Raw genomic sequence first — 144,179 nt, 5'->3', positions numbered from 1 at the left:
TGAAGACCTAACGAATTATAAGAAATAGTCGAAGAGTCATTAAGCAGTTCTGATCAGAGAGTTGTCTGTTCGAATCCCACTACGGTCCAACGTCCTTTGCCGAGGCGTCAATCCGCACTTTGCCACTCTCCGATGGATACCCGGTACACACTAAGAAATAAAGGTTCAAAATTGAACCCCGAAAGGTTGATGCAAAATCAGCACACTATGGGTTCAAAAATTGAACCCTGCGGTTGGGGTTCATTTTTGCACCCTGCGGGTTCAAGACTGCACCCCTAGGGGTTCAATTTAAAATTTAGGGGTGCAGTTTTGAATCCGCAGGGTGCAAAAATGAACCCCTACCGCAGGGTTCAATTTTTGAACCCATAGGGTGCTGATTTTGCATCAGCCTTTCGGGGTTCAATTCTGAACCTTTATTTCTTAGTGTGTAGGACGCGGAAGCCCATGTAGTATGTCTATTAATAATGGAATGCTTCCCAGGGAGTGGAGGAAGTGCACACATTGTTTGCAGGCATGCACTATCCAATGACCGGGGTGACAATGATTATGTGTAAAGTGCTTAGAAACGCAAAGTATTGCTGTATTAATGTAACTTGTTTTATAATACACACTAAGAAATAAAGGTTCAAAATTGAACCCTGCGGTTGGGGTTCATTTTTGCACCCTGCGTGTTCAAAACTGCACCCCTAGGGGTTCAATTTGAAATTTAGGGTGCAGTATTGAATCCGCAGGGTGCAAAAATGAACCCCAACCGCAGGATTCAATATTTTTGAACCCCAAATCAGGGGTTCAATTTTTGAAACCACAGGGTGCTGATTTTGCATCAGCCTTTCGGGGTTCAATTCTGAACTTTATTTTTTAGTGTGTAGGACGCGGAAGCCCATGTAGTATGTCTATTAATAATGGAATGCTTCCCAGGGAGTGGAGGAAGTGCACACATTGTTTGCAGGCATTCCGCTATTCAATGACCGGGGTGACAATAGTGCTTAGAAACGCAAAGTATTCCTGTATTAATGTAACTTGTTTTATAATATCATTGTTATGAATCCTAATATTAGTAGAGCGGATAAGCTCAAAAAGTCACAACAATTATGCAAATTATGACTAAAGCATGAAACTTTCACAATGTGCCGTAAGATCTATTTTAAAGATGTGAGGTAAATTCATATATGCCATTTATTAGAGTTTATCTCGCGTTCGTTTGGGCATTTAGGCACAGAATTGTGCGGGTACATGACACATGTTCTACAAACTTTGTAACCTTCGGCCATCATTTATGGCCCCTGCCTAAAACCAATATGTATGTAAATAACCTTCTGGGTTGTTAGAGATCTGAAGGATTATTTTCGAAAGTCGGTTTGACGGATGGAAAGTAGGAAAATGGAGCTCGATCCGAAATTCTCATTTTGTTTCATCGCCCCCAAGGCCCGAGGGAGACATTAAGATCCAATTAAAAACTTGATTGTGTTGTAACGCCTTTTGTCCCGCGAGACCGCGAATGTGGTAGACAATGTGTAAATTTATGCATGGAAAATGGCACTTTGGCGCACCTCAGACGGATAAGAAGTAGATTATAGGGGATTGCAAAATCCCGGATCGTTATTCCTTGGTCAATTATGTGGAACATTATTATCATATCAGACGGCCAAATGCACCCAAACATTCTTCCAATTTATTTTGTCATGGATGTTCTAGTTTATGTCGTCTGAACGTACGGTAATCCGGATGGTTACTAGGAGCAAGGATGATGTTTTGGTGGGGGGGGGGGGGGGGTAAGCTGGTGTGTAACTGGGGTGTTGGGACGTGTCGCGGTAGACATAAAGGCCTGGTCACACCGCCCGAGCGTTGTTGGAGCGGTCGTGGAGCGGAGAGAAAAAATCATCACCGCTCGCTACCGTTCACCATTTTCGATTTCGATTATTATTTTTTTTTTTCGATTTTTCCCCCAATTTTGTGAGCGAAATTCGACCCTCTCTCCCTACCGTTCCACGACCGCTCCAACAACGCTCGGGCGGTGTGACCAGGCCTTAAGGACTTGAAACTAGTTCAGGACTAGCTTTCTACCGAAACTTTTTTCTTTCGAAGTAATCTCCGCGACGTCTACAAAAAGTCTCCCCAAATCTTCGTCGCTAATGATTAATTTCAGGAAATTAAATTTTTTTTTCTTCGACTATTCCCAGACTCCAAGAGACCTCGGAGACTCTAAACTGCCTCAATATATATATTGTTTTATTTCTGAGACGTCTATGAAACTACTTGAGACGTCTTAGAGACTTTCCCCCGACCGAGGAGACATCTCCACGACTCTGGAACTTCCAGGGGAATTGATTGACGCCTTGGGCCCGTTTCATAAAAAGAAGAGCAGTGGGGTATTTCACAAAGATTTAAGTATGACTTAGACTTAGATTCGCACTTAAGAGCCGACACGTACATGGTATGCAACGAGCGACCTTATTGATTGATACGCAGTAGTCCGCGTTGTCATGGCACGATCTGACCAATGCGAGCAGGCCTCACCCCCACCCTCTATAATTTTTGCCATTAATCCTTGGAAAGCTGTGATTGGCTGCTGTGTCCTGTTACCATGGAAGTTACTACCATAATGGCAAAGTTACCAAAGCTCAAACTCTGTGATACTGGCCCCTGGTTTTCGAGATCGGTCTCCCAGAAGGTGTGTCTTGGTGGTGAGCCCGAACCCCCCCCCATCCAGAAGATGCATCTTGGTGATGAGCCCCCCCCCCCATCCAGAAGGTGTGTCTTGGTGGTTAGCCCCCCCCCCCGCCCCCGTCACCATTGGCGTGTCTGGGGATTCTACTCGGAAATCGGGGAGGCTAGACAACCCAACGGTGACGTCATTTGGGGGGTAATATACTAAATTAAACTACCCAGGGACCCGTCGTTCAAAGAGTTATGATTGATCCAATAAATCGTAAATCTATGGAAATCCATCAGTGTCATATTTTTTTCTGCAGGAAATTTGCAAAATGTCCTTTGTAAACAAGGGCGAAAACACCAAATTGTCAAGAAAATGATAAATTTATGAATATACATTATCAATCGAAACTGTTTGTAAGACGGGCCTCAGATATCTCTATACATAATACCCCTATTTTCTGCATTTATTCTGTTCTGTAAATAACGAAAATCCTCCTAACCCCAATTTTCAAAGACATTCATGGCCAAGGACCACTGATGCATCTTCGATTGACAGGTCTTTAAAGAACATTCTCCGTACATTGTTGTAAAAATATCGTAAGGGAAACTTAATAAAATCGCCGTTGTACGATCATGACCATAACCCATCATCCGGCAATATATTGTACCATTGTTCAGTGGCGTTATGAGCCAAACATCTTTTGGTGGTCTGACCTGGCCCCTGGCGTATGGGGCAAAATTTCTGTATTTTTTCCCAATAAACATGATAAAAAAATATATATGTAGCATTTTTTAATTTTTTTTTAATAAAAGAAAATATGGTAGCGAGTAAAACATTTAGACATTTCATATACCAAAATATAATCTATTGATTGATCTTTACAATATATTCTGAAAACAGAATCCGTTTCACCTATTTTCATTTCACCTTCTCTATTTTCTCCCCCCCCCCCTTTTTTCTTTTTGTTCGTTCTTACTTCCTTGTTCGTAAAAGTTTCAGGGTGTATGACAAGCCATCTGCATGCAAGTGCCATTATTTAACATATTATATTTCACCATGACAAGCATAATTCCGTAGAAGCATAAAATCTGTTCCTCCTTCTCTGTGCCCTAGATTAATTCGTTTAACTTTGATCCAATCTTTATTACTTGACACGTTTCGAATGGGGGAAAATACCACGTCAGGCTTATACAATTACTTCTCCATTTGGAAATTGCTTTACCGTAATTCTAGAAGGCGTTTTCCCGCCAAGCGAAAGATGAGAACAATTCGGAATCCACAACTAACGTGTTCATCCTAAAGGTTATTTAAATCATGTTATCACGCAGGAGTTAACTACTATACTGCGGTTGTGGAAATGAAAATGTTAGAAGGATAATGATTTCAACAGCGAAAACAGATGAAATACGCGTTTCATGTTGTCAAATCGATAGGTTTTTAAATTTATTGGCAGAAGAAAAGGGTAATGCTCCATTAATATTAATTGATTCATTTTCTTGAAATGTTTTGAATGAAGGTCCTTAGATTTGGATCGCACATTAATATGCCCGAGGAAGAATATTTCTCATGTCTGTTAAGGCCACCGCACTCCTTACGACTTTTCGCGATCCGATTTTGGAACATATCACATTTTGCTCATTTTCTGAAAATGTGAATGGAACATATCAATTTATTTTATGTTAAAATTATTGAAAGAATACTAATGTAACCATTTTGAAAGATTGCAAGCTTTTATTTTGGAGTAAAGGCCAAATTAGTTTAAAATCGTAGCCAATCGTACGACTGCAATGACGTCATTACGTCATTAGATGCCAAGTCTCAATATTAGCATCAAATTCTACAACATTTTATTCTGAAATCGGGTCGCAGTCCAATCGTAAGGTGTGCGGTCGCCATTATAATGTATTAATACTTTCTATACGTGTTCAGTCTAATGACGACAGTTCAGGATCACTTGACGTTTCTTCATATGTGGGCAAAAACTCAGCCAAAAAATGGGAAAGAAAAATGTTTTTATTTTCTTTCATAAATTAAATTTGAATAGACTCTAATTACATTTACGACAGTAAAAATTGTTTTTGTTTTTACTTTTTCATAAAATAAATTGGAATAGATTACATTACGTAATTACATGATTACATTTACGACACAGTAGTAAAAATGATGAATATCAAGTTATGTGGAGGGGAGCAGTTCGTATATGTTGATGAGGAGGGAGGGGGGTAGGGCAAGTGAACCTAAAAATGTGACGTCATGTTTTATATAGCTGCACGGCCGACATCTCTTTTTTTGTGATCTTTCCCCCTTTTTCACTACTTCAAAAAATCAAAGAGGGGAGGAAGCCCCATGCCCCATGCAGCGCCTACCCTGTGTACACATGTATTGCAAAAGATGAGGGAAAATACAGTTGCCAAGACAACCAGAAAACCTAGCCTGTAGTAGTGAGTTCTGCATTCTTAGCATAATATGTGCTTTGATGTTGAACCACTTTGTTTGAATTCTACGTGTATTTATTATTTTAAGAAGCGACCTTCCATTAAAAGCAATATAGTTAAGTGTTCAAATGCAAAGGTTGAAATTTCCTACGTAGTTTAACCCTCTGACATTTGCATTGTTATGATAGCGCATCCGCTTGTTTGTGATGAAAAGGTACAAGTATAGAGATAATATTCCCGGCATGTGCATGATAAAAAGCTTTTCAGAAATATGCGATGGTAGATGGAGAAATGCAGGACAACACAGGTAAAGTGGGAGCATCGTATTTCATGTGTTTATATTATTGTTCTCCTTTTGGACGATTGGGACGAGTAATCGTACAAAGCGCCATGTTTTCTTCCTTCATCTCTTCCTCACTCTCACCCACTCTATCTGCCTCCTCCTGCCTCCCCCTCTCTCCAACCCTATCCCTTCCTCTTTGAGTGGCGAAATTAGCCCCCCCCCCCAAATCCCGTGCGGTAAAAAAAACAATAATAATAATAATAATGAATAAATAAATAAATAATAATAAATAAATGATTAAAAAAAAGTAGTGGTCACACAGAACTAATTGCTATAAAAACTGCAAACAAGAATATCGAGCCAAGGAAAAATTCCACCTTTAACATGTTTAAGATAAAATTCAAATTCTGTGATATATTTTTGAATAATAACATAATGTATTATTTCACATCGTTTTCCTTTTCGTTCTCTGTTTTTCCCTTCCTCAAGCCTCTTCCCTCGGTAAAATGGGTCCATCGCCGCAACCTCTTCCCCTGTTTGTCATTGTCTTTCTCTGTCTCTCGGTCTGTCTGTATCTCTCCCCCTCTCTCTCTCACTCTCTCGCTTAGGTCCCATCTCTCTGCCCCTCTTACATACATGTATCTCTTCAACTCTGCCCACCTTATCAAATCTATTTGCATAGGTCCCATTGTCAAAATACTGGATACTCGAAAAATAATTGAAAATACTTATACAATCCGATGGTAAACCTAGAAACGTGTGACATTAGAAATTGAATTCTCCAACCTAGGCTACATTAAATGTCATAAGTTAATGGTTAATCCTTTAACCTTTCCCTTGTCAGATCCTGTATAGTGTATTCCTGAATCTGATAATTGTCATTAGATGGTAATAAGGAGCAAAATTTAGGTGGTTATTTTAATGCCTTGTCCTTTATCCCTTTGCCATGGTTAAAAATCGGATTTTTTTCTCTCATTATATATGTTACATAACATAATTTACCCCCCCCCAAAAAAAATGAATAAAATAAAATAAAATCCTAGACAGTATGGAATGGCGTGGGTTGAATCTCCTTCATGCATAGTTCGAAATAAACATTTTAGCAAGTTGGCGATGCCACACGGGGAGGAAATAATTCACGTTTTGTCTTATCAATCGTAAAAAAAATCAAACAATTCTTCTTGCTTTCCTTTTCCAAATGCCAGCGGGCTGCCGGTTGCTGTCAATACTGTCTTTACACCTGATGATATAGAGTGCATTTGCGGCTTCAAGCGGTCCCACTTTGATACCGACTCGGACAAACCGATGAGAGACATTCTATTCTTTCGTAATCATTGAGAAATATCAAATGATGGCATGGTGAGTTAGCTTGAAGGCACAACCTACTTTCACTCCAATAAAGTGCAACTTGTTAGGGGAAGCATTGTGAAATTAGAAACAAAACGAAGTCCAATTCAATTTATTCCGCGTGCAAGAGATCGCAACAACATCGAGAGAGTTAGGGGGCTTTATTAAATTCTTGGCAGGCTTCGTTCTTAAATGGCGTCGGGCTAAATCCAAATGACAATGTCGTGTAAACTTCCTAGCATACAAAATATAAAACTTAAATGTTTCATAATTATGTATGAAGTGAGAAATTACATCGATCAGTCAAGCATGGAATCTGTATCACAGACTTAATGTTTAACATGTTTAAAGGACAAGTCAACCCCAACAAAAACTTGATTTGAATAAAAAGAGAAAAATACAACAATCATAACACTGAAAATTTCATCAAAATCAGATGTAAAATAGGAAAGTTATGGCATTTTACAGTTTCGCTTCATTTCACAAAACAGTTATATGCACATCTCGGTCGATATGCAAATGAGGAACTGATGACATCACTCACTATTTCTTTTGTATTTTATTATATGAAATATGAAATATTTTTATTTTCTCGTCATTGTCATGTGAAATGAAGTTTCATTCCTCCCTGAACACGTGGAATTCCATTATTTTTAACATTTTGTGCTTCAGGCAAGGAGGTCCTAATCGTCAAATTCGTAAAAACTGAAATATTGTACAATTCAAACAATAAAAAACAAAAGAAATAGTGAGTGAGTGACATCATCGACTCTCTCATTTGGATGTAACTGGCTCGTTCATATAACTATTCTGTTAAAAATAAGCGAAACTTTGAAATGTCATAACTTTCTTATTTTACATCCAATTTTGATGAAATTTTCAGCATTGTGCTTGTCTGATTTTTCTCTATTGATTCAAATCAACATTTTTCTGAGGTGGACTTGACCTTTAATCAGCCTATGCGTGGATGCTGATGCTCTTACGTGTTTTTTTTAAAGGTCAAGTCCACCTCAGAAAAAAATGTTGATTTGAATCAATAGACAAAAATTAGACAAGCACAATGCTGAAAATTTCATCAAAATCGGATGTAAAATAAGAAAGTTTTGACATTTCAAAATTTCGCTTAGTTTTTAACAAAATAGTTATACGAACGAGCCTCCTCTACCCAAATAAGTGAGTTGATGACGTCACTCACTCACTATTTCTTTTTGTTTTTTATTGTTTCAATTATACAATATTTCAATTTTTACGAATTTTGATGATTAGGACCTCCTTGCCTGAAGTGCAAAATGGTAAAATAATGGAATTCCATATGTTCAGGGAGGAATGAAACTTCATTTCACATGACAATGACAAGAAAATCAAAATATTTCATATTTCATATAATAAAATACAAAAGAAATAGTGAGTGAGTGATGTCATTCGTTCCCTCATTTGCATACCGACCGAGATGTGCATATCACTGTTTTGTAAAAAAAAGCGAAAATTTAAAATATCATCATAATTTTCTTGTTTTACATCCGATTTTGATGAAATTTTTAGTGTTATGCTTGTTGAATTTTTCTCTTTTTATTCAAATCAAATTTTTGTTGAGGTGGACGTGTTTTTTAAGAGGTCTCGTCAAAACATGAGTAATTCCACCTGATTTTCATCAATTTTCAATATCACGCGTGCACGTCCCAAAAAAGTTGCACCAATAGTTCTCCATTTTCCGTTTTGTGAATAGCTCTTTGGAATTAAAACATTGTGCTATAAAGCCGTGCTATTGAAAGCTGTGGTAGGAATATGCAGGGCTTAGTAACATTGAATAAAGCGCTATAAAAAAATTGATGTTGCATACTATTTGCGTGTACGAATTAAGGATATATCCTCTTCTTCTGCCCGTTGTTACTTTTTTATTTTCCTCCCTATATACATCCCTTTCTCTCTCATTTTTTTCCTTACTCCATACGTAAAACAGATACCTACATAATTATGTCTCCCCCCACTTGCTAAATCTCTCTTCTCTCACCCCTTATTTTGTTATATGTTATATCCTCATCCTGAGAAGAGTCTCCAATATATATATATATTTATATATATATATATATATACACTCACACACACACACACACACACACATATATATATATATATACGTACATACATACAGAAAGACAGACATGTCACGGTATGAGATTATAGTGAACTAGGATTTTAATAAAATCTATATTAATTTCCCATTGGAATCATTGTTAGTTAAGCGATAGAGCTCTGTAAGCAATTAGTGCAATTGGAGCAACGAGAATTGCCTATCGAGGATATCCCGAGGGACCACTTCTACGAACGAAATCGCGCGTGATTGATAGAGTATGGCGGAAGTAACTTTCCACAGAGGGGCATTTAAGCGTGAAAGGCATATTTTTAAAAGTAAATGTAGAGGCTGTTCTCACTACGTTCCTAAAACTAGTTTACTGGAAACTAGTTTAGTGGAAACTAGTTTAATGTATAGTGAGAACGGTCAAAGCGGTCTTGGAAGCGATCTTCCAAACCAGTTTGGAAAACCACCTCGCTTTTTTTAGCGTAAGTGAGGACACAACCGTTATTATTATTATTGTTTATATACTGCGCTTTTCCCAGAATGGCCCAAAGCGCTTACAAGAAGAAAAAGAGATTGTTACAACTATACAAATGAAAACGTACAATCCTAAAAATCTGGATTGGAAAAGAGAAAGGTTTTAAGTCCCTTTTTAAATGAAGCAACAGATGGTGATTGTCTAAGAGTAAAAGGTAAGCGATTCCAATATTTTGAAGCAGTTATGGTAAAAGTCCTATCTCCAGCCAGTTTCTTAGTGATTTTATATGTGAGACGGAATGGGTCACTGGAGGCTCGTACATTCCTGCGAGGGGTGTATAGGGTCAAACAATCACGCAGATATAAAGGTGCCTGCTTATTGAGAGACTTAAAAACTAACAAAAGTAACTTAAAAACTATACGATGTCGTATGGGAAGCCAGTGTAACGATTCAAGGAGTGGTTTAGAGAAGTGAAATCTTGTTACTTGATAAATTATTCGAGCTGCCCAATTTAGAAGCCTTTGAATGCGATCTACTTGAGTAACGGGAATGTTAGAGAGAAGACCATTGCAGTAATCTAAACGGGACAGAACTAGAGAACGAATTGCATTGTTACAGGCAGATTGAGTAATATATCTTCTAATTCGAGAAATATTCCTTAAATGAAAAGTTACAGTAGTACATATTTGAGAAACACGGTCCACCATTGACATTTCTCTTTCAAAAATTATACCAAGATTTTTAACAGTAACTGAAGGGCTTATGGATATATCGCCAACTGTTAACTTCAGATCTGGTAGATTGCGTAGACTGTGTGGAGAGGCCGCTATGAAGAATTCTGTTTTTGAGTCATTTAACTTTAATTTATTAACTGTCATCCAGTTTCTAATATCTGAGATACAGTTCTGAAGTCGAAACAGAGCGACAACTAAATCTCCTGGGATTTTCGGATTAAATGAAATATACAATTGGGTGTCATCGGCATAAAGATGGTAGTTGATACAACATGTACAATGATGTGTAATAATATTACCAACTGGTAGGGTGTATATAGAATACCCGATAGGGCCTACTACCGAACCTTGCGGAAGACCAAAATCAAGGTTAGTGGGTTTAGATAGTTTACCAGTAATGTTAACTCTGGAGGACCATCCTGTGAGGTATGACTCAAACCATGACAGAGCTGTAGATCTCACACCTATTCTGCTGTAAAGACGAGATAAAAGAATTTTGTGGTCGATCGTGTCGAAAGCAGCAGATAAATCTAAAAGTGCGATCAAAACAACTCTGTTACAGTCAAGGGAAAACATATCATTTTTAACTTTAACCAATGCCGACTCTGTGCTATGATGCGACCTGTAAGCAGATTGAACAGAATCAAACATATTATTGCTTTCGATGTGTTGAACTAGTTGTGAACAAGCTGCTTTTTCAATGAGTTTAGCAAGGAAGGAGAGATTAGAAACTGGTCTGTAGTTTGAAAGTTCATTTTTATCCAAGTTCGGCTTTTTCAACAGAGGTCTGACAATTGATGAATGTGCTCCTAAAGGGAAACTACCGGTAGATAGAGAGTTATTAATTATGTCGGTGATTAATGGCAATAACTGAACAAGATTATCTCTTAGAAGCCATGTCGGGATTGGATCTAACATACAGGATGTGTTAGTGAAATTCATAATAAGCTTGGACACATCAGTTGAGTATATGATTGAAAGCTTTCAAAGAGAGGAATAGTTTCGTCAACTGAATCAACAAACCTAGTGTCAGGGACAACATTCAGAGCGTCAATTTCTTCTCTAATCTTCCTTATCTTTTCCACAAAAAATTGAGAAAATTGTGAGCTCAAAATATATGCTGAGTCATGTATAGGTAGATGACCAGACTTCTTATTCAGAAGAGAATAAATGATACGATAAACTTCCTTACTATCACAAGAGCTCAATTTCTCTTGGAAGTAATTCACTTTAGCTACACTAATAACCTTGTTAAGATTATCATTTTGCTCCAAAAATAGTTTTCGGTCCGAATCTAGCCTTGTTTTGCGCCATTTTCTTTCCGCTTGACGGCGTTGCTGGCGGGCAACAAGTGTGGACACATTGAACCAGGGAGAGCGCGACTTTGGAGCACTGGGGCCCGTTTCTCAACACCGTCATAAGTCTAACTTCTTGACTAAATCGGAGATAGTGAGCTACTTGTCCGCTAACCGTTTCACGAAGCCCTCTTTACCAAGATCGGGTACAACAACCTCACTAAATATTTATGACACCTCCGAACCTGTCCTAACTTCTTTCTTAATGACGTAGTGGCATCACGTGGGTAGACTATGACATGCAAAAGTGCTTAGAAATTTTAAAATTATAATCTTACGTAATCAATCATAGAGGTTGAAATTACATCACAAAACAAGTGGGATAATGCATTCAATGATAATTGTAATACAAATAAACTATAAAAACTGTTGTTAAACGCCACAAAACCATTCATTTTGAAATAGTAAAATGATTTAATCGATAAAGATTCTACCACGTCAGGCCATCCATAACTGAACTCGTATTTGTTGTTTTCAGACCCCTATTAACAGTTGGATAAATTCTATCTCTAATTTATGCATATAATTTGTCAAATATCGTATGTTTCGGTATCAATAATTAAAAATGTTTCGTTAAACTATATTTTGATTACGTTTAGAATCATAAAAGACCGTATAATTATCATCATTTTACAAAGAAAACCATTATGGTTTACTTTCGTAAACTATTAAAATTGGATATCCCGGGGGTACCCATCTCAACGTCCACAAGTGATTTTTTAGTCATGAAATGAATTATTCATAATTTAATTTTCTCTGCAATTGAATGCTCCAGTCTTCATGGTCTAAGTATATGTATGATGCATAATTCACGTGTGCTAATATTTTGAAAAGATTTATTTCCCAATTTATCACAATATTTGCAATTTTGTCATAATTTTTAATTTTGAAAATTATGATATTTTGTGACTAAGGCTACGTCTCGTCTGCTCTTTTTACCGATAGTATCGATATCAAGGTATTCTAGTTAGGAAGCCTTTCGAGAAACAGGTTTAGTAAGATTGGAACTAACTCCGTGGTTGGTGGATAAAGATATGACTAACTTGTCCATGTGTTGAGAAACGGGCCCCAGGTTCTTGTTTTGGGTGGGCATGATCATCCAAAATTTTAGTGCTTTCAACACAATACCAATTAAAAAGTGCATCACAATCATGATCATGTGGTCTTAACGATACTAATTCCTCCAATGCATTCATGAACCTTACTTTGTCTAACTTGCGATAATTGCGCAAGGTCTCTGTAATCAAACTAGGATTGGGCTTCTCCTTTCTTAAGGAGAAGTGAATCATGTAATGGTCTGATGAACACATTTCTAGCGTATTACAATCAAATAAGAAAGCATCATCACGAGTAAAAAAAAAAAGCGATCTTCGCACATTTTGAGCGCGCTACTCCACACGACAGAGCGTTTCCATAGCAACAAGAGCGCTTTACGTGAAGTGATTTTTAACACCACTTTCGTGTGATCAAGTGGGAACGCTAGCAAAGCGATCTTTCAAAGTGGTTTCCTGAATCGGTTTCCAGTAAACTAGTTTTAGAAAACGTAATGAGAACGGCCTCGTAGATAATTATGGTCATGTTAAACCATTAGACTACTATTAGTAGATCTATGGTAAGAGGAAGAAGTGTTGTTAACACCGAAAAAGGTCGACATATTTATACGAAAAACAGAAATAAGACCGTAGGACCGCACTTTTAAGCGGCAAAAAAAGGTGGTTGTCATGACAACGATTTTAACAATTACACCGATACTATATAATCATGATAGTTACAGTGCTGAGAAGGCCAGAGGAGGGCGTTGATAATTGTATGGAACATGAATAATCGGCCTACGAGGTCCATCGAAGTATATCATGAATTTAGTTGAAACCATGTACCATGTCGGTGAGGTGTGTGTGTGGGTGCGAGCTGGGAGGGTTGTGTGTGTGTGTCTATGCGTGATGGTCGGAGAAGAAAGAGTATGCATTGCGTGTGCGAGTGTGTGCGTGTGTGTGTGTTTATAAGCTAATTAGTCTTGAAACTACTTATGCTTTACTTTATAAGAGACAATAATATTAGAGAGAGGACTATGTTTGTCTTGGCAATACGTTTATGCAAGGTCAGGTTTGCAATCGTCGACTTTCACAGAGAACAAAGAGAAAATGAAGAAACAAACTAAGAAAACGCCTGTTGTTCAGAGTAGGAAAGGTGTGTCAATCCTACTTGCCTTTGTCCATAAGCTCTTGTGACTATACTATATGTAATTTTTTTTTAAATATCCAAAAATAAAAATGACAATATATTTTGAAATGATTCATTGTCTGGCATGGGATGTGATCAGGTTCAAATACACTTCAACTATTCATGTACGGTGAATGCGTCTGGCTTTTAGGAAATTACTTTTATCACTATCCTGAAATTCAAACCGAGTCGAAGATATATTATCATGTGCACTTTAAGGCATCAATTGAAATGCACCGCTGGAATTACTGTACAAGAATGACTTTGTTTTGTGTTTGACAAGAATGGAATCATTCAAGCGAGGTCACGAAAAGGATGAAAGTGTTATCATTCAATAATTTCGTAGGTGCAATCATGAGGAAGGTCCCTGAAACCGAAATTGAATTTTTATTCCTGTTGAGGCTGAGAAATGACAGTCACTTTACATTTTAACATTCCTGCAAGCAACTGTAAATGCATTATCATTAGATTCCAGATATCTTGAGCAATGTCCTAATGATATTTCAATCACTATCAACACGATATTTTTTACTATTTCCTAATGCTTCAGGATTAATGCTTCAAAATCATTTTCATTTCTAATTAACAAATCCAAATTTTGAAATGGTGACAGGCTCACTCAACAACTTTTTATATATCTATATCGAAAATAATTAGAGAAAAAAAAACATGGCAATTTTATTTCCACAAAATTAAGAATATGAATATATTGAATGCATGAGCACAAAAAGTATGGATAAGAAAACACGTTTTATTTTCAATTTCATTATTTCACTATATTTTTATAAAAAAATTGATATCATTCTGAAATCATATCTAAACATGTGCGTGCATGACTGTGTGGAATCGGTTTTTTTTTTTTTTTGGGGGGGGTAATATTGGTTGTTTGTAACGTCAGACGAAGCACTCTAAACTCATTCACTGTACATGAATCCTCTGTGACTGGTTATCTCTGGGCGATAGTATGCTGCTGAACACTGAAATTTGTTTCAAAATTCGCTCAATTATTCCATCATGCTACCGATAATTGGCAAATCATCACTCCCTTTGAGTTAATTCCTCGTTTACCCAATGTCGGGTATAAAGGGACCATGGATGTTTGTCGGGTTATTTTATTATTATTATTATCATTTATATACTGCGATTTTCCCAGAATGGCCCAAAGCGCTTACAACAAGAAAAGAAATTGTTACAACAACTATAAAGATGAACCTTACAATCCTAAAATCCTAAAAATTGGGATTGGAAAAAAGAAAGGTTTTTACCCCATATTGGGCAAAATGCATGTTTTACGAGTAAATTTCAACTCGACATCGCGTAAAATTTACCAAATATTTGGTATCTTTTTATCAAACCGACATGCATGTTCCCATTTTACCCAATATTAGGTAAATCTTTTCAGAGTGTATTACCGCTCTCTTTAAATCGTGATATTCATGTAATCTTGTGGTAATTACTGGATATTAAGACAATGATTACACTTTGTTTTCCAAGAACATATTATATGTGGAGCGTTGTGGCCCAGTGGATTAGTCTTTGGACTTTGAAACAGAGGGATCCCAGCCATGCCGTAATTTCCTTCAGCAAGAAACTGATCCACAATGTGCTGCACTCCAACCCAGGTGAGGTAAATGGGTACCGGTAGGAAGTGATTCCTTAAAAAGCTGTGTGCGCTATGAACGCCTAGCTTAGCCGGGTAATATAGGAGCGCCTTGAGCACCTAACAAGGTGGATATGTGCGCAATATAAATACCCTATATTATTATTATTATTATCATAGAAAAAAGAAAAATCTGCCATTTTATGTTCATCATTATGCAAGGAGACAAGTCAAAGGAGATAAAAAAAAATCCGGACTATTTCATAAAATAACGATACTACTGTTAAAGCTTAACAATAAAAGCGCAACAACTTAGTGGGGTTGGTGGACAAATTCCATCTAAACTACTTCATTCTTTAATTATTATTTAGATTATAGCTTGACGTTCAGAAAACTTACTTTGAAAAATAAATCATCACAAAGAACGGTTAGAATAAGGATATTTCTCACCGAAAATGGGAGAAAAAAATATGCCTGCACCCTAATATGAAATGCAAACACCATGATTTGATATATTATGAATCAAATTATAAACGTAAACGCGCTCGATCAAAACAAGTAGTTGCCAGACCGTCGAAACTAAAGAATATGGCGCTGCGAACTCATTTGTCAAAGTGTCGATACTGGTCGCGTGTTTTTCATGTTTCAGGATTGAATTGTTTGTATTTTCAATAATAATGAGAATGTTGGATCGTTGTGGTATGTATACAGGGTGCGGAATGGCATCTTAGTGTTTGCACGTCACTTTTATCAGGATATTATATTTGCTTGCCAATGTGCGTCGCCTTGGAAACGGGAAAATAAGCAATAATCGGCGTTTAATATGACACGGAGAGAAAGAAGAAAAAAAAGAGGAATAACTAATGAGATCGAGAGAGGTGTAACATCGTTGGAAGGGAGCAATAGGTCTATGATAGAAATTATTAATAAAGTAATAAACTTCAGAGGCATATTTTTGCTCTTTTTTGGAAAAAAGGGAAATTCAGAATGTTTTTGTTTTCTTTACAGTGCTTTTCCTGACTTCTGTGTTCAGTGTAAGAGCAAGTAACTTTTTGAAAGCTCCGGACAAAGCGGTCTGTACTTGCCAAAAATAACGCGTTTACGCTGTGACTCAACTCGGGGGTTCGACACGCTCAACAAGGCAATTTAATGCTGTGTAAACGCGATCAGTGTGATCTGAAACAGTGAGGTCTTCAACATGTATAGTATTACGAAAATAAAATGGTAAAATTATTCGATTTACATAATGAAAAGAAGGAAAAATCAGAATTTACTATTAGCAATAAATGACATATAGAACTGATATTTACAAGAAGAATATAAAGAAGAAAAGAAAGAGAAGAGGAGAAGGAGAAGAAGAAAGAGGAGAAGAAGGAGAATAATTGCGGAAGAAAAAGGATGAAGAACAAAAGTAATAAGAAGAACAACAGCAAAAACAGCAACAACAACAATAACAACAAGAAGAGAATAATAGAAGGAAGAAAAAAGAAGAAAGAATAGAAGGAGCACATCGATAAAAAAAACTATCATTATTATGTAAAATGAATATCAATACCAGGCAGACAAGAGAAAAGAACATGGTTAGTATTCAGGCTAAATCAACAGTATAACACATCATTTGCATCTTCTCTTTGGCTCTCAAGTCAAAGATACTCCTTCAATATCCTCATAAAATGGTTAGTATTCAGGCTAAATCAACAGTATAACACATCATTTGCATCTTCTCTTTGGCTCTCAAGTCAAAGATACTCCTTCAATATCCTCATAAAATGGTTAGTATTCAGGCTAAATCAACAGTATAACACATCATTTGCATCTTCCCTTTGGCTCTCAAGTCAAAGATATTCCTTCAATTTCCTCATAAAATGGTTAGTATTCAGGCTAAATCAACAGTATAACACATCATTTGCATCTTCCCTTTGGCTCTCAAGTCAAAGATATTCCTTCAATATCCTCATAAAATGGTTAGTATTCAGGCTAAATCAAGAGTATAACACATCATTTGCATCTTCTCTTTGGCTCTCAGGTCAAAGATACTCCTTCAATTTCCTCATAAAATGGAAAAAGTTTCCTATTCCCTTTAGGTCATTGGGAAGAGAATTTCAATGTATAATAGTATTGTAATAAAAGAATTACCAAAACTGCCTATACCCTTTTTGGTAAGCAAAAGTTGAAATGGCCGTCTCTGTATATTATGTAATTCGGTAACTAGATTAAAGTTTGATCCAATATAATGATTCGATTTATTGCGATAAATTTTATGCACGAGGTGCAAAATAAGCTGTTTGATCTTTTTTGACTTCAAGAAAACCTGCTCCAGAGAGATCGGTGTAGCCAACATGGGTTCTGGGACCAGGACAGTAAATGAATCTAACCATTTTATTCTGTATAATTCTCAACATATTTTGATCGAATTCGCTTAGGCCACTAAACCAAGCAGGGTAAGTATAGTCAAGTAAACTTTGAATAAGCGCAAAACAGAAAATGCGCCTTGCTTTCTGATCCACACAACTTTGATACCTGTACAGAAATTTTGCACGGGCTTTCGCTTTTTTTACTATCGGTTCTACTAAAGACGAAAATGAAACGGAGCTGATCAGCTCAACGCTATATTTAACTGATGCAACTGGAAGCGTCATGGTGTAGCCGTGGCAGCGGTTCTGACTCTCGCCTCGTAATCAGAGGGTGGTGTGTTCGAATCCCAACCTGGCCAAGCGTCCACAATTTGCCACTCTCCAGCCAGGTGTTAAATGGGTACCCGGTAGGATGCGAAAGTCTATGTAGTATGCCTAGCAATTGAGTTTTGGAACTTTTGTTGGAATGCTCCCCAAACATACCAGGATCCGATGACTGGTGATCTGTAAAGCGCTATAGAGACGTCGTACCGATGTATTAAGCGCTACATAAAATGGGATTATTGGGCCTATTATCATTACTATTTAAGCAAAACTATATCAATATTTTTTGTGGGTTTTTTTTCGGGTGCAATATTAGTTCAGAGTTTTATTTTTACAACATATCACACAAGCACATGGGGACTTGCAACTCTTTTTTTTCATGCAAATCGACGTCAACCTATACCTAAAAAGAAACGGGAATGGCAAACTTTAAGGCTAGCCGTCATAAAATCCATTTTCAGAAAATGATAAAATAAGAGTGGCAAGGCCGAATGTCCTATAAATATATTTATTTGAACATGCATAATAAATTGTCTTCGATCTATTGATAACACTAAATGAAACATTTATAGCGTACATTTAAGAGGCTGCGTTTTTACTCTCTACTTCTTATCAAAGTTAAAGAATTACAGCGCATAAAAAGAAGCAATATACCATTTCCATATACAATACGAATTAATTCTGCAAAGCGCAGTTTCTATAAAGATTAAGAGGTCAAATGGAAGACTGTTATTTTACAGGAAACATTTCCACCTCTTCCAACATTAATCTTAATATTTGTGATGAAAGCATGATAAAGGAACATGCCTTTTCAATACCAAAGTATAGATACAAAAAGAGAAAGATCTGAGCATAAATCTCTCTATATTTTTTTATTATTATTATTGTTGTTTTTATGTTAAGAGTACTTGTGGGATATTGATCGGAAAGTGAATTTTATGCGTGCTCTGTATTAAAACAAATATCGAGACTCTTCGTTTAGTACATGATGCACGGGCGCCCCCTCCCTTGAATTTCATTTTTGAAACACCTCCCCCCCCCTTCCTCCTTCTCCTCCTCCTCCAGAAAGAAATTTTAAGAAATGACTGCATATGTTGTGACACAGTGACACACAGCGTGATCACACTGAGATCACTTAGTGGACTATGTGAAAATATTAGGGCATGTTCCCACTGTTAAATTTCCCAAAATTCAACAGTGTGAAGATATGTTCACACTGTGGACACCTCGACAGTGTGACTGTTCACGTGGTCGACTATAATGTGAATATGAGATTCACACTGTTGGAATGCTCTAATTTCACATCGCAAGGTGATTTCGCATTGTGAACACACTGTGGCACACTTTGATCTCTCCTGGGCCCCGTAACACAAAGGTTAGCGATTAATCGCTAAATGATATGACCAATCAAGATCCTTGTTGCAAGCGCATTTTGCTCAGTAGACTGACTATGAACCAATCAGAATTCTTCTTTTAAATTAGCGATCAATCGCTAACCTTGTGTTACGGGACCCTGGAGGGGAGCCCAACATCACCTAATCAAGGAGAAGTAGCTGACATGGCACGTACATCCTAAGATTGTCGGCGGTAAGGTGCGGAACTAAAAAGGAATACACTTTTTCTTTAGGTTATTGCTTGATATTAAGTTTGAATGGAGGATAATGGAAGCACAAATTACTCCCCAGAGAAGATGACAAACAGGATACTTCAAAATTCTGTTTCTTTCCGAGCCGCCATTAGTTAGGATCCATTAGACGGGCAACTCACTTTAAGTCTAGACGAGCCATCATCACAGATATTATTGCCATTGTAAAAAAAATATCTTAACAAGTAGACAAAAAGGGTTTTTTTTTGTGGGAGATATATTATACTTTGATAAATGAGCAATTTCACGACGATAAAAGGGACTTCCTTAGAAACGATCCCTCTTTTTTTATTGCATCGTCATGGATATCGATTTGAGTTAGCCACAAGTAACCTCTCGCTTCTGCTAACCCTGCAGTTTATTTAATGTTTTTATGCATAATTTGTTTCTCTTTATCAAGTCATATTCATTTCATGATATCTTTCGACCATGAAATGTAGCATTAACATGATTAGAATAAACTATTATATTTCTATACATAAACATTTAAACGAATAGACATAATCAAAATAATCATTTACAGGATAATTATATTTCTTAATCTTCGTCGTATATAATCATGATGTATGTATATAGTTGCTTTTTGCAATGTATGGCATTTGTGTGTATTGATTTGAATTTTGTTATTTTCACTTTCGTGTACAATTCTTTATGTATTCATTAATAGCGTTTAGATCTATGTGTATTTCAAATTGTATTTTTATATCAACTGGAAAGAATGTCCACTCTCCAAGGCTGACATTGTCTCTTTTATTCTATACTGTATAATTTACTATAATTATATATTTCATATCCTGTTTTAGATACTTCCAAGTATCATTATTATTATTGTTCATGAAATCGTTGCTTAAATTTGTGTAGTTGTATGAATGTACAATGTAGGAAGGTAAACACAATCAAAACAAATTGTCTCGAATTTATAATCTGAATAGTTTGATCCTTTATTCGTAAATGGAATTTTTACGAAAAACTTGTTACTTTTTATATCCCATAATCAATGAAGTGAAATGTTTCCATCGTATTAGTTTACGAATATGAATTTTTCAATAAAATTTTGAATAATTGTTTACCAAAAGTACATTTGATAGCAGTATGGCATGACTAAATATAACAAATAATAGAATATAAATCATGTAAATAGGACTCTTGGAAATATAAGCATGTGATCCCTGGTGTGCTGCTGATGACCCGTTGACATCTGCAGAATTTAAGATCTTTCTGTACTTTCTACTGTCCTTATGACGCCTGGGAAAGGCCAGGTGACGACTCCGAATAGGGTAGTGACGACCAGGATAGTCTGGTGACTCCCTGGAGAGAGGGACGTCAGGGAAGGCTCCCCTGATGGCGAAAAGCGAGCAAAAAACCGGCCCCTCAGAGTTACCGGTTCTAAGTGTAACCCATTTGCGGCGTAGGGTTGTGCGCCAGGGCTGAGGGGTGTCAGTGGGAGGGGTTTTTACCCCTAGTGGTGAGTGTGTGCCCACTTGATTTAAAAGGCTACTCACCCGCCGCATCCGCTTTTTCGCGTTGAGTCGCGCTGAATAGGAATCCAGATTGGGTTTTGAAAGAGCGGAAAGTTTGACTTGCAAACAGAAACCAAGAAGGTGTGTGTGAAGGGTGCGGGAAGTTGTTCAAAGGGAGAAGAGGTGTGGCGGTTCACAGGAGAAGAATGAGGTGTGGCGTGATGGCAGTAGAGCGCGACTGCACCAGTGCTGAACTGGGTGAGACAGTGGGAGGTCCTGGTCAGGTTTTAGACCACAGTGCCAGTGACCCTCAGCGTGCTTTGCATGCGGGGTTGGAGCGGAAGGAGCCAATTGCGTGGCCGCCAGCAAACAGTGACAAGTGGAAACTGTTAGATAGTAAGCTCGGACGTGTTTTAGAGGTTGAGTTGTTGGGGGATGTAGAGAAGAAGATGCGGATGTTTGAGGGGTTATGCTATGAGTTGTGTGCTGAGGAGTTTGGAATAAGACCTGTGGGGGACAGTGGTGAAAGGCGGGGGGAGGACACCAATAGTAAACCAGAGACAAGGAGGCAGCGTTTGATGGCTCAGTTGAGGGCAGAGAAGAAGAGTCTGCGACGAAGATGGCGGCAGGCTGATGAGGTGGAGAGAGCTAGCTTGAAGGAGTTGTATGAGGATTTGAAGAAGAGGTACACGGATGTGAGAAGAGCTGAATACCTGAACAAGAAGCGAAAGAGGAGGGAAAAGCAGAGGAAGGATTTCTATAGGAATCCATACAAGTTTGCCAAGAGATTGTTTGGGGAAGGGGCCTCAGGTAATTTGGAGGTGCCCAAGGAGGAATTAGAGAGACATTTGAGGGAGACATATTGTGATGAGAGACGAGAGGAGCCGTTTGTCGAGCTGCCAGGACTGGTTAGGCCTCAAGAGCCTGAGATCTGTTTCGACTTGGGTGAGGTGAGGCTTTGGGAGGTTGATGGAGTGGTGAAGAAGGCTAGAGCTGGTAGTGCTGCTGGGCAGAATGGCTTGTCCTACAAGTTGTTCAAGTATTGCCCTCGTGTCCGGAGAGTACTCTGGCAAATCCTTAGGGTACTCTGGCGGAAGCGGATTGTCCCAGGCAGCTGGTGTTTGGCAGAAGGGGTTTACATCCCAAAGGAGAAGGATGCCAAGGGTATTGGTCAATTCAGGCCCATCTCGCTCTTGAATGTGGATGGTAAAATACTCTTTAGCGTGTTGGCCAGGCGTTTGACAGACTTTGTCATGAAGAACAGGTTTGTGGACACATCTGTCCAGAAAGCTGGGGTTCCCGGTTTCCCTGGGTGTTTGGAACATGTCCAGATGATCTGGGAGTCGATCCAGAGGTGCAAACGGGAAAAGAAGGATGTGGATGTCATATGGTTGGATTTGGCAAATGCTTATGGGTCAGTACCGCACAGGTACCTTAGCTTTGCTCTGGACTTTTTCTGGGTGCCGAAAGTGATCCAGGAGTTGGTGCAGAGCTATTACAGTCAGTTCAAGATGAGATTCACGACCCGGACTTACACGACGGAGTGGCAGGCATTGGAAGTTGGTATCCCGATGGGATGTCCAGTCTCGCCGCTGCTGTTCGTCCTTGGCATGGAGGTGTTGACTCGCCGCGTGTCCTCGGAGATTGAGGGATTGACGCTGGCTGGAGAGGTTGTTGTTCCCTCTGTCAGGGCATTCATGGATGACCTGACGATTGTGTCGAGTAATGAGTCCCAGGTTGACAAAGGCCTCCATAGACTTGAGGAGATGGTAGGTTGGACTAAGATGAGGTTCAAGGCTAAGAAGAGTCGGTCAGTGTCGTTGAGGAAGGGCAAGGTGGTTGAGAAGAGGTTTCGTATTGGAAACGAGGATATACCTCAGGTTTCTGAGAAAGGGGTGAAGAGTTTGGGACGTTGGTATGAGGACAAGTTGAATGACAGGCATCGAGGGATGCAGATCTATGACAAAGTTGTAGAGTGGTTGAAGAAGGTGGATAGGACGTTGATCCCAGGGAATGCAAAGGTGTGGTGCTGCCAATATGGGCTGCTGCCACGGATCATGTGGCAACTGCAGGTGTATGAGGTGGCAGTTTCTAGAGTTGAGAAGATGCAGCAGAAGATGAACTCGTTCTACCGGAAGTGGTTAGGTGTGCCACGGATGTTGACAGATGTAGCATTGTATTGTAGAACTGGAAAGCTAAGGCTTCCTATGGCATCAGTGGTAGAGGAGTACAAGGCTGGGAAGGCTAGGTTGGTCATGATGTTGAGGGAGTCAAAGGATCAGACAATAGCAGATTCTCGGCCACCGATCCGTACAGGGAGGAAGTGGAAGGCAGAAGAGGCTACGGATGAAGCTGTGGCAATGGCCAAGTGGAAGGAGATGCGTGGTGCTGTCCAAGTGGGTAGGAGCGGGATAGGGTATCGTCCTGGCATGAGATGGTATAGCAAGCAAGGCAGGAAGGGTAGGAGGGATTTGGTAGTTGAGGCAGTCAAGGAGAAAGAGGAGGAATGTCGGATGGCAAAAGCTGCACAGCAGGGTGTGCAGGGTGCATGGACCCGTTGGGAAGAGGTGGAGCAGAAGAAGGTCTCCTGGGATCAACTCAGGACGATGTCGTCTGGGGCCGTGCGCTTCATGATCAGTTCCACCTTTGATGTCCTGCCAACGCCGGTGAATTTAAAGAGGTGGGGTTGTGCGGAGGACGACAGCTGCAAGGTTTGCAGGAAGGCAAGAGGGTCATTGGAGCATGTCCTGTCAGCTTGTGGAGGGTTATTGCAAACTTATACATGGAGGCATAACCAGGTCTTGAAGGAGATGGGAGCTTTGGCAAGGGCAGCGATAGAGGCGAGGAAGAAGAATGGACCCCCAAGGGTGAGGGGCATCGAGTTTGTCAAGAAGGGGGCTAGGTGTAGGAAGACTAGGCAAAGACAAGGTGTGGGTGGGTTGTTAGCCGTTGCAGACGACTGGGAGGTACGTGTGGACGAGGGGAATAGGACTATGCCGGAAGAGGTGGTGGTCACAGCCCTGCGGCCAGATATGGTTCTTGTGGCTAGGTCGGCACGTAAGGTTGTGATGGTTGAGTTGACAGTGCCGTGGGAGACGAGGATAGAAGAGGCGAGGGAGAGGAAAATGGATAAGTATGCTAGTCTGAAGCAGGAGTGTGAGCAGAATGGATGGGGAGCAGAGGTACATACAGTCGAGGTTGGGTGCAGGGGGTTTGCGGGTGTCTCTGCAAGGAGGTGGATCCGAGCAATGGGGTTCAGTGGTAGGGAAGGGGAGAAGTGGGTGAGGAGAATGTGTGGGGCAGCCGAGACGGGCTCGGCTTGGGTTATTCAGAAGGCAGTGTAGTGCTTTCTGGACAAGATTACTTAGGTGTCAATGGGGGTGCTGTCCAGGGTATTCCAGCATAGCACTGGCCAGCCAGGGGGAGGTGTACAGCACTCAAATGGCCGAAACACTTGTGATCCCTGGTGTGCTGCTGATGACCCGTTGACATCTGCAGAATTTAAGATCTTTCTGTACTTTCTACTGGACGGGATATATTTTTCTCCTTTTTATTTTATCAGAAAATATTTTTTTCTCCTAGTGACTGTGTATTATGTATAATAAGTCTTAAAAGGTACCATCTTGGATAACGATCAATAACAAAGAGAATTAGCCGATATTTTTATAATGGAAATGAATGTGAGAGGAGTACGTAATTTGTAACAACATAATAATATTTGCGGTATGAATGTAAAGAGTAGTGAATTATTAGTAGTACCTTATTCAACAGTGCCTATATTGGCCTTTATCTATATTTGCCACTCTTCACCCAGGCGTAGTAAACATGGTAAAAGGGTACCCGGTAAGAATAAATTCCTTGAATGCTCAATGCGCCCGATCAGGGTAGTCGAGCTAAGGCCGGGTAATAGTATGCATCGCTTAGAAATATTTGTATTAAGCGCCATATGATGTTGCATATTATTATCATTATTATTATTATTATTGTTATTATTATTATTATCATTATTATTATCATTATTATATCATCATTATTATTTCCCTTATTATTAGTAGTAGTAGTAGTAGTATCATCATTATATTTCTTTTTATGTGAAGGTTTTACTGAGAGAATAAAACAATTAGAATTTATCATTATTATCATTATTGGAGGACTGAACTGCTCACAATGGTGCCATATGGGTAAAGAACCCTGGGTCTGATTCATGAAGCTGTTCGTAAGTTAAGAGCGACTTTAAGAACGAATGGTGATCCTTTCTCTCGCGCTAAACCATCGACGATACCATTTACCACAAGAAAGGATCACCAGTCCTTCTAAATAGTCCACCCCAGAAAAATGTTTAATCGGATGAATCGAGAAAAATCAAATTTGCATAATGCTGAAAATTTCATAAAAATCTGATGTAAAATAAGAAAGTTATAAAATTCTAACATTATAAGTTTCGCTTAATTTTCACAAAACAGTGATATGCACAAGTGAGTGACAAGTAAATGAGACAGTCGATGATGTCCCTCACTATTTCTTTTGTTTTTTTATTGTTTAATACAATATTTGTGCTTGCCTTGACAAGGGTCATTGAAATTCATCCTGTCATCGTTACCGCATCGCTCCCACGCGTAATCAGGATCCCCATTGGGAATAATCACCATTCAAGTGATGGGGACTTGACAAAGCATAACGCGGGCAAAAAAGCTTCAAATACCCGAAGTGTATCATGGCTACAGGCTGATACAGTTTTCATCTTTAAAAAACAGACACAATTAGGATATGAAGAAAATATACGCATATAGGTTTTATTCAGATTACCAGCATTTACCAGCAACGCGCGATAAGAAGGCAAGAAAATAGCTCACATCTTTAGACTTTATATTAAGGCCTGGTCACACCGCCCGAGCGTTGTTGGAGCGGTCGTGGAGCGGAGAGAAAAAATCATCACCGCTCGCTACCGTTCACCATTTTCAATTTCGATTGTTTTTGTTTTTTTTTTCGATTTTTTCCTCAATTTTGTGAGCGAAATTCGACCCTCTCTCCCTACCGCTCCACGACCGCTCCAACAACGCTCGGGCGCGCCCGGACGGTGTGTCCGTCGGCCAAAAGGACCAGGCCTTTAAGGCCTGGTCCCACTGGCCGACGGACACAAAACATACTCATAACGGATACAGCGGACAAGTAAAATTTCGGGGTGGCTTCATCCGTTTTCATCCGCTCCAGACAATGGACAAAATGGGCGAACAGTGAAATCACAGTGGACGGATGCTCGATGGATACAGAGCGTATGAAACACGGATGCAAAGAGTGCACAACGGATACATAACGTTTTCCAACGGATGGCAAGATTCGTTTCCGTTTTACATCCTCTCTGCATCCGTAAGTGCAGTGGGACCAAGCCTTTAGACTCTAAGTGGTATAATGCAGATTTGATGGCGTTCAGTCCTGTCACAAATGCTTGAAGTCTTCATGTCAGGGCAGTCAGGCTCAAAACAAAGCCGTAATTCCAAACTGTCATTAAACCAAATCCTCATCTTCACGACATTTGCTCCGGCGACAATTGCTCGTGGCTTCATTTAGTCTAGGATATAGAATGAGGGTTAGGGTGGCATTGAGGGTTTATGTTAGGTTTAGGGTTTTGTTTAGGATAGGGTATAGTGTTAAATCCATGATTAAAGTTGGTCATTCCATTAATGTGTGGAATTTACAGCTGAGCAATTGTCGCCGGAGCAAATGTCATGAAACCATACTCGTAATAATAACTTACCCGCGTTAAGGGCCTAGTATAATGGACCCCTGCAATTATCTTTGACAGTTTTATATATTTAGGGAGCACTTCTGAAGATGGTACAGCAACAACTCTCGTCCATCCATTTTCCCCATCGCTTAAATGCTGGGGTTTAGAGAACTTCAGTCTATGGACTGAATTATGCTATCTTTCCATCTCTCGCACTTTCTTTCTCTTTTACATTCTCTCCGATGCTTGTCATGTTCTGGCGGACTTTTCGCATTTACTACGGAGAAACTCTCTACAACGCACCAATTCCTTGGAAGATGCAAGTCATAACTGAATGGAGAGCTGAGACGCTTTTCTGGAAAGTTGGTGGACCGGGACAGCATCGGACTCTCTTGACTCGTCTTGGAAAACGACACATTTGCCTTTGTTCGTCCGGTGAAAATCTTCGGATAATCTGCTGTCCCAGTCCACCACCTACCGACAATTACCTCGTTGTGATTTTCATTGCATTTTCAAAGGAATCGATGCGTTGTAAAGATTTTCCCCTAAGTATATGCGAAAACTATACTGTTTTATAGCACGGTCAGCAAGACGGTAAAAGACCATTTTGTAATTTTTGGTACAAAACTGTGGTGTTAACCGGTGTACATAGAGGACCACACCAGTTATTTTACACCGGTCTTAAATTGGTGGTGTTAGTTTTACACCTATAGGTGTTATTACAACACCTTTTCTTGTTACATTTGCGCTCTTTGGTGTTATGTTTAATCTCTAGGGTGTAATTTTAACACCTCAGGCTGTGGCCCTCTATTAACACCAATTGGTGTCAGTTTTAACACCGCAGTTTTTACAGTGCACAACAATGAACACTCCATGAAGGCATTTGTTGCATTTCTACTTTGAACGCCTTAGCACATTGTTGTAACATTGAACTTGACAATCTTTGAAATACCGGTCGTTAGTGACATCAAAGTTGGTGCTTATCTTACTGAATATTAAATCACCATATCATTTTTTTGCAGATGGCCTCCTTCTGATCATTCGCAGAACGGAACTACGAACTGGCTTATATGGCCATATCAACAAAACGCTTCTTTAAATCTTTGTGAAACGCCTTCAGGAGAACGCGTATAAAGCTAAAGTTTCAAGTAATGCCAGGGCATAAAAAACTATACGCTTCAAGGCTAGCACGCCAGCTACTAACTTGAGCAAATTTGCCGATATACATTTAATTAGGGCAATGCAATTTCAAGCATATCTACATTTACAAAAAAACATTATTTCTAGACCTTGGTTTCCTGCTAAAAGTCTAGATGATGTTACTACTCTCTTTTGAGAAGCACTTAAGTGCCCGAGGAGAAAAAGGAAATGTTTCTGATGAAAAACATTTATTTTATAAGAAAAGCAAAATTCAATATGTTCATTTGTAATGCTATTCTCCGTTAAAAAAAATAGATGATGTATAACCAACTTTGTAATCGCACAATATTATTACTCTTGAAATACTAAAATCATTTGGCATGTTGAGTGCTTATATCAAAAGCTATTATGATACACGCATCTTTCTTAATTCATAGTGAATGTTATTCATCGTTTTTTCTACTAAAAATGCAGGCATGAGTGAAGGAGGATGAGATGAGATAAAGAGAACCTTTCAAAATATCAAAATTCCGTATGCGCATGGACCGATCTCCCACATAGAATGTAATGATAATGATGATAATAACGTCCTAATTTACCCCATCAGGGTAGCCACTCAGTTCCGAAACCATTTGTTCTAAATGAATGTGGCTATGATGCATGATAAGAATGAAAACAGTAACCGTTAATGGATGTTTGACTTATAGTCGACGATGCTGTGAAGCATATTAATGATATACCCTATATTGATCATTGATAGCTTCCAAGGGATGTAACATTGTCTCTGACATCGTTCCTAAATATCAAGGTTCCTGGCTTTTAATCTTCTCTGTATTCCAACTTATGAGTGTCAGTGTTTATTATAGGTAGAATCTATTTGAGTATCTTAGTTCCTTCAATATTAAGAAAAGAGAAGAAAAGTTTGTTGGAAAAATAGCAGAAAAATAATAAAAATATTGGTGAAGGTTTCAGGAAAATCAATATTTAGTGTTGGATTTGTGACGTCATAAACGAGCAGCTGCTCCATTATGTTATGCAATGTAAAATGCATAAAATTTAAGTTTTCATTGATTCGTGATAATTGTTTTTTTTTTCTTTTAGGAACGGATGTAAATGATTTGTCTATTGATAAACTTCATTTACAGTAAAAAAAACTTTTCCAATTATGACAAAATTATATTTCATTGATCTTTTTACCATTCAATATTAGGAAGGCTGCTCGCATATGCGTTACAAATCAAATAATTGAAATTCTAATAACTTTTTTATTCTCTGATGAATTTTTCTCAAACCTTCGGCAACATTTTATTATCATTATTCATGCTATATTTTCAATATACTTTATATCAGGGTGAAATTCCCCGTAAAAGCCCGACTCACTCTTTGCGATTGGCTTTTGAAATAAAATGTGAACACATTATTTCAAAGGTGATTTCTTTTGAAATAGTTCCTTATATTGCTGCATGAATCGTGATATTAAATACATAATGCTATAATGGCGGTTTAGTTCTAGAAAATGCACAAACAGGTCGAGAATCCCAGTGAAAACTCAACCATCTTAACTGGCCTGCCGGCGACAGGTATCGAATTCGGTCCCCCTATATGATTTTAATGCTAGCAGTTGACATTCCAATATGCATATTCAGATAACCATTGGCAATGCTTCACCTTACTCATATAAAAGTTACAATTTCTATGTTTTATTCTCCGTATCGTATATAAAAAAAGCCCTGCGATGAAAAAAATAAAATATGAAAAAAATCAAGGTATCTTGAGCTATTTTTAAATAATAAAAATGGAAATTAAACATCGAAAACTTAACACTAACAATCGAGAAAAAAAATGAAAAAAAACTCAGACAAAAAAATCGAAATGAGAAATGGAACACTAATTTCCGCAATACTGATTTCTGTGACAGCTTTAATCATGTTTCTACCACAGGGACAAATAAAACAAATACAAACTATCCAATACTCTACTGTAAGACTAATTACTCAAACTTGAAAATATGAAACTTTCACCTTTGCGACACTGACTTCCCATTCATTCCCGTGCTTCTTTAGAATTATTATTTTCGCCGTTAGCTGGGGTTTAGAGATAAACAAATAATTTACTCACCCTTTTTTCAAAAAGCCCTCTTCTTCTGGCACAGTATGATCCAAAAGCCGAGTCTGTTTATTGACAAAGAAAATGGATGGATCGAAAACATTCAGAGAAACAAGTAAAATAAATGACACCTTTTAGAAGTGACGTTAGTGAACTGCTCCATAATGGTCGTTAAGTGGAGACACTGTACATGTATACTTGATATTGCGGCGTTATTAAAGGTCAAGTCCACCCCAGAAAAAAAGTTTATTTGAATAAATAGAGAAAAATCAAACAAGAATAACGCTGAAAACTTCATCCAAATCGGATGTAAAATTAGATAGTTATGGCATTTTACAGTTTCGCTTATTTTTCAGAAAACAGTTACATGCACAATTCAGTGATATGCAAATGAGAAAGTCGATGATGTCACTCTCTTACTATTTTTTTTTATTGTTTGAATTACATGTATACAATATTTTAATTTTTACGAATTTGACAAATAGGATCACCTTGTTTGAACCATAAAATGTTAAAACGGAATCCCACATGTTCAGGGAGAAATGATTTTTTTTTTCATATGGCAATGAGGAGAAAATTAGAATATTTCATATTTTGCATACTAAAATACAAAAAATAGTGAGTGAGTGATGTTATCGGTCCCCTCATTTGCATACCGAGCAGGATGTGCATATAACTGTTTTGTGAAATTAAGCAAAACTTTAAAATGTCATTAATTTTCTTATTTTAGTTCGGATTTTGATGAAATTTTCAGTGTGTATTTCTTGAATATTTCTCTCTCTATTCAAAGCAGCTTTTTTGTTGCGGTAGAATTGTCCTTTAAGTATTCCGTCGCACAATTTTAGACGTGGAGGCTTGGCACCTAAGTGGAACTGCTCCTCGCCTCCTTTTTTAGCGAGTAAAATGATATGATAGTCATGATGGTTGCGAAGAGATAGAGAGAGAGAAAAAAAAAACGAACTAGCACACAAGTGGCGATTTGTGTTAGCCATTGGGGTATCTCTTTACTGGAATATCACAACAAATACGAAAATAAACGTTACCATGGTTACCATCTGAAATAATGTGTGGTATCATGATTGTATTGGTCATCGTGTACGTTCAAAATCAGCATGTCAAAACGCTCAAAGCCACACCTTGTTTTCTTGGTAAGAGTTTTTGGTATATGCCTATATAGAATTGATGAAGGAAAGAGCATGAATATACTGGGCAGTTATTCGTTGCCATCATTATGATAATTATATTAATTTTGTGTTTTTTTGCATAAATTTGACCAAGTTTTATTTCCGATGTAATTCATATAGCACGGGCCCCTTCTTTCTAGTTGATCTATTATTTTTCTCAGATCTTTATCATGTTTATGATAATTTGCTTATATCTATAACAATTTGTTTTACTTTATATTGTACCTGCCTCAATTCAAATCAGACTTTGTATCCGTTGGTGATTTTTGTCGTATGGAAAAAATGTATGTAGTTATATACCGGTGCATGTATTTATCTTTTTATTCATTACAAACGCCTAAACTGTAGTATCATAACGTTGACGCGCCAGTACTTATATAAATACAAAACGCGTGCCTTCCCCGTACCCTCCATGCAAGGCATGCAAAGTCAGTGAACGAGATATCATTACTCAGTGATGCGTAAGGAATGGTATTGGACGCAAATTTATCAGCGGTATGCTGAAAGCTTCCATTTGTAAATACAGGCCTCAACTGAGGGAAGTTTAGTTTCCTCAATAAAGTTTGAAACGTGCATCTCGCTTAGTAGACAAAAGACAATATTGTGCAACAAAGCGTTATTGATAGCAATAATGATAACGTAAAAGAAGAAGAAAAAGATAATGGGGGTGATGATAATGATGGTGAATACAAAGTACTGAATTACGAATTAAGAAACTCCGTAAATAGGCCTAACTAAATCAAGAATTTCTAGATACTATATATATTTAAATATATATATATATATATATATATATATATATATATATGTGTGTGTGTGTGTGTGTGTGTGTGTCTGAAGTTAGACATGTACAACAGCTTTGGCAACTCTTTTCATTTAAATATTGTAAAGAAATGGATGAAGAGAACAATTGTAGGCGTAGCTTATATCAAGGTTCCCCATTGCTGGGGAACTCTGGGGAAACTTGATTTAAGCTACGCCTACCATTGTTCTCTTCATCCATTTCTTTACAATATTTAAATAAAAAGCTGTTATACATGTCTATCTTTACACATTTGTATTCTTTCTCCCGTACATGTACTGTATCAAAGCAATGGCTTTGATCCAGCTGAGGCATGGCGGCTTGGCATTGTTCAAAACCCACCTTCACCCGACAAAGGATATTATAATTGGTACGGTGTCGAAAATCTGTTTATCTGACCGTCAATCGGATTGGGGTCGCCCTAGCCACTAACCCGTCTCTGTGGTCTAGTGGTTAAGGCACCGGCGTTCAAAGCTGGGGGCCCGGGTTCGATTCCCGGCAGAGACATTTTTTCGGCATCACCAATTTTTCCAAAGGGTATATAGCTCTGGGGAACCTTGATTTAAGCTACGCCTACCATTGTTCTCTTCATCCATTTCTGTACTTTTATATATATATATAGAGAGAGAGAGAGAGAGAGAGAGAGTGAGGGTGAGAGAGAGTTTTGGAGTGGGTGAATATATCAAGTCCCTTAAACTGCGGGTGAACAGGGCATGAAGATCAGATCAGGCACCTGTCCCCGTAGATACATTTTTAAGTGCTGTTCAATGTAATTTCATATATTATCATTATTAGTTGTTCATTGTAGAGCGTTTGATTATATGTTTGGTAAAGTGCTTTATAAGTACCTGTTTATATGTATGAATGTATTCATGTATGCATGTATGCGCACACATTTTTTTTTTTCATATGAAATTATCAATTTTATTACAGATAATAATGAAAAAGACGTTTCAACATCTTAATCAGTAATTTGACAAATTTTGATGTATAGGCCTATACCGACGAGGACAACAAAGAAGAATGTCCATAGGATGTGTGCGTGGGTGTGTGTGAGATGCTGTGTGTGTATGGCTGTGAATGTGGGGTCAACGGTTGCGTGGGTCATGCATGAAGCAGTAGCAAAACTAGTCATCTCAATAAGTTATGTCACTAAAATTAGAAAATGAAGATTATATATATATATATATTCTCTAAACTACAGGGATTTAAAATAAATGCAAGTGCAAGTAGATTGTAGTAGGGATCAGTCGAATTCCGGATTCAGTTTTATTTCCAAATATTCATTTTTAAATTTCAAAGGACTTAATATCAAAGACGATATTAGAATTTCAAAAGTTCAATTGGCTCAAACTACAATCCACTTGGATTTATTTTGAATATTTCTTTCCTCCCTCCCCACCCCTTCACCTTTTTTCTTTTATTCGTACATTATTGTCTCCTGTTATTATACCTCAAAAACAAGTTGGTGTCCAATCCCATAAGAGCTACATGATTTAACTTGACCGGCAGACTAACAAGCTTGTTTATGAATGGGACTGGTCTGATCGACTCAATAAAGATCTACATGTATGCTTAAGGGAAATAATATGAAACATACATGAAGGTCCTGACTCCAATTCCCACCTGAGAAATTGAATCATGCATTAATTCACGAAAAACTCGATCATGACACCATCACCATCTTCCGTGTGCCTTAGGGGCGATATCGCCTATATCTATACAGCATATATTCTTGATATAGCGATTTATGAAACAAGGTGAAACAACGTGCTCATAAGACAACAACAAATTTTGGGAGAAAAATGTAGATTTTTATAATCGATACTCATATGAGCGTATATACATTGACGATTCGTCTTGTTTTTACATGTGTTTCAGAGGCGGTGGAACGTCAGGCTTATTCAATGAAAGTCGAGGGGCACCTTTGTTTGGCAGACCAGAGGTGTCCCCCACTTTTTTTCCCGACCTTTCGTTGGAGAACGCGGACGCTTATTTACGACGGTAGTTGATTTTGGAAGAGACTTTTTGGGCCCGTCATCATGGTCGTAAAACTCTGTCCTGCAATGCAAATTGTGTGACATGAGATTTTTTTTCGTTTCGCATCACACATCCTTGTCACATTGCCAAAAGGAGGATCTCCGTAGCATTTAGTGATTGCAATATTCAAATGCTCATAACTTTCTCATTATTTGTCTGATTTTTCTCAAACTTTCTTTGTTCTTATTCTTTGATTTTTCTGTTTCGACACACATCTACTTGTTCCAAAGCTTTCAATTCCCTTTAATCGTCTTTTTGACAAGCCATGTGTTAGAGCAACTTTTCTCAAGTAGGAAAAATGTTCTGTAAGCTGGAATACCATTAAACTCAACTCGGAAAAGGAACTCCATGCGACATGCAGGTAACGCTAGTTAATTGTAAAAATGTTTTATTTAATGATCTGTCCGTTCTAAAATAATTGGCTATCATTTGACCCATTTTAGAATACCAAACATGTTGTTGTTTTTACATCCATAAGATTAAAAAGCAAAATCATGTGATGTTACAAATAGAACGTTGCAGTGTATACAAATAAGGTAAAATAATGGCTGGTAACCCATATTCAACTGCAACATGACGTAACACCTTTTTTTGTTATTCTTTAAACGGGATAACAAACATATTTTTACTAAACAACATGATGCGGACACGTGATCATCTCACTGACTTGGAAAGCATTATTCTGGTTTACGACCAGTGAGCATTATCTGTTCATGCGGAAATTTGGATTAAAATAGCTTATAACGTCCCCACCTGACTATGAAGACGGGTTTACCACTCTGTTAAAGCAAACTCATTTGGGGCGTTCCGGGAATCAATTCACACGTACAATGTTGGGCGAAATGCTGTCCACTGTGTTGGGTAATGTATGTTTCTAAAGAATATATATAATTTGGGCAATTTTTATACAATTGTGCAAGTTAATTACCCAATCAATAGTTTTTTTTTTATTACCCAATTAGGTTGTGTGGACAGTTTGTTGCCAAGTGTTGATTAAAAATTGCATTTTTTGCCCAACTGTTTTAAGAGTGTACAATTGCTGAGCTAAGTCTTACTGGTGTTTTGTAACAAAATTATAATACAATTATCATTGATATGCAGAATGAAATATATATTGGGAACTGAATAACAAGTGCCTTTTTGTAATTTCTCTGTTTAATCTAAAATCATAAACGTATCTTTCACATAATAACGACAAACACATGCAATGTATCCCTTTCATTGGCGGTGAATATAACTAAAACAAAATAAAGTTCAACAAATGGGGACATTATGTTAAGAACAGCAGCAAAATCAATACCGTCCCTCAAGACTCTAATAAATCTTAGCTGAAATTGAGTCTCCATGTCTGATTTACTACCCCCAAAGGTAATTACCGCATTCGGTTTCATGGATGGTAAATCATCGAACGAATATGCTCTAAACGTGACTTGGAACCAATGACATTCATTAAAAGGGAGGTCGAAATCCGTTGAATGTAATATAAGCTCCTTCTTTTAGTTTGAAGTTATGTTAGCATCTACGTTACTCATTACAGGACTTGGTTGTACGAAGTCATGATTAGATTTTTAAAGGGGATTAGATTTTTAAAGAGCTGACCAACAACTTGTGTGGTCTGTCATTGGCTGTGTGTTATAAACTTAAAATCATGATTTTTTAGATACATGTAATAATAGATAATAAATAATAGTAATAATAATTATAATGATAACAATAACAACAACAACAATAATGATGCATGTAATAATAATAATAGTAATAATAGTAGTAGTAACATTAAATATATAGCGCTTCATTCGTTGGTTTTTAAGCGCTTTGCATTGTAATTATTATTACCTTGGTCATAGGATCCATCTCTGTTCCACACATATAGTGCACCATCTCCACTCCCTGGGGAGAATCCAGGCCAGGCAACCGTTTATCGGTGCACACATGCCAATCTAATCACATTGACTTTCACATCCTACCAGCTACACATTTAACACCTGGGTGGAGGCTGACAAACGTGGATAAGTGCGTTGCAAAAGGACATTTCATTTCGTGTATTTCCATTTTCAACAATTACAGTTTGTTTTGTACATTTTGACATATAAATAACGAAACAAATTTCAAGCATCCCTGCACAAGAATTATATTCAAGATTATTACATATCAGGTTGGAAATGGAGGAGGCTGCTAAAAAGCGGAGCTTGTAGAGTGTAGCCTCCTAATATATATTCTTGAAGTTACGTAGCATATAAAAAAATAACAACTTGAGCATGAACCACTTAAATTAAAAAGAAAAAGCGGAAATTAAACTAGAAAATGAATTGAGAAAAATAGAGATTAAAGGTCACAGACGGACCTCGCCGATCAACAGGATAACGAAAGAGATGGAGAAAATGTTCGTGACATGATAATCATGTTTGATTAACAAAAATGCAAGAGGTTGAGTGATGAAGAGTTAGATTTAATTGTTATCTTGGAGAAATTTTTCGAACTTATATTTGAAAGAATTAAGGCTTGGTGATTCTTTGATGTTATTATTAATAGTTCCCCAGAGTCTAGGGCCTTCAAAAGTAAACATTTATTTTGCACGGGTGGTCCAGGGTAGTGGTAAATGGAATTCATGTGATTGACGTACGTGTGGGATATTTGTGAAGAGTTTTGTTTTTGTTAAATGAAGAATTAAATATGGGTGGTAACATATTGTTTAACTGATACATGAATTGACCTAAGTTATATTGGTACAGTGTTTTTATTTCTAGAATGTTATTATTAAAAAACTGATCTGTGTTGGATCTCCAGGACATGAAGAAAATGACACGCAATGCCTTCTTTTGTAAAAAGCAATATTCTATTTAGGTAGGTTGAGTGTGTATTTTCCCCCAAACAATTGCTCCAGAACTTAGATATGGTAAAATAAATGTTAAATAAAGCATTTTTAGGGAGGAAGTTGGAAGAAAAAACTTAACTTTGTCGAAAACAGCAATATTGCGTGAAATTGTACGACATGTAAAGTCAACGTGTGTTTTCCAAGATAATTTGTTGTCTATTATGAGACCTAAAATTTTTGTTGTAGTAACAACTTCAATGTCCATATTGTCCAATTTAATATTAAATGGCAATTGTTTTAAAGAACTGCTAAAAAGCATGCATTTCGTTTTTTGTACATGAATTTGTTAGCCCTAATCTATTGTACCAATTTATCCAGTTCAGTGTTCAGTACATTAATTAAAATATCGGGGTTAGGATGAGATTATAGTACATTTGAATATCTGCAATAAGGATATAAAATAATATTTCAGAGGAGTTCTGGATGTCATTTATATAGATTATAAATAAAAGAGGGCCCAGGAGGCTGCCTTGGGGAACACCCCAGTTAACATTTTGTTGAGAAAAATTTTGTTCATTTATGCTTACGAATTTTTACCATTTACGAGGTAGTTTCTGAACCACTCCATTAGCGCCAGGTGGGATTCGAGCCCTAGACCCTTGGTTTAAGAGTCAAGTGACTGAACTCACACATCGCGACACCTCCATATCAATAACAAAGCGAATGAATTAGTCAATAATATTATTTATGCAGAGAAACTATAATATTTTGAGAGGAGAGTATACACTGTTAAAAATAATTTAAACAACACTGTTTACTATGTGAATCGCACAGTAGTTTAAACATTTTAAACGAGTGAGTATAATCTTAAACAACAATGTATAAATTCGAATTTTTATTTATCAATAGTTTATGCATGGCTGTTTAAGATTTTAAACACTTTTATGTAGTGTTTAAATAACTACTGTGCAATTCACATAGTAAACAGCGTTGTTTCAATTGTTTTGAACAGAGTGCACTTGTTTTGCTACTTGTATGAATATATTGGGTTGTAAAATAGGTGCCTTACAATTCGAGTGGGCATATATTACATCACTCCATAGCTCGAAATGCGGCATTATGCTTGTAAGATATGATTAAGGACTTGAGATGTCGCCGTTAAGGCTACTAATTCGTTTCTACTTTAAATAATATATGACAATGCATGCTAAAGCATTAGAGGCGTGCGGTAAACAATGTTAAGGTTAAGTCCACCATAGAAAATGTAAGAAAATAGAGAAAAATCGAACGAGCATAGCACTCAAATTTTCTAATCAAAATCGGATGTAAAAAAAAAAGAAGAAAGTCACGACAGTCACGATTTCTACTTATTTTTCAGAGAACAGTTATAAGCACATCCAAGTGGCGTGCAAATGGGAAAGTCGACGATGTCCCTCACCCACTATTTGGGGTGCTTTTTCCACAGTTTGAATTATCTAATATTTCCATTTTTACCGATTCGACTATAAAGGCAAACTTGACTGAACCATAATATGTTAGGACAATGGTTATTGCACATGACCAGAAAGGAATACAAGTTTGTTTGAGATAACATTGACGAGAAACTTAAAATATTTCAAATTTCATGCATGAAAATACAAAATGAATAGTGAGTGGATGCCATCCTCAATCCGCTCATTTGCATACTGATAAGAATGTGCATAAAACTCTCTTGTGGAATAAAACTAAACTTTAAAGTATCACGATTTTTTTATTTCACACCCGATTTTGATGAAATTGTCAGTGCTATGCTAATTGGATTTTTCTCCTTTTATTTAAATCATTTTTTTTTTCTTCCCCCAATGGGTGAATTTGGATGCACTTTTACTTTTTTTTTAACCTATAAACAATTTTGTTACAATTTCGTTTAAAAATTATTTTGATGGCGCCTTGAGCAGAGTGTATTTAAAACGATATTACATTTCGCTATCAATATTATCATCTTAAAAATATCAGTGATATTATCATTATTATTATTACTTTTACTTTTATCATTATTATTCTCTTGTTGCTATAACTCTTATCATTATTTTTATCATCAGGAATATCTAGAGATTAGTAATACAAAACAAGTCATCCGTTTTCTCGAACTTAGTTTGGCATTGAATTTTCAAACTCTTCAGGCTCATCTATATGCGTAAACTATTCATGACATACTTGGTAATAAAATGAAGAAGAAAAAGAGGATTTTACGGTGGTGTTAATCAAGGACCAAATTCGTTAGGGTGTACTGGAAAACCTACACTCTAAAAACAATGAGTACAATTTTACCCAATATTTGGTAGAAAGGGAACATGTATGTTTGCTGGGTATTTTTTTTACCCCATATTGCACTATTTCAACTTTCAACGCAACATTGCGTTAAAGGTATTATTTAACTTTGTGAGCAGCCGATTTAAAAAATTCTCAATCCAAGATGAAACATGTGTACAAGTGCATGTATTAGAACTAATTAACCCTGAAAACAACCATTATTGAGAATGAAAAGCTAAAACTAAGGGGCAAACCCCGATTTTGTAAATAGGCGTCTTATAGACACCTAAATAGTACTCATAAGTGTATAGGATGAAATTAAGATGGTGTTTCCGGTCACTTTATATTTCAATTTTTGATGCACTAAATAATCATTTTCGAACGCAATTTTTTCTGGGCTTCATTTTTGGAACAAATCACAGACACAGGTGACAAGTGTGACCCTCTAGCTCAGATTTTTTAAAAGTCAAACCAATGTTAACCAATCACTTTAAAATTTACAAACTTTCTTTTTACCGAACTAACATGCATGTTCCTATTTTACCAATATTGGGTAAACCTTTTTTTTTCTAGAGTAACCGCATGACACTCCCGGGGGGTGTTTCACAAAGATTTAAGTATGACTTAGGTCGCACTTAAATGTCGACGGGTACATGATATGCAACGCGCAATCTTATTGATCAATACGCAGTAGTGCGCGTCCTCCTGGCATCATCTGACCAATGCTGTCATGCCTTTTATACTGCGCGCAACTAGACATTTAAGTGCGACTCTAAGTCATACTTAAATCTTTGTGAAACATCCCCCCCGGTTTTCTTTGTTGTTGCTGTCGTACGCGCTGTACACAAGGATACTTTAAACCAACGGTCGGGAACGCTCTTTCAAGTGAACTTAAAGGGAAGGTCCGGGCTGAAAGTACGTATAATTTAATAAATAGAGTAGAATTCGATGAGCAAAATGCCGAAAATTTATCAAAATCGGATAACAAATAACAAACTTATTGAATTCTAAATTTTAGCAATGTTTTGTGAAAACAGTGGTCATGAATATTCATTAGGTGGGCTGATGATGTGACATCTCCACTTGTTCTTTTGTATTTTATTATATGAAATTAGGTTTATTCAAATTTTTTCCTCCAAGAACTAGAAAAATTGGATTGACAACTGATTTGGCGCATTAGATATTTATTGCTGCAACCTATTACATTATAAGGGAGACATTTTATTCACACAAGTATGAAATAATGAAAGAATTATGTTTTTATGTAATAAAATAAGAAAACGGAAAGTGGAGAAGTGACATCATCAGCCCACCTAATGAATATTCATGACGACTGTTTTCACAAAATATTGCTAAACTTTAAACTTCAATAACTTTATTATTTGTTATCCGATTTTGATGAAATTTTCAGCATTTTGCTCAATGAATTCTACTCTATGTATTCAGATAAAACTATTTTCAGCCCGGACCATCCCTTTAATGAGTATACCGTCTTAGTGAGAGTGTTTTATTACCAATACATTACGAATTTATTGATAAGTTCACATTACATAAATGTCATGAATATGTTAGATGAATTCATTTTGTATTGATCAACGAGAATTGCTCTACTATTTTTTTAATAAATCTGTATTATTTTAATTATCCAAATAAATATTGAAACAAAGATTTATGTATATGAACAATAATTTTACCTACGATGTTATAAATGACATATTTCTCATGACGTTTATTCTGTCTCAAATACTATATTCATAATGTGTTTGGTGTTATGTTCATCATTTGAAAAAAATGAAACTTAAAACTGGAAATGACTACCGTAAATTTAGCTTAATGTTTACAAATCATCATTAGGGTGATATATATTCTAATTATATTTTGTATTTATTGACGCCAGAATTCATCACTTATTATTAAATCATAGGAATTTTTTGTTCATATCATTATTATTTTTATGAAAAATAATCATTTTAGCAATAAATAAAAATAGCAATTTAGGGAAAAGTTCCAAGATCTTCTTAGACCGCACAGGGCAAATTTAAACACATCTATGTAAGATTCAATTCACTTAAAATCGTGGTTGCTAATCTTTATGAATTTCAATAAAAAACTATATAGCATTTACCACGTTTACAGCTGGATTTCAGACCTTTTTACATTGGAAAATAATGTTTTACAAGAATTCACTTGATAAATTTAGTGAAAGTGAAACAAGTAGAACTTAAGTAAATCACTACTCTATTGTGTCTCACAACTAATTGGATTTTGGATATTTTTTTTAATAATTTAAATGAAGATGTTTAATTATCCTTCTGAGATCAAAGGTACGATAAAAATCATTGGTCTATACTCAGTAACTCCCATTCCTTCTTAAATCAAGATCTAAAATCTTTTGTGTCAGCTCGGTAACATTGTCTTGTAAAGAATCTTATTTTTTCTAAGGATTAGGCGAGTGAACTTTCGGTTAATCAATACATTGTGAGCACGTGATCTTAAGAACACGTGGAGTATATCACAATCCTTTAAAGGGGAAGTTCACCCTGATAAAAAGTTTATTGTAAAAATAGCAGAAAAAATAATGATAAATATTGCCGAAGGTTTGAGAAAAATTCATCGAATAATCAAAAAGTTATTACGCATGGCTGCGTAGGGGAAATGTGGCTATGCCTTTACACTAAGCTGTGATGGAGTGCCTCAAATATCGCTTAGAAAAACGAGTCCATTTTCATCCAGAACATTTTTCGAAAAAGTCGACAATACAAACGAAATGCAGAATTGCAATTCGGTATGGAAAACTAATTTCGTTACCAACATATTTTACAGCCTCTTATTTTTTTTCTAAATCATTTTTTGCCTTGTTTCCTGTTTAAGTTAATGCGAGGAAGATATGTCTTTTTTATCGACTGAACTTTTTTTTTTCAACTATCGTATTCCCCCATTTACGACAATGACATTTAATCATAGAAAGAGAATTACCCGAAAAAACACGTAACAAAGCTGTCACAAGAAATCAAGCATATTTACTGACACGACTTTTGCTTCTGCGACAGTTGCTCCGTGCTTAATTTCTTCTAAAATGTAGGGTTGTGTTTATAGTCAGGCCCAGATTTTATAAAATGTGCTCAGAAATAGTGCTTTTATTAGACATTTTGTGTTAATGCTGATTTATCAATTGTTTGAAGGTAATTCAGGGGTGCTGAACCCAAAAATGCTGTTTGCCAAACTTGATTCCGACGTTTTCATCCTCAAATCGGCAAAAAACAAAATGGTGGCATTTTTGATGCAGTTTCCCATATTAAACGATTTTTATGGGTGAATACATTTAAACAAATGGGATCTATGCGATATTTTTGATACACAGGGTTGCATACATAATGTGTCTGATTGATTCGTCAGCCATCTTTAATTCCAAGATGGCTGCCATGATTCACAGCTGCTGATTTGATAAATAATATGGCAAAATGTTTGATAATTGGGGGGCGATGCTGGCATATTCACAATGGATATCTTCAACGTGTCCGCCATTTTTTTCCTCGAGTGCATAGCAGAAGCAAGACATGGACGTCGCTTTTCCGACGCCGGCGGCGAAGTCAACATCAAATCTTAACCGAGGTTAAGTTTTTGAAATTTCATAACTTTTACGGTTTAGAAGTCTATTTTATGAAACTTAGGAATGTTAAGATTAAACAAAGTCTATTGAAACAGGTTATAGTTACAAAACGTTGTCAAGGTTACCGGGAAATCCAACACATAGCGTCCACAACGGCAGTCGTTGTACCATCAACTCCAAAAATAAGGTAAATCCTCAAAATCAAAATCATCAAAAAGCTTTCAAGGCAAATAAAGATTCAGGGCATGTTTACAAAATAGTCAGTGTGTCAGAGAATTCAAGATTACCTTCCAAAATGGCTTTTATAATGGACGTAGTAACTTTGAAATGGTCCAAATTCATATCCACCTGGTAGAAATAACTTTGGGCTCTACCGGGAATAAAATAACACATATAAAAAATCATGATTCCAAAGGGAAAACTACATTGGAAAAATTTCAAGGTTTATCAGTGGTGCAGTTTTGCCCCCCCCCAAAAAAAATAATAATGATGGCTTAAAAATAGTTGCTATTTCTTAAAAATCTGGCTGCAAAGTTCATATACTATCTACCTACAATGTAAGAACATTTTTGAGCCTTTCTCTTGAGGGTCATATGATATAGGTGAAGACAGATTACAGGGAACCACTGTTGTCCATTTTGTCCAAAAATTGAAGAACGCTCCAAATATTACATTCAAATTGGCCACCATTGTTACAAAAATGACAATACTTCATATCCCATCTAGTGCCACTATTTTGGTGTCTCTGTTTCTAAGACTCGTGAAAATATGTTTTACAAGAATAAGTGACATAATTTGGTGGTGGTGCAACAATAAGTAAACATCCAAAAATAAACTAAGAAATAAGGTACACTTTCACCTAAAAATTTCCATAATTCACTGATAAGTATTTCAAGACACGTCATTTTTGTGCTCAGTACTATCCTATGGTTTCATGATTAGGGGACAGCAGTCATTTTCACACAATTTTAGAAGTCGCTTTGGACTTTTTACAACGAAAAGGAAACTGACAATCTTTTTTATTTGTTCCGATTCATTATTTCAGCCTTCAAACCACAATACATGTAGTGAAGATTTTGTTCACCTAATTATGACTATGTTTAGCTGATGGAAGTCTTTTAAGACTCACTTTGAAAGCCAACTTTAAATAATAGGCAAAATGGACCGCTTCATACCATTGTAACTAATCCAAAAGTATTATTCAATTTAAACCATCATATTTCACAAGTGGATTTTAAATAGATTATGTCAATTTTTGAGTATCAGTAGCCATTTTAGCCTCCTTAATTGGAAGCCATCTTGGATTTTTAGACATACAGGACCATTGATTGCCCTTGTAACTTATCCTAATGTATTACTTGACCATTTAAACCAAGGTTTAGACAACATAATCATATACCCTGGCGGATATTGAACAAACTATGGCCGTTTTTAGGTAACAATAGCCATTTTAGACTCCAATTTTGGAAGCCTTTTTGGATTCTTGGACATGCTGGACCTCTGACTGTCCTTGTAACTTGTTCTTATTTATTACTTGACCCTTTAAACCATGGGTTTAACACCAAAATCATATACCCCGGGCTTATACTAAACAAACTTTGTCAGTTATTTGGTGAGAACGGCCTATATAGATTCCATTTTCGGAAGCCATTATGGATTTTTGGACATAATGGAATCACTAACTGTCCTTGACATTTGTCCCAATCTAATACTTGACCCTTTAAACCATGCGTTATACTAAAAAATCATATTCTCCAAGCGGTTATTAAACTGTGTCGGTTTGTAATTAACGACAGACATTTTATACTCCATTTTTGCAAACCATCCTGGATTTTTGGACATGGAGGACTGTTTTACTTGTCCCAACGTATTTCTTGACCCATTAAACCATGGGTTAGACACCAACATCATTAACCCAAGGACATGAAGGAAGCTAGTATTAAAGAAACTATGTCGGGTTTGGGGGTTTTAGATAACAGCTATCTTAGACTCCAATTTTGAAAGCCATCTTGGATTTTTGGACATAGTGGACTGTTGACTGCCCTTGTAACTTGTCCAGGTTTACTTCTTGACCCTTGAAATCACCAATGAATACAACCCAAATAAAAGACACTAAAATACGTAAAAGATGAATTTTGAATTTTTAGGCCATGGCAGCCATTTTTACGCAATCTTGGATTTTCAGGTACTCTGGAGTGCTTATGTTCACTCTTTCCCTTTTCGCCCTCCACAATTGAATACATGTATGTACCGAAAAGGGTGTCTAGTCTATATAAAGTGCCAGTTATTTTAATTTTCAGTTAATGGCGGCCATCTTAGACGCCATCTTGAAAATAACCACTTTCCCGGATACGGATTTTGATAGATTTTTAGTATGTTATTTTTTAGATCAAATAGTTCCAAAAACCGTTGACAAACATTTTTGTTACAAGTTTTTTGGGTCAGAATTTGGACAATTAACACTTAGTCCCATTGGACCAAATGGTATATGGACTAAATGTCTATTGGACCCACTGGTTATTAGACGAAATGGTGAGTGGAAGAATTGGCACTTAGACCATGTGGATAGTGGACGAAACTGATGGTATATCAAAATAGTAGACGAGTTGGCAATTGGACAAATTGGCATTAGACGAATTGGAAATAAACCGGATCAAACTAACTTGTCACCCCCCACCCCTTAGCAAAAAGCTAAACACTCCAGTAACCAATGCAAGGAAGCTAGTGTTATGTAGTCTACAAATGTAGACCCACATCTGCAGTGTGTACCACAGCTGAATCAACGAGTCTGCACAGCAGACTAGGTCTACTGTGGCTGTATAGATCTGAAATGTACGAGCCATTCAGAGTCTGCATAGCAGACTAAGTGTTACTTAACCTGACGAGCGGAGATCATGGTTTTCACGTCTTTTAATTGAAATTGCTCAAGAAATTAATTTGAAAACGCAACAGACGCTGTCATCTTGCCAATTTTCGCTTCCAGCATGTCCAAACTTTTATCTGCACAGCTTTTCGTAATACATGTTACTTCCCGGCTTGCAGTCATATATCACTTTCTTCATTATCAAGCCCCGCAGGCCGTGACGCAATGAATATTTCATTGTCGAAGACGTTTATTATTCATTTCAAGCGAGGCTGTGAATTACCCGTTCCTTAACATAGGAAGCCGTCCGAAGCTCTATAGCACCACAGATCAATTTATTGACAAGCGTCGTTAAAGGCAAGCCACAGAGTTAGAAATAGATTTCCTCAACATGAACTGAAAAAACAAAATACTAACACCAGTCCCAAGTTGTGCAATGAGTCAAAATTGAGGGGCCCATTGGTGAAAGAGTTTAAACAAAAGCTGCGAGCGAGCAACAGTTTTGACCCTTTAACACGAAAATCTGATTTTATGTAAAAAAAAATTAAGTATAAATGTCTTTAAATGTAGTGATGAGGGTTTTTTTTAATCATATTCTCGCAAACAAAAGACAAATGAGGCTGGATAATAACAAGATACTGTTGGAACAGAACGACAATTCTATATAGGGTTCGTTATCGTTGCAGAAAGACTTGTGTTCAAAGCGCAACTCAAAACAACCAATCCCAGGTCAAGGATGTGTGCTTTTGATTGGCTAACCGTTAAGGTTGCTAAAGATTTTAAGAATGGCGTCTATCTTTCTACAAACGGGTACCACAATGATAATGATTTTGATAACAAAAATAATAAAAACGATGTTAATGATAAGAAAAATGATGATAATGATAATGGTGATAATAATGATAAGAATAGTAGTAGTAATGATGAATAATATACTAGTAATTAATTAAGCGGGGACAGTCAATAACCACAGGCAGCACTTCCGGGAAATCAGGTAGCTATATAGATGTGGAAATTTGACAAGATCACCTTCATTTTGGAGAAAACCTTTTCCCTCTCTATATATCTATCTATCTCTCTCGCTCTCTTTCTTTTCTTTTTTTTTTGGGGGGGGGGGGCGGCGACAGTCTAATTTTGTCTCACCTGCATAGCAGAGTGAGACTATAGGCGGCGGTGGCGGCTGCGTCAACATCAAATCTTATCCTGAGGTTAAGTTTTTGAAATTACATCATAACTTAGAAAGTATATGGACCTAGTTCATGAAACTTGGCCATAAGGTTAATCAAGTATTACTGAACATCCTATTAGAGTTTCATGTCACATGATTAAGGTCAAAGGTCATTTAGGGTCAATGAACCTAGACCATGTTGGGGAAATCAACATCAAAATCTTAACCTGAGGTCAAGTTTTTGAAATGTCATCATAACTTATAAAGTATATAGACCTAGTTCATCAAACTTGGACATAATGTTAATCAAGTATCACTAAATATCCTGCATGAGTTTCATGTCACATGACCAAGGTCAAAGGTCATTTAGGGTCAATGAACTTTGGCCGAATTGGGGGTATCTGTTGAATTACCATCATAACTTTGAAAGTATGTTGGTCTAGTTCATAAAACTTGGACATAAGAGTATTCAAGTATCACTGAACATCCTGTGCGCATTTTAGGTCACATGACCAAGGTCAAAGGTCAATGAACTTTGGCCATAATGGGGGTATCTGTTGAATTACCATCATAACTTTGCAAGTTTATTGATCTGACTTTTGAAACTTGGACATAAGCATGATAAGAGTAATCAAGTATCACTGAATATCCTGTGCAAGTTTCAGGTCACATGATCAAGGTCAAAGGTCATGTTAGGTCAATGATTTTGGCCACATTGGGGGTATTTGTTGAATTACCATCCTACACTGTTAGAAAATTTGTCCTTAAAATAAAAGAAGTTCCTGCAGCAGAGTCTCGAGAACACCTGCAATCTTACCAAATTGCGTAATCTTACAGGAAATTGGCATTTGGTGTATGGAACCTTACAAATTTCCTTTAATAAAACACTCTTTTCCCCTTTTTAAACAGACCTGATCTGTTAAATTGCGTAAAAATTCCTGTTTTATGAATTAACAGAATGATTCTGTGATTGATCTTTGCAAAATATTCTTTCTTTTTTCTGTAAAATCAGGGTATTTTTAACAGTGTATCTATGTAAGCAAGTGTATTGGTCTAGTTCATAAAACGTGGAAATAAGAGTAACCAAGTGTCACTGAACATCTTGTGCGAGTTATAGTAGTTTTCAAAGTCAGCACTGCTGCAATATTGAATCGCGTGATGCAGGTGAGACGGCCAGAGGCATTCCCCTTGTTACTGACTATAATCACTTTCATTTTTTGCAATTAAAACTCCATTTTTTAACTTTGATTTTTTTACCAGCACGCCCACTTCGAAACTCGTTCCCAAGACCCTGAAAGGCATCGTGTTCTTTAAAGAAGTATAACTCTTTATTGTGATGTGGAAAGGTAATTATTAATGTTGATGGAAAAAAAGCTGTCATTTCAAAAGATTAATGACTACAGGAAATCAATTATTAACAAAATGACAGATGCCTCTTCGTTATCATTGGAATAGTTAATAACAAACCATGTCATCTTGACTACGTGCAAAGGTTAGCTGTATCAATCTCTTTCTTTCAAGATTCTATCCAGATCATTTTGTTTGTCTATCATCCTTTACCTTCGGGAATCATTGGCTTGCCCTTTTCTTCTTCATTTTCAAAATGTTCTTTAATTTTCCTTTCACTCATTATTTCTTTCTTTCTTTCTTCTTCCTTATCAAGTTCTTCTCCTGTTCCCCCTCCTTCTTTTTCTTTCTTTCTTTTCTTCTTCTTTTCCTTTTACCTTAGTTTTCTTCTTCATCTTGATTTTGTTCTTTTTCTTCTTCTACTTCTTCTTCATTTTTTTTTCATTTTCTTCTTTTCCTTCTTCCTTTCTCGTCATTTCATTCTTATTCTACATTTTTAACCAAAAATTAAGGATATTTTGTTCCCCGCGAAAGAAAATTAACAAGCATTAAAAAGGTCTTCACTTTCAAAAGGGGGTGGGGCAATTTTTTGTTTTAACGACATTTTTACATTTACAGATTTAAATTTTGCTTCTCAAGGGGGGATTAATGAGATGGTTCTGCTTTCCTCCGTTCCCGGTAATTCGCCTAGCAATCAAAGTTTGTAAAGCTCATTATGTCACTCTGCTTTTATACTACAACTCAAGGCTTTGCATTTCTCCGAAGAAAGGAGGACCTCAACACAGAAGAAGAAGATTGCTTCTCATAATTGCTTGACCTAAAATAATCAGCGCTCCTTGTTCAAATTTTTTTAATCGAAGCGATGGTCTTACGCTGTGTCAAAAATAAAGAAATCCAAAGTAAGAAAGTTTATTACTTTTATAAGTTTACTTGATTTTTTTTCATGATTTAATGGTTTATGATTTTGCTGTGAACTTAGCCAGATTATGAAAATACTGTTGATACGTTGATTTAGACAACAGAAATTTGAGGAAGTTTAAAGAATCACCCGATTCAGTCAATAAATCAAAGAAAAAAATGATCAACCACAAACTATTATTAATATACCAATAACATAATCGTTCCGACGTTTGTATTACCCGTCATCTCACATAGACACCATTAGGGTGCTCATTGCACGCAATGTTATTCAGCAATTTCAAATTGATTTTCCTTTTTAGGAATACCTTATGTCTCGAATTTCTTAACTGTTGCATTATAACTGAACAATTAGTAATAGAAACAGGCCCGTATTCTGAAGTCAGGTTTAATTCAAATTCTTGTCTAAATTTGTGGTCTAACTATGGATAGCCAATTGTCAAATAAATCTCAAACAGTACAGGATAAACTTACTACGTCATTTGACTCTTAATTTGATGTTTAACTGTCTGGGGAGGAAAATAAGATAGTTGTTTCATCATTAAAACATTGGGAAAAGCACAGTAAACATTAAAGAAATACAATGTGACAATATTTTGAAATTTTCGGCTTCTCATGATTTTAGCACAAGATTAGACCATGGTTTAAGTTAAACATGACTTCAGAATACGGACCTATCTAACTCTGTGCTAAAGTTAATGAGAGCCAAAAACAAATTATGTTTATATTTTATATTTCTTATGTTTACTATTTTATTTCCCTCTGCTTTCATATGAAGAATAATACTAGTTATTATTACCAGACAATTACGAACAATGTGGGTGTCATATCAGTTAATAAATTGAATGTGTACTGTAAGGGATCTGTGCTCCAATTGGCTCTCCATAGTTAAACTACAACTTTAAACCAGGGTTTAATTTAAACCCGAGTTCAGAATACGGGCCATAGAATGCTCTACAGTAGATGGGTAAAAAGATTCAAGGGCAGAACGCATGCGTAGATCATTGTTTTCACTTTTTGGGCGATTACCTTTTTTTTTTTTTTTTGCTTGTCAAATTTATTTTGGTCGAAATGACGTTACATTTGGGTTGATAACCTTTTTTGGGGGGCCTGTCAAATTTTCCAGCCCCTAGTCCCCCTACCTTTGGGGAGAGATTTCCACCCTAGGTCGTGGCGTAGCGGTTTGGATTTTCGCCTTACAATCAGAGGGTCATGTGTTCGAATACCACATCGGCCTAGCACACTTTGGCAAGGCGATCGACAATCCACAATTTGTCACGCTCCACCTAGGTGTAAATTGTTTATCCGGTAGAATGCGAAAGCCTGTGTAAAATGCCTAGCAATTGATTATTGGAACTCTTGTTGGAATGCTCCCCAGGGAGTGTAAAAGTGCATACATTATGTGTGTGGACATGCCAGGATCCGATGACCAGGGTAAATTTACATTGTAAAGCGTTTAGAAACAAAGTGTAATGAGCGCTCTGTTAATATAACTATTATCATTATAATTATTATCATTATTATCATCATCATCATTATTATCATTATTATTATCATTATAGGGAAGATATTACTTATAGTAATGAGAGACAATCAAAATGGCGTAAACCAATCAGCTTTTAAGTGCAATATTTCATATGAGATTTCAAGGTTTTACCCATTATCATTTCTATACTCATTGTTTTTTTGTAATAAAATGGAATGCTATCAATTGACGCTATATCCCATCATCGTAATTGATGAATTATTCCACGCATAAGAAAATAACAATACAATATTGGAAATAGGTATAGGGCGCGCAATTACATTTCTAAGCTGATTTAGAAATTTTGCGGGGTTGTATTAATCTGAGCAATCGATATTATTTACAATTTTATTCTGTTGTAGGTTTGATAAGGATATCCGATGTCTGCCTTTTATTTAATAACCTTTGCACATACTCATGGCAACATAGTCTTACCACAGATGCGATAGTGATTTTAGAGAAATTTTATAATGGATGGTAGTCGCTGAAAGTGAACGCTGGCAAGATGATTCGTTATGAACGAAGGATTGTTTTCTTCATTCTGTCGATTCGTTTCATCAAAACTCATGGAATTACAACAGTTATTGATTCTCCCCGATGGTATAATTGATATTACACTTTATTAAAGGACAGTCCACCTCAACAAAAAGTTTATTAGAATAAAAAGAGGGAAATCCAACAAGCATACTATTGAAAATTTCATTTAATTCGGATATAAAATTAAAAAAAGTTTATGACATATTAAAGTTTCGCTTAATTTCACAAAACCGTTATATCACAATCCTAGTAGGTATGCACATGAGGAGACTGATGACGTCATCCACTCACTATTTCTTTTGTATTCTATTACATGAAATATGAAATATTCTGATTTTCTCTTTATTGTAAAGTGAAACAACGATAGATTCCTCCCTGATCATGATTGTAGAATTAGCAAATATTGTATAATTAAAACAATAAAAAACAAAAGAAATAGTGAGTGAGGGGCATCATCCACTATCTTATTTGTATACTACTGAGTTGTGCCTATAACTGTTATGTGAAAAATAAGCGGAAATTTAAAATCTCATAACTTTCTTATATAAACTTCCGATTTTGATAAAATTTTCAGCGTAGCCCAACAGTGTAGGGCAATAACGCGCTCTTTTAAGGCCACCGTAAAAAATTATAAGAACTCCAAAATATCAATCGCTGACAAGGGGAGCGTTTCATCAATATTTTCATCCGACAAGTTGTCAGATCTGACATCTTTCCATGATTTTGATTGGCTGAGAGGCGATGTTCCTATGGTAACTGTCGGATAAAATGGGACTTGTCGGATAAAACGTCTGACAAGTCCTTTCATGAAACGCCCCCAAGGTTTCACCCTTTCAATTCATTATCATGCGTGTGCTTGTTGTATACGCGTTGGTATGGACCCATATATTTTTAATTGCGTCATGGACTATTTTCTTCCTGGAGCTTCAAGCTCGTATGTGCGACAACATACAACAAGTTCTATCCAGTTTTTTTTCTATCGATGTTCGTAACCTACGAAACACCCCCCAGGTATTTGACCACTCATTATCTTTCCAATTAGGACTAACACGTGACCGTCGTTCTAGTGGACCTGTTTACTGGAAATAAATATATAGTTTTCTCCATGACGCAGATTTCTATGGAATCTGTTAAACAGCTATTAATGAGTTTAAGATGGATCGGCGAAGCTGTTGAGATATACGACCATTAGTGGAATTGCTTTATTGATTGGTAACCCTCGACTTGAAGGGGTTCTTTGAATTAAGAGCTTCACCAATAGAACAATAATCCTTGATTTAGTAGAAAGATAATAACCGTGACAACCAGCTAGGTTACCAACACGTTTCATTGAAAAGGAGATTCATCTTGATTTTCTGGACAATGTTATCATTTAATTATTCTCCTATGGTGAAGACATTGTATACCTATAGAAAGTGGCGGACCGTGACCCGGAGGAGACAAAGCATTGGGGGGGGGGGCACGGCATTGTTCACAGACAATGCAGTGCCCCCCATGCTTTGTCTCCTCCGGGTCACGGTCCGCTACTGCCTATAGACGATAAATTGTATCAATGTATTCATTATCTTGTAATAATGTCTTGCACATGGTAAAGGGTGAGGAACATATACAGTAGTACGATATTAAGAACGTGCCGTCAAGGGAGTTTAGGATGGTTAAAAAACAATTACAGGTGTGTCAAAATCTTCATTCATTTTGCCTGAAAGGTTTCTTGCAAAGATATTGTCACGAAATGGGTTTTATTTCGTGTTAGGAAATTATTTTTGGTTGATTTATAATGATTTTGTCGTAGCTGGCGATATTACATGCATGTTTCTACAGTAATAACGACGTAGATAAGACATTGAAAGTTATGCATGTTTTGAACCGTTTTTGTGGAATAACAATTTTCTGGAGATGCTTAACTGATTATTATGGTTATCACTAGCTTGATCTAAATGAAAGCTTTAATTTGATATGTCATTCATGCATATCCGGTTTTGGAGACCAAAGTTATAGCTGTTTTAAGATTGTAACAGAGGTTAACTATAACAGATATTGTATAATTAATGCATAAGTACAGTAAGTTGGTGTACTCGTGAGGCCTTGCCGATGATCTGTTGAAATACGGCGCCCACGGGGTGCATTGCACGTAAAGTATGCAGATCGATTTGGATTCGCTATCCAATAAATAAAGTTGGTGGATGCGATCGAAATGATTTATATGATCGTTCGCATGTCTTTCCACGGGGAAACCTAGAATTCTAGGCGACGACTGTGGTTAGATTTCCTTGTATGTTGGGTCTTTTGCACGCCAGCAAGAGACTATACCAGGGCTTGCTCTTTTGGTAGTCTGGTTGGTCTGGAGGCGGACGGTTCGGAGTCTGGAGCAGACGGCTGGTGGTCCGGAGCAGACGGGTTGGTCTGAAGCGGATGGTTGCTGGTCTGGAAGCAGACGGTCGGAGGTCCGGAGCAGACAACGGGGAAAACTACAAGTAGAGCAGAGCCAATGGGTATGGTCGTGAGAGCCTGACTGCAGAAGGACCCATACATATGGTCGAGAAACCAGACGTGGTCGTGGTACTGAACAGACGTGCATGGTTGCAGTACTGAACAGATGTCGGTGGTTGCAGTACGGACTCAGACGTGGTCGTGGTACTGAACAGACGTGGTTGCAGTACTGAACAGATGTCGGTGGTTGCAGTACGGACTCAGACGTGGTCGTGGTACTGAACAGACGTGGTTGCAGTACTGAACAGATGTCAGTGGTTGCAGTACGGACTCAGACGTGGTCGTGGTACTGAACAGACGTGGTTGCAGTACTGAACAGACGTTGTTGCAGTACGGTATCAGACGTGGTCGTGTACTGAACAGACGTGGTTGCAGTACGGAAATTCAGACGTGGTTGCAGTACGGAGCAGACGTGGTTGCTGTACTGAACAGACGTAGTAGCTGGTCGTAAGCAGACGACGGATGAAATTAACAGAGTCCATGGGTATGGTCGTAGGAGTTTAACTACAGAGAAACCCATACCTATGGTCGAGAGAGCTTAATTACAGGAATCAGATGCATATGGTCGTAGGAGCTTAACTACAGGAATCAGATGCATATGGTCGGATGAGCTTTTGGAGCTGATAACAAAGAATGTAGCCGTCTGGAGGTTGCCTGGTGGTGGTACTGACAGGATCGAGGCGTGTGCAAGTGTCAACTGCGGCAGTATATCTCTGCCAAACGGATCCACGACTTAGAGTTTGGAAATCGACGTGGCGACGCACCCGCCGGCGGCAGGCATCCTGACAAGAGCGAGCTGCCGGTGGACCGAACCCACGCCGCCGCCGAGCGGTTCCGTCACAAGTGGTGTCAGAAGTGGGATCCAGTGACAATGGCACAACAAGGAAATATGCAGTATCGACCGACGCCAGAAGAGATGATGGCGCACTTAGAGAGGAGCATGACAGAGATTGACCAAATGATGGAGCAGTTAAGATTGTCCATAAGACAAGCACCCGGTGCAGAATCAAGTGGACAGAATATTCCCCCAAATGTGAGTGGACAAGCGGACAGAGGACCAAGGAATGACTCACAGATGGAAGGGGCACAGCAGGCTGGATTCAGCTCAACGCCCAGAGAGCAGATGAGACGATCATCTACTGCAAGACCCGGTGTTCAATTTACACCCCCACAGTTTTCCCCACATATTCAGGATGCGGGGATGGCAAATTTTGATGCTATGATTGGCAGACGACCACATCTGGTACCAGACAGATTTGATGGACGCACACCTGTCGAAGATTATTTGCATCACTTTGAGGCCTGTGCTGGAGTAAACGGATGGACAAAAAGGGAAGCAGTTCAGTTTCTTGCTGCAAGTCTGAGGGGCCCTGCTGTGAAGTTGTTGACCCAACAACCTGGAGTGGTGTTGACATACGACGAGTTGGTATACAGGCTCAGAAACAGGTTTGGCCTAGGAGGCAAAGCTGAGGTATACCTGGCGGAGTTGAGGCAACGTCGTCGCCAACCAAAGGAAAGCCTCCAGGAGTTAGGACAAAGAATACGGGAGCTGTGTGGATTGGCGTATCCCGAATTCGACGAAAAGGGGCAAGATCGGCTTGCCCGAGGGCATTTCTTAGATGCCATAGTAACACCAGAAATAAGAGAGGGATTGTTCCGTGCTCAACCTCGCACATTGGATAATGCTGTGGAAGCTGCTTTAAACACGGAGGCCTTTCTGAGAATGGAGGGTCAGAGGAATGAAGTGAAGCGGGCCATAAGGTACAGCCGAGCTCTGGAAGAGCAGGAGTGTGAGGTTGCAGCAGTGGAGGAAAAGCAACCGAGAAATCCAACTATCGACAAGATAGTAAAGGCTGTCATAGACGCCTTGGATGAAAGAGACAAGAAAAAGGAAACAAAAATCAGGACCAAATATCAGGAATCAAGAAAAGATGGCTTTGAGCCACAAAGAAAAAGAGAGGAACCAAATAAATCAAGGATTGATGAACAAGAGGAACAAAGATGTTTCAACTGCAATGGATTGGGGCATTGGAGGAACAACTGCCCATATCCAAAGAAAATAAAAGGAAGGACAGCAGCATTTCAAGTACCCGAAAGGGAAATGATGAACGAAATAAAAGGAAAAGAGGAACAAATCAGAGTCGGGACGACTCTAGATGGACAAGACAAGAAAAGAACAAGAGAACAAGAAACAGATGAACAAATCAGAGTCGAAGCGACTCTAGATGGACAAGAGAAAAGAGGAACAAAAGGACAAGAAAAAGAGGAGCAAACAAGAGTCGGAGTGACTCTAGATGAACAAAATAAAAGAGGACAAAAGAAAGAGAAACAAACCAGAGTCGGAGCGACTCTAGATACCAAGAGAAAAGGGCTTTACCTTCAAGGCAAAGTAAATGGACAAGAATTAAAATTACTGGTCGACACTGGAGCTGCCAATACTCTCATCGGAGAGAAAGTGTTTGACCAGATAGAGGAAATCAGAAGACCAGAATTACTATCAGTGACAAGTGTTGTACTACAAGCAGATGGATCTCAATTGAGAATCAGAGGAAAGTCAATGTTGGAAGTGCAGATTGGAGATATAGTCGTCACTACAATGGCTACAGTGGCTAGTCTAAAGAATGAGGGCATTCTAGGGCTAGATTTCCTAGTCAAAATCAATGCTGTGTTAGACTGCCAAAAGATGGAATTGAGGACCAACTATGGCATAATTCCATGCCTAGATAGTAACGGAGAATCATTCTGCAGGAGGATAGTAGCGGGAGAAGATTATTCAATTCCTCCAGGACACGAGATGGTATTAGCAGGTAGAGTTACAGGCAGAAAAGTGTCACTAGGTGATGGATTAGTAGAACCACCTGCAAATCCAACAGAACTAATCAAGAAAGGACTCATCGTCGCCAGATCTGTTGTGAAGGCAGACGAAGATGTACTACCTGTTCGGGTTTTCAACCCAACCAAGGAACAAAGGATCATAAAGGCAGGCACTGCCATTGCTTCATTGTCAGGGCTGGAAGAAGTGAGCATGGAAATGTGTAACCTTGCCGAGCCAACTGAGACCAATACCAACGAAGACATACCAGAACATTTGAAGGACCTCTTTGATCGCAGTACTGACGAAGTTCCAGCCCAATGCCATGATTTGATAAAAGAACTGCTGGTTGAGAATGCAGATGTTTTCTCTACAGGACCTTCGGATCTCGGACAGACCAGTTTTGTCCAACATGGCATAGATACTGGTACTGCGAAACCAATACGTCAAGACCAGAGGAGACATCCCCTGACGCAGAGGAAAGAAATAGACGAGCAAGTAAAGAATCAACTAGCTCAAGGCCTGATTGAGCCAGTGACTAGCCCATGGGCATCCAACATTGTACTGGTCAAAAAGAAAGATGGCAGCCAAAGGTTGTGTGTTGACTACCGTCAACGCAATGCTGAGACCATTAAAGATGCCGACCAGCTGCCTAGAAATGACGACCTTCAGGAACAGTTTGTTCAACTGGTTGAAACCGTCACTGACCGGAGCTCACAGGAGAAAGCCGACTGGCAAGAAGAAGACAAGGACATACGTCCTATCTATACGGCCAAGAAGCTTGACAACAGGCCTAATGAAGATGAAGCATGCACATGTTCCATGGCTTCTAGACATCTACTAGAACATTGGGATGCCTTAGAACTGAAGGAAGATTCTACATGCCGTCTTGTTCGAATAAACCCTGTGCCACCGGACCGGGAAGATAAGGAACCGCGACTGAGTCGATCTCTTAATAGGTCACTATGTCGCACTGACTCTCGCTCACCCCGTCGGTCAGAACGTGGTAGTTCGGCTCGACACTCCCCTTCCCGATCACCAAGACAGAGGTCCAGGACACCACAAAAGGACATGCCTAAACCATCCATTCCAGATTGTCCAAAGTCTCCTGAACCTGACAGATCAGAAGTATCTCCACGGCATGGTCGGAATTCTACCCCTGAACCAGAGGACTTGGACTATGATGAGAGGCTGCCTTCACCGCTTGATTTTAGATACGCTTCTAGGAAAGTGGTTTCGGAGATGCCGTCTATCAGTGACTGGATAGAATGCACCGGTAGGAATGCTGAGTCGCAGACTGACAACCCCCGCCAGAGAATTCAGACTATGAGAACCGGCGGATCAGAAGACAAGGTGACCCTGAACAAGTCAACCGACACATTCCAGATTCCACCAGACGTCACCTAGCTTTGTTCGGAGCGGTACATCACTATGGAAGGAGAACTGTTCAAAGTAGTGATAGTGGAACTCAAAAAGGCGTCGTCTTGAACAGTATCTCTAGTGTTCTTTGGAGTTATGTTGTTAATACAAGGACACTATAAGAAGGCATGTCACCGTGTACTTTGGACATTATTTTTCATGCCGCATTGTTTAAGAGTTATCTTTTCGTGCTACAGTGTCTGATGTTGTTAAATGACGCTCGGGGGCCGAGCTTTGAAAAATAAGGGAGTTGTGTCACGAAATGGGTTTTATTTCGTGTTAGGAAATTATTTTTGGTTGATTTATAATGATTTTGTCGTAGCTGGCGATATTACATGCATGTTTCTACAGTAATAACGACGTAGATAAGACATTGAAAGTTATGCATGTTTTGAACCGTTTTTGTGGAATAACAATTTTCTGGAGATGCTTAACTGATTATTATGGTTATCACTAGCTTGATCTAAATGAAAGCTTTAATTTGATATGTCATTCATGCATATCCGGTTTTGGAGACCAAAGTTATAGCTGTTTTAAGATTGTAACAGAGGTTAACTATAACAGATATTGTATAATTAATGCATAAGTACAGTAAGTTGGTGTACTCGTGAGGCCTTGCCGATGATCTGTTGAAATACGGCGCCCACGGGGTGCATTGCACGTAAAGTATGCAGATCGATTTGGATTCGCTATCCAATAAATAAAGTTGGTGGATGCGATCGAAATGATTTATATGATCGTTCGCATGTCTTTCCACGGGGAAACCTAGAATTCTAGGCGACGACTGTGGTTAGATTTCCTTGTATGTTGGGTCTTTTGCACGCCAGCAAGAGACTATACCAGGGCTTGCTCTTTTGGTAGTCTGGTTGGTCTGGAGGCGGACGGTTCGGAGTCTGGAGCAGACGGCTGGTGGTCCGGAGCAGACGGGTTGGTCTGAAGCGGATGGTTGCTGGTCTGGAAGCAGACGGTCGGAGGTCCGGAGCAGACAACGGGGAAAACTACAAGTAGAGCAGAGCCAATGGGTATGGTCGTGAGAGCCTGACTGCAGAAGGACCCATACATATGGTCGAGAAACCAGACGTGGTCGTGGTACTGAACAGACGTGCATGGTTGCAGTACTGAACAGATGTCGGTGGTTGCAGTACGGACTCAGACGTGGTCGTGGTACTGAACAGACGTGGTTGCAGTACTGAACAGATGTCGGTGGTTGCAGTACGGACTCAGACGTGGTCGTGGTACTGAACAGACGTGGTTGCAGTACTGAACAGATGTCAGTGGTTGCAGTACGGACTCAGACGTGGTCGTGGTACTGAACAGACGTGGTTGCAGTACTGAACAGACGTTGTTGCAGTACGGTATCAGACGTGGTCGTGTACTGAACAGACGTGGTTGCAGTACGGAAATTCAGACGTGGTTGCAGTACGGAGCAGACGTGGTTGCTGTACTGAACAGACGTAGTAGCTGGTCGTAAGCAGACGACGGATGAAATTAACAGAGTCCATGGGTATGGTCGTAGGAGTTTAACTACAGAGAAACCCATACCTATGGTCGAGAGAGCTTAATTACAGGAATCAGATGCATATGGTCGTAGGAGCTTAACTACAGGAATCAGATGCATATGGTCGGATGAGCTTTTGGAGCTGATAACAAAGAATGTAGCCGTCTGGAGGTTGCCTGGTGGTGGTACTGACAGGATCGAGGCGTGTGCAAGTGTCAACTGCGGCAGTATATCTCTGCCAAACGGATCCACGACTTAGAGTTTGGAAATCGACGTGGCGACGCACCCGCCGGCGGCAGGCATCCTGACAAGAGCGAGCTGCCGGCGGACCGAACCCACGCCGCCGCCCAGCGGTTCCGTCACAATATTATAGCAATGGAAGTAATAATGATAATAATGATAGTAATAATATTATTTGTAATGATAATAATAATAATGACAAAAATAATAGTAAAACACAATAATGATTATTATGAAAATGATAAAAATAACATTAGTAGAAACAATAATAATAACAGTAACAGTTATAATAATAAAATGAGAAGCCAAATCGACGTCATAATAATTAAAAAGCCCATTCAAATTTATATCGTAATTATATGTTTTATATACGGTTAGTGGTGTGAATCTTTGTTATTTGATAAACAATCCTCATCTCAAAACTATGGCTACTCGATAGGATAAGTTACTACTGCCAATCAATTGATTTTAGCAAAGTATCAATCTTCAGCATTATCACTATAATAAACGTAAATAACTTATTGTTATTATTATATTCATTTTATCATAATTCTTAGGATAAGCACAAATATCATCATCACCACCATCATCGTCATCATAATCTCTACCACACAGTAAAAACTGTGGTGTTAACCGGTGTACATAGAGCACCACACCAGTTATTTTACACCGGTGTTAAATTGGTGGTGTTAGTTTTACACCTATAATGTTAATACAACACCTTTTGTTGTTACATTTACACACTTTGATGTTATGTTTAATCTCTAGGGTGTAACTTTAACACCTCAGGGTGTGGTCCTCTATTAACACCAATTGGTGTCAGTTTTAACACCGCAGTTTTTACAGTGCACGATCTTACCTTTTGTTGTATCATCACCACCATAACCGTCTTATACGATTTATATTACTCTTTGGTAGGTCTATTACAGTTTCTACGGCGTACTGCTACTACTACTACTACTACTACTACTAGTGATAATAATCATAATGATAATAAAAATGATAATGATACAAAGCTCAGCGTAGAATATATATATATATATATATATATATATATATATATATATTTATATATATATATACAGTTGAGGCCAGAAGTTTACATACACCAAGGAAATTCAAAGGAAAGTTGACACTTGCCAAACATCACAATATTTACTGTATCTTATAAATATTTGTGCTATCATGACAAATTTTATATCAAACAAATGAGTCTGTCATGCCCCTTCATCACATTGCTTTGTCATCAGGAGCTGGAAAAATATTTAGGTGTCATGTCATTTTTCCAATAGAAAAGTATTCATATTTAAGACAAATTATGAATAAAAACTTGACAAGAACATTTCATATTTGTGCTAGTTACTTCTCAACACAAACATTTCAGATTACACTTTTTTGTTGAGTGGTGACATATCATGATAGAAAATGTAATATGAATCATAGTTTTGACAATAGAATACATCTGGCAGGAATATCCCTTTTTTCTTAAAAGAAAAAATCTACCTGAAGTATATTTCAATCCCAACGGCATCCTACACAGTAAAAAAATTATACAACGCTGTTTACTATATGAACCTTACAGTAATTGTTTAAACAGTTTAAACAACTGTTTAAATCTTAAGCAACAAAGTTTAATTTTCATTATCTAATTTTCAATAAATTAAACAGGATTGTTTAAACGGTTAAACAAATACTGTAAGGTTCATATAGTAAACAGCGTTGTATAAAATCTTAAAAAGCGTTTTTACTGTGTAATCATGTGAAAGAGTTCAATACGCTCTTTCACTTGATACTGAATTTGTCATGGTAGTACTTATATTTCTGAAGATACCATAAATTTTACGATGTTTGGCAAGCAAACAAATTTTAACTGAATATATATATATATATATATAAATAGTAGTATAGTCTTTATTTTCCGTATAAAAAAACAAAAAAAAATGCAAAACGGATAGATTGCCCATTTTCAGTTTAGTCGACATGACTATACTGTTCTTCCATGGGGTCCAGGTACAATACAAAGTAAAAAGGAAACACAGTCATATGAAAGAGCATACATATACGGTAAATCAAACAGAATAACAAAAGTGACATGATATATATTGTTATAAGAAAAAATCATAAAATTAAATAGTTTGGCAAGAATTTACACTAAATATCTGTAAAAATTGAATGAATGAGGCTGCTGTCAAGTTTTAAAAAAAGGTTTTCACAAGGAGCAAGGAACAATAAAATGATAATATGAATGTACAATGAATAAAAATGAATATGTAATGATTGTAAACTGTCCTAATAACACAAAATTCTGGTTCACGCATACGATTTTCAAGAGGACAACAATATAAGAGCGTAAAAATATTGAAAGGAATTCAAGATAAAAGTATTTTCATTTTATATTGAAATCGATTGCGACTGTAGTTAAAATATATCAAATTATGTGGAGACGGCAATGTACAGCAAGTAGGCTTATTACGAGTGAAATATCAGTTACCTGAGTTGCTTCCAATGTTGAAACCAATCTCCTTTTACCAGGCCATGTTATGCAATAGACAAATCCTCCCAAGAAAAAATATTAACGTAGCCGAATCCGTTTAAGCTGCAGGCTATCAGAAATGCTGTGCATAAGTAATGTCATTGGGTTCTGCCGGCGTAATTCTCGTCCACGTAACCAAGGTTGAAATGATCGTCTGAAGCGAGCGAGATCGACACTCGACGAGCGATATTAAACACAGCGTGCATGCGCGCGTTGAGCCCGTTATTAAAAGCGATTGAGTGTTGTTTGTTATATGGCGAGCAGGCGATGCTTCGCTTCTCACTGCACTTGGTTCAGATCTACCGTAGATTTCAAGTGTCTAATGAGACAGCGTCGGCTTAGTCTACTAAATCAGACTCCGATTCGATTCGGCTGTCCTCCAAAATATGAGAATAGGGCAATCGAGATTAGGTCCACGGTCGTAAAAGCGGAGGGGCAGTTGGGTGCGTGATCACCTTCCTCTCCGTCCACCCCCCCCCCCCCATCTTATTCCATCTCTCTTTCGGTTTGCGGTTTGTCTCTCGTTTTATTCTCCCTAGTCTTTGTATTCGAGTGAGGGTGGGTGAGTGTGTTTGTGTGTGTATGTATGTATAAAGACTATATTGGATGATGGAGGTGCCGTGGCCGAGCGGTCTTAGGCGCCTGGCTATACATGAACAAGTCCGGGGTTCGATCCCCGCCGCGGCAGCTATGCCCGTGAGCAAGGCATTTAATCTACATGTACAATCCTCTTATATCCTGTTTTCAAATAAAATGGAAATGCTATATGCATTATTGGCAACTAGGTGTTAACTTGTAAAAAAACAAACTAATATTCAGTGTGTGGGTGTATGCATGTATGTGTGTATTTATGTACGTATGTATATAGCACATATTGGATGATATTTATGATTAAAAAGTGGTTAATACTCTGCAATGACAGATTATCGACAATTTGGTTCTCGTTGACAAAAAAGTGGCCGCCCTTGAGGTAAAGTGGGTCTCATCTGCTTAGCTATAATCCTTTCATCAACCTTGATGACCATCTCGGTCGCATCACACTAAGTAGGCTTAACATCAATATCCGATTTATTTCTTCCTAGAAAATTCTTTTGAAATTGTTCAAAACATTCAATTGAGTACCTGAATATAGTGGAAGAGCCGTGGTGTAGGGGTTCTGACTCTCGCCTTGTAAACAGAGGGTCGTGTGTTCGAATCCCATCGCGGTCTAGCGTCCTTTGGCGTTAATCCACACTTTGCCACTCTCGACCCAGGTGCTAAATGGGTACCCGGTAGGATGCGAAAGATATTGTATGTTTGATTTTGCCAGCGCCATAATGAGGCTGCGATTAATGCAAGGAATTCTTTTTACAATTCAATTTATTTATTAGGTAAAAATCACATGAGTAGATATGTACATTGTAAAATGTGAGGATCAAACACCCTCGAAAAGCCAGAGGCTTGAAAAGCAGGGGATCCATGACAAATAGATTACAGTGATACAAATACAGCAAATAAATTATAATAGGAATAAAATACATAGGAAATAGCAATTGAAATAATACATGAAACAAGTTACAATATTTACAATACATGACAAAACAAGACAAAACAAAATATATCATATGACTGTTTGTTTAATTTTGTAATGCTCCCCAGGGAGTGGAAATTGTGCACTTTTCGTGCGGGATCGAAATGAATCCAATGACCGGGGTAATAATATGCTGTAACGCGCTTTGGGCCATTCTAGGAAAAGCGCTCTATAAAAATTGGCTATTATTATTATTATTATTATTATTAATATAAAAATGGCCAAAGTCCATGCTTTGGCGAAATTGAGTTGAATATGGGAAATTGTTTCTTATACACAGCAAAAAGCCGTGGTGTTAATCGGTGTAGATAGAGGACCACACCAGATATTTTTACACCGGTGTTAAATTGGTGATGTTAGTTTTACACCTATAGGTGTTATTACAACACCTTTTGTTGTTACATTTACACTCTTTGGTGTTACGTTTAATCTCTAGGGTGTAATTTTAACACCTCAGGGTGTTGTCCTGTATTAACACCAATTGGTGTCAGTTTTAACACCGCAGTTTTTACAGTGTACAATGACTCATCATGTGTATAAACGATAAATCTGAAATCACACCAGAAATGCCTTTAAATAAAGGAGAAAAATCTGGCACGAGTGTAAGAAAAACCGACTTGGACTTTTCTTATACTCATATCATAGCGCCCTCTCTCATTACTTCTACTACTTACTACAGATCACTTCTTATTACTTCTACTACTTACTGGGCGTTGTGGTGTGCACCTGTAATCCATGCTGTGGGGAAGTTACAAATTGCTGCAGAGGTTCGAGGTTCGAGCCCTGGTCACGTCTTTCGGATGGTGACGTTAAAGGTCGGTCCCAGACGTAAATAATCATTTCTGATTGATACACGTCTGACAAAACTCAAATACACACACACATACACACACAGAAGTCTACCATGCATATGAATGTAAGAATGACCCAAGTCCAAATGATTCTACAAACGACGCAAGTCCACCAGACAAAAGGCCCCGCCCACAGGTAACGCGAATACTAATGATCATAAAAAATGTACACTTAAATTTGTTTTATGAATATGTTCTCTGATGTCTTTTGGCCATATATACTTTAATTGCCCAAATTAAAAAAAAATATTCATTTTTTTTCCCGATTGTCTCGAAGTGACCTCCTATGGACTTGGGTCATTTTAGATTCATATACTCAATTGTAAACGGGAAAATAATTTGTGTCAGCCTTTTTTATCGATTTATTTAGTGGTTGTTATTTGAAAAGGGTTCCTTCGTTAAAAATACTCCCCCCCCCAAAAAAAAAAAAAACATATTAGCCTAGCTGAATGAAACTGGGCGTTGTGGTGTGCGCCTGTAATCCAAGCTACGTGGGGAAGTTACAAATTGATGCAGAAGTTCGAGGTTCGAACCGTGGTCACGTCTTTCGGATGGTGACGTTAAAGGTGGGTCCCAGACGTAAATAATCAGATCTGATTGATACACGTCTGACAAAACCAAAATACACACACGCACCTTCTATGGCATATGCCATCTTTGATGAAGAGAGTAACGTGATGTCATGTAATTTATATGCACTCATATCTTTACTTAACGTATTTTTAAATAGTAGAATAAATTCCTTATCTATTATTTTTTATGTTTTTTTTCGTATATGAGTAGGCCTACACGGTAAGAAAAAAACTCTTATTTACCTTTTTTTTTCCAAATCTGTTTACTATACAACTATACAGTAATTGTTCAAACAAATGTTAAAAATCTTAAACAGAGTTTAATTTTGAATAGGCCTATCTAATCCCCAATAAATAATGATAGTAATAATAACGTCATATTTTACTCAGGGTAACTACTTCATTTATGAAAACTTTTCTCCCAGCGGGCCCTGCTTAACATCATAATGTATTGTTAGCATGGTTGTTGAAACTGTTAAACAATTATTAATATAGTACACTATATTTATTATGTATGCCTATAATATAAAACAGAGGGGGGGGGGGCTCTTTTGCGCAAGAGCATAACATTTTTTTTTGTAAATTAAGCGCGTCATCATTTCGTCGTAACCTACCTGTTTTATCCAAATAATGACAACGCCAAAAAGCACATATCCCTAGACGTCCAATCCTGAAAATGGAGTCTGATGGTGAAGACTATCAAACACCTGTATAATGCATTCCCAAGACTCGTCTTGCGTGAAAGCATTGGGCTGTGAGTGTTTCGAGGGTTATCACCCATGACCTTACCGATGACAGCATCCACTCCTTTTTCATCCTCCTTCCTACAATAGCCTATCTGATTGGGGCGTTGCAAGAAACTTGCGATCAATTGCAAGTCTATTTTTGGTCCCTAAATCAACCATGGATTTTGAAATTAATTGCAAAATTGCGATTGATTTTTAATCTACTTCTTGAAACAAGTAGAGTAATCCGATTTTCCGCAGTTAAAATTGTTTTATGAATTGTGAAATTTTAACAGAATATTTGCAATTTTAACAGAATATTTGCAATTGATTACATTTTTGTCTTGCACCCCCCCCCCCCCGTAAGGGAAGAGTTTACTATGTGTGGTCTCTCATTCACAGTGCGTTTAAAATGGCTAGCCTGAAAACATACGTTTTGAGATAGGTCTAACTATAAGCAAGAAAAGAGAGAATAAATTAGTTCATAATATACTTGTATATAGGAACTAAATTTGTTTTGAGAGGGGAAAAATATTTGTTTAATATCTAATTGGGTAATATTTTTGCGGCGAGAACGTATAGGGAAAAGGTGTAATATAGACCCATACACAGCAAAAACTGTGGTGTTAACTGGTGTACATAGAGGACCGCACCAGTTATTTTACACCGGTGTTAAATTGGTGGGGGTAGTTGTAAAACTGCAACACCTTTTGCTGTTACATTTACACTCTTTGGTGTTATGTTTAATCTCTAGGGTGTACTTTTAACACCTCAGGGTGTGGTCCTCTATTAACACCAATTGGTGTCAGTTTTAACACCGCAGTTTTTACAGTGTAGGACTATTACACTGCTCAAAATGTTGCATCATTGTATCAGCAATCTGGCCAGACTTGTATTGAATAAAGGGCTGGTTTGTATCAGCTTTGTAAGGAGCAGTCAGGAGGGGCGACTATGTTCATAACATCCACTATCATAATGTTTGTTTGTTTTGTGTTTATCAAGTAGAAAAAGAAAAGAGAGACTGGTCGACGGATTGAAAGAGCCAATTAATTTGTAGCTTTATCAAAATTTGATTTTGGTTTACAAAAATTAGTAAAAATGTCATTTATGCAATCCATAAAAAAGAGATACGCATTTTGGCCAAGATATATATTTTTTGTTTGAACATGTTGAATGCCAGCCGCCAATTTGCCGATATTGTAGAGGGTAACTCTCAGATTTATTTCCCGCCTTTCATTTGACGGAGAGTTATAAACAATTAATGACTCTCAATCAAGTAGTATGAAATCAGATGAGCCCAAGCCTTCTAAAGTAACAAGTGATTATCATTAAACACGTAAAAGCGCTCGTTTTCAGAAATAAAGTGTGGCGGCCATATTGATGTACTTAGTGACCATGGCAATGGGCGGCGCTATCGGGAGTGTCGAGGTTCACTTTCAAAGAGTGGAGAAGACAAGGGAGAAAAAAAGGCAGAAGATCTGTCAAAGAGAGATGCGTACACTGCAAGAACTCCTCAATGTCATTAAATTTGCTCAATCTGACCTCATAGCAGTGCATATGGGTGGGGGGGGGGGGGCTTGGGCGCGATTGCCCACTCCCCCCCCCTTCCCCAAAAAATGTCACACACACAAAATAGAAAAGGAAAGAGAAAAGGGTGAAATATAAAATTATTTTGATATTATTATGACAAATCTATCTCAAGATAAGATATTTGTAAAAAGAACGTCGAAAAATTTGAGGCTCGCTCGCAACTTGTTAGTATATTTTTCCGCGCATACATTCGTAATTCCGAAGCTTCGTTATTCCGAAGGTTCGTAAGTCCGAAAACGAAATGAGGTTCGTAATTTCGAAGGTTCGTTAGCCCGAAAACAAAGTGAGGTTCGTAATTCCGAAGGTTCGTTAATCCAAAAATGAAATGAGGTTCGTAATTCCGGAGGTTCGTTAGTCCGAAATTGTAATAATTAACGAACCTTATTTCGTTTTCGGACTAACGAACCTTCGGAACAACGAACCTTATTTCGTTTTCGGATTACCGAACCTTCGGAATAACGCCACAAATGTTTGGATTAACGAAACCTTTTACGTTTTCGGATTAACGAACATCGAGGTATAGGCAATTTACGTGTTTCGGAATTACGAACCTTCGAATAAAGAACCTTCGGAATTACGAAGTGTAACCATTTTTCCGATATGCCCTAACTGACCTCCTCAAAAATGTTTGGCTTATTCCGCCACAACCTCTTAAGAAAGGTGGGACCAAACGATTCATCTAAACGAGTGCATCATTCCACCGAACACTATTTGAAATTGAATTCGAAGTTATTATCATGATTCTCAATTTCACAGAATGTGTGAAGAGCTCTATACCAAATGGGCATTCACACTTTAGATTTGAGGAAATACAACCACACCCTATTTTGCTCATCTGTAAGGCGATTATTGTTTTAAATTGGTCTGTACTTTCAAATATGAAGTAAACTCCTGGATTTGTTTTTTTTTTCAAACATATGTTTTGATTCATAATTATATCTTCGGGCGATAAGTTGAATATTAACAAGAGGCGCCAACATTCAGAAACCCATCGCAATTCTGAGATGTGTCTTGAACTTAAAGGGGGGGGGGTCATGGAGAAATTATGACAAACCACTGTATTCTTAGTTGATTTTTATCTCAGAATAATACTGTTGAAGTAAGACAGTTTTTAACAGTCTCTTTTAATCAGGGGCGGATCAATGATTTTCAAAAGGGGAAGAACATTTTCCCGAGGAAAATTTGACAAGAAAAAAGGGGGTTCACCACAAAATTAAGGCCATTCGGTCCACTAAAAAATTTGACAAGCAAAAAAAAAAACAAGAAAAGATAAAGGTCCTCATTTTCAAAAGGCAGGGAGGCACATTCGTTATAAAGGAATATATACATTGCAAAATTTAATTGTGCCTCTCAAAGGGGGGGGGGCAGGGCCGGCTGTGTGTCCCCCCCCCCCCTGGATCCACTAATGGTTTTAATCTGCTTCATTTCGTTTGTCTTTAATTGTTTACCTTCGAAAATCACCGGCTTGCACTTTTTCATATCTTCTTTTTTTTATTCCTCTTCTTCTTCATCTTCTTTCTTCTCTTGCTTCCCTATTATGACCTTTTAAAACTCACACTCTAAAAAAAGAAAGGTTTTCCCAATATTGGGTAAAATGGGGACATGCATGTTGGTTGGGTAAAAAGATACCCAAAATTTTGTAAATTTTACGCAATGTTGCGTTTAAATAGCCAAATATGGGGTTTAAAAACAAATACCCAGCAAACATGCATGTTCCCTTTTACCCAATGTTGGGTAAAATTTTACTCAGTGTTTTTAGAGTGAACGTAGTGGTCCACCTGCATTCATTCATTCATTAATTCCGACCCCAAAAACTAATCATGTCTTTGAAATCGTATAAATCAATGATGCCGTTGGTTCCTCTCCTCTTTCTTTTTGATAGTGCTCGCCGGCTTGTCATTATAACTTATTCTGAAAGAAATCCAACTATCCAAATTTACTTTTTCCGGACCATTTCATCGATGCATAAGTTAGGGACGAACAAATCTATAAATAAACTGCTACTTAGCATACAGACAACATGCAAGGATGTGAATGAAGCGATAATGGTAGATCGAGAACTGCATGTATATGAAGATGATTGCCATCGTCTTGTGATGTCATCGTTTCCCTGTGGCATTATCCAACCGTTGCTAAGCAACCATCAATACATTAGAGGATGCCTCCGTTCACATGTTTGGTATTCAGAATATTGGTCGACATCCTATTAGACATAGTCTAAAAACTGAATGTTATAGCATAAGGATAGCGAAACTCGAAGTGGTAATAAAAACGACAATGATCGTTGAGATAGTCATGATGTATTTTAATAGTTTGAATGCAAAATTGAATTTCTTTACTACTAATAATGTGCATCATTGCACATTGATTCTTTTAAATTAAATCATTTGCGCATTATTAATGTGAAAACATTATTTGTTGAATCAGGGGCGGAACCGGGATTTTCGAAAAGGGGGCACATTTTTCCAGAGGACTAATTTGACAAGCCAAAAATAAAAAGTTTTCACCAAAAAATTAAGGGGGTCCTTAATTGTGTTTCAACGACATATTCCCTTTAAGTGTTTTTTATTATGGCTCTCAAGGGGTGGGGGGTGGCGAACAGACCGGATGTACCCCCTTCCCCCATCTCCCCCCCCATCCTCCACTGTGTTGAATAATGGAAACGAAATATTTTTATTCCATTCTAAATGCGAAAATTATACTAATTTCTGACATATGATTGTTTTCTCTTCCTCTCCACTAAAATTGAATTTAGAAAAATATACCTCCGTCTATTTAAAATGAAACAAGGGGTGTCGGTACCACTAAATCTAATAATGGTCACAGCTATTATTTTACATTTTATTTTGACTAAAAATAAAATGATCATTCTATCCTTTTCCTGTTTGCGAGCCAACAACTTTCGAGCACGGTAATGCTGATTTAATCAACAGCATATTTATTTAATAACCAATTGATCAAAAGTTTAATAAAAGTAGGAGATCGAGGCTGAGAGGTTATAGCAAGAAAAATATTTCATTTCATTTATTTTCCATTTCCAACAATCATTTACAATAAGTTATGTTACATACATCTTGATATAATTATAATCAATAAAACAAGGAATACCATGTATCAGGTAGGAAACGGAGGATGCTGCTAAAAAGCGAAGCTTGTAGAATGCAGCCTCCGATTACATATTCGTATGAACAATATAAACAAATACAACATGGTAGAAATTTGAGCATTAATCCATTTGAATGTATAGTTTGAAAAAAGAAAGAAAGAAATAGAAAATAAAAAAAGAGCGAGATAAAGGCTCCAGATTCTTGCCACGGCACTCACAGCGAATATTAAGGATCAACAGAAAAACGAAAAATATCATAAGTCACGGTTCGTAATGCTGAGTATATATGAAAAAATATAATGTATGAGTGATGAAGAGTTAAATAAAATAACTAACGAGTATCTTGGATAAACTTTTTAAACTTAAATTTAAAATAATTTAGGCTTGGGGAATCTTTGATAGTATTATTAAGAGTGCCCCAAAGTCGAGGGCCTTCGAAAATAAAGATTAATTTGGCCGGAATTGTCCGGGGTAGAGGTTTATGATAATTAATCGGATTGATGTGTACATAGGGTATTTATGTTTATAAATATTGTATCTTCATACTCATGCATGGTGAAACGTAGTCTAGATTCTAGATGTCGGTGTACTTGTTATTTCTCTCCCCTTGCTTCATTCTCCCCTGCGCGCCCCCTCCCCTCTTTCACGGGTAAGCAATCGTGGGGCTGTTTCCACTTCGGGGGTAGAGGTCGAGGATTGTGTTATTGATCAACTACAAAGTAGAACAGTCCTGGCAAAGGACTAGGTAAAACGTTTCACCGAGGTGCGGTAAAATGATTATTCGATTTTAGATAATAACATTATGACTTAAGTAAACAAGTAATTTTATACAAAAAAATAAGTAATGGAATATTGCATGTCCCTGGAAAGCTGGGGTTTGAATTAGGCCCTATTAGGGCCTAATTCAAACAATAAAAAACAAATTAAAAAAATAGTGAGTAAGGGACATCGATTCTTATTTTGCCTGTGACCAAATTATAACTTTTTTGTGAAAAAATTAGCGGAAGTTTAAAATGTCATAACTTTCTTATTTTACATTCGTTTTTTATAAAATTTTCAGCATTATGTTTGTTTCTCTATCGAATTAAATTAATATTTTTTTCTGACCGGGTGTACTCTGTCAGCAAATACTTTGTGAAAGAAATCAAGCATTATTGATGATATCTATTGAATTCTTTGCTATGAGAGTGTTATATTTGATGAGGTTTGTGGCTAAAGTTGTGCTCAAAAGTTAGTGAACCCTACCAGAAAATACACTCCTTCATGCTGAGTGGGTATCAACCAATCATACTTTAATATATCTCTATGGTATCAAAATGTCATAATTCCCATGACCCAAAGGAAGTGTTGACGCCGCGCCCTCTACGTGCGAGCGTTGGCAGCTGCCGAAGCTCAAGCAAGCGAGAGATAAAGGAAATCGAATCTACAGGTGTTTGGAGAACGGTTTGATGCGTTTCATACGAACTTTTGCAAGGATGGTAAATGCGAATCGTTTATTATTGTAATTCTTGTAAGGCTAGGTGTTTGGTTTTACGTTCTTTACCCTCGGATGTTGTGGAATAGACCTGAAAAACTTTGTTTGAATTTGTGTGTTGTCCCACGTATAGCGAATGGTGGGTGCTCTGTCAGACGGGGAAAATTAAAAAATAAAAACACGTCAATGACATTATTGAAATGAGGAGAGAGCGAGGAACGGGGGGGGGGGGGAATCAGGGTACTAATGGATAATTCGTTTTTCCTTTCTAATCATTGAAGAGCGAAAACGGAAATCAGCCCCATGGTTCGGTCTATGAGTATGAGATTGAGAACACAAAAAACTAAATCACAGCGAGAAAAAATGTGCAGTGATTGTGATGTGATTTCGTTTTTGTGGCCAAATCGTGGTTTTGGGAACCACTCGTAGATTTGTGTACACGCACTTGTGTACAAAGTGAATGGAGGTGGAAATAGGGAACCGTGCGTGTGACTGCGCTGCTGTATGAAGTGAATGGTGGTTCCCTATATCACGATGATTTCGTTTTTGTAGATCAAAACAGAATATTGATATCAGAAATACTTTTGGGCTCTTTCTGATTTCTCATTCTATATTTGTGTTTTTATGTATCAAAAACAAAATCAGACCACGCTTTTCTCTCTGATTCTGTATTTGGACAATCGCACAGTGAACATTGAACTTGCCGTCGGCTCTCTGATTTCTGATTTGCTCTTCATTCATCAATATTAAAGAGCGCCATCTACGTCAACAAAACGTTTAAAGCGCCATATTTCATAATTATCCTGATAGAATTCAAAATAAACCACCGTTCTAGCATATATACTGGCAAGCTATGGGTGTCGATCTGTATTCATGGTTGGGGGCTCTTTTGTTCTCTTGTGAGGGATCTGTTTAATTTTTTAAAATTATTTTTGATAGATTTTATTTTATTATCAAAAATTTTTAAAAAAATGTCCCTCACAAAAAAAACAGAAATCAGAGAGCTGACGGCAAGTTCGATGTTCGCTGTGCGACTGAATATCATATTATTTGATGTTTAACTGTTAACCAAAACGTATACTCTGGAAATGCAAAATTTCTCGCCGTTGAAATATAAATCGTATAAATGGGGTTTTCATGTCACTTGTGTGGCACATAAACTTTGTACAGCATATAGAATAAATAAAAAGGAGAACACCATCGATCCTCCATAATATGGGTTTATCGAGTGCTAAATTGGACAACATTTGAGGAAATCAATTAGCAATTAGTGTCAAGTAAAGAGTTTTTGTTTTCTCTTTGTATTAAAATGATCACCAAATCCTTATTTCCAGGTTTCTGGTAAATTCATTTTTTCTCCCCAATTTTTCCTTATTTTTACCTTTTTTTTATACCGGCTCCCAAGCGCCAGTCCGCAAGGCTCGGTGCGCCACAAGTGGTGCGCGCCACCATTTGAGAATCCCTGCTCTAATCTCTCTAACTTTCTCTAACTTCCTATACTCTAATTTCTAAACATGCTAAACTGTAAACAAGTTGTTGTCAGAATATGACCCCGGGAAAAAGCGTGATGGCCTTGGGGAAAAAATATACCCTAAGGCCTAAACACATTTGACTAATCTTTAGTTTAAAAAAAAGCTTTGGAAAAAAACAAACCCTAAATACATTTGACACCACGATCATTGCATTGATGATTGACCAGTCTTTTAGTATAAAAACCACCTTTTTTTTGACAATCAGTGTTGTTTATACCCATAACAAGTGCACGCATGGCCCACGTCCAAAACCTGAAAAAAACACACATTTAAACACGTTTTTTTGGTCATGCATGTGTACAGCAATATATTGGACTGAACTCCCCCCCCCCCCCCCCCCCCCGGAGCGAGGTCATGTTCGCTGTGATGTGATGGGTCAATAGTAGGAATGGTGACCAATGAAGAAAATAAATGAAAGAAAGGTTCCGCCAAATTTCCCATGGAATTGCAGGGATTCAAAAATGTTAAGATAAATTCCCTTAGGCATAAGCCAGGCTTTAAAGAAAGTCAAAATTTTCTCTTAAAAATAAATGCGGAATCTGCACCATATTTCCAGAGCATGGAGAATCTTAGCTCAGATGGAAGTGGGGCCGGGTCACTGAAAAATGAGCTAAAAATGAATAAATCTGTGGTTTTGTCCGAGTTCGGGAACGTTCTCACAAATTTAGGATCGCACATTCAAAATTACCACTAAAAAAGAGAACAGAAATCAAGTTGACAGCATGCTAGTGGCAGGCTTCCATTCAACATGGGGTCTGTGATGCGCTATGTCGAACAGAGGGCGGGGGCTTTCAAATGGCGGGCACAAAACATGGTGATACTATACATTTTAACAATTGATGTAATATTGATATACATGTAGAAGGTGAAAAAAATATGGCAATCGAAAAACAGACAAATATGTTAACAAACATTTATGCAAATTTGAATTTGTGAAAAGATATTTTAGAACAAAAAATATTGGGAAAAAGCTGAACATGTCAAATTTTAGGCTCTACCTGTAGTTCTAACTGCATCCTTTCATTACGGTATCTAAAGTTAATTGAGTAAAGCTGAGCAGAGATCTGTGAAACTTCACTTCTGTAACATGCCTTGCTGCATGTCTTGTATATGAATTATTGGGGAACTTTTAATTGTTTTTCTAACTGCATTAATTTCATAGGCATCTGAAGCAAAGCGGGTGAAGCTGAGCGGAGATGATCGGTCTCAGAAGCTCTCTGCCTTGACAGCTGCAGGATGGAAGGAAGTAGAAGGCCGGGATGCCATCCAGAAAGAATTCACTTTTGGGAACTTCAATCAGGTATGGTATGGGCATTGTGCAATTTAATTTTACATCCTTTCCCAATTGCACAAACATCAATAATAATAATATAGGGTATTTATATTGCGCACGTATCCACCTTGTTAGGTGCTCAAGGCGCTCCTATATTACCCGGCTAAGCTACATGTAGGTGTTCATAGTGCACACAGCTTTTTAAGGAATTACTTCCTACCGGTACCCATTTACCTCACCTGGTTTGAGTGCAGCACATTGTGGATCAGTTTCTTGCTGAAGGAAATTACGCCATGGCTGGGATTCGAACCTCTGAATCTGTGAAGTTCCTGGTCCTGATCCTCAAGTGGATATTGATGACCAATAAGAACGTTAGCGATCGAGAGAGCTCAATATTTTTAGTACATTTTGGAGTTGAGTCCCACCACTTTGCAATTGACTGGAGGGACTATAGTAATTATTCCTTTCACGATAGTATCCCACAGTTTATTTTTGAATGTCTCAGGGGTCTTGGAACAAATAACATCAGGAGGAAGAAGGTTCCAAGCCCGGATGGTTTTCGGGAAGAATGAATGACGGTAGATGTCGGTGTTGCATCTGATGTTGGAGAGGGAGAGTCTATGGTGACCCTTTAGGGCCCTCCTTGGTTGAGTAATGTACTCAGGTCTGGGTATAGCGACTCGGTCATGGATGGACTTGTAGAGCAACGTCTGTCTGGATACAAACCGTCTGTGTTGAAGCGGCTGCCAATCCAATTCTCTCTTTAGGTCAGATACATGCACATCCATGCCATATTTGCCTGTGACAAACCTCGCTCCTCTGTTTTGGACAGCCTCCAATTTGTTGATGTGTTTAGATAAGAATGGATCCCATATGCTACAGGCATATTCCAGATGTGGTCTAACTAGGCAGGTAAAAGCTGCTTCCCTGATTTTCTTAGTAGAAAAGCCAGATAGATTACGACGAATCATTCCAAGCATACAGTTCGCTTTTGTTGCTACTTTGTCCACTTGACTCTCCCATGACATGGTTTGAGTAAGTTCTATTCCGAGGTAAGGATGCTGTTTGACCTCTTGCAGAGTAGTACCATTTATCGTGTACGCTTGGGGGATCAGATTCCGTCTCTTCTTTGCAATTCGTAGTATATAGCATTTGGACACATTGAATTCCATTTGCCACCTGTCTGCCCAGTTGGAAAGCCTGTCAAGATCAGACTGGAGGATTTCTGAGTCAATTCTGGAATTGATTGTCCGGTAGAGGATGCAGTCGTCCGCAAATAACCTCAAATTCGAAGATATGTTTGACGAGATGTTGTTGATATAGATGAGGAAGAGTAACGGGCCGAGAACGGACCCTTGCGGCACGCCTGATAATACCTTTGCCGAGTCCGAGCTCTCCCCATCAACTACTACCCTCTGTGTTCTAGTTGTCAGCCAGATCTCAATCCAACGTAAGAGTTGGCCATGGATGCCACACTTTCGTAGTTGAAGGAGAAGCCTTTGATGAGGTACCTTATCAAAGGCTTTGCTGAAGTCTAGTATCAAAACATCTTGCTGTGATCCTTGGTCCAGTGACCGTGACAAGTCTTCAATGGTCAGGACAAGTTGACTCTCACAGCTTCGGCCTTTCCGAAATCCATGTTGATTTACATTCAGGAAGTTGTTACTTTCAAGGTGCTTGATGATGTGCTTGTAGATGAGATGTTCCATTATCTTACAGGATTGAGAAGTTAGGGAAACCGGGCGATAGTTTTCCGGAGAGTGACGATTACCCTTCTTGAAGATAGGAACAATGTTGGCTGATCTCCAATCTTGTGGAACATCACCTTCATCCAAGGATTTCTGAAGTATCATGGTAAGAACTGGAGCAATCTGATCTTTGCCCTCCTTAAGTACAATATTAGAGATGTCATCTGGTCCGTGTGCTTTCTTCACCTTCGTGGCCTCCAGAAGCTTGGCTATTCCAGCAATACCGATGTTTAAGTCTGGAAGTTTAGGGAGATCTTCAACACCACCATTTACATCTAACATTCCAAGCTGGTCAAGAGGTAGATGATTCTCACGAGTGAATACGCGACAGAACTGGTCGTTCAACATCTGAGCCTTATCATAAGGACTAGAAGCTTCCTGACCGTTTCTTCTGAGGACCGGGGTACCAATCGTATCTCTTCTTCTGCTCTTAAAGTATGAGAAAGCTTTCTTCCCAAATCTTTCACCCTCCTCAGGTGTGAATACAGATGTAAGGTAGTCTCTATGAGCTTTCCTATATGTAAATCTAAAGAGCCGCTGAATGTCCACAACCCTCTGTTTCAAAGTCCGAAGACTAATCCACTGGGCCACAACGCTCCACATATGACCATCCACCCCAAATCGGCAAGTCAACAGGAGGGAAGGTTCTCTGTAAATCACCAAAATTGTAATGTGGTCTTCAGAAAGCCATAACAATTAGATTTAGTGTATTTGATGAAGAAATTCTTCTCTATACTGTCAAAATTTCAAGTTGTAAAGTCAAATAGAAGAACACGAGAGTTTCTTGGGCGCATGTTCTTGTGGATCGACTGCAAGTTTCATCGAGATTGCACAGCGGGCTCATCTCATGTTTGAGTGAACCGTGAACTTCAAACGTTTTCTCCTTTTTTTGTGAAGCTCTTGCTTGGTTTCTTCTATGTTCAATCAAGCACTTATGTAGGTTATTGTTTATCAATTTTGACAAGTTATTTACCATTTTTGTCTCACCTGCAAAGCAGAGTGAGACTATAGGCACCGCTTTTCCGACGGCGGCGACGCCAACATCAAATCTTAACCTAAGGTTAAGTTTTTGAAATGACATCATAACTTAGAAAGTATATGGACCTAGTTCATGAAACTTGGCCATAAGGTTAATCAAGTATTACTGAACATCCTATCAGAGTTTCATGTCACATGACCAAGGTCAAAGGTCATTTATCATTTAGGTTCAATGAATTTAGACCATGTTGGGGGAATCAACATCAAAATCTTAACCTGAGGTTAAGTTTTTGAAATGTCATCATTACTTAGAAAATATATGGACGTAGGTCATTAAACTTGGATATAAGGTTAATCATGTATCACCAAACATCCTGCATGAGTTTCACGTCACATGACCAAGGTCAAAGGTCATTTAGGGTCAATGAACTTTGGCCGATTTGGGGGTATCTGTTGAATTACAATAAAAACTTTAAAATTTTTGGATCTGATTCATGAAAATTAGACATAATAGTAATCAAGTATCACTGAAAAGCCTGTGCAAGTTTCAGGTCATATGATCAAGGTCAAAGGTCATTTAGGGTCAATGAACTTTGGCCAAATTGGGGGTATTTGTTGAATTACCATCATAACTTTGAAAGTATGTTGGTCTAGTTCATAAGACACCAGGGTTTAATTAGAACATCAATTCAGAATACGGGCCATTTTGTCTTATATTACCTACCCTCTCTGTTTTTCCTTCCAGGCCTTTGGTTTCATGACCCGTGTGGCGCTCAAGGCAGAGACCATGAACCACCACCCAGAATGGTTCAACGTCTACAACCGTGTGGACATCACGCTCAGCACTCATGACGTCGGTGGGCTGTCCGATAACGACATCAACATGGCCAATTTCATCGAGAAGGCGGCGACGACGTCAGCCTAGTAATCTTTCCTTCTCTTGGATTCCAGGGACCAGTAACCCAAAGCTTGGCAATCAATTTCATTCTTCATTTCAGTGATTGATTGTGATTGTAGTCTATGTGATCTGTCGTAAATAATTGTGCTATGATCATTGCTAAGTTTTGTGTTACGGGGCCCTCGGTAACGAAACCGTCATCCATCTACCTTCTTCAACCGTAGAAAGAGCATTCATACTGAAACACAAGAGATGTGTGTATGAAAATGCATTTAAAGTATTTAATATGCAAGGATTGTTTGTTAGGTTATGTTATGAACAATGTCTTGCTTCATGATACCAAAAGGGTGTGATACTTGTGTTTCCATTTTGAAAACACATTTACACTAAAACGTGACACTTGTGTTACATTAACATGCATTCAAGTTATGACACAAGTGTTATACTATGAATAATTCACTTTATACACAATACATACTGCCGTACATAGGCAAAAGGAAGCAAGTTACCAAAGTATAATTTGTTGTAAATGAGCAATGTGTGTTCGTCATTTACATAGGCGTCAATGCAATTTAACAGCATATTTTCTTCAATATCTTTCCATAGAACGATCATTTCTTCAGGGTGGTTCAGAAACAACAATAACTCAAATTTGACTGATGCGTCACTTGCTTCCTTTTGCCAAAGTTTGGCAGCATACCAACACACCATAGCCCATATTCCGAAGTCCCGTTTAATTCATGTCATGGTCCAACTCTGGGAAAGTTGTGGAAAGCCGAAAATATCACAAATGTGTGATGTTTTTTTATGTTCATGGTGCTCTTTCACCATGCTACAAAGGCGAAGAAAACTGATCCCGTTGCTATTTCCAGGCTATGTGACTTCCCTATTAGAACAACGCCATCTTCGTCCTGGCTTGCGCTTTTCTGGTACTTTTGTCACTCTCCATGTACCCATGACACATCTAAAGGGATATGGAAACCATGCCATTTCATCTATTGCTCCACGCCTCTGGAATTCCCTCCCTTCTTCAATCAATCCGTGAAATTGACAACATTGAACTCTTCAAATCATCTCTAAAATCTCACTTATTTCAGCAGATGTGTCGTAATTAGCTAAAAATGAATGAGCCTGCGCCTGTGAATTTTTTAATCAGAAATATGGCACAATATAAATCCTGTGGATCATCATCATCATTTCCGGTAAGTTACGAAAGACCGGAGTAAGAGATGAGCTTATTAATTGAACCTGTTAACAATTTATGTCGCGGTCGGCTTTCCATAGTTTTAATGACAAACAAGAGGTTGAATTTAACCTGAGTTCAGATAAATGTGTTGTACCAGGAACTCGCCTTGATGTTTTCAGACGAAATGTGTGTAAAGTAATGATCATGTGTCGGCACCATAACACTTTTTTTTACAGATTCTTAACATCTTACAATGTATTTTCTTGACTTGTGTTTCTATCGGAAAGTTAATGATTGCCCTGATGACAGTTTTGTGAAACCAGCACCACCTGTCACCGTGTTCATCCTTGCCAATAAGGCTGATATTGAGCTAACGTTTTATATGCAGCTCACGGTCCCGTCTTGCAACAGATATACATTAATAAATGTGAATTCATGTACAATGACAATGTGTAACATGTGGTATCAAAAAATCATGTCTGAAATTCATGTAGTCAATAATTCATGTTCATGAGGCAATTTCTTCTGATAAAAAAATTGACCTAATTTTGCTCAGGGTTAAAACCAATTAATAGAACCTAATTATTTATTTCATTAATTTTCCCTTTTATTTTCTCTTTTTGTTTGGGGAGACAAAATAAATTTATTTTTGTTGAAATATACCTCTTACAATTACCTTTTAGATTTGTCCTTTAGTGAGTACTATGAATTTTAGAATTACTGAAATTACAATATAGTTTTCCATGGATATGATACATTCTTGATATTTTTCTAATGTGATTATAGTGCAGACAATCCTTGAATTAATATATTATGAAATTGAAGAAAAATAGTTAACTGTTGATATTTAAATTACATACATGTAAGAGGTGATGAACAAAATACACTGTATGCTGCATGCAGGCAATAAACCAACCTCAAACATTAAATAAACTATCAAATTTGTTTGTAAATGACAGTTTTTGTTTTGGTTGCATTGTCGGATCAGGGGTGTACACGTACCTCACTTTACAGTATTGAGAAATCACGTACTGAACTTGCATATTGATAAAGGAGCTAACTGTCAACCGTGCCCCTTTATTTGTATATAGTGTATTTGTGTTCCAGCTCTTTCACAATCCTGGAGCCCAAAGCACAAAGTTTAGCAAAGATCGTAGAACAAATTTTTACTATTGATTGCATTGACTTTAATGTACAATCGATTGTAAAACTGAAGCATATGATCAGTCGCTATGCTTTGTGTTATGGAGCCCTGGATGTGCTTAGTCTGCAGTCACAGACCCTCGGTTTTCGCAATTCACCTAGTGCATATTGCAGAGTCTGAAGTAAGGAGACTACATTAACTATGTACTGTGGCTGGCTCATATTTAACACAGACAGAGCCTTTGGAGTCTAGTCTTCACCCTAGACACGTTATTGGTTGAGTGTCAAATTTGAGTCTGTGCATGCAGACTAGATGTGCTGGGTTCAGAGTATGTTTCAGACGTGTTGCTATTGGTTGAAATATTTGTTAAAGCATTCCTTTATGTCTCTGGCCCGTATTTTGAAGTCGGGTTTAACTTAAACTCAGGTTTAAAGTTGTGGTTTAAGTGTGGGAAGCCAAAAGTATCAAATTTTTATTAAGTTGTATGTTTCTTATGCTTACTGTGCTCTTTCCTGATTCATCGATGGTGAAGACAATCATCTATTTATACTTCCTACACTATTATGAATGATTTGAGAGCCGAAAGAGCTGAAGTTTGATATCTCTACTCCTAGTGATTATGTAACCATTGGCTATCCATACTTAAACCACAACTTTAAACCTGAGTTTAAGTTAAACCCGACTTCAGAATACAGGCCCATGTATTCATATCTTGTATTGTTGTTGTCACAATTAATGTTCATACAATTCTAAGGGAATAAGATGAGTTAAGTATTATGTGTTATAATAGCAGTTGTAGACTAGAGGCCCGTTCTCATTACACTGTCTGAAACCGGTTTACTGGAAACCGATTCAGGAAACCAGTTTGGAAGATCGCTTTGCTAGCGTTCCCACTTGATCACACCATGGAGCTATAGTATTAACACAGACGAAAGTGGTTTTCAAAATCATTTCACATAAAGCGATCTTGTAGCTATAGAAACGCTCTCGGTGGGGTGACTCGTTTTGCGCAAAATTCAAAACCGCAGCGTAAGCATTCTACACCAGTCGTGTGGAGTAGCGCGCTCAAAATGTGCGATGATCACTTCCAGAAGAACGGTTGTGTCCTCATGCTAAAACCACATTAATGAGGCAAAGCGATCTTGAAAACTACATCGTGACGTGGTTTCTGAACCGGTTTGGAAGATCGCTTCCAGGATCGCTTTGACCGTTCTCACTACACGTTAAGCTAGTTTCCATTAAACTAGTTTTAGTAAGGTAGTGAGAACGGTGTGACTAATAAGGATGCATGCCCTGGTCCTTTGTAATATCACAAATTACTGTATACAGCCGCAGAGTAAGTTATGTCTAGTGTTTCAGCTCTCATTAATTTGTTATTCACAAATGTTACAATGCATGCAAGCCCATAGCCAGAAAGGGGGGGGGGGGTCAAACCCCCTAAAATTTTCAAAAGCAAGAAAAAATAGGGGATGAAAAGGAGAAGAGAAGGAAAGTCAAGGCATCTAACCCCCTAATTGAAAACCCCTGGCTGCATGCCTGATATGTACTGCTTTGGAATCAAAAGAATCAAAAGATAGCATTTCTTGTTTTTCATGTACTTTAGGATTTCAATTATGTAAAAATGGGAGAAAATCTTTAAATGACTATCAAAAGCTGAATTTTCTACTATTGTGTGCTTCGTTTGTTGCTATTTTAGAATATCTTATACATTGTATCAGCCAACCTGTGCATATGTATTCAGGAGGAGGAAGGGGGAGGGGGGGGACAGAGGTAGTCTGCTGTGCAGACCCTTTACTCGAGTTTTGGGGTCGGCATGCAAAAGCCTTGTTTACTGAAGGCCCTTAGAAAGAGCAAGTTTTAAAAGTTGTAGTCTTTTATGAAGACCCACTTGTAGATCAAAGTTTCAATCAGAGTCCGTGCCTGCAAACTATAGCAAAGCCCCCCTCCCCCTTTTTCAAGCAAAGCTCCCCCTATTAACCTTTTTTTATTTAAAAGTTTGTTCCCAAATCCCATAGTAAATCCCGTATTTACCCACGTGCTTCATATGTTTGTTTCGTTCTTCCAGAATTCTTTTTTTATGTGTATTTTGGTATCCCATGTAATGGTGTGCATAATGATGATAGAAAGAGTATTCAATAAAAAAAAATTGATAAATGTACAAAGGATTGACCTGTGTGTTATTGCCCTGTTATTGTACATGTGCTACATATAATTTCCGGAAGTAGTCGAAATATCACTCATACTATTAACAAAACGGTATTGAAACCCAATCTGTCTGTAGATTGATAGTCGGAGGTCACACTTTTTTTGTCTTTTTGTATGTGAACTATATCTCTTCCCAATGATGTCTTTGAGAATATAGTGTTGACAAAATGTAAAATTATGAGATCTGGGATTGTTTCATAATCTGATTAGTTATGACTTTTCCTGACTTCAGCTACAAAGATCTCTGCACTGATTGTCTTGGATCAAATTTTCAGTGATTAATGACATTAAACAAGATGCTTCAGTCATGAATTTCTCCCTGAATGAAAGAAAAAGAAATGGAATTATTTCAATAGTATGTAAAAAAAGGTGGTATTTCCACGAGTTACGGCAGGACAGAGGCCAACAATATTGATTCAGTTCATACTCATTTGGAATGATGTCGATTTCAAAAGCAATATTTCAGATCAAGGAAGTGTTTTATCCAACAACTAGTGTGTTTTATCTGAAGGAAATGTGCTCGGCCAGTCAACATAGGAAAGTAGTGAGATCTGACAACTTTTTAGATGAAACACTCTTCTGATCATTGTTTTTTATTTGATTTATTGTTTTCTTTCTTCTGCATTCATAACATTTGTATACTTGTATAATATACAGTGAAACCTGTCTATAGTGACCACCCAAGGGAAACACCAAATGTGGCCTTTATAGGCAGGTGGCCACTAACACAGGTTTGACTGTAATTTTCATTACATAACAAACATGATAAATGGGTAATTGATTTTTGGCATGAATCATAAAGAAAAAAATACTAAATAAAGTCATTCTAAACAAATATGATCTATACTACCAAACAAAATCATAACATTAACAGTTTGCAGGAGAAGGATTGTCATAAGCAGATTGCATGAAGAAAATGACTATCCAGGAATAAAACTCATTAAATTAATAAATACATTTATAAACCAGAATGGAAATTTTATTTTGTTCATAATTTTATAATGATGGACATGCTGACAAAGAGGATGATGGTAATAATGATGAAGATCATGCAAAGCAATACGTGTTATTTACATATTCCTTCATTTTTTCCCAAGACATGCATGTTTGATATATTATTTGAATCCGGGGGGGGGGGGGGCACTTCCATTCACGAGTGGATACCATGCGCGACCATTGGGTCACGAAAATAAAAGCACCCTAAACACGTAATTTCCATATGAAAATGCACCCCTTAACGTGTAAAACCCTACCCTTAACAAGTATTGGAAACAAAACGATGCTCTTGGCAAATATTCCCTGAAATGAACCCCTAAACAAGTACAGGAATGTTTTATTTTTACAGGTCCTTCGGTCGTCGGCTTTACCGTATTTGGTTTAGTACGGCCCCACCTTCTACACCTTGCGCAAATCTGACTCTAAACACGAAGTGTTGGGGCAAAAAGGACATCCTTAATAAAATATTTTAATTTTGTTTAATCATCCCCGCAAACTCGACCTAGTCTACAAATGTAGACCCACATCTGCAGTGTGTGTACCTCAGCTGATTCAACGAGTCTGCATCGCAGACTAGGTCTACTGAGGCTGAAATGGCTCGCTTCGCTCACCTTTCAGGCTGGTTTGCTTCGCAAAGCAGTAGCAGATCGCACCTCACGAGCCATACAGAGTCTGCATAGCAGACTAAACTCGACCCTAAACACGTAATCTTCCTACCGAATTAGATACCCTTTTTTCATTATTTTTGTGTTTTTGACACCCTTATCACGTTACGTACGTAACGTGCCCTGTCGTGAAAAAGAAATCCCTTTTACGTGTTTTTTGGCCGCGCACATGGGCGGAAATATCCCAGGGGGGACGTGTCCCCCCTACTCAAAATAGTAGGGGGGACACAATATCAAATTTCCCCCTACTATTTTGGGTCTTTGGTGATGCTAAGAAATATCACTAAAAATGGGAATGAAACGTGCGTTTTGGACGAGATGACATTTTTTTTTTTTTTTTTTTGCTTGTCAAATATATATGTTGTAAATTGGATTTTCCTTGTGTAATATTTCTCTAAAAAAATCTAGTTAAAATGATACTATGTTTTATTATTTCATTTCAGTACATGTAGCATTTGAATATAAAGTGTATAATAAACTTATATTTCACATTATATATGCCAACTTTATCTTTAGTACTCTTTCTTCCTCTCTGTACTTCTATCAACTTTGATTTACTCTCTCCCTCTCTGCTCATTGGCTAATTCTTTCCCGCCTTTTTTTGGAGTAGCAGTAATGCCAATTCATGTACCCCCTTTAGGGATGCTTTTGTACTATGATGTGCACCATTGCACTTTTATTGTTAGCTAGGGAGAAAGTCCAGTGACTCATGACACTGGCAGTAGCCAGGGCATTCCCACTGCTTGTTGTTGAGGAGGAGACTTGTCCCTACAGAAGGAAGTTTAATTTTGAAGTAGAGAAGTAAGTTGATTTATATATATTCTTATTTTAGTAAATTGAATGTTTATTTCATTGATATGTTATACTTACTGTCATATATATAAATGCATACATTATTTACCCAATTTTTGAATATTTAAATGGACAGAAAGCTCACCTGATGGTGATATGTGCTGAGTTTTGATTATTATATTCTATATATATATGTATATGTTGCATTACCAATTGCCACATGTATAATATTCATTTTGATGTGATGATTTTAGTTTATTTGTGTAATTCTTGCACAGCTTTGAATAAAAGATATGAGTAAAAAGTCAGTGCCAATAGACCAATTAGAAAATCTAATGTTACCATAGCTATGTATTGCTTATAACTTGGATGTGTATATTTGTAAGTGACATTTTCAATTTCTATGTTGTAGGACTTCTGCAAGGACTTCCCTTGATGTTCAATTTTACTTTAGATGTTGAGGCAAAATGCAGAATTAGTGTCTGACCGGTGAGTGCATGGTCTAGGGAGAGTGGTTCAATTTATATCATGTTGTGATTTTCTGAATACGAACATATTGTTGACATATTTTATATCTAATGAAAAAGATATACTTCTTGATTTACTTTCGCTTTAATGGTCACTGGAGAAAATGTAGTTGTCTTGATTGATAATGTAAATCTGTATTTGTTATGTTTAGAACTGTACTATTCATACCGCTATTATGTAATGTGTGGTAATTATATTAATCATGTGCTTGTTTATATTTTGTTATTATGCAGAGGCTGTTTTCCTTTGGTGAATAAAAGAGTTCAATGAAACCGCAGCCCTCGTGAGTCGTGTCAGTGTTGTGGTCGTCGGCGCGAACCCTTTCAATGGTGTCAGAAGTGGGATCATCAGCAACAAGGGACCATCTGGTGCGGGCTCTGCAGATATCAGACTTAGAAGAAATCTTGAGAACTTACATTGTACGTGGTCTTATCCTGGTGTCATCGTGCACAAAGTAAAATTGAAATGACTTTAGACTGGTTCTAAACAGCCTCGGTCAGACTGTATGTAATGGACAACATATGCTTTTTTTACTGATTTTTGCAGTGATTGTATTGTGGTTTCGCTATTCTGTATGCAAAATTATTTTTATGTACCAAATTGAAATCTAGGATCATGGAAACCAGTTCGAGTTCATCATCAGCTACAACTGAGAGTATGGATGTTTTGTCCCAATTCTTCCGCCGTTCAATTGGATTACAGAGTATATTACAGAGCAACTTACCAAAATTCCGAGGGATGCCACATCATGCGGATGACATGTCCTTGTCAGAATGGCTTGAAGAATTTAATGGAGTAACTGCTAACCAAAATATGGAAATGAGTAGCAAAGCTCGACTGTTGCTAGATCACCTTTCAGGACCAGCACGAGAGGAAATAATGTGTCTCAGTGAATCGAAGAGACAGGATTTTGATGAAAAAGTAAGTCGTCTGAAATTGTGCTTTGGCTATCAGGAAACCACACAGACCCTCAGTAGCCAGTTTCATAATCGCATACAGAGAGATGGAGAATCACTTTGTGACTTCAGCCGTGCCCTGATTCGCACCTACAACAAGATGGAAAAAGCTGCCACTACACAAGCTCAAGGAGAAGCTTTAAGTCAGTTGAAAAACAAGACCTTAAGTGATCAATTTGTCAATGGTGCCCGGGAGGCTTGGGTGAGGAGAGAGTTGAGGCGAATACAGATGATGCATGAAATCGATGGATTTGCCAAGATTCGTGAGGAAGCCCTCAAACTCTTTCAGGAGACTGCCACCACTCAGAGGCCCAGAGTCCGAGAAGCAGATATTGAAGTTGGAAGGGCAGTCATGAAAGATTCCATGCTTGTGCAACAGGTAGTAGAACAACAGAAAGCTATAATGACGGAGTTGGAGCAACTTAGGGGAGAAGTCGCCAAGCTGAAAGGAGGAAAACCACAGAGAAAGAGGACTGATGGACGATGCTTCAGCTGTGGCCATAAAGGACATCTACGCCGTGACTGCCCCAACATACCCACTGGTTCCCCTGCACATGAATATAATTACTCTGCTGGCAACTGGCATCAGGAGAATCAAAGCTTCCCCACTTGGAGCACGGAATCAGGTACCATGCAGAATCATGGCAGTTTCAACAGGCCAACAGTCTTCCAGTCCTCATCACAAGGAGCTGCCAGTATTCCTCACCAACATATCGCATCCCAGGAGGAAAACTAGACCCCTCTGTTGTTGAGGGCCAAACGGCAGAGGACAATAGAAAGCAATATCATACAGAAGAGCCCATAGAAGGAACTGTAACCAATCCACAAACTGATATGTCATTTGGTGGTAATTCAGAGGATGTAAATGAATCCAGTCGGGCACATTTACAGACAGACAAACTTCAGTGGCAGAGGTTGTGCCAGCAATGGATGAGATAGTCGACACAGCTGATTTGATTTCCGAAAGCCCAGCTGTCATAGCAGAAGTTGCTGGTGTACCCATTGGCTGCATCCTCGACACTGGGGCAGAGGCGTCCATTATACCATCAGACGTGTTTCATCGACAGTTGGAAGCAGCGGTAGGAGAAGTGAGCCCATTTAATAAACCTTTGAAAATTGTCGGTGTGGGGCCAACCAAAGTACCAGTGGAAGGCTTCATCCGAACCCATGTCTCTGTAAACGATCAAAAAGCTACAATAGGATTTCTAATCGTACAACGAGAGTCATGTGGGGAAAGACAGAGACTTCCCTAATTTGCTGGGATGCAATGCCCTTCGAGCACTATTTCCTTTGGAGAGAGCGAAAGGGGAATTTCAGATGGTGAAGGATTGCTTCGACATTGAGACTGCAGGTAGTGCACATGTACGAGAGGTTGTTACTGGGGCAACAAGAGTAGTTTTGCCTGCCAGGACGATACAACACATAGAGTGCGCAATGAGGCCTTTCCAAGTTGGGGAAGATGCTGAGTCAAGTGTCTGGCTTATCCAGGGTAACAGCCAGTTTGGAGATTCCCAGGTTGAAGTCATTGAAGGCTGTTGTGCCGAAAATGGGGACATGCATGTTCTACTGATGAATTCTGGAGACAGAGATTTCATAGTACCACCCCATTCAACTATTGCTTCTGCCAAACAAGTGGAAGAACATTGTGAAATTTGTCTACAAGCTAAAGATGACCAGTTAGAGGTTAATATCTGTGATGTATTGATTGCCAAGACAGAGCCGGGAGTTGATGACGACGGACATGAGCCAGAGCAAGCAATGGATACCCAGCCTCCCCGTCGGACAGCATCAGCATCACAGGAGAGATTCTCTTTCACTGATGGTACAGAAATACTGCTTCCTCAGGGCATCAGCCTAGATGGGATGGCTTATGAAGATGCATCTAGGATTGCTAAACTCCTACATGATCATGAAGAAGCATTCTCTAAAGATGAATTCGACCTGGGATGTTGTGATATAGTACCACATGAAATCAGAGTGACCTCTGACAAGCCAGTGCGTCTGCCCTATCGGAGGATAGCTCCTCACGTGACTTCAGAGGTTCGTGATCTATTACAAGACATGCTGGAACGTAAGATTATAAAGAGGTCAACTAGCCCCTATGCCAGTCCAATCGTTCTTGTGAGGAAGAAATCAGGGGCATTACGCTTATGTATTGATTATAGACAATTGAACAAATTAACAGTCAAAGACTCCTTTCCATTACCCAGAATAGACGAATCATTAGAAGTAATGAATGGAGCCAAATACTTCTCTTCCCTTGACTTGTCTCATGGATATTTCCAGATCACTATGCACACAGAATCGGTGCCCCTAACTGCTTTCCGTGTACCCTGGGGACTCTATGAATTTGAAAGAATGCCTCAGGGTCTATGCAACAGCCCAAGCACATTTCAGAGAGTGATGGAGGCAATTTTTGGTGACATGAACTTTTTAAAAGTCATACTCTACCTTGATGATGTTTTGGTCTTTTCCAGAACGTTTGAGGAGCACCTGGAAACACTCGGAGAAGTCTTTGACCGCCTAACAACACATGGCCTGAAGTTGAAAGGAGGAAAGTGCCAGCTCTTCAAGAAAGAAGTAGCCCACCTAGGGCACATTGTCACTGAGAAGGGTGTCATGGTAGACCCGAGCAAGGTATCAAGGATCAAGTCATGGCCTGTACCTCAAAACGGATCAGAATTATGCTCCTTCCTCGGTCTTGCTTCATATTACAGAAGGTTTGTCCCTGACTTCACCAGAATAACAGCACCACTCCATGCACTAACTGGACAGAAGTGTAAGAAAAGGAGAAGGAAGACAGGGGACATCACTCCAGACATAAGCTTTGTGTGGACCAAAGAGGCCGAAGAGTCATTTCATTAGCTTAAGGAGAGACTGTCTTCAACACCAGTACTTGCCTATCCCAAGTTGGGAGAAGAATTCATACTCGAGGTTGATGCATCTCTAAAGGGACTTGGTGCCTGCTTGTCGCAGAAAGATGACAATGGACATTTACACCCTATCTCGTTTGCAAGCCGTAGCCTACGTGGAGCCGAGAAGAATTATCCAGATTTCTCAAGCTTCAAGAACTTCTTGCCCTTAAATGGGCAGTAGTCGAGAAGTTCAAAGGGTATTTGTTGGGTGCTAAGTGTATTGTATACACGGATAACAACCCTCTAGCCCACCTTCAAACTGCACAGTTGGGGGCCACTGAACAGAGGTGGGTAGCACAGTTGGCAGCCTTTCAGCTGGATATCCGATACCGTCCTGGAAAACTTAACAGATGTGCCGATGCACTCAGCAGGTGCCCTGGAAATGATGAAGGCGAGGTGAAGGAGATGATCGGAGCACTGACGGTGACCACTGTCCTCCCGGCAGAAGTTGTGGTTTCAGGAGACCAGTTGGTAGATGAGGAGCCGCCGAGAGTTCCTGGCGTGTACCCGTCATACTCAGTAGAAGAACTTGAAACTCTTCAACAGAGTGACAATGCACTCGCTGTGTGCAGACGTTATCTCAGGTGTGAATGGAAGTCCGAGGATGAAATCAAACAAGAGAATGCAGAAATAAAGTCCTGGTTGAAGGAGCGAGCTAGCATTATAGAATACAAGGGAGTCCTGTATAGGCAACCACCAGAATCAAAACATCCTCAAAGAAGACAGCTTCTTGTACCAAAGAGTCTCCAAGAAAAGATGATAGAAATGGCCCACGACCAATGGGGCCACCAAGGCATCAATAGAACTTTAGCAATCCTGCGGGAAAGATGCTTTTGGCCGGGTATGTGCAATGATGTGAGAGGACACATCAGGAAGTGTTTTGCCTGTGTTGCATCCAAGACTCCAACGCCAGCTATACGGACCCCAAGACGGCATCTGTTGGCATTCAGACCCCTCGAGTTGATCGCGATAGACTTCCTCAAGCTTGACAAAGGCCAAGGTGGATATGAGGATGTCTTAGTAATCACAGACGCCTTCACCAAATTTGCTCAAGCCATTCCTTGCAAGAACCAAACTGCCGCAGTAGTAGCACATGCTTTGATTGATGGTTAGATCGTTCACTACGGTGCTCCACTTCGAATTCACTCAGATCAGGGGCGAAATTTCGAAAGTTTGTTGGTACGAGAGTTGTGCAAGCTATATGGCATTGAAAAGACACATACCACTCCTTACTATCCCCAAGGAAACGGGCAGACAGAGAGATTTAACCGAACCTTGTGTGGTATGATTCGCTCCCTTGATCCTGACCGTCGAAAGAAGTGGCCTGGGCTTATTGGCCAGTTGGTATTCTTGTACAATTGTACTCCACATGGTACAACTGGATTGTCACCGTACCGACTTCTGTATGGACGAGAGCCCAACACCCCACTGGACCAACTCATAGGGAATGGAAATGCAGATTGGGATGAAGACTTTGTGTCAGAACACTCTAAGTCACTCCAACAGGCCCACATGTTAGCGCAGCAGAATATGGAAATGATACAGAATAGTGAGAAGATGAGGCATGATGCCCTCCCTATGAGTTCACCTCTCAACATCGGCGCAAGGGTACTACTGAAGAAATGCGCATTTGAAGGACGTCATAAACTTGAAGACAAGGTCTTAAGGGATCCCTTCATTGTGACAGCAGTGAATGAGATGGGTGACGTGTATAAAATCCGACCCATGTTTGGAGGACCAACAAAGGTGGTCAACAGGAGATTGTTGATTCCTGACCCGCGGGAGGAAATAGCAATTCCTACTCCACAGGATAAGCCAGAGGACAGAGTGAAGTCACAACCATTGCCCACTTCAGAGAATACTACCCCCTACTTCACCTTCTTGTGGGAACCCTCAGAGCCTGATAGGCTTACATCTGGTGAAGAGAGACCTGTCACACTTAATACAAAATGGCTCTTGCGGAGAGAATGAGTCTTCTGGTAGAAATGTTCCCAGTGAAGAAACCAATGCGGCTGAAGATGCCATACCGCAGAATGAACCCCTTGAAGACGACAGATCTCGACATGATAACATGAATCATGAGGTCGAGCGTCGGAGGTCCCGTCGTGTGAACAAGGGACAACACAGAAATCGACTACATCTCCCAGTGTCGGTATTACCAAAGTGAAGTGAAAAGATTATTTCTTTTAGAGAGACTTTTTATCTTATATGCATTTGATATAGAGTGTGATTAATATTCTATAATGTTTGACATATTTTTTTTCTGCATGTTAAGCTTACTGTAGTAAGCACTTTTATACTTCATTTTGAATTACATGCAATTACCGCAGATAGCAACTTTTATTTCATGGAATGTGGGGAAGATATTGTATTTTTTGTGTTTTATCTTTGTTTCAAACATTATGACATTAATCGTGGGGAAGATGTTGTAAATTGGATTTTCCTTGTGTAATATTTCTCCAAAAAAAAATCTAGTTAAAATGATACTATGTTTTATTATTTCATTTCAGTACATGTAGCATTTGAATATAAAGTGTATAATAAACTTATATTTCACATTATATATGCCAACTTTATCTTTAGTACTCTTTCTTCCTCTCTGTACTTCTATCAACTTTGATTTACTCTCTCCCTCTCTGCTCATTGGCTAATTCTTTCCCGCCTTTTTTGGAGTAGCAGTAATGCCAATTCATGTACCCCCTTTAGGGATGCTTTTGTACTATGATGTGCACCATTGCACCTTTATTGTTAGCTAGGGAGAAAGTCCAGTGACTCATGACACTGGCAGTAGCCAGGGCATTCCCACTGCTTGTTGTTGAGGAGGAGACTTGTCCCTACAGAAGGAAGTTTAATTTTGAAGTAGAGAAGTAAGTTGATTTATATATATTCTTATTTTAGTAAATTGAATGTTTATTTCATTGATATGTTATACTTACTGTCATATATATAAATGCATACATTATTTACCCAATTTTTGAATATTTAAATGGACAGAAAGCTCACCTGATGGTGATATGTGCTGAGTTTTGATTATTATATTCTATATATATATGTATATGTTGCATTACCAATTGCCACATGTATAATATTCATTTTGATGTGATGATTTTAGTTTATTTGTGTAATTCTTGCACAGCTTTGAATAAAAGATATGAGTAAAAAGTCAGTGCCAATAGACCAATTAGAAAATCTAATGTTACCATAGCTATGTATTGCTTATAACTTGGATGTGTATATTTGTAAGTGACATTTTCAATTTCTATGTTGTAGGACTTCTGCAAGGACTTCCCTTGATGTTCAATTTTACTTTAGATGTTGAGGCAAAATGCAGAATTAGTGTCTGACCGGTGAGTGCATGGTCTAGGGAGAGTGGTTCAATTTATATCATGTTGTGATTTTCTGAATACGAACATATTGTTGACATATTTTATATCTAATGAAAAAGATATACTTCTTGATTTACTTTCGCTTTAATGGTCACTGGAGAAAATGTAGTTGTCTTGATTGATAATGTAAATCTGTATTTGTTATGTTTAGAACTGTACTATTCATACCGCTATTATGTAATGTGTGGTAATTATATTAATCATGTGCTTGTTTATATTTTGTTATTATGCAGAGGCTGTTTTCCTTTGGTGAATAAAAGAGTTCAATGAAACCGCAGCCCTCGTGAGTCGTGTCAGTGTTGTGGTCGTCGGCGCGAACCCTTTCATATATTTTCGTCGAAATGACCTTAAATTTTAGGTAATATATATAGCCTTTTTTTTTGCTTGTCAAATTTTCCAGACCCTTGTCCCCCCTACCTTTTGGGAGAGATTTCCGCCCCTGGTCGCGCATGGTATCCACTCGTCAATGTAAGTGGCCCCCCGGGATTTGAATATGGAAGGGGATAGGGTGACATCATATGGGTATGAACTGAATCAATAATTTTGGCCTCCGTCCTGCCGTAACTCATGGAAAAACCACCTATTATTTTACATACTATTGAAATAATTCAATTTCTTTTTCTTTCATGACTGAAGCATCTTGTTTATAATGTCATTAATCACCGAAAATTCAATCCAAGCTAATCGGTGCAGAGATCTTTGTAGCTGAAGTCAGGAAAAGTCACTATAACTAATCACTTTATGAAACAACTCCCGACCTCTAAAGCTATAAGGCTATGAAACAGTTCTATAGGCATTTCTTAATGAATATTCAATACGCAAACCGATGTACTATCTCCACTTGTTCCTGAAATAAGGTTTATTCAGTTTTTATCCTCCACACAGGAGAAAATTGACTTAGACTAACGGATTTAGTGTATTATTCATTGCTGCAATTTATTTCATTATTAGGGAGACATACTATTCACAGTTGTATGAACACATGATTTCATGTAATAACATATTATGTTATCCTATTAACGACTTGATCAGCCCTAGCTCCTAATTAATACTTAACGATGTGCACTTTTTTTCACAATAATGTGCTATCTATTCTAAAATTCAATAACTGATAATAACTGACTAATAATTTGTTACGATCAGATTTTAAGCAATTTGATTTGTGAATTTTACTCTTTTTATTCAGATATAAATATTTTCAGTCCGGAGTCCTCCGGACTACCCATTTAAGTTATGATAAATCATAATTATTATCGGTTCAGTGTTTGATTTTTTTGCTGGACGTCGACGTCCGCAATATTTTTTTTTCCAGTTCACGCCCTCTTCGTTCGTCCAGGCGTTATTTTATTGCAGAGCTTTTCTCCAACTTTAGGGATGCTTTTCGTGATGTAAATTGTAAGTTTAAACATAAACAAACATTATTATTGTCTACATCTAGAGCTGTTAGCTAAATATTGCCCTTTCGATAATATGAACCTACTCTGAGTGATGTTGAGTTTCAGAAAAGCTTTTATTATCCTGGTTTAAGCAACCGGACCGTGCCTATTTTGCCGCTCATGCTGTGGCACTCGACTTAGTCTTAGCCAAACAATAACTCCAGCGCGTGCGATTTCTTATGAACGCGATTTGAATGGGGTGTGTCATGTTATCGTGATGAATGAATGATTGGATCCTTCTACTTGTTGTTCTTCCTCCGCTTTTATCGGAGATCAGCATAAAAATGCAGTATGTCGTAATCCATCCATCCATCCAGTACATTATCTACATAGGCTGTCATCAATTCATTGACTTGAAACTGAAAGAATGATTGACTTGAGGAAGTTGAGGGGGAGTTGAGGACAGGAGTAGGCCTGGGACTTTCAGGGTTTTTTCTCTTCGGGTACCCGTGGTAATTTTCGGGTGGGTACCCGAAAATCATGTCGCTCGAAATATGACTGGTTAAAAATCCCCATAGGTGAAGTCATCAAGCAGTAGACAGTAGAGGCGCTGGTCCAAAAATTGGGATTGTCCCAGAAAACAAGGATATCCTCATAAACCAAGACAAATCATGTCTTGATAAATTGAGACTGTCCTTGTTTATGGGGACGTTTTTTTTTGGGGACGGGACAACTCGGACCACGGGACATCTCGGACCGCGGGCCGAGTTGTCCCACCCAGTACGAGATTTTTTTTCCACAAGTTTGCGTCTACTTTTCCGTCATTTCGAAATTTCTTGTAAAGATTTTTTAGAGATATGGTCTGATGGTAAAAAATTACACTTTTTTTTTTATTTCAGCGAAAAAAAAGTAATAGAAAGTGAAGAACATTACCATCAGACCATATCTCTAGAAAATCTTTACAAGAAATTTCGAAATTACGGAAAAATAGACGCAAATTTGTGAGAAAAAATCTCGTAATGGGTGGGACAACTCGGCCCGCGGTCCGAGATGTCCCGTGGTCCGAGTTGTCCCTGATTCTGTCGTATAGGCTCTGCCTTTTTTTTGTAAATATATATTTTTCAATTTTTTCTATATTGATTTTCCCTGGTTTCGAGCTCTAAGATTGTAATGATATAATTATGCTTCAATTTCTTTGACTGAGTGTGACTGTGGTGTGGATGTTTGAGTTGCTCAAAAATAAGTTACGAGGGTGGGGGCTCGGGGCGATTTCACTCTTGCCCCCGAAATGCGAAAAAAATATATTCGGGGTGTAGCTGTGTGGGCATGCCGGGCTGATGGTAGCCCTCAATAAAAAAATGTTGGGTTTTTTTTTTGGGGGGGGGCTTAATTTTTCACTTTAAATTGATCATTTTTTTTTTAATTTTAGGCCTTTTTTTCCATTTTATTTTTAATATTGAATTTCCGTGGTGTAGAGTTGAGTTTTAAGTTGCAATAATCAATATGCTTTAATTTCTTTGACTTTGAATGTGACTGTGGTGTGGATGTTTGAGTCGAACAAAAAATACTTTTACGTGGGTGGGGGCTCGGGGCGATTTCACTCCTGCCCCCTAAATGCGAAAAATATTCGGGATGTAGCTGTGTGGGCATGCCGGGCTGATGGTAGCCCTCAATAAAAAAATGTTGGGTTTTTTTTTTTGGGGGGGGCTTAATTTTTCACTTTAAATTTATTATTTTTAGGCCTATTTATACACCCCGAATATATTTTTTTCGCATTTCGGGGGCAAGAGTGAAATCGCCCCGAGCCCCCACCCACGTAAAAATATTTTTGAGCAACTCAAACATCCACACCATAGTCACACTCAGTCAAAGAAATTGAAGCATAATTATATCATTACAATCTTAGAGCTCGAAACCAGGGAAAATCAATATAGAAAAAATTGAAAAATATATATTTACAAAAAAAGGCAGAGCCTATACGACACTGCCAAGCTTCAAACTCGAGTTCACTCTCTCTCACTCAGTCAAGCTCAGCTCTTTGCTGTGCACGCCCACTTCCATTGTGGATTCGGTCTGAATCCCACCGGCACCCGCCAGTTTTGGCGGCCGAGCTACGGAGAATTACGATGAAGAGCAGCGGACCGTTCATCGGTTGTTCGCTTCTTGCGACCAGAGAGAAAAAGGTGAAAAACTTGATAAAAATCGTGCAAATACACCAAATTTTATCCTTGTGATGAGAAAATGGAGGTAATGGAATACAACAAAGTCCATCTTCTGCGATAAAAGTGGTACTTTGAGGAGAAATGATCACAAAATCAAGTCAGTTATTGAGCGAGGCCGAGCCGAGCACCGACACAGTTAATACACGCGCGCCTATGGGAGTCGCGAGCTGTCGAAAAACGCCTAAAATTACACTTTTTTTTTATTTCAGCGAAAAAAAAGTAATAGAAAGTGAAGAACATTACCATCAGACCATATCTCTAGAAAATCTTTACAAGAAATTTCGAAATTACGGAAAAATAGACGCAAATTTGTGAGAAAAAATCTCGTAATGGGTGGGACAACTCGGCCCGCGGTCCGAGATGTCCCGTGGTCCGAGTTGTCCCTGATTCCTTAATTCTTTTTTTTCACTTCCCCCTACGGGACAAAGACAGCAATTACGGAAATTGAGAGTGCTAAAAATAGATTCAGTGACCTCAATTCCCCCCAGTTCACCGTCTATTTTTCATGACTTACCGTCTTCCAATAATCTTGTTATGAAACGTGATATGTTTACATTGACTAGCACACTTGATTGGTGTCGGCACTTGACAAGTGAATGAACATTCCTAGATTTCTTGTGTGAAGAAATCCTTATAAACCACGGCCAATATGGGAGACTCTCCAATAGGGGAGACTGGAGACAATCTCCGATATTGGAGACTTCCTTTGCAAAAGGACAAAAGAAACAACACCAACTAAAGCATGACTTTTTCCACCCAAAATTTTGTCTCATTGAGGTCAGAAGCCCATTTGTTTTGTGTGTGATTGACAACAAAAATCCTTATCAAAACAAAAGTAGACGGTGAATTTTTGAAGTCCTGAAAGTAGACGGTGAAAAGGGGTAATTTTTCATGAGGAATCTGCTTATCACATTTTTATTTGCCACAAATGTAAACAAAGGAAATTAGTCAAATGCGCCAGCCAATCACGATCTTGTTACCATTTTCGGTTTATGATGAACTGGAAATGGTATCAAGAATGTGATTGGCTCGCGCCTCGTATGCTCCGAAACCCGGAAATCAATTGACTTTGTTCACGTAGCGATATAGATTCTACAAACTCACAAACACGATGCAATATCGACACTACTTCGTAAGATTTTGACGGAAAAGCAAGATGTAATAAAATTTGCTTACCTGCGTGGTATCGGTGAGAAAACAGATCCTCTGAGAATACCTTTCATAATTCATATGAAATATAAAAGGAAAGTGGAATTCTAGGTTGATTTTGGTACGAGTTATACTGGTGAGCAATTTTCGGGTATCGGGTATTGATTTTTCTACGCGGGTACCCGAGGCTTGCGGGCGGGACCCAAGTACCCGGGTTTTAGTCCCAGCCCTATGACAGCAGTCATCGACTTTTATTTCACTATGCTCTACACCCTGTGACAGGACAATTGAGTGACCAACTATTTCAACCCAGAACAATGGATTCACCGGATGTTTTTTTTATTGGCTCAGAGTGCATAAAAGTCCAGTGCAATCTGTTGTCGAAGATTGCTGACTGGGTCTGTAGTACAGATGGATATGGATTTTTTTTTTGGTGTCCATTTTTTAAAAGTATAGTTGATGGATATTTTTCTTACATTTTACCAGGTTCCATGAAGTGACCTTTTCGCTCTCAATGGTCCGCTTTTTACACCATGGAACTACCGAAAGGTCATCCCAGCCATGAAAGGCCATCGATATCCCAAGACTACCGTTATCCTCCCCCATCCACGCATCACTTCTCACCCGGGCCCTCTCCGTCCTTTCACCACGCCTACACGGCCAGTTTGATTGCGGCAGGTCACCCTGAACAGCACCAGCTGTCCCAACCGCCCATGCTCCAGCAGCGGGATGTGGTGACCAGGCTTCCACCGAGGATAGATGACAGAAGTGGTAAGTTCTTTCCTTAGCGGCTTAGCCCCTAAATGAATAATAATCAGCGCGCGACACTGGCATTGGTCTGACTGTCCCAGACCAGTAAAAATTGCTGTTGGGCCAGTAACTTTTCAGAAATACCAAGATTTACTGGCTGGCCTGACATGACCAGTAAAAATATCAAGGTGATACAAATTATATTTTCTCCTATTTTGTAATGGCTCTCATGAAATTATGCTGTGTGTGCTGTTTGTTTGTATGTTGCTGTTTTATTTTTGTCTCTCCCACCAGAGGTGGAGGCGAGACTTAGGGATCCAAATGTCGTCCTTCTTCCGTCCGTCCGTCACAAATCTAATGACACATAACTCCACAACCGTAAGTTGCTTTTCAACCAAACTTGGATGGTAGATGGACTTGGGGGACCTGCATGTTTTGCTGCAGTTGGAGGTCACATGGTAAGGTCAAAGGTCATTTTCAGGTCAACGTTAAAGTTTACATGAAAGACCCTCTTATGATACCTAACTCCGTAACCGTAAGTCACTTTTCAACCGAATTTGGATAAGATGGACTTTGGGAACCTGCATGTTATGCTGCAGTTGGAGGTCACATGGTAAGGTCAAAGGTCATTTTCAGGTCAACATTAAAGTTTAAATGCAAAACTTTCGTATGACACCTGACTCCCCAACCGGAAGTTACTTTTCAACAAAACTTGGATTGTGTAGGTGACGTTAACTAATTTCCCCACAGACCACTGTAACAACAATAAACCAGAGTTGTGAGACCATGCGTGTCCAATATCAAGATGCAAGTAACAAGTAGCAAGTAGCAAGGTTCAACCTGCAATTTAATAAGATATAAAATAAAGAGTCATAAATTATCTTGTATACATACATACATGTGAGTCAACTTCTCAGTAGCATGTTATGTCACATGAATATAAATTGCAGGTATAAATAAAAGTCATTCTTTTGTATCAAACAAATATCAGCTCTTTATCCTTTGTTGTCCCTTTAAATAACCTCATTTACATAAAGCTACATGTATATCAGCTACATCAGTTGCAGTTACTACATCAGTTTCATTATATCATCAATAAATGTCTTTGCATATCAGTCTTCAGTTTTGTGTCATTTTGTCTGCTTGAATTCTATAATCTAACCTGATGAAACACTCTTTTAGATTCCATCAGTAATCCTAATAATTTCTATGAAATGTCTCGCAATAAGCAAGTCAATACCGTAAACTAATTGTCAACTATCATATTAAATCCTCATATCATCTTTAGGTTTGGCAATAAAAATTAAAAAAAAAACACCAGCGCAACACACTGTGTGCACAAAAAACCAACAACCACAATACATTGTATGCTTAGTGCACACTGGCCTATCTTTACTGACCTCATTAAATTTACATGCTGTGATAATTATCATTCATGCACTAAAATGACACATTCTTGACCTAAATTACAACTTATAAACTCATGCTTACACATATCAGGGTTGCCAGTTAAAATTCATGTGTGCCTAAAAAGACAGTTGTCATATAACTTGTATGGTTTTTAACCCAAAACAGCCTAAAATATGGCATGAAAAATATCTGGCTATTAAAGCTTTGTTTATCCACATAAATTCAGGCTTTGTTGCCTAGAAACTGGCATCCTTGACATATGTACTATGAATAATACATTTATATGTCCAGCATTTACAGGCTGGCTCATAAGTGTTCATAAATACTCAGAAATTACGTTTCTGTGCATGTATAAACCTTTCTATATTTACTGTACAACGTACAACTACCACTTTCATTTAGGCACTCTCCCAATAGGCTACATTATTACGAGCAAACTCACACCTAGTTCTGAAAACCTAGAATGAGCTGTAATTTTTGTACTCAAGTTAATAGTGTTTAAAACAGCATAATTCATTGTCTCTCATACACATGATAAATGAAACCTCAAATTCAATTAGTAACTCATAATTATTTACTTACAACATTGGATCATCAAAAACACGACAAAATAGCGGTGAATCTATGGAATTATGTTTATCAACACACGTGTCAATTCTTGCTGCCCAGATTACACAGCACCTCCAAGCGACAAGGCCAAAATTGTCACTGAAGATTTCTCGTTTCTGACGTCATTGAACATCTGAGCAAATCATAGCACTGGATTTGGCATATAATTAGTTAATCTGAATAAATGAATACTCTGACAATTTACAGATGGTAGATGGACTTCGGGACGTGCAACATTTGCTGCAGTCGGAGGTCACATGGTAAGGTCAAAGGTCATCTTCAGGTCAACATGAAAGCGAAAGAAAGCAAAGACGGTATGGAAAAGAGGTTTAAGGGGAGAGATCGGTGGGGGGGATCCTCTTGCCTCCTTCACCCCTCCCCCCAGAAAAAAAACTCTATCACATCTTTGAATGTTATTATTGTTAAAATGAAAAAAGTTGGTAATGTGCATGCACAGGTATGGAGTTTGCCAATATTTTTGTGATCATTTTATATTTTTATGATATTGGATGGCTAAGAATGGAATTCCAGAAATATTCCAATCGCAGATGAGTGGAATATTGGCCCTAACGAGTGAAATATTTCTGGTATCCCATGAAAAAAATGCATCCAATATAATTATCATCTATCCCCCCCAAAAAAAAAAGAGGGAGAACTTTGAACGAACTTGTCATGCCATCACTTACCACATACAGCAACATAACTTCACAAGATCAACTTTGGTCATTGATATGCAACTCACATGACATCACTATTAAAGCATCATTGTACTTTATGCTGCTCATCGCATTGCGTTCATTGTTGTATATGTTGTATATTTCACACATTAGCGCTTGCGCACTATATTATTGAATATGATCTCATATATTCATTAGCAATTTTTGTACAGGAGCCTATGGGATATTTGTCAGATTTTTGTACTTTATAGGGATGCGCTCTGATACTGCACGGGCATTTGATGCCACAAAAATGCACATTTTTAAGTTTTCGCTAAAATACTCTATAGATGATATTTTGTATTCAGTTTGATTATTATTTTCGTTATTCAGGGATTTTTCTAGTCCTCCGATACGATAATTCATTGGTAAATCTGTTTTTTTATGAGAGTCGTTATTGTCCAACCTCTTTCCCAGGTTACCAGCAACCGGACTCTCTGGCAGTCATTCCTGGAAATGTAGACCCAATGGATCAGCAGCGTCCAGATGCCTTCAAGAAGCAAACCCTCACGACCAACCCTTACTTCTACCACCCCAACTTTGCGGTGATGCCCTCTGTGGCCGCAGAAAACAACCACCTGCTCCAAGCCCCGCCCAAAGAGTGTCCACCGAACCTGGTCATAGGGTCCGCAGTCGCAATGGACGCTGCACCACGGGAGAACAGCCACGTGGTCAGCACCATGGACATGGCATCATCAACATCCTCACCAAGTACTTGTACTTCGCTGCAGCCTCTGAACAACCCTGAGGCTTCCGTTGAGAGGACAACCGCTGCGGATCCAGCAGCGCCGAAGGATGCTGTCATTGCTGGATCTGTTACTAAGGAGCTTACTGAAGAAGAAAAGTATCAGATGTTGCGTAAGAAGTTTGCCCCAAAGCCCAATTCCTTAATCCAGACCTTACTGAAGAAAGGAGGCCCTCCCCCAGATGGACTCAGCTATGATCAGTTCACCGATGATGCCAACGATGTCCGGGTCATTGCCGTGAAGCCTATCGAGCCAGGACAGGTCTATGGACCTTTGAAAGGGAGTGTGAAGACTTTGGACTGTCTTCATAATGTACAGGCATGGGAGGTAGGTGCACAAGAGATGAAAGCCTGTCTTTAAGTTTGGTAAATCACCCAAAGTGTGTGTCACAATGCCAATTCATTACAAGATCACGTAAATATGTGTGCCTCAACATGGTTATGGCGTGAAGGATGTAAAATAAAAAGGGGATTTATTTCTTGAATTTTGATCCAAGATATTTGTGTATTTTGTCTTTCTCAAAAAGAGAATTGGCTGGAATTTCAGGATTTTCGGTAGATTTTTAATATCCAATTCACATTCTATTTTTAAATGGGATTAAAAACATTACAAAGGAGGGTGCTAAATTCCAAATCTTAATTAACAGCTGAAAGAATGCCAGATTGAATTCCAGTGGTTGAAAAAAATATCCAATGACCACTACACCCTTGCATTATTGAAATGGTAGATAGGACCATTCAAGTATTTCATTACTGACCCTTACCAAAATCTTTAGATGGGCTTTAAGAACAACCGTTACAGGGATATGTAGTGTGAAGTTATTCAGCTTATAGCCTAGTTTAGCTAATTGCCTATTCAAAGGTGCACTATAAATTAGCTCCAGTCGCTGTTTCTAGCACATTTACCACATGATTAATAATTGTTGCCAATTTTAAGAGTAAAAGTAGATTAAATTTTAACTCTTGAGAGTTAATTTTGAACTCATGAGAGCTATATTTCTAAGCGAGACAATTTCTAACTTTGATTTTTCATTTAAACCATTGCTCAGCCCCATAAAAAATATGAATTGGTTTCACTCTTTCAGATGGCAATGTAGTGAAAACTACAAAATGACGGTTTTAGAGTTGCAAATTGGCAACTTTTTTCAATTAATGCATTTCATTAATTTACTCTCATATCCATATGTTATTTTTTTCGAAGTAAAAAAATAAATAAATAATAGTTGCCAATTTGAGGAACAAGAGAAGACTATTATTGAACTCATGATAGCTGTGTACCTCCAACCCAGATGATTTCTTATTTCCTTTTTCTCTGCCTGGATGGAATGGTTGCTGCTTACATGTCCCCTCCCTGCCCATAGGAAGGAACGGATGGGATACACATTTTGAATTGGCAAAACAATAAAAACTATAAAATGATGGTTTTAAAGTTGCACATTTGCAACTTTTCAGTAAATGCATCAGGTGAAAAAATCAAAGTTGCCAATTTGAGGAACTAGAGAAGATTATTATTGAACTCATGATAGGTGTGTACCTCTAACCCAGATGATTTCTTATTTCCTTTGATCTGCCACTCAGCTCTGCCTGGATGGAATGGTTGCTGCATACATGGCCCCTGCCCCGAGGAAGGAATGGATGGGGTTCGTCCGAAACGCTCGCTACAACGAGGAATGTAACCTGGATGCTGGTCAGGTCTACGGACGGATCTACTTCACCGTGATCAAGAGGATTGAACCGGGTACTGAACTGAGAGTCTTCTATAGTGATACCTACAGAGAGAACTGTGGATTCATGTACGACCTTTCTGCTCTCAATTATGATAAAGGTACTGTAAGGTCTTTCTGTCATTTACGAAGTCATATCTGTCTTAGCGGGCTCTTATCTGTAGGGAAAACCTGCCTTTAGGGGCTAGCAAACTTTTCTCCCATTGGAAAGGAGTATTTCATCGGCTTCCCGCAGGAAGGGACTCGTCACCATTTTCTTTAACATTTTTTTTTTTTAAATGGAAAAAGTATATCATGAAATTTCTTCTGGAACCCAAATGTGACATCATTATTACGTATTAAGCATAAACATTTCTAGTGCTTTACGCACATGGATTGTTCCTTTTTCTGGGAACTGGATCGTGCATTTCGCGCAAAGACAGTTCTTTGTTCACCATGCTTACGAGCATAGAACGATTCCTGCTAGTGGCCTTTTTCTGGGAACTGGATTGTGCATTCGCATTAGCGACTTTTTTGCCGGGAACTTGATCAGTGGATTGCGTATTTTTCTTCCCGGAAAAAGGGTGTACGGTATTCATTCTTAAGATTAGAAAGCGTTTAGAGTGTTTTAAATTAAAATCACATAATACCAAATACGAAAAATCGTGCTTTGACAGAAAGTTTAAGGATTAGGACAGAAACTAATGCACTAGCTGCTAAAAGCACAAAAATAAGGTCAAAACACAATTTGCGTTTTCTCAAATGTATGTTTTGTGCATGTGCTTGCTGAGTCCCTCCTTGCGGGAAGCCGACGATTTGTTATAAAATCTGTCTATTTAGGTCAGATGTCTCCACTGGTCAATTTTTCTGTTTCCCTTGCATGGCAGGTGTACTGTGAAATAGATGAATTTATGACAATTCAAGCCAAAACCAATACTAGCTTTTAAAAACGATTCTGAGCATCAAAGGGATGAATAACCTTTAAAGGATCGATGAAAGATATTAAAGTACTTGAATAATTTTAGTACAAGCGCAAGGAATAAGGGTTGAAATTTGGGGTTTACATTTACTCAGGAACAAGATGTGCATACTTTAATAATCTCTATGAAACTATCAAGGAGTCTCGAAAAAAAACTGTCAAAGAAACTGTTGTATCCCTGCTTTTATTTAGATATAAAACTTCAAATTTGGACAAACAATATCAGAAGACGGCTTATTCTTCTAGATACCTAGATAACTGGTTTTTAACAATTTTTACTTTTTTCAACACCAAATTTTCTAATGTTAATATTTTCAGAGAACTTCCCCTGTGGTGTATATTCGGTTCTGGAGTTGAAGGTTGCATTTGTTTCTTTGAAAGAAGATTTAGAATTCTACTGTTTATATAGGTCCAATCTGAAATGAAAAGTGAAATTGACAATTGAAGATTACATTTGTGTGCTTGAAAGGAAAAAAAACCATAAAGAAAAGTCTTCTGGGGCCTGTTGTTCAGGGGAGCGTTTTATGAAAGGACTTGTCAGACGTTTTATCCGACAAGTCCTGTTTTATCCGACAGTTACTATAGTAACAGTGCTTCTCAACCAATCAGAATCTAGGAAAGTTGTCAGATCTGACAACTTGTCGGACGAAAATATTGATGAAACACCCCCTGTTTGATAACCCCATCTGAAATGAGAAGTGAAATTGACAATAATATTTTTGGGGTCACGTGAGGTCACCGAAATTGGTCATATACTTGACATTTAGATTTATAACCTGTTTATTCTAAGGTTGCAGACATAGGAATTTTTTAATGAAAGATGACCTCATGTTGAATGAAAGTTGAAGTGTTCTGAAATTTCACATGCCCAAGTTCCTGAAAGTGCATTAACTTTTGCCTATCTTTTCTTGATATGTTTCTGTTAGACACAGAGAGCTTCTCCTGTACTATGTGTAATGTGAAGACTGTCAACTCCAAGAGCATGGTGAGACACTACAAGGTCACCCACCCTGATGACGGCCTACAGGAAGAGAAGTCGGTGCCTTTGAAGGTGGCCGAGAGGCTGAAGCTGCTCAATGCTCAGTGCAAGCTACCCCCGCAATATGACGAGGACGACGATGAGGAAGAAGAGGAGGAAACCAAGGAGGACGATGCCAGAGCAGCAGAAAAGAATTCTGAAGAAGAAGCACCGAAGACGTCGGTTCAGGGGATGGCGGCATCGATGACAAATTTACAGAGAGATCAGAGTAATCATAATGCAAAGAGAAAAATGCAGGATAACGGTGAATCCCAGAGGTTCATATGTCCCACCTGCGGTAAGAACTTCCCCACCCACGGCCGCTTGGTGGTGCATGAGTCTTTCCATACTACCAATGACCCTAAGGACAATGATACAGAGAATGAAACAGATGACGATGACGACAGTGTGACCGAGTACATTGACCATGGAAATGGTATTCAGTGTCCAATCTGCGGTTTTACTTTCAAGGATGTTGATAAGTTCAAGGTCCACAAAAAGAAGCACAAGACTCACCGGTACATGTGCGACCAGTGTGGGAACCTGTACACCAGGAGGACGTATATGTACCGCCATCAGCGGGAGAACCATGGAGCAGTACACGTACGAGCTAGACGTACTGTCAATGTTTTTATGCAAGGCACGTACACATCAGCCAAAGCGCCCCAAGGAAGGGCGGGGTTACTGAGCAGCGGTGATGAGTCAACTAAGAACGTGCCCAACCGTTGCAAGATCTGCCACTATGTAACCATTTCGAACCATATGCTTAGAGAGCACTTGATGCAGCATCAAAACAGGCCGTATGGATGTGAAAAATGTGGCCGAGTGTACATGAGTAGGGGCAAACTGTACGATCATTTACGACGAAAGCATGGAGCCACAAAGATCCATTATCTGACCCCTCAGAGGAGACAGAGGATTATGAAATACCTTAAAGAAATGACTGTCCAGGTTCTCCGTTGCGGGGAATGTGGATTTTCCTGCCGCGATCGGAAATCCCTGGAAGTGCACAAACAGTCTCACAAGCTTGTCCAGAAGGTGGTTAGAAAGGTCAGTACCCCGGCTGATTTGACCAACGCAGAGACTTGTGAAATATGTGGTTTTAAGACAGCGGATGAAGAGTTCTTCACAGAACACATCAACAAGCACGTCGCTTTCCCGTTTGGGTGCAAGAAGTGTGGAAACACTTATACGACTAAAAAGTCGCTTATCAGGCATCATCATGAGAAACACGAGGAGCAAATACTTGATAATAGGGAATTGGACCAGAGTCTAGATTTGAAGGCAAGACTGATCCATTCCAAGCACAAGGATGCCTGTCCAGAATGTGCCTTCTACACTCCGCATAAGTCAGTTCTCAAGAAGCACATAGCCAGGCACAAGGAATTCCCCTACGGGTGCATCGAGTGCGGGAATGTATACACACGCAACAGCACCTTACGTCGACACCAAAGATCCAAACATATCCATCTCTTCACAGGGGGCTTTGAGGGACCGGAAAAGAAGGAGATTGGCGGGCTGCTACGGAAGATGACTTCTCCCGAGGAACTCCAAATCCAGGGGGACTCCTGTCCGCACTGTGGGTTCCGGACACCCGACAAGAACTTCCTGACTGACCACGTCCTCCTGCACCTGACCCATCCCTGCGGTTGTAGGATCTGTGGCAATGTCTACACCCAGAAGAAGTTTGTGATGAGACACATGCAAGAGAAGCACCCTGAGGCCTACAGAGAGGACGTTGACGTTGCGCCCGTGACAGGCGACCAGGACAGCGCCTCGGAGAGTGGAGGGGAGAGGGATGGAAGCCTGGATGATGATCGTAGTTCTGAATCGGGGAAGGACGATGGGTGGGAGCTTGAGGAAATGGTAAATGATGATTATGGTAGGGATGATGATGAGATGGATGGGGAAGGTGGAATAGATGAGGATGAGAGAGAAGAAAAGATGGAAGATGGAGAAGAGGATGAAGAAATGGAAGGGGAGGATTATTCTGATGAAAGTGATGCTAGTGAATATGATGATGATGAGGATGAGGTGAGTATTGGAAATCAAGTAGATCCCTGATAGACCGATTTCTTTTACATATAACATGCACATGTGTATATATTTAATAATGGTACTTGCTCCCATGATACGCTGTATTTTTTTTATAATGGATCGTATCTTTGTTTTAATACTCACGATGTACCCCATCACAAAACTTTCAGTCTATTCCTCGATCTTTGATTTCCAATGTATACAATTCACTTCAGTTTCAAATGTTTATATCCTGCTTTTATTGACGAATTTAGATTTAGATTTGGAGGGTATGGTGTTATCATGAGAAATGATGTTCAAACTATTACAATACTAATGAAGTATAAACCCTTTGTTTGCACATTCAAATGCAATTTTGAAATTTTTAGTTCTGTATCTACTTTGGAAAACGTTTTCGCCTTTTATTGTAATAGAACTAGAAGGGAAGGAATGAAAGCTTTCATTCAGCTTTTGCAGATTGGAAATTGAAGGTTTGTGTCATATTGACTACCGGTAGTCCGGTACCTGCACTTTATGTTTACAAACATAAATATGTATGTAGTATTTTTGGCATCTTGTTACAGTGGCAACAAGAATGTATTGCTGATATTATGGGCAGTATTGTATATCAGCAGCTGACTGAAGAAAGAGTTTCATTTAGATACAAGTCTTAGAGCCCAAATACACAAAGGTTGTTTTGAAAACGATCTTTTGATTCCATGGTTTATGCACATTTCCTGTATAAATAATGTTTTTTTTACTGCTTATATTGAAAGCAATGTCAAATGTTGACGAGTTTATCACACTCTTTTATTCATGAGGTCTACTCTTCAAAATAGTAGACTCATTTAATAAATTATCATACTAAACCATGGCAACAGGCATCATTAATGGGGAGCACTTTTACTGTATCCTCCAAATAGCATCCTGCCTTTAACCCTATCTAGGCCGGGGGGGGGGCCTCAGAGGCCCCCCCTCAAGGAATCACGCGATATTTTTGCCGTGCGAAATTTTTTGACCGCGCCGCTTGCTGACTTACTTTCAAGTCTTGCGCATCTTTTGAGACCAATTTTGCGTCACCCGGTTACGTGGTTCCGAAATTACGCAACATTATGTAAGTGCATGTCAGACCGAAAATTGCTCAAAAACATGATTTCATGTACAAAGTCAATGAAAATTGTGTTTTCAACCAAAATTCATAAATGTATGATTATTTTTAGTTTTGCTTGTCTAAATGTATTCATTTTATGCTTTTTATGATCACAGAAGAGTCCCCAACAAATTTCATTGAAAAAACAATGAAAAACAAAAGGTAAAAAAACAGAGAAATACATAAGAAATTGCAAAAAACAATACAATACATAAGAAAATGATTTGATATCACAATCTTTTTCATGTGCACTTGCTAAGGACACCACAAAGAGTTTCTATACCAAAAATTAGTACGTTTGGAGCTCTATTTAGGGAGTTAGAGGAAAAAGTATGATTTCGCATACTAATTACGAATAACAATTCGCATGAAATGAATTACTATACAATCTTGTAGATTATGTCCCAGGCAACCGGCGTGCCAATTTTCGGCGCGATCGCGCGATCAACGGCCGAGATCTTAGGGGGGGGGCCATAGGAACTCCCAAAATACCCCGGCCTAGATAGGGTTAAACATTCCCTTTTCTAAATCTCTTGGATTAGGCAAACCTGTATGTACTTCTGGCTTGTATATAATAGGTAGGTTTTGCTTTTACTACGGGGAAAACTTTCTACAACGCATCGATTCCTTTGAAAATGCAATTAAAATCACAATGGAGAGCTGAGAGGCTTTTGTCGGAAGTTGGTGGACTGGACAGAATTATGTTCCGAAGATTTGCACCGGACGAACAATTGCAAATATGTCGTCGTCCAGAGTCGAGATATTCCGATGCCGTCCCGGTCCACCAACTGTCGACAAAAGCCTCTCAGCTCTCCATTGTGATATGGCTTGCAGTTTCAAAGGGATTGGTGCGTTGTAGAGAGAGTTTCCCTGTAGTAAATGTGAATAGTCCGGAATGTCATGTTGTGTTGCGGATTTGGATATGGAGCATTGTGAATCCTGATAAAAAAACATAAATGCATGTATATATATGTATAGTATGTGTAGGTATATTTTACAACTCGCCCATCTAAATCATGCCATTTTTGTAATTGACTTTGCATCTCATCAGTTTAAATATGGTGCTAGTTGTTTTTGTGTGTGTGTGTCATTTGAGGAGAATGAAGCCCTTGGATCATTCATGGCTTGTATGAAAACAGAAAAATCTAAGAATAAGATCAATGAAAGTTTGAGGAAAACCGAATGAATAATAGGATGGTTATGAGGATTTGAATATTGAGATCGCTGTTAATGCTATGTAAATCCTAATATGGATAATGCGACCAAAATCTGTGACGTCACGCACGTAAAACTTCCCCATTACTTTAGTACATATTTCTCTCAGATATCATCTCTTATATTTATACCAGGTATATATTCCATCGCAAAGTCAGGTTTTTTTGTCATAAGGGGACATGGGATAAAGGTTTCACAACATTACATTGTGGATGAATTGATTGTGATATCATTAGAGCAAAAAAAAAGATGTTTGGGCGTGTGTTTTCACTGACCAAAAGGGGAGAGTTATACATTTGTTACATTAAAGATCTTTTTTGCATTGCCAAAAGGAGGATCTCCATCATTGATAGCATTTGATATTCTTGACTTTCAAATGTTCATAACTTTTGTTTGTCCAATTTTACTTAAACTTTTAAAAATCTTATTCTTTGATTTTTTTTCTGTTTTTACACAAGGAAACCTTCAATTGTGTAATTCTCCTTAAATCTTATGTACATTGTCAAAAATGTATGGCCAAGTGCTTGATGCATCGCCAGAAAAATTATTTTGTTGTTGTATTGCTGTTGATGCACAGGAAAAATCTTTTTTTGTTTAATATGCATTGCCTGTACATCTTGCTTCATGTGTTGTAGAATGGTGGCATAAAGGGTCTTTGCACAACTCAATGTAGGCCAGCGATCTGGGGAGCGTTTCATCAATATTTTCATCCGACAAGTTGTCAGATCTGACATCTTTCCATGATTTTGATTGGCTGGGAGGCACTGTTCCTATGGTAACTGTCGGATAGAATAGGACTTGTCGGATGAAACGTTTGACAAGTCCTTGTCATGAAACGCCCCCCAGGTTCGGAAAAAATTAGTGTACATTGTATGTGTAATTGACATGAACGTTCAAACAAGTTGAAACCCATGACTATAATAGTTCATGAAATTGTTATTTTGATATCCCTATCAACCCCACCCCTTCCTCAATTTTAAATTAATGAATTAATTTGTTCTGAATGAGTGGTTGGATTTTTAAATGAACTGTATTTCACCTGTATTCTCGTATCAGGTGGGGGTTTCATGAAAGTTGTCAGCACTGGCTGAATTGTCAGTGCTGAGAGTTCTATTGAATTTTGTGGTTTAGATTGGCTGAGAGGCACCGGCCTCTGACTAATTGTAGAAACTGTCTGAGAAAGACAGGTTGTCAGTGTTGACAACTTTTCCTAATTGTAGACCTACAATATCCTATGACATGTAGTTGCCATTTACCGGTACATTAAAGGTAAATGCTAGTTTTGGTAACGATATCAAAATGAGTTCGTACAGAATCCAATGAAATGACCACCAAAGTGTCTGTTTGTATAAATAAAACGCATGTGCCAAAGGATTCTGGAAGAAATTGTGTAATTGCTGAGAAATCAGCAAATAAGCACAGGATTCGGGTAGAGCGTCGGGCCTGAGCGTCGGGCCTGACGCTCTAAGCAATAATTATACATTGTCCCACGTGCGCTTATCTGTGTTGGGGATCTTCGGTGTGAACATTTTTCAGCGTAGATTTCAAGATTTCACAAAGTTCAGTTAATGTAACTGTACCAGATCTAGATCCTCGATGATATACTGACAATTAAGGCTTGTTTTACAGACTTTCTCATGAAATCAGTGTTTACTGCAACTACTGGAACTCGGATGTATTACTGAAGGGAAAAGGCGGTTAAAAGACTCTGTAAAAACTTATGAAGTTTTTTTTTTTGGTACTTGATTAGTGTAAGGAGAATGCTGTATAGAAGAAAAATTAATTGAATAAATGAATGCATTTGATAAAATTTAGATGTATGAAGGCTGAATGGATAGGAATACTGAATACAATTTTGAAATGAAGGCTAAATGGATAGGAATGCTTTAAACTCTACATAAATTGATACTCCACATGAATGAAGGTTTACATTTTACAACCTCTTGTGAGTTTGGGCATGGACCTAGTGTAGTAGGTCCTTGGTTTGGGCCAGTGGCCCGTATTCTAAACTTGGATTTAATTCAAACTGGGGAGCATTTAATCAACGTTTTTGTCTGACAAGTTGCCAGATCTGACATCCTTCCTTGATTCTGATTGGCTGAGAGGCACTGTTGCTACGGTAACTGTCAGATAAAACGGGACTTGTCTGACATAACATCCAACAAGTCCTTTAAAAAAATGTTCCCCTGCTGTACCGTGTTGGTTAGTATAGATAGATAGCCAAATTCGACGGGTATGATCTCCAACAGTACAGGTTCATTTTTATCAGCTCATTTTGACCCTGAAATCAGTCATTACTGAACACTTACTGAAATAGTTTTCTTGATCATTAAAACATTTTTAGGAAAGGAGCCATGTAATTTACAGTAAAATTATAAACTCATGGGCCCGTGTTCTGAACTCGGGTTTAAATTAAAGATAAATTCCAGTTTTGGTAACTATCTCAAAATGACTTTTTGCAGAATCTAATATAATGACCACCCAAGTGTCTGTTTGTATGAATAAAAAATATGTGCCAAAGGATTCTGGAAGAAATTATGTAATTTGCTGAGAAATACGCAAAATAAGCGTGGATTCGGTCACTTCTGTCGGGTCTTTATTTCAGCAATAGTAATGCACTGCCCCACGTGTGCCTATCTGTCTGGTGATCTTCAGTGTCAACATTTTCAGCGTAGATTTCAAGATTTCACAAATTTCAGTTTATGTAACTGTACCAGATTTAGATCCTCGATGATATATTGACAGTTAAGCCTGGTTTTACAGACTTTCTCATGAAATCAGTGTTTATTGCAACTACTGGCATTTCTCTTTAAACCCTGGTTTAAAGATGTGGTTTAACAATGGAGAGCCAATTGGGCACAAATCCCTAACAGTACACATCCAATTTATTAACCCATATGACACTCAAATTGTCTGGGAATGATAACTGAAGTATTTTGAAGTATTTTTCATTATTATGAAAGCCAAAGGAAACAAAGTACATGTAGTAAACATAAGAAATATACAATATAAACAGAATGTTTGAATTTTAGGCTCCCCATAATTTCAGCACAGACTTAGACCATGGTCGTTAAACCTGGCTTCAGAATATGGGCCCATAATGTCAGTGCAATTCTGACTTTTTTGACTTCCAATAAATGTAAGACGTACCGTGGCTGAAGTTAAACTGGAAACTATATTTTTATGTTGGCAGATAGCCTGTACTCACTTGCAGATGACCTATACCTGTATGTACATGTAGGATCTAGCCAGAGTAGATAGGCATGCACAGACCCTGATTGAAACTTTGATAAACAAGTGTGTCTCCTCGCAAAGACTAGCACATACAAAACTTGGTGTTTAAATTCAGGGCGAGGGCCTTCAGTACACAAGGCATGAATAGGCTGCGATTCAGACCCTTTACTCGAGTGAAGGGTTTTGCACAGCAAACTAGGCACAGACCCTGATTGATACTTTGATCAACAAATGGGTCGTGACAAAAGACTAGCACATCTAAAACTCAATGTTTAAATTTTGGACTTCTTTACACATAGCATTGTAGGCAGCACATCCAGACCACTTTTACTTGAGTGAAGGGTTTGCACAGCAGACTCTTCGAGCCAGGTCGGGCCCCATTGCATAAAAGAGTAAGTCTGCCAACCAATTGTAATGGAATCCTTGATTCTTATTGGCTGTTGAGCATTGTTGCTATAGTAACCATTTGATGGCAAAAATACCATGATACAAAATTAATGGTAACTTTTATGCAATGCCGGGATCCCGGTGTTATTTTATGGTTCTTTTTTTTAAAATGATATTAATTACTGGTATATCTTTTTTTTACTACATGACTTTGTGACGCTTGTACCATTCCCCCTTTTCTTGTTTTATACCTTTTATTAGGGTCTGATATCCCTAAATATGCAGAATTTAAATATGACCTGGAACAGAGCTGCATAAATTACATCGTGTGCTATATGGTATTAGTATTCATGTGGCAAATAATATTTAAAAAATAAGAATGTATGTATGATGTTTAATGAATTATGTTATAATCGTGTCACAATTGGTTTTTCTTGATTGCATTTTTAAATCATTGTACATATTGGTGGTGACTTGGGACTATGTTGTTCCCACGTTGTTTCAAACTTGGATTAAATATAAACTGGGGAGCATTTCATCAATTATTTATCTGACAAGTTGTCAGATCTGACATCTTTCCTTGATTCTGATTGGCTGAGAGGTACTGTTGCTACGGTAACTGTATGATAAAACGGGACTTGCCTGACAAAACATCCGACAAGTCCTTTCATAAAACATTCCCCTGCTGTGGGCTGCAGTTTGGGTTTAAATATAGATAGGCAAATTTGACGAGTATGATCTCTAACAGTACACTTCGTTTTATCTGCTCATTTGACCCTGAAATCAGTCATTACTGACCCTGAACACTTACTGAAATTCTTCTCTTCATTATAAACATGAGGAAAGGAGCCATGTAATTTACAGTAAAAATACTAGTAAATTCATAGGTCAGTATTCTGAACTCGGGTTTGAATTAAACCCTGGTTTAAAGTTGTGGTTTAACTATGGAGAGCCCCTTTTCACCTCTTGCTAACCATTCCCAACCACATCATTTTAACCCTTTTCATCAATCACCTGTTCTTCCCATTCTTATATATGCCCCCTCATTTCAGGCGTTGGTTCCCAAGACTCCCCTTTCAGGTTAAATCAGGTTAAATTCCATTTCTAAAGCACCCCCATTTGCAGAGGGCCATCTAACTTGCAAGTTCTTAGCCCCTCATTTCATGAGCCCCCCCCTACACTTTCCAAATCAAGTGCCCCCTACTCCCTCAGCTCCCCCCATTACAGAGGTACCTTGTGCATGTAATTCTTACAGTGTATTTATTCAATATTGTTTTATCTGCTCCCCCCCCCCCCAATTTTGTTATGTTATCATTCATAAGACCTTAACTCTAACTTATAAATGTGTTAACAATCGAGCCCTAACTTATTTAGCTGACCTCTTTGCACACACATCCAAATACAACACTCATTCGGCCACTAGTAATACTCTTATTGTGCCTCGTTCTGCTAAACAAATAAGTGATAGGGCCTTTTCTACCGTTGCCCCCAAAACATGAAACTCCTAGCCGCCTTCACTAAAGATTTCCCCAACACTTTCCTCATTTAAGAAATGCCTAAAAACCTACCTATTCTGATTTTCTGTATGGTTCCATATAATGTTCATAATTTTATAATTATTCTTATATGTTTCATCCTCTTTGTGTTTCTATTATTTTTTTCTTTATTTCACTTTCACAAAATCGAATGAAAAGGCACCATATTAATGAAGTGTAATATATTATTATTTGACTCTGACTTCAAGATTGAATTTCCATTATAACAAATATTCTGATAAGTTTGAAGATTCTGTAAAGTACCAATCCCCCCCCCCCCCTCAGATCTTTGACAACTCTGTGTACTATGGAAACATCTCGGTTATGGTTTAAAAAATAATAATTTTCTCTATAAACAATTTAGAACGATTTTCTATGCTGTAGTATTAGATTTAGGCCCTTATAGGGTGTAATTACAAGCATCATTATAATGCATAAACATTCTATATTGTCTGCACATAAAATGTTAAGAATAAAACATTACAAATGTATTAATGTCTTATGCATTCCATTGTCTTTTTGTGTGTTCTCTCAATTTGCTGATACTCAATAGAGGCCATATACAAAGGCCTATGGGGTCTATTCCAAATAAAGTTACTTGAACCACTTGTCTTACTTTCCATATATGATTTTGATAAATTCGTTGTTACGGTTCCTACCATGGAATATAGTTTGGCTGTTGAGTATTTTTACCATAATTGGCAAAATTACATTATTTTTTCCACTCGTAGTATGAAAATGTGGACACTATGCAGATCGTCCTAGAAAAAAGGTCTGTTTACCCGAGCTTTTTTTACAACCTACATTTAGGAATGTGAATTATTTTACCCGGTATATCATATACACATACACCATCATGATCATTAAGTTTTCCCTCTTTATTTTGTTAAGATAATTCATGGACAGATATATGGATCGATGCAGATCATTCTTTTAGTTTTTTTCTCTTAATGTTTATATGAGAGTGAATTCTCTCAAAAAGTTTTGCAAAATCACTTCAGACTTTCCTCAGCATTTACTTGTTTGCATTTTCTGTATGATACATAAAATATTCACCAAATCATTAATTGATCACTTTCAAATACATCATCTATCTCCTCCCCTTCTGTTCCTTCTCCTCCCCCAGCCCCCTTCTCTCGCGCGCTCGATCGATACTCCGCTCTCGATCGCTCCGGAAGGAATTGGAGCTAGAGATGACCTTTGGCTGCGAAAACTGCAGATGCTGCCGGCTCCCTTTTTACATTTTTTTAGTGTAATTTCTCATGTTAAAAGCAAGGTTGCCGTGGTTTACATTTTCTTCCGTCGATGCCCATGAAATTTAAAGGTAAGTTCATCCCTTTGAGGGCTATTCTTTTTCTTTTGTTTTGTTTTTTAAACTAAACTTATGAAGAGATGCGCTCATGCAATAAATAATGCAACGGCAACGCCAACCTCCGCCATGACATGTCCGCCTGCCTCTCACTCAGTCTGAGTCTCGTGTCTCTGCCTAGACAGCTGGCAGCCGTCTGTTTCGAGGAGTTTTTTAATAATTTTTTTTTATTTCTCCTTGTACACAGACGGCTCGCTATCGTGCAGCCACCATTAGGGGACTTGCAATGCAAAATCCCCCTGTCGGGGCTCTTCAATTTTTGTCTTTAAATTAAGTTTAATGAATAAAAATTTTGAAAATTAACGTGACCAAAATGCAAATTTATATTCCCTCTTGCCTCTTGGCATTAATTGCCAAAAAACGGAGAAAAATGAAGTTAAAAGGAACAAAAACAGTGACTTACCTTGGCTGTCGCGCAAATTCACTTCCCCGTTTTATCCGATCTTATCAAGTACATAAACATATGGCCATTGAGTCCCCTGTACAGATCGCGCTAGAAGTAGGAACTTCGGTGAGTTTTTGGTGAGAATTTGGTGAGTAAAGCCAACGGCAATGAAGTTCAGCTGAACAACCAACAAAACGTAGACCGAAGCTTTTGGTCTAGTCTCTGCCCTGCATTTGCTTCTGACCCGAGGCCGAGCTGATGCATGCCGACAGCTCGGGCTGGCTGGGGGCGGCGTTGGCGTTAGCCCCGGTGGGGGGGGGGCACTCAGTATAATTATGATGCATAGTGGGTATGTCAATGACAATGTGCCGTGGAGGGGACCCCCATTTTACTCCAAATTTCTGTTTCAAGGCTTAGCATTTTTGTCTTATTGAGAAGGACAAAGAAAGCCGCTCCAACACCAAGGCATTTTCTTCGAGAAAAAAGAAAGAAATCCGCTCCAAAGCTTTGCATATTTTTTGTTACGCCATTCCGATCACATTGATCTACTAATAGTAGTTAGTGAACTGCAATTTTGGTGAAAAGCGGCCGCAGAGCGCTGTACCATCGCGCCAGCGCACCCGGCAGAGGCCACGCTAGCTGCATCATGAACATGACCGTTCCGTAGGGATGCATTCGCACTCACACGCTGGACCCCCGTTTTCACAAACATTTGTAGTTCCGAAGCCCGTTCCAAGGACCCTCCTTTTTACAATTTAAGCCCGCTCCAAGGCCCCCGTTTTTTGTCTTGCCCGCGGCACAGCCCCACCATTTTTTTGGTCGAGGGCGTTAGCCCTCTGAATCTAAAAATTTAGCTGAAATAAATCTGGAGGAGCTTTTTAAACATTTTCTTTTCTGGTTTTGGCATGTTTGTTTACAAGAGACTAGGTATGTGACCAAAAAAATGAAAATAATCAAATATGAATAAATTTGGTATCATTTGAAAGCTCTTATAATACGGTAAAGTTAAGTTAAAATTAAAAAGACCTTTCAACTGATACCAAGAACTCTATTTTTCATCAAGAAATTATAAAGTTATTCTGGTTTAAGTCGCGCATATTCATCCAAATTTGGAGTACAGAACCGATTTTTGTGACCACTTTGAACCCAACTTCCCAAGTCTTCAACAAGCTCTAACTTCTTTGTTTTTGAGCCCTATGAAGTAATTTAGGTATCAATGGAAAGGTGAAAGAAGGCTCAATTGATGTGTAATCATTTCATCTTGTAATTGTTCTTATTATGTGTAAAATAATTTCTTCTAATTAATTATGCAAATTATGCAAAATCACAATTACTCGCCTCTTTGCCAAATGAAGGTGATCATGATGATAGATAATATATATAATTTAGTTGGCATCAAAACAGCATCATGTAGATAATTTCCTAAAGTAAATGAATTTGTTTAAAGTACGGTATTGTTTTTGTAATTTCTAATGTATTTCTTTGTTTTTCTGATATAAATTACAAGCTCTTTTTCAACTATTATTGTTTCACCAATTCCTTATGTATTCTTTTGTTTCAACAATTTGTTAATATACATGTGTAATATGTAGCTTTTGATTTTAGAGACAATGGACATTTGATTACATTTTTTTAGGAGGGATGAGCAGCTGAGTGTAAAATATGTATGTAGCATTGACATTGTATGCAATTTATTTAAAGTATCAAGGATTAAGCTTTAGTATATTCTATCATTTTTCAATGCATTTCTTAGATTTGTATGCATACATTGTATTACAAAGGCCCTGTTTGAGCTCTTTTTTTTAGAAAAATAAATAAATTCAAATTATTAGTTGAAGCCAAAAGAAAAGGAAAGGAGTGGTCTATTTCTTTCAACACAAAACAAAAAAAAAAACCAGGAAAAAAAGATAACAAAGCTCTAAACAACAACCAAACAGACATCAAAGCTCCAAACAAACACTAAACACAAGAGAAACAAAAGTGACACAAAAACTTGTACCAATTCTGTCCCAATTTTCCAGTTTAAAACACAACCTCCACCTGCACCCCTAATGAAAAAAAAGAAAAGTAAATAAAAAAATAGTAAAATTGATATAAAAAACAAACATACATAAATACAGGACTTCGACCCATCTGGTAATGGAATATTTTTTCCTCTGAGTTTTCATGTATTTTCTTACAAGAGTAAAAAAAAAAAGTAAATAAATAAACATCTTAAAGTTCATGCATTTTGATAAAAAAATTAACATTTAAGATATTCTCCCTTCAAAAGCAAATCCAGTCTCCAAATGATGAAACAAAAAAATTGAAAAAATAAACAATAAAAAAATTCAATAAAGAAACTAAAAAAATAAATAAATATGAAAAAAAAAATTGTTTGCATTTTAATTAAAAAGTCAACATTTATGATATTCCCCTTTCATTTTTCAAAAGCAAATCCAGTCTCAAAATAATGAAATATGATTGGAAAGTTTTGAAATATATTTTTTTCTACAAAAGAAAAAAAGAAACACTATAGATTTTGCATTTTAATTTTAAAAGTCAACATTGATATTCCACTTCCAAAAGATCCAGTTTCCAAATGATGAAACATGATTGAACAATCAACCATCTTGACTCTGGAACCTTGGGAGGAAAGAATGTTTTTGTGACAAAATGTATGTATTAAAATCAATATCAGAATAATAACCTACGGTATAATGACAGAAATTTCTGAAAAAGGCACAATATTATCAAGTAAACAATTTAAGACCTAGTTCAATCCAGCATGAACGACTCACTATTGACCGCTCCCATCACCCCGCCAACCGCATCGGGCAGCTCAACTGCCGAGAGACCGGCTGTGACAAGGGTAACCCAGGGAGCTCGCATCTCTTATATCTGGACTGCAAGTTGATAGAATCTTATTTTTTCGCCTTTATTTTCAAGATGACTAAATTTCAAAAGAATAATTGGAACATACTTCTACTTACCATGAAAAATTTCGATCATTTGCGCATCCAAAAATTTGATGAACTTTCAAGCTCCGATATCCAAACTTCACAGGCGAGTATCCATATTGAAACTTTATATACAGGAAGTGCGCATCTTCAACTGTCTGTAAAAAGGCAGGAGATTGCATGCAACTATGTGCGCATGAGCATTAAACCCCATTATTGATCAGCCACCTAGACAGAGGCGATGCCACTTGCAGCAAAACCCGTGCGAAAACCGTGCAGCCAAAACCAGTGCTCGCGATGCGCCCGCATTCGCACATACCTACCTAATGGTGGCTGCACGATAGCGAGACCTAACTAATTGTCAAGTAGTAGACTGATGATAGATTATAAGATCCTAACTTTTTTAGTGATAAATCTGCTGTTTATTCGTGTTACGGAGGAGTTTTTCAACATTAAAGGTCAAGTCCACCTCAGAAAAATGTTGATTTGAATTGATAGAGAAAAATCAGACAAGCATAATGCTGAAAATTTCATCAAAATCGGATGTAAAATGGGAAAGTTATGACATCTTAAGGTTTCGCTTATTATTCACAAAATAGTTACATGCACAATTTAGGGTACCACAATTTAGTCACAAGCAAATGAGAGAATTGATGTTGCTCACTCACTATTTCTTTTGTTTTTTTATTGTTTGAATTATACATTATTTCAATTTTTACAGATTGGACAATAAGGACCAACTTGACTGAACCATAAAATGTTAAACAATGGTAATTCCACATGTCCAGGGAGAAATCAAACTTTGTTCCACAGGACAATGCAGAGAAAATAAGAATATTTCGTATTTTATATAATGAAATACAAAAGTAATAGTGAGTGATATCATCAGTTCCCTCATTTGCATACCAACCGGTATGTGCATATAACTGTTTTATGAAATTAAGCGAAACTTAAAAATATCATAACTTTCTTATTTTACATCCGATTTTGATGAAATTTTCAGCATAATGCTAGTTAAATTTTTCTCGTTTTATTCAAATCAACTTTTTGTTGGGTTGAACTTGTCCTTTAACTTTTTGGCAAGAGTTGAAAAAAAACCATGGAGAAGTTCCAGAATAATATATCTAGCCATAATATAGAACATACGGGAGTGGAAATACATTGTACATACCAAAATATGGCTTTATTTCGTCAAATTTCGAGCAGGATCTAGTGTGAGTAATTGTCCATAGACATCGGTTAATTCAGTCAGTAAAGGGTCTGTGAGTCTATACTAGTCAAACTATCGGCTGATAATCATTAAAAATACCACTACCGGTATCAGCCTTTCTCGCTAGCATAGCGGGAAGAGGTCTTGACTGCAGATAAAATGAGGTGAGTTCGAGTCCCAACTAAGGTAAGCAACAGAAAAAAATGATAGAAAAATCTGAGATGAATGAACCAGAAGTCTCAACAATCTTTTGTTTTTTTTTGGTTGGGGGTGCATATGGAACTCTTTCCATATGCACTAGTTACTTTTCTGCCCTTTAAAGGTCAAGTCCACCTAAGGGAAAGACTTCCTTTTGTCCCCTCCACTAATTTTAAAAAATACTTCTCCAAAACCCCCTTCTTTCATTCTCTTTTTCTTTTATTTTTCTTCTTACTTCCTGTTGGAAATTGGTTTCACACCTCTCGCTGTATAATTCCTGCTAGCTCTCACTGAGCTAGCAGGCATTATTGAAAGCCATGGGTTTCGTAACGGTTATCAACCGATATTATGACTAGTCTACTCTCCAAGCGTATTGGGTACCAGTATTTATTTTTCTGACTAAATAAACTGATGCCATTGGGAATTACACACACTCGAAATTTTGACGGAATAAAGCCATATTTTGGTATGTATCCAACCTTTCCTTCTTAAATCTTAGATATACATGGTCATTTTCAAACAAAAGTGGACATGGGGGTGAAAATTAAAACTTGCTAGAAATCATTAGGCTTCAATGTTTTTTGAAACTAGACATCTTAAAGTATATTTTTCCATTTCATTTACATAAAATTATTATGTCTTGAGATACAGTGAATTTTATGCAAGGGAAATTAAATGTTACAAAATGTTGATTTTTGCATTAAAATTCACATATTGCCTATCACAATATAAAATTTGTATTAGAAGTGCATTTGTTGGCAAGATACAAGCTGTGTATTGTATCTAACTCCTAAATAGCAAAAAAAAATTCTGTGAAGTGTTTTTCTGAAAAAAATTGGGTTTCAAAGTTTTCAAAACTGGTTGTCGTGTCACGTTTTAAATGCAAAAAGTTTTCTAGAGCTGTGTATTCTGAAAATTAATTTATCCCAGTACTGGAGCAAATACAGTTTATCTGTACCTTATTGTATATAAAGTAACTTGGTCCAATGTGTTAAGGTAAAGCTAAAATTAACTGTTAAAGTTGTGTCGTGTCACTCACAATGTCGTGTCACTCACGAAATGTTGTGTCACTCACGGTATTATATTGTGTATAAAAAAGGACATCCAGTAATTTTTGAAGCGTTTTACCAGGGATACAGTCAAAATGTTGTTCCTGACATCATTTAGGCCTATTTTAGGCTAATAATTTCCTCCATCTTCCTAATTTTACTCCTTTTTATGGAAATATTGAATTTGACATTGAGTTCATCTATTTTCTCTCCTCTCCGTGGTTGCCTTGGTTTAAAAAATCCTGACAATTTTCCATTTGTGTGAAGACTTGGATCCTAATTCATATTTTGGTGAATACAACATAATCAATCAACACAAAATTATGAATGTATCAAGAGAAAAAACACTATACTTTAGCAATGGACATATTTACAACATTTGCATAAAGGGTTGGTGATGGTGAAAGTCATACCTAGGTATTACTCGAACATTCTCTGTCTCCATTTACAGAAATGAGCAGAAGGTTCACCTTTCTTTTGAGCAATGTTATTTCTTTGTTATACTCAGCTAGAAAAGTCACGGATCCTTTTTTGAAATTTGCAGAAATTTTAGTGGTAAAGTAGTGTACATGAGATATAAGAGATCACCATGAACACCAAACATTTTTTCAAATTCGGAAAAGAAAATGTCTTTCTTTTCCTTCTGATTGATTACCGTAAATCAACCTTTTCATTTGCCATAAAGCTTGTATTCCAGGACATGAAATAAACAAATTTGCAAGAAAACAAACATTTTAGGTGAGAATGAGATTTGATAGAACATTTTGGATATTGCTTTTAAGCAGCTACATGCCAAGTTCAAAATCATTATTTGTTCGGCCACCATTCATACCGCTAGTGATTAACTACATGTAGGGTCTGAACAGCAAACTACCATAAGCGGGCCGATGTGTGTTCAGAGCAGATTTGCATTTACATATATTCATTACAACAAAATGATGCATGTTCATGTAGGTCCCAACAAGTCCCAACCGAGACCGCATTTTGATTTGAGCAACTTTGGATGGGTTGCCATGTATCAGTAGATCAATTTTTTTGTTGTTGGGGGGTACCCTTATAAGAACAGAGCTGGACCTTGAGGGGAAAAGCTATTGAGGTATAAAGGGAGCCTGGTTGGGATGCTGAATTGGATTTTAGTGTGACATCCAAGTGTGACTATTGAGAATACCTTTCTTACAAGGAAAAATTATTCCATCCGTTGTGGATGCTGAATTGTATAAACCTGTAAACTTTCATATACAGATAGGGAGAAAGAGCTAAAGTTTTGAATGATATCAGGCCACAAAAAGAATGTTTGAGTTGATGTCAATGCCAAGACTGCATAACACCTCCTTCAAGTGCCCCCTCCTCTAAAGAGGAGAGTGGTAGAAGCCCTAGTGTGACAATATGGTATGGTATAGGAAAGGTGAGTTGATGGGCAAATATGACCATTAACCAAGAATAAAACATCAGGATGACGTATTATGAACTTTAAAGAAAGCAGTTATTATGTAATTAAGCTTGTTTTTTGGTTAATGGTATTTTACTCTTCTACATCATGCAAAAAATACTTTCAATGTTGAGATAAATGTTGTATTTTTGCACTTGTCGTGTCACTCACGTTTTGGATGTCGTGTCACTCACGGTATATAGGAGGGTACCATTTTCCATAGAGAAGGTTTGATTGATTTTGACTATATGTGTTAGATAGGTACACTATTTATGTCCATTTACTGGTACTCACAGTACCCCATGACAACTACTTGGGCACGAATCCAACCATATGTGTTAGTGGTCAGAAACCCATGTCCAAAATTTGTCTTGTCACTCACGCACCATTTTTTAATCATATCTACTAAAGGAATTGTTGAATTCAAATCAAACTCGTAGTGGCCCAAGCCAGTCCTATATTGTATATAATATAGTAGTCATGATTGATTCATAACCTTTAAGTTTGAAGATATGGTCAATTCCAGCGTAACGGACATGACGTTCAGACAAATTTTTGTAATTCAAATATTTGTACAGTAGAATCAGCAGTCTTTTGATAATTGTTACTAAGCTTATTAGACACATTTAAGTATCAGTTACATACACATAAAATTTCAAATCGTTTCGTTGAACAGTTGCGGAGAAATTGCACTCTTTGTGAGCGTAACGGACATGACACGAAATGGACGAAGCATTTTTACCTCCTATTGCTTATCAAAATTCCTGTGAATTCTTAGATTGCATGCACCTGACATTGGTGTTAATTTAACCTTAAGATCATGTTCTATCCATAAAATGGTGTTTAACAACAGTTTTGCAGTGCATTCTGTATTCCTAGCTCAAAATGTAGCGTAACGGACATGACACACGAAGCGTAACGGACATGACAGTTTCGTCCACTTTTTGTAAGCGAATATAATTATTCTATTACAAGATATGGTACAAGTCTAATTGTTTACATGTTAAGGCTAGAGGTTAGAGACACATATCATAACTGGTAATCTGTAATATCTCCTATTATTTTGCAATTTGAGAGGGGGTCTTTTTGTACAATATTTATAAAACAAAAAAATATTTAGAAAAATTTATTTTACACCGGTTAACAACAGTTAATGAGTATTTTCCAGTTACTATCATCCACCACACCTAATTAAAGGAGAAAAAGTTGATAGAAAAGATTTTTATTTGTTATTCATGCCCTAATATTTGATAATATACTAGCGTAACGGACATGACACCCTTACGAAGTGAACTTAATCAGTACTTCTTAGTTTGAAAATGAAAGAAATATGAATAATGAATGTAATTATGTAACAGCAAAGTACCTTTACTAACACTCTAAAGAAAAATATGTAGATATTATTAGCAGGTATCATTAAATTAATAGCTATAGCCTAAGTGATAATTTTATATTGAATACAATGTTTATCATACCACTACGACACACTGAGAAGACCAAATCTCATTTTTTGTGAGAAGAAAACAAAATTTACCAGACCTGTATAAATCCAAGAAGAACATATTATGGAATGTATTGTATGATAAAGAACATGTACTAGTATTAATGTCAGTTTTAAGATTACAAAAAATGGTATTAAAATTTAATAGCAGTACCTGGAAACCGGTCTTTCATTATCGATTATGTATGAGTTGAAAGGTAATCGGAATGTTTGTAAATAGCTTCTGAGATTTTTTTTTCATTCAAAATAACTATCATCCTGAGTATAATCATCCTTTCATCAAATCTTGGATGTTCTAAATCTTACAATCTTGCTTGCTGACAAATGTGGCTGTATCTAATTTCATTGTATTGTCCGCGCTGCTTGTGTATACAATTGAAGATACATCATTCAAATCGTGATTATGGCTGACCAAAATACTATGATGACATAATTTATTGATCGCGCCACATTCTTTCCACGGCCCCTTTGCTTTGTGATACTGCAAAGAAGTGCCACTGTAGATTCATGGATTCATAGAGCTACATCATGAAACACAGATATCCGAATACAAACTTGCTTTAAATGTGATCCCATGCCATCACTGAAGAAGTACATGTAGAGGTTGGTGAAAGTCAGATACTTTGAAGTAATATCATCAATGATCATGAATTCACAAGTTGGAGTTTTATCATGCTCCAAACTGTCAGTGCAAGAACCTAAGATAATCAAATGTTTGTTCAAACACGAATGATGCAGATTGTGATCTGAGTATGTTGCCAGATCTAGCTGCATCTTATCCTAATATTATGTGGCATACCGTTAATTCTCAGAAAAATCTACCAGAACAAGAGCTGAACTTTCATCATTCACCAACTTCTAAAAATAGCTTGAATGACATGCAGATTCTAGGAAATATTACATTCAGCTATCCTCAAACAATTGAGACTAACCTCAGTCTGTGACACTGAGCCTAATATTTTGTTTTTGTAAATGCTCCCATTTGGCATACATAAGGCGTCATGTCCGTTACGCGAATTGTCATGTCCGTTACGCCATTTTTATGAAAATGAGAAGTGGTAAGGGAAAATGATTGCTACACATGGTAGGGGGTTTAATTCTAACATAGAATCTGAATCTGCAGTACCTTTAGACAAATTTCCTGTAAGCTGTGAAAACTTTAAGTGAAAAACGTAACGGACATGACACTGATAATGGTAAAGAAATCACACAAATCTGAAGACAGATTTCTGTAAAATTGATGAATGGCATAAAATTTAACGATTATTTTCTGTTGGTTTCAACATTAATTAACTAATCAAAAGTTAAAAGAGACCTCTGGGACCTTGTTTGCTTTTAGTAGAGACAGGAAAGATGAATTGTTTAAAAATAGCCACAGTTTTTTACATTTTGCAATATACTATTCTATTTTTTTGATGATGGAAAAAAATTTAAAAATTTATCAATATTGCGATTTTTCTATTGGAAATTGAGACTTTATAGATTACTTTTAAAGAAAATTTGACTGCTTGAGTGAAATCTGAAACTTCATTTTTTCTCTAAAGTGAACATTTTCCATGGAATTGCCCATATGAGCCCTTAAACCTCTCCGATTTTCGTGTCACTCACGTTTGAAAATGACCACATGTATGTTAGATAATTCTTGATGAACCTTCTCCATATTTTTTTCAATTTTAGTGGAGGGGACATATGGGAGTCTTGCCCACCTGAGACAAATTTTGATTTTAATCAATAGAGAAAAATCAGACAAGATAATGATGAAATTGAAAACTTAATCAAAATTGGATATAAAATAAGAAAGTTATGACATTTAAAAGTTTTGTTTTAATAGTCATGTGCACAATCATGACAATTAAGTCAGGCAAATGAGAGACTCGATGTGATGTCCCTCTATTTCTTTGGGTTTTATTGTTTTAATTAGACAATATTTCAATATTTACAGATTTGACAATAAGGACCAACTTGACTGAACCATAATGTTAAACAATGGCAATTCCACATGTTTAGGCTAATTATGAAAATAAAACCTTGTTTCACATTAAAATTTTTCATATTGCATATAATATAAAAATACAAAATAAATAGTGAGTGAGTGATGTTATCAGTTCCCTCATTTGCATACCGACTAGAATGTGCATAGATCTACATGTACAACTATTTTGTGAAATTAAGCAAAATTTTAAAATGTCACAACCTTCTTACTTTACATCTGATTTTGATAAAATTTTCAGTGTTATGCTTGTTGCATTTTTCTATTTTTAGTAAAATCAACTTTTTGTTGGGGTGGACTTGTTCTTTAAATTTCACACAGAAGGTTGACGGCCATTAGGCTCGTAATGGTAGCACAAACAACCGCCGCTTAACTACATGTACAGCGTCTGTGCTGAAAAGATGCACCCTCCTCGATTACTCCTAAATAATTTTGCTTTTAGTTTTTGACGGGGGAAAAAAAGGAAGAAATAAATTAGGGACTACATGTAGATCTAGATCTAGACTCTATCAAATACAATCAGCTTATGGTACCACCTTTCTGAAAGTGAAAAATATGCAGGAAAATAGCGAATTTTGATGACAAACAGATCGGGATCAGCAAGGTTCTTCTTCGATCGCCATTGGTCAGCTACAGCTGAGAATACGGACCACTCAAGGGTTCATAACATGCCGCTGTGCACGGGATAATCAAGGCACGCATGCAACTCTCTCTGAGCTGATCCTTTATTCATTTATTTATTTATTAGAAAATATTTATACAGGATAAAAAGATCATCTGAATTGCTGTTTTACATCAATGTCCTGATTTAAAAAGGTTAAAAAACACATAAAGTTACAATATCATGATGAGATGAGTGATAGGGACGTTCCGAGATAAGAAGATTGGCGACATATCAACGCTTTCCGTTTCACGAAGGCATTTTTTTCTTCCAAGTCCGCGACATTGCTTTGAAAGATATCGATAGTATCGGGAAAAAAGTTTAGTCTTCATCGTCACCCGAACCTTCTATTTTGGAATGACGACTTCATAAAATCATATATTTGCACATGATTTGCACTAGTTTTGCTTCTTTGAAATGCTGTGGAAGTGTTTCGTACATCTTCCGATCATGAAAATGTCGGGACCCCTGCGATTCACATAAAATCATGTTCGTGAAAATAACAGTTTGTACAGTTAAATGGTGACAAACTTAATTTCGGAGACTTCCTCATGAATTAATTGTTCGCTGCAACTACTTTCTTTTACATGTACCTTTAAAACCCTGATGTTTGTTTTCTTCACTGTATTTACAGACCCACATGTACGTGTAGTCTCGGAGGGGGGTTCGTTCTTTGAGGTTCCACGACGAACAAGATGGAGTATAGCTATGCCCATGACAGACAGGAGGCCCGGGCTAACCCAGAGCCAGGCCAGGGGCACCCTCAGAACCAGCATCTTTTGCATTATCAGCACCAACAGTACCCACCACCACACCACCCAATACAGACAGGGTACCCTGGACTCAGGTTAGTAAACATCAGGGGCCTGTTTATTATGGTAACAAATTTGTAATAATAGTTAAAAGCTACTGAAATCTTGTAATCTGATTGGCTGATGGTGATTTTGTATGAAAAATTGTTACCACATGAAACAGGGCCCCGATATATTCTTGCAAACAATCTTGCAATAGACCAGTTCGTAGTTTACGTCATGGACAATTTTGGTCAAATGACCTTTCCATTTCTTTCATTATGAAGGGCAGATTTCAAATCGAGATATAATGTAAACATGCCTTGCTTAAATATTACATGTACGTATTAGAATATGCTTGAGAAACACTTGGGAAAAATCTGAAGTATACATGTAAGTACATGTATTTCCCTGCATTTCAAACGATTTCCCATTTTCCAAAAATGTTATTGAGGCACTATTTACCAGTATATACCATAAGTATACCCCACTCTGGCCAATCCTGTGTAGGAATAAAACTATTAAAAAAATCAATCAATTTTCTACCTTTGCATCCATAGACTTGCCCCGTACATGAACCCGCTACCGGTGCAGGGTGGGGGGACACCAGCAGGACTTGGTCTCGGTCAAGAAGGGGGTCTGGTCCAACCCCCAAGGATTCCTACATCGGGTTCTACAGCAAGCAGCAGGGATTCCAGTCAGAGTAGTCATGAATTTGAGAACGTTCTTAGTACTGTCATGCAAGGTAGGTGGTACCCATCAGGGGTGGCCATTTTACAGAAAATGTTGGTCTTTCCCGGCCAGTTGGGAAATACTGAGAAAAGTCGGAAACAGGCGTGGATCCAGCAGGATCGGACACAATACCATTTCAGGCGTCATATTGTCTGAGCACAATAGTGTGGCCTCTCAAGGCTGTTATGTAAAATTTTGTCTAATCTGGTTGGAACCACGCCTGCTAGTAAGTGCTAGGAATGTACAGTGTGGTGCAGAGAAATGCTAGAAATGCCTGAAAATAATGGTAGTATTCCCCTGCATTTTCAATGATTTCCCATTTTCTCTCAAATATTTATGAGGCAGCATTTCCTGGTATTTACCACCAATATTTCCTACTCCAGTGAAGCCTGGTACGTACCTCTGTGCAAAGACAGAAGAAAATTCTTTATATTATCCATCTTTCTTTTGATTGTAATTTGAACCCTAACTGACTTTTTACCTTCAAGTCTCGTGCAAGTTTTGAGACCAAAATTGTGACCCCTGGGTACGCGGGTTCCGAAATTACGCAACATGTCATAAGTGCATGCAGACCAAAAATTACTCAAAAATGTGAATTTGTGTACAAATCCAATGCAAATATTGTTTTTAGCCAAAATTCATGAATGTATCATTTTTCCTTTTACTGCTTAAAATCAATTAATTTTATCTTTTTATGGTCAAAATTAAGTCCTCGACAATTTCCATTGAAAAAACAATAGAAAACAAAAAGACAAAAAACAGAAATACATAAGAAATTTAGAATACAATAAATGTGATGTTGAAAGTTAAAAAAAATAAATTTGATCAGATGCCTATCTAGATTATGTGAAACAAAAATCAGCATTTCAGGGGCATTATTTTATTAATAAGAGCAAACTTATGATTTTACGCATTAATTAGCATAATTTATGAGACATGAGATTTTTTGCATAATTTGCTATTATAGTTTTGTAGATAATGCCATGGGTAACGCGTGTGCCAATTTTCGTCACGATCGCGTGATCGACCGCCGAGACTAAGGGGGGCTGAATCAGCCCCCCCCCCAGTCTCCTTAGGCATCGAAATAGCCCAGTCTATTTAGGGTTAAATGACAAGATTTGTTTATGAAACCAATATCACATGGGCTACCTGTAAATCAAAACAAACAAAGAATTGGGATTGGCTTGACTATAATATATTCTTTAGCTCAGATTTCTTGCTGCTAATACCTAGGTCAAATTTGCTCTGTTTTAACATTTTTATACCAACCACATACATATAGGTGCTTTGAATAAAAATGAATAAAACGGCTGTTTTCGACTCGCCGTATGGCCACCATAGAGCAAATGTGACCGAGGTATAATGCATGCATACATTCACATCATCTCTGGTCACATTTGAAATTTTACAGGATTCTACATGTAGGCTAAATGATGGGATGTCAAATATGTGGATACTATTTAAAAAGAGGAATCCAATTTTGGGCATAAAATGTGTGAGAGAGGACAAAAATAAGTAAAACAAAATAGTGAAATTTTGAACAATATCGGACAAAAAATAGGATGATTGTGAGCAGAAATGTGGTGCATATATACTTAACAAATTCCTGATTGAAATATCCCTTTACCATGTCAGTATCAATACAACTACCTTTGTTTTGCATTTGTTGTCTAGGGAGCAATGTACAAGGTCATTACCACCAAGAGGTACCATCACACAGCCAGCATGGGATACCTCTTCAGCAGATCCCAACGTTGCCATCGACCCAACAACCCTCACCACCCCTCCAGCAAGGTCAGACTGGTAGTAGCAACACCTACCACATAGAGGACCTCTCCCACAACACTCGCCTCCCAACTACTACCTCCTGCGACCCATTGAGCACCGCTCCTGGGAGCATCGAGGTGTGTGCCAACACGTCCAAGAGCAACTCGCGTGCCGTATCTTCTACGGGTCGCACGCCTAAGAAGCGGGCCGCTCCAGGATCTAATCCCAAACAACTGAGTAAGTTGCCCAGCATGCAGACACCATTGACGCAGATAGTGACTCCTCAGGTTTACCAGCAAACACAAGTGTCACAGCTACATGCGGACCAGACACCTCGCCCAAGGGACACCATAAGCTTCAGCAAACACTGCCAGACCGAACCTTTGTTCCAACAGGTCTACAATGCCTCGGTGCACTTTTCCAAGGAGAAGGAACTACCTGATGGTCTTAGGTATACAGAGGATGAGAAAGAGAAGAAGATATCTGGTGTCGTCGCAACCAAAGACCTTGAGGTCGGGATGCAGTTTGGACCGTTTACTGGAGAATTTGTGAAGGAAGGCTTGGGGTGCTTCAACCCAAACACATGGGAGGTAATTATACTGCACTTGTTCTTAAACTCAAAATCATAAAGGATAGGAAGGAGGCAAAATATTAATTTTCTTTTATTTGGAGCTACTTTTCACAAACTATTTCCTATGTCTGCTACTTTGCATAAACTTCAATGTATCAGTGAAAAGAAGATTTCCAGGGCTGTTGCATTTTGGGGGTTGAAATCACCCTGAGTCCCGTGTAAAGACAGATATGAGAGAACCAGGGATGTGAATGACTTTTAATGAAAATAGCTGAAATTGCAAAAGCTGTTATACAGACATAGTACACAAAAAGCTGAAAAAGGCTGAAAATTAAAAGGATAAAAGAGTAGGGTATTTGATAAGCACCTTCAGTGATATCTCTAGTTAAAGATTTACAGCTGAATTATGATTTCATGCATTGATTATCATAATTGATTAAAAATTTGAATATTTTCAGTACAATTATCCAATTTGGTGATTAATTCATGGGTGACGCCTGTGCCAATTTTCATTGGGATCGCATGATCAACAACCATGAGCTGAAAAGCCCCCCCCCCTCCTGGGCTGTGTGGTTTTAAAAATATCTTTGGATATATGTAGGTTTAAGCTCTGAAACAGAGGGTTCTGGGTTCGAATCCCAGCCATGGCGTAATTTCCTTCAGCAAGAAATTGATCCACAATGTGCTGCACTCAACCCAGGTGAGGTAAATGGGTACCTGGCAGGAATTTATTCCTTGAAACGCAGCGCGTAACAGCTGCACTGCTAAAGCCAGGGTAATTATGCTGCATACTGTAGAGCGCTTAGAGACTTCTGACAAAGTAATTATTAAGCGCGATATAAGTAAGTGTAATTATTATTGTTATAAATGACCAGATTATTTCTTATTATGTCTTGTATAGGTATGCGTGAGGGGAAAGACCTGGTACTACATCGACGGAGCCACCGACCCTCACAACTGGATGCTCCACGTCCAGTTTGCCAGGAATTCTGAGGAACAGAATCTGGAGGCCTTCCAGTTCTACGGGGACATCTACTTCCGAACCACCAAGCACGTAAAGTCTGGGACGGAACTGAGGGTGTTCTACAGCCAGGATTACTCTAAGCATGTGGGCTTCAAGGAAAACCTCAACAACCTGCTGTACTTTGAAGGTATGCTTTGGTTCACCTTGAAGCTATGGAACTTATTTTCCTTAGTGACCATATTTCTTGGCTCTGCAGATTTAATACTACATTAATATATTTGGATGCTTTGTTAGTAAATGTTCAGGATTAATGCGTGAAGTTGTGTGTATAACACCACACTCCACAAGATCTGACTACAACACAATTTTTTTTAACAAACCACATTTTTTATTAAATGTTAAAGTTTCAAGAAGAAAAATGATTCTATTTAAAGTGATTCATGCATATTCTTGCATACTTCGAGTATGCATCAGATTTTGCAGTATTTGCTCTTGCTTGCTTTTAATTAATAGACTCTTATTCTGGTATTGCCAAAAACAAAAATTATAATGGCACATGGAAATACTGGTAGCTTGAAAATATTACTTTTCATGTTACAAAAAACATAATTTCTTGAGATGTTTCTGGTTGTCAGAATCCATCACCTAAAATATTTTTCACAACCTATGATCATTTGATGTTATTCTTTGCCTTACGTGCAATTTAATCGCCAAATAAATAATCTTTCCCTTTCTTTTCTTGTGCATTTAGATGCTGAAAGGTTTGAGTGCAGAGACTGTGACAATCGCTATACTAATTCCAAAAGCTTGTTTAGACACATCAAGTTTGAACATGACAACAAGAAAAACCTGATTCCTCCCAAGGATTTTGAACCAGCCAAGCCCACTCCACCGCCGAAGCCAAAGATACCAAACCTCATGACCATCAAGGATGTCGCAGCAAAGATGGCGAGGGACAAAGAGCGCAATGCAGAGAAGGCTCGGGAGAGACCTCGAGTGGACAAGTCCAAGAGATTCTTGAAGGTCAAGCTCGTCCCACTTGGAAAATCTTCAGAGAAGGATGAGAAAGAAGGAGAGTTCTCTTGCAAGAGGTGCAGGAAGAAGTTCCCGTCGGAGGGGCACTTGAAGGAACATGCTGCATTCCACAAGGAAATGAAAGACGTGAAGCCAATTTGCGAGGTCTGTGGGCTCGAGTGTAAGCATAACAAAGCACTGAAGCAACATCAGCTTTCCCATAACCCTGATGCATTCCAGTGTGAGTTCTGCAAGAGGTATTTCCGAAGGAGAGGTTGTCTTGTATACCATCTGAGGCACATCCACCAGACCTTTGTAGGTGAGAAATGGACAAGGGGCAACGTCCAGGAGCAGATGACGAGATACGTGGGGCCTGGTGAGGAAGATGAGGAAGAGGAATTCCATCCGGAACTGCCCAAGGACATGTTAGGTAAGCATATCCTCATCAAGTCAAAGAAGCCAAGGGTTTTTAAGTGCCAGTTCTGCCCCAAGAAATTCATAAGACACAACCTGGTGTGCAAGCATGAAAGAACAGTGCACATGAACAATGGGCGCTTCAAATGTGAGTTCTGTTCGAAGACTTTTATGGAGGAATACAACTATACTCTGCATAAACGTAAGCATACCAAGGAACGCCCCTTCAAGTGTTCGGAGTGTCCTCAGTCCTTTGCATCGGAGAAAGCGCTCATTAACCACCAACCAGAGCATCGTGGGGAAAGACCTTTCAAATGTGACGATTGTGGGAAGGCATTCCGCACGAGAAAATACATGCTGAAGCACAAGCGAAGGCAGCATATGGCACCTTCTAGACTCTTCAAATGTGGATACTGTGACAAGACTTTCAAAGACAACACCGGCAGGGAGCGCCACGAACGTCGCCACAAGGGTATCCGGCCCCATGTCTGTCTGACGTGTGGGAAAGCGTTTGGTACAAAATATTCCTTGCAGACTCACTTGCATGTTCATACAGGGGAAAAGAAGTTCTCATGTCACATTTGTGGTCAGAAATTTGCCTTGAACAACACTCTTATAAGGCATCTCCTGCGACATGACAAGGAGTCAGCTCTGAGTGACCAAAGTATTTCCAGCGTTCAGGACAAAGTTGCTCTTCAGAACAGCTCAACTGGTAACACAGGACTCCAAGAAGTTCAACTCCACCCGTCGTAGTAGTAATTAGGATATCTTCCCTTCCATCATCAAGTGATTTGCTGATTAGTAAGGCGAGCTGATGTTCTTTTTTGACCTTTTGTTTTGAAACTGTGTTCTCGTGATTGTTCTCTTTATATGCTTCTGAAAATGGGTTTATGTTGATCCTTTTTTGTGAGTGTGTCCTGGTTGTAAAATATCGTACATACATGATTTTCACATTCAGCACATCTGTATGCGTATGAAAGTGACTCTGATATGATTTTTTTTGAGGGGGAGGGGTGTAAGGTCAAATGTCACAGGGGTCATTGTATGCATGAATGTTTCCCCCAAGAACCATTTCGCTGCTAAAGCAATTTAAACTTGGTCATGTGGCGTACATTTAATGTTATATGGCGTAATTTCCTTCAGCAAGTAATTAATCCAGTGCTGCACTCAACCCCTGATACCGGCAGGAAGTAATTCCTCAAAAAGCTTAAAGCTATGAGCGCTAGAATCGGTAGCGGAGCTTAGCCAGATTAACTTAGGACTGCCTTGAGCACCTATCAAGACGAAATGGTGCGATATACAAATATCCTGTATCGTGTATCATGTATCGTGTATCGAGTCCTAATCATTAGGTTATAGATCAAAGGTCTCAGAAGTCCTATCCAAATAAAAGCACTTGAAGAAAAAAGCCTCACACCTGACGCTTTTATAACTGTAAAAAAGGGAAACTCATTAATGTATGCAAACAGAAAGGACTATGGTTTGATTAGATATGAAGCAATAGTTTGCTCAGGCAGTTCTCATGGTAATTGCAGTAACCATAATTTCAAAGAATCTTTACTGATTACCTGTAAATGGCCACCCCCATAATGTGGGGAATAGAAGCTAATAATGTAGTATTTTCTTATTTTCCTTCTTGTTTTTCCACTTTTCCAGATCAGAACTTGAGTCGAGAGGTGCAGATGGCAGACGGGACATGGGCATAGACCACAGCAAGGGGACCGACCCTAAACCAATACAGCGAGATGCTCAGGACAAGAGAGATGAAAACCATAAGCCAATCTGTGAAATTTGTGGGGAGGAATGTAAGCACAACATGGCTCTGAGACAGCATGTGCTGTCACATGACCCCAGCTCATATCGATGTCAGTACTGCGATTGGTTCTTCAAGAGGGAATGCTGCCTCGTCTTTCATCTTCGCACCAGGCGCAAGATCACCATGGGTAGGAAATGGCTCCGGGGGACCATAGATGAGCTTCTGGAGAGGGACGATGCATCTGAAGTTGTCCAGGAAGAGTCCAGGCTTGTGGAGGAGATGAGGAAGCTGAAGCGGTTGCAACGGGCTGTGAATGACCTCAAGGGATTGAGACAAAGGTGTAAGATCTGCGGAAAGGAATGCAAGCATAGCAGAGCCATGAAGCAGCATATGCTGTCCATGACCCCAACTCATTTCGATGTCAGTTCTGCAAGCGGTACTTCAAGAGGAAAGGTTGTTTTGTTTTTCATTTGCGAACCATACATCATTTGTCCGTGGGTAAAAAGTGGTCCTGTTTTGAAAAGAGGATCTGATGACACCAACCAAAACTGACAGCAAAGAACTTGATCAGAGCAACGATTTGAATGACTATGGTAGTATGGTGTAGGAAATTGAAAGCTTAGACTCTACTGAAGAAGAATATGACTAAAGGACAGTTCATCAAAGGAAACGGCAACTGAAGAAACCTAGCACCTACATCTCATACAACGTGGTAAACCAGTCAAATCAGAGGTGGTGTCAGTTGCCATACATCAGGATGAGAAGGTAGACATTGTTGATAGAAAGAGTGAAACTGAATTTGCCAATGCTTGTTTGTATGTAAAATCTCATTTTTTTTCTTGCCATTCACATTACTACTACTTACCTTGATTTTTATGATGGCACATTTGGCCGCAATACATAACTTATTCAGCCTTCTTGGTAGGCTTTTGAAAATGCGCTTCAGATTCTGAAATAGATGTACAGTTGTACATTTGATAGATTCAAAATGTCTGATAAGGTATATGTAGCTACTTATGACCAACTTATTTTTCAGTTCATCCTTGTTTGACTATTAACCATTTGCAGCTGCATTGGGAAGGGGAGAGGGGGGCAACTTTATCAACAATCATGTACTGAAAAAGGTGAAGATCACCATCTGATTTTTTTTTTTTGGGGGGGGCATGTTCAGCCTATCCCTTTCAAAACCGTTTTCTGGTTCAAAATCACAGTGAAATTGTGGGTATTCTTCTTTCTTTTTGATGTACATGTTAAACCCTTTTACAATGATGGAGAGGGCTTACAATTCCAGGATATGATCCTTGTCTGTCGCTTTCTGATTATCACTCACTGAATAGTGAAGATAAGTGCTCGAAAGGCAATTTCTCAAGAACAATAAAACAAAGACGTGATATGACAAACATTAAGGAAAATATAGGGAATGTGACATATAAACCTTATGGAAATACCCAGTGGTAATTGCAATTTAATAGATGAATCTAGTTTCCCCTCAATGATGCAATTTGTTATATAGTTTGTGAACTCAACATTGATGCCCCATTTGTACCCCTTTGGGATATTTTTTTTCGTATGGTGTTCTTTTTTTCACTACAATGCTGATTTGATGGCTTTGAGAAACAAGGCTTGTTGCGTTTTGGCATCCACTTGGCATTTCGTTGCAATGTCGTCTCTTGCAATCTTCGTTGAGACAATACACACAGGAAGGGCAAGCACGTCTGGTGGCGCGTCCAAAGTTGATGACTTTGGTCCTAAATCTGCCTTCCTCCGTGTTCATTAGAACATTGTTGCATTTGAGATCATTGATGAGGAATCCTTGCCGATGCATGATGATGATTCATTCAACAATGTCCAGGGTGATCAAAAGATTATCCTCCTGCTTTCATCTGGAAGGTCTTCCATCCAGGGAGTCAGCCAGAAGCCAGAACGACGCTCTTCCCCCGCTGGGCATCACCCACAAACTCCATAGCTAGAGGGAGAGTATGACAGTCCAATGTGACATAACCGTAGTTCTGTGAAAGTGACAGAATGCACCAAGATCTTTTTGGATGCTTGCCTCCTCGCTTATGATGTAGAACTGATGATGACAGTGTGCAGGTGCCCTGTACGAAGGGAATTTCTTCAGAGCGATGGGATCTTTTTTCACCACATGCCTGAAGAGATAATCTGCACCGTTGGAACCTCTTCCTAGCTCAATGGTCCTGGCAGCAAGTCATTGTTTTATCCTAACAAAGACACGACCAATCTGGAAGGTATCAGACTGGATGGAAGGCATTTGGCCATCAAGGGCAACCTCCGGTTCCATATGATTATAGCCCTTCGCTGTGGTATCGTCTCTTGGTATATTCATTGAGACTGAAACATGGGAATGGCAAGCACGTCTGATGGCGCGTCCAAAGTCGATGACTTTGTCCTAAATCTGCCTTCCTCCTCGTTCATTAGAACATTGTTGCATTTCAGATCATTAATGAGGAATCCTTGGCGGTGCATAATGATGATTCCTTCAACGATGTCCAGGGCAATCAAAAGATTATCCTCATGCTTCCATCTGGAAAGTCTTTCATCCAGGGAGTCGGGCAGAGTGAAGCACTTCCCAAGCAGGGCATCACCCACAAACTCCATAGCTAGAGCGAGAGTTTGACAGTCCAGTGTGACATACCTGTAGTTCCGTGAAAGTGACAGAATGCACCAAGATCTTTCTGGATGCTTGCCTCCTCGCTTATGATGTAGAACTGGTGATGACAGTGTGCAGGTGCCCTGGCCGAAGGGAATTTCTTCAGAGCGATGGGATCTTTTATCACTGCATGCCTGAAGAGGTAGACTACACCGTTGGAACCTCCTCCTAGCTCAATGGTCCTGGCAGTAAGTCATTGTTTCATCCTAACAAAGACACGGCCAATCTGGAAGGTATCAGACTGGATGGAAGGCATTTGGCCATCAGGGGCAACCTCTGGTGCCATATGATTATAGTCCTTTGCTGTGGTATCGCCTCTTGGTATATTCATTGAGACTGTACACACGAGAAGGGCAAGCACGTCTGGTGGCACGTCAAAAGTTGATGACTTTGGTCCTAAATCTGCCTTCCACCTCGTTCATTAGAACATTGTTGCATTTCAGAACATTAATGAGGAATCCTTGGCAGTGCATGATGTGATTCCTTCAACAATGTCTAGGGTGATCAAAAGATTATCATGTAATAATATGTTCTGACAAGGGTTGGCCACTTTCTCATCTTCTCCATTGTTTTATCCTGCCACTCATGAAAATCTAGTTTCTTGAGAATTAGATCACCTTTTCCGTATGCTCTTGCCTTTTTCACCTCCTCCAAACAGAACGATGATGCTTCACATACTTTGTTCAGTTTTTTTGTCCATTTCCAGGATTTCTAATGGAATTTCTTCCATCTTCCCTCCAATACATTTTTCAAAATTTTCAAATCTCCAGTCGAGACATCAATTTTTCTCCCAGGTCAGCTTCTTGCAACATTTTCTTTCCAGAAATCTTCTGTTTTCCTTCCTAATTGTTCTTACTTATCTTACACATGGAGTTTGATGACCTGCTAGGCGCTCTTGAGCATTTTCTTTCCATGGAATATATGAAGATATGCTTGCTGAAGACAGTTCAATAAATTCATGGAATAAAATAAGTTGAGGGGAGAATCATTAAAAGAAAACCTTAGGAAGTCTGTAGAAATTAAAGTTAGAAAAAAGGTTATTCAGTTCGAATTACCTGTGCCACATTGCCACCAACAGAGCGTGGCATGTGAACGGGCACTGTGACACAAGAGAAATCACGTCCACATCCTACGAATGACTAACTAAATCAAAATAATTCAAGGAATTATGGAAAATGGATGCCTCTTTCATAAATATAAAGATTTAAAATGTGAAATTTCAGCAACTTTTGATGAAGCTTCTATTTTTTTTTATTTGGAGCGCAATATTTTGTTATATTTTTTTAGGAGCGCCGGCGCGATCGTGCTCAAAAATGAAGGTCTGAACTTCTTTCAAACCACATTTTTCATTTGTTGGTTTTGAAAAAAATCATGTGGTTTGATTTGATTGAAAGCATTTATTTCATTCATCATAAAAACAAATACAAGGCACATACAAAGTTTACATAAATTACGTGGAAAAATTGCAGATATTACAATTATAAAAATTTTGGAAACAATTTTACGAAATATAAGAGTGTACATGATTTTAAAAATGAATGAGGAGGCAATGAGAAAGAAAAAGCCTTATTAGCGCCATCCGCTGCCACCTTTACAAAATCTGGAAACTGAATATATCTGATATTGCAAAATACATGATGCAATACTGAATACCAGATATAAACATTGAACATAAAAGAGGAAAACACACACACAAAAAAAAACCCTGATCATATATTATTTGAATATTTATTGAGAAGTTTGGTTTTATATCTCCTTTTAAGAACATTTTATGATAGACTAGATTTAACAGAAAAGGGTAACTTGTTCCAGACATTGTATTGGCAATGTGGAATAAACTTTTACCTAGTTAAGTGAACTTACACAAATCGCCCTCCAAGAACTTCAAGTGTAGTTCCAGGGGATGACTCTTGTCGAAGCTTGAGTTACCCCAATGCCATGAGGGCATTCATTTGTGTGGGGAAATCGTTGAGGTACTGGGGATATTCACTGACGGGATAGATACGGTTAACAATTATCCTTTAGTCAACCGCTTGTGTTCCATCCCCAACTCTAATTTTGTTCTTATTATCTGATGAACACACAAGGGCCTGGACTCCGGGCTTTGTCACCATTTCAAGGAAATCCTTTACTCTGGCTGAGTGAAAGTGACTGTTCGAATTTCAAGATTAATTTCTAAAAATTTTCACGGAACTTTGGTAATCTTGATTGTCTCCCCATGCAAATGCCAGCCTCTTAATCCAATCTTGGCTCTAGCGTCAACTGCACTATCAAATACACAAAATTCTGTAATATATTACACTAAGCACGAATATAATTCACTATACCACTCTGGTTGCGTGACCAAAGTCGATGATTTTGGTCCTCAGTCTGCCTTCCTCCTGGTTCAGCAGGACATTGTGGCATTTTAGATCATTGATGAGGAATCCTTGGCGGTGAATGATATTGATTCCCTCAACGATGTCCAGTGTTGCCATAATGACAATTACGAATATAGGCCTACTAAATTAAACACTAATATAAGCTTAACGATACACCGATATACTACACTATACACCGATATAGTACATGCTACACTATACCATTATGGTTGCATGACCAAAGTCAATGACTTTAGTCTTACATCTGCCTTCCTCCTGATTCAGCACAACATTGTTGCATTTCAGATCATTGATGAGAAATCCTTGGTGACGCAAGATGTTCATTCCCTCACTGATGTCCTGGGGGGTGTTTCACAAAGATTTAAGTATGACTTAAGTCGCACTTAAATGCCGACGCGTACAAGATATGCAACGTGCGATCTTATTGATAAATACGCATTAGTGCGCGTTCCCTTGAGACGATCTGACCAATGCGGTCAAGCCTTTCATACCGTACGCAACCCGGCATTTGAGTGCGACTGTAAGTCATACTTAAATCTTTGTGAAACACACCCCCCAGGGGGATCAAATACTTTTCTCATCCTTCCATCTAGAAGGTCTTCCAGCCAGGGAGTCGGTCAAAGTTAAGCTCTTCCCAACCTGGGCAATACTTGCCTCTTCTTGTTCGATCAAAAAAATTTTCCTCCTGCTTCCATCTGGAAGGTCTTCTATCCAGGGAGTCGGCCTGATTGACGCTCTTCCCCCACTGGGCATCACCCACAAACTCCATAGCTAGAGGGAGAGTATGACAGTCCAGTGTGACGTACCCGTAGTACTGGGGAAATTGGGCATCACCCACAAACTCCATAGCTAGAGGGAGAGTATGACAGTCCAGTGTGACGTACCCGTAGTACTGGGGAAATTGACAGAATGCACTAAGATCTTTCTGGATGCTTGCCTTTACGCTCATGTTGTAAAGCTGGGGTTGACGGTAGGCAGGGTCTTTGGACAGAGGGAAGTTCTTCAGAGCGATACAATGTAAATGTACTGTCATTGCATGCCTGAAGAGGTACACAGCCAACGTTTGAACCTCTTCTCAGCTTTATGATCCTTGCTCACTTTGAACTTTTTTTCAAGTGGTAGGCCTACTACACTACATGGGCAATTTTGACCAACTCATCAAAACTTTTATTTGAATCATACTGGTCCAAAACACATCCTTTGAGGCTCGAGTAATTCCGCTTCTATACTCCACCTGGTCTGATAACATTTGTAAGCGCGGAATATACTCTGTAACTGACTCGAGTCTATTTTGCTTTGATGAATAAATCTGCTGTAGGAGAACAGCTCCTGATTCATCGGTCCCATAAAATCCAATTAGTTTTTCTACTATTTTGGCCCCAATGGCTTTAACATCCATATGGAGCACAATATGCGCAGCCTCACCATGGAGTGAGCAAAGTATCAACCGGGTAAGTGTTTCAGAATTGCATCACTCCTCGTTCTGTAAGCATTTTATCTCATTCTGCCAAACTTCAAAAGAAACGTCTCCCCCTTTAGGATTTTGTTGTCACTATCAAGGAAAACCTTTAAGAATTTTGTATAACAATGGGCATCTTCATTTCTTGTTCCCCTGAGGAATCATCATCATCACACCCAAGATTAATTTCTGAAAAATTTCTTGGTACTTTGGTAATCTTGATTGCCTACCCATGCAATCGCCAGCCCGTTAATCCTAACGTGCCTGTTGCATCAGCTGCACTATCAAATACACAAAATTCTGTACTATATTACACTATACATGAATATATTACACGATACCCTTATGGTTGCGTGACAAAAGTCAATGACTTTGGTCCTCAGTCTGCCTTCCTCCTGGTTCAGCAGAACATTGTCGCATTTCAGATCATTGAAGAGAAATCCTTGGCAGTGCATCATAAATATGTCCAGTGTTGCCATAATTACAATTAGGAATATAGGCCTACTAAATTATACACTAATATAAGCTTAACTATACACCAATATACTACATTATACAATAATATACAACACTTTACACTAATATACTGCACTGTGCCATTATCGATGCATGACAAAGTCAATGACTTTGGTCCTAAATCTGCCTGGTTCAGCAGAATGTTGTTGTATTTCAGATCATTGATGAGGGATCCTTGGCGATGCATGATGTTAATTCCCTCAACGATGTCCAGGGCGATCGAAAGATTATCCTCCTGCTTCCATCTGGAAGGTCTTCCATCCAGTGAGTCAGCTAGAGTAACGCTCTTCTCCCGCTGGGCATCACCCACAAACTCCATAGCTAGAGGGAGAGTATGACAGTCCAATGTGACATAACCGTAGTTCTGGGAAAATGACAGAATGCACCAAGACCTTTTTGGATACTTGCCTCTTCCTGTTCGATCAAAATTTTTTTTTTCTCCTGCTTCCATCTGGAAGGTCTTCTATCCAGGGAGTCAGCTAGAGTGACGCTCTTCCCCCGCTGGGCATCACCCACAAACTCCATAGCTAGAGGGAGAGTATGACAGTCCAGTGTGACGTACCCGTAGTATTGGGGAAATTGACAGAATGCACTATGATCTTTCTAGATGCTTGCCTCTACGCTCATGTTGTAAAGCTGGGGTTGACGGTAGGCAGGGTCTTTGGACAGAGGGAAGTTCTTCAGAGTGATACAATCTCCTGTCATTGCATGTCTGAAGAGGTAAACAGCAACTGTTTAAACTTCTTCCTAGCTCTATATTCCTGGCCCTGCTTATTGCATTATGTTCATACCTTTGTACATGTACTTATTCTTTAGTTGTCACCTTCTATTTTTTCAATAGATATTATTACCATTGTTAGGAAGTTAGTATACTCTCTCCTCTTTACTTGATCCATTAGATTCACTTTCAGTCAGGTCGTGGCCAGCAATACTTTGTGATGAGGTAGCACTGAAGAGATGCACCGTCTTCCTTTACTCTGATGGCTCATGGCTTGTGTGACTGTCCTTCCACCGGAGAAATCTAAGGATGTCCCTGTCACCACCTTGACTAACATTGCTTTCCACACAAGTCGATA

The 144,179-nt window shown here is 38.3% G+C and overlaps 5 protein-coding genes, 2 long non-coding RNA genes and 1 pseudogene across 8 annotated transcripts; all 8 read left to right on the top strand.

Moving 5' to 3' along the window:
* Window positions 1-21,189: 21,189 nt before the first annotated feature.
* On the top strand, window positions 21,190-24,312 carry LOC121420666. The gene has a single exon (XM_041615328.1). The coding sequence runs from the start codon at window positions 21,190-21,192 to the stop codon at window positions 24,310-24,312; it is 3,123 nt and encodes a 1,040-aa protein (XP_041471262.1).
* A 47,537-nt stretch (window positions 24,313-71,849) lies between these two features.
* LOC121419997 (pterin-4-alpha-carbinolamine dehydratase-like) lies at window positions 71,850-80,054 on the top strand. The gene is made up of 3 exons (XM_041614508.1): window positions 71,850-71,924; window positions 74,615-74,752; window positions 78,197-80,054. Exons 1-3 carry the CDS (start codon window positions 71,895-71,897, stop codon window positions 78,374-78,376), a joined length of 348 nt encoding a protein of 115 aa, XP_041470442.1. The 5' UTR covers window positions 71,850-71,894; the 3' UTR covers window positions 78,377-80,054.
* Window positions 80,055-84,912: 4,858 nt separating this feature from the next.
* Window positions 84,913-86,246, top strand: LOC121419493. The gene is made up of 3 exons (XR_005970608.1): window positions 84,913-85,346; window positions 85,750-85,826; window positions 86,099-86,246. It is a non-coding gene; the product is annotated as an uncharacterized LOC121419493 (long non-coding RNA).
* An 85-nt stretch (window positions 86,247-86,331) lies between these two features.
* Window positions 86,332-87,690, top strand: LOC121420741. The gene has a single exon (XM_041615391.1). The coding sequence runs from the start codon at window positions 86,481-86,483 to the stop codon at window positions 87,555-87,557; it is 1,077 nt and encodes a 358-aa protein (XP_041471325.1). The 5' UTR covers window positions 86,332-86,480; the 3' UTR covers window positions 87,558-87,690.
* A 4,532-nt stretch (window positions 87,691-92,222) lies between these two features.
* LOC121419856 lies at window positions 92,223-93,448 on the top strand. Its single transcript, XR_005970639.1, has 3 exons — window positions 92,223-92,603; window positions 93,007-93,083; window positions 93,356-93,448. It is a non-coding gene; the product is annotated as an uncharacterized LOC121419856 (long non-coding RNA).
* Window positions 93,449-94,438: 990 nt separating this feature from the next.
* On the top strand, window positions 94,439-107,972 carry LOC121419996 (zinc finger protein 836-like). 2 transcript variants are annotated; one of them, XM_041614506.1, is made up of 5 exons: window positions 94,439-94,517; window positions 98,356-98,640; window positions 101,772-102,427; window positions 103,678-103,924; window positions 105,708-107,972. In XM_041614506.1, exons 2-5 carry the CDS (start codon window positions 98,403-98,405, stop codon window positions 107,861-107,863), a joined length of 3,297 nt encoding a protein of 1,098 aa, XP_041470440.1. In that variant the 5' UTR covers window positions 94,439-94,517; window positions 98,356-98,402; the 3' UTR covers window positions 107,864-107,972. The 2 variants fall into 2 exon arrangements, with proteins under 2 accessions (XP_041470440.1, XP_041470441.1); XM_041614507.1 differs by lacking the exons at window positions 94,439-94,517; window positions 98,356-98,640 and adding an exon at window positions 100,884-100,952.
* An 8,567-nt stretch (window positions 107,973-116,539) lies between these two features.
* LOC121419995 (histone-lysine N-methyltransferase PRDM9-like) lies at window positions 116,540-136,057 on the top strand. The gene is made up of 7 exons (XM_041614505.1): window positions 116,540-116,660; window positions 128,702-128,914; window positions 129,419-129,603; window positions 131,265-131,947; window positions 132,830-133,079; window positions 133,644-135,121; window positions 135,977-136,057. The coding sequence occupies exons 2-6, from the start codon at window positions 128,763-128,765 to the stop codon at window positions 135,071-135,073; spliced, it is 2,700 nt and encodes an 899-aa protein (XP_041470439.1). The 5' UTR covers window positions 116,540-116,660; window positions 128,702-128,762; the 3' UTR covers window positions 135,074-135,121; window positions 135,977-136,057.
* LOC121420665 lies at window positions 135,445-141,083 on the top strand (annotated as a pseudogene).
* The last annotated feature ends 3,096 nt before the right edge of the window (window positions 141,084-144,179 follow it).

Source organism: Lytechinus variegatus, chromosome 8 (genome assembly GCF_018143015.1).
Source record: "Lytechinus variegatus isolate NC3 chromosome 8, Lvar_3.0, whole genome shotgun sequence".
Taxonomy (NCBI): domain Eukaryota; kingdom Metazoa; phylum Echinodermata; class Echinoidea; order Temnopleuroida; family Toxopneustidae; genus Lytechinus; species Lytechinus variegatus.
The sequence above is the reverse complement of the archived record's forward strand: the minus strand, read 5'-3'. Positions and strand labels throughout refer to the sequence as shown.

Excerpts from the sequence above, each read along its gene's own strand:
- LOC121419995 (XM_041614505.1), top strand. The coding sequence starts at position 128,763 with ATGGAGTATAGCTATGCCCATGACAGACAGGAGGCCCGGGCTAACCCA. Across the intron at positions 129,604-131,264 it reads TCTTAGTACTGTCATGCAAG|GGAGCAATGTACAAGGTCAT; the intron begins GTAGGTGGTACC and ends TTTGTTGTCTAG. Across the intron at positions 131,948-132,829 it reads TCAACCCAAACACATGGGAG|GTATGCGTGAGGGGAAAGAC; the intron begins GTAATTATACTG and ends TGTCTTGTATAG.
- LOC121420666 (XM_041615328.1), top strand. The coding sequence starts at position 21,190 with ATGGCAGTAGAGCGCGACTGCACCAGTGCTGAACTGGGTGAGACAGTG.
- LOC121419997 (XM_041614508.1), top strand. The coding sequence starts at position 71,895 with ATGCGTTTCATACGAACTTTTGCAAGGATG. Across the intron at positions 71,925-74,614 it reads TACGAACTTTTGCAAGGATG|GCATCTGAAGCAAAGCGGGT; the intron begins GTAAATGCGAAT and ends TTAATTTCATAG. Across the intron at positions 74,753-78,196 it reads CTTTTGGGAACTTCAATCAG|GCCTTTGGTTTCATGACCCG; the intron begins GTATGGTATGGG and ends TTTTCCTTCCAG.
- LOC121419996 (XM_041614506.1), top strand. The coding sequence starts at position 98,403 with ATGGAACTACCGAAAGGTCATCCCAGCCATGAAAGGCCATCGATATCC. Across the intron at positions 102,428-103,677 it reads ATAATGTACAGGCATGGGAG|CTCTGCCTGGATGGAATGGT; the intron begins GTAGGTGCACAA and ends TCTGCCACTCAG. Across the intron at positions 103,925-105,707 it reads TGCTCTCAATTATGATAAAG|ACACAGAGAGCTTCTCCTGT; the intron begins GTACTGTAAGGT and ends TGTTTCTGTTAG.
- LOC121420741 (XM_041615391.1), top strand. The coding sequence starts at position 86,481 with ATGGAAACCAGTTCGAGTTCATCATCAGCTACAACTGAGAGTATGGAT.